Source organism: Triturus cristatus, chromosome 11, assembly GCF_964204655.1.
Source record: "Triturus cristatus chromosome 11, aTriCri1.1, whole genome shotgun sequence".
In the NCBI taxonomy this organism is placed as follows: domain Eukaryota; kingdom Metazoa; phylum Chordata; class Amphibia; order Caudata; family Salamandridae; genus Triturus; species Triturus cristatus.
Genome location: NC_140594.1, coordinates 281,420,206 through 281,564,384, shown reverse-complemented (window position 1 = coordinate 281,564,384; position 144,179 = coordinate 281,420,206). Strand labels below are relative to the sequence as shown.

The following is a 144,179-nucleotide window of genomic DNA, read 5'->3' as shown; positions in this document are numbered from 1 at the left end:
AAGTCTCTATGTATTTATGAGGAACCTTTTTTATTTCGGGGGCTGTGGGGGTGGGTAGGGGCTAAATTATCAAACCACCATGCGCATACCTTTATGGGTCACTTCTGATTGAAATATCTTGGTTACGGATAAACTGGTAATATTGTCGAGATAACTGGGCTCTTTTTTATGTAGCGAATTACAGATAACCCCATTTCCACGTTATATGTAATAGATAACTGGACAGCACTCGAGGGGAGGAGCAGGGCAGACGGGGAGATTTTGTTGTTGCAGTTTTTTATAGCGCTAAATCGACCCGAAGCTATCAGAGCGCTTTACTTGAACACCAGTTACATGAGAGGAACACATTAATTCTTAAGGCAGGGGGAGATTTGCCCAAAACTTTCAGGGCGAATGTATTAATGTGCCGGGACATGCAGGGGGACGGGAAGGGCTTCTCTACGTGTTAATGAGTGGAATGGCTTTTTAATCCCGTTCAATTTGTATACAACGGATTTAAAACAGTAGAAAGTGTCAAATGTAAGTATTCTTCAAACAATTCATAAAATGGAAATAGGTAATTTCTCAGAAGTGTCTAACAGCTGTAGTAACTCGTAACACAGGAAAGAGTGCATTACTGGACAGTACTCGAGGGGGGGGAGCATCCGAGCAGGCCAGACGGGGAGATTTTGTTGTTGCAGTTTTTTATAGCGCTAAATCGACCCGAAGCTATCAGAGCGCTTTACTTGAACACCAGTTACATGACAGAGGATTGAGGAACACATTAATTATTAAGGCAGGGGGAGATTTGCCCAAAACTTACAGGGCGTTTGAGCCCCCTGTCAGACTGGAACCTCGTCCCGAACTTCAAGGTCGGCCGCTCTAGCCGTTAAACCACATCCTCTCCCCTCTTGGAGACGGTGATGTGGCCCAGTAAAAATCATTTAATTTGTACAATGAAGGAGCGCTGTTTGAGCAAGGGATGGTAATGAGGCCTATGATAAAAAGTTTCATTTATTTAAAATAAAGACTTAGAAAAGCCTGCATTTTATATTGATTTGAAAGGCGCGTGCCGTCCCAGCGGCACCAGAAGCAGAATCCTGTGAATGGAACGTGGTATACAAGGCTGGTAACCAGGCAACCCCAGCATTGCACTCATGAGCACCAGAGGGAGAGGTCACGTAGACAGCATTAAAGAATACAGGTGGGACGGGGAATATTTTATCATAGCAAGCACAGGCCTCCAGTGTCCATGAAGGATTGGGGTTCAAGCAGACATGCCAACTCTCCCGATTCAGGCGGGAGACTACCGATTTCAAGGCTAGTCTCCCGCCTCCCGATTCCTGCAAGCAAAAACCCGATTCCTCGGGGGTTTCAGCTGACAGGGCTTGGTATTGTGTAACGTGCTAATTCCTCCAGCAATAGTCAGTGGCGATGCAGGGGCTCCAGAAGGGGTGAAAAACCAACAAAGCCCAATTAACAGGCGAATTAACGGGGTGGGGGGGCGGCTGCGTGTGTGTGTGTGTGCGCCCTGGAAGCTATTTCAGCCCGGGCTGCCACACAGGGGAGGGGGGGCGGGGGTGGTGTATGCACTGCCAGCAACCTGGCAGGCCAGTGCACAACACTTGCATCACCCTCTCTCTGCCTGCCATTGCGCTCCATGCTTCTGAAAGGTAAGAAAAAAACGTGAATTTGCGTTTCAAATTTCTGATCCTGCAGCAGCACACCTCCAAAGCACATACATGACATAATGTTGCCGCAGGCATGACTGCATTGTGGTTCGCGTTGCAGTGTTTGATGGAATTGAAGCTGACATCCACGGGATCAATATGGCGTCCACTGAGATGCAAAGCAGTTGTCAAGAGGACGAGAGCGGGCTGTATCTCTGCTCTAAGTGCCTGCAGGTGTCAGGGAAGTTGAACCGTCTCCATTTGGAAGAGGTGTGAATTGAAATGCAGCATATAGATAAATCATTAGTTGGAGAGGTTAGTTGTGCTAAGTGTCTGGTAGAAGGGAGGTGAATATGGGGCCGAGAAGGGAAGGTGGACTTTGAAATGGATTAAAAAAGGCCTGCACAAACGCCTTTATAAAAGTCTTCATTTGATTTTCACCCTAAATGATAGCCTATTTTTCTCATTCCCATGTTACAGAAAGTCCCATTTGAGTCATTAGGGGCCACATGCATCAAACTTAGTATGCCCCGTATAGAGACTGCGGCTTTTAGAAAGTGTCCAACAATTCGAGGACAAATTCATAGAGCAGGAGATGAAGAGCGCAAGCACGACTTTTACACGGCACAAAGTGCCTTTTACCAGCTCTTTCATTAATAATTCAGGAGCCGCTCTCAAAACTTCAAACAAGCAGATCGTAGGCAGGGAAATGTCAAGGCTCATTAATTCACCACCGTGTGCTGACGTCCAAAAACATGCGGATAGCTAAATAAAAGTTTTAACTTTTGAATGTACACTGGTGAATATTTAATCTGATTCAAATGAAATCTGTGAATTTCCCAGTGCGTTGCGAGCCTGCCTTTATTGTTTTGTGAATTGTAATGGGTATTGTTAATATTAATGCTTATTGGAGCGTTATATTTTTTCCCCACAGTCTTTGTTTCATTACCCTACTGTTTCAAAAATAAATTGTTATCTTTTCATTTTCAGCACCTGACAACCTGAAACATTACCGCATTTTGGGGCAATTTTCCAGCAAACAACAAGAGGACCCCAACCTCCTTTGCTGCTCTCTCAACAAGAGGACCCCAACCTCCTTTGCTGCTCTCTCACCCGACCCCGGCTACAACCCAGCAAACACCAGTGTTAAAGGTAAGGCAACTGATGCTATATATTTTTTTACATCGTAGTTAGAGCATGTATGTCATGTGGTCACTCTCAAGGCCCTCAAGCAGTGTCTTTCAGTGCCTCCAGCAACACTATGGCACAGAGAGGCAGGAGGCAGTACGGCTCTATTTTTAGCAGTCATTTGAGATGTATTAGGATAATGCACAATATATATGTATAATGTATTTATACTGAAATTTGATATTATTGCACTGCACCTTATACGTTGTACTTTGATTATTGACAGGTTTCTTTAATATATATATATATATATATATTGGTAAGGCCAGCAACACCCGACACCCCATCATGAATACAGTACAAGAGCTGATTACAAAGTCATTCCAGTCACGGCCACTTGAACAAAAACTGAAGTTAAAAGAATTGGGACCTCATCAGCCTGAAATAAACCTACAGCAAACTACCCAGGACAGAGGAAAAATGTCAAAACGTACATTCTCAAATGCCTGGTACACAAAAGCTGATTGGCTTACAGGCTGCCCTATACGCAATTCTCTGTTCTGCTTCCCCTGCTTGCTGTTTGGCGGTGACTTTTCTTGGACACGGCAAGGAATGGTCGACCTGAAGCACATCGCTGAAAAAATAAAGAAGCATGCGCTCACAAGAAATCATCTGGAAAACCTGACAAGACTGGGAATGTTGGGGGAAGACGCACCAATTGAGCAGCAGATAAATGATGCGTATCGCAAATCCATTCAAAAACACAATGAAGCTGTGGATAAGAACAGACAAAATCTATCCAAGATCATTGATTGCATTCGTTTCTGTGGTGCTTTCGAACTGGCATTGCGAGGCCATGATGAATCGGAAACTTCCTCAAAACCTGGGATCTTCCGAGGCCTAGTGGATTTAATGTCAACCATAGACCAGGATTTGGAAAGACATTTAGCACATGCTACAGTCTTTAAGGGCACCTCTAATACAATACAAAATGAACTCCTTGACTGTATGCTCGAAATTATAAGAAGCCATATTGTGCAAGAGTTGCGAAACACAGACTTTGTGGCTATTCAGGCTGATGACACCACTGATGTGTCCACTCAAACACAGTCCGTGTTAGTGTTTCGGTACCTTGACAGTGACAGAAACATTGTGGAAAGATTTTATGGCTTCACGCATTTAAGTGACTCTAGTGCAGCAACCATCACTGAAGCAATACTGTGTCAACTGGACTTAATTTTCCCGGACCTGCCTCAAAAACAAAAGCTTATCGCACAAAGCTATGACGGTGCATCCGTAATGAGTGGGAGCCTTAGTGGAGTTCAGAAGAGAATTCGAGATGTGTACCCTAATGCTCATTTTGTGCACTGTTACGCCCACCAACTCAATCTTATTATGCAACAGGCGGTATCAAAGATCAGAGAGACACGAGTCTTCTTTCAGGATATCGGAGGCATAGCAGCATTCTTCACACGTTCCCCCAAAAGAACAGAAGCCCTTCATGAGATTGTGGACAAAAGCGTACCAAGGGGATCCTCAACTCGTTGGAACTTTCACATTCGTACAGTCAACTTAATCTTTGAACAGAGGGAGGGCCTTGAGAAATGTTTTGTCGCCATAGCATCCAGAGCAGACTTTGATCACACAAGTCAGAATGAAGCCCATGGCTTTATTAGAACACTACAAGACAAAGAGTTTCAGTTCTTACTGTTTTTATTTCATGACATAATGATTCCTGTTGATGTGTTATACGATCAGTTGCAAAGAAAAGACCTAGATACTGTCTCTGTGAAAGCCAATACATCTGCATTTGTACAACAGATTATGAAAGTGAGAGATGGGGTTGAAGATTTAGAGAGCAAACTGCCGCAGCATTCTGTTTTTGCAAACCGCAGACAAAACATCACCTCTCTGGTTCGAATTGGAAAGGAGATATGTGACATTGTAATTGTGCAGGCGAAAGAACGCTTTTCGTTCACAAAACATTTGGTGAGTGCGACTTTATTGCAAGGTAAAGAGTTTGCACAATATGATGAATCCTTCCCTGAGCGTGCTCTGAATCAGGCTGTGGAAGCGTATCCTATGCTCAAAAAAGAGCAGCTGAGAACTGAGTTAACTGTACTCTACGGAATGCCTGTGTACCGGAAGGCCACAAGCGCCTTGACTTTGCTGAGTTTAATTCATAAACTGCATATGGAAAACTCACTTACAGAGACGGTGACTTTACTAAAAATTGTGATTACGACTCCAATGACAACAGTAGAAGCTGAACGATGTTTTTCAGCCTTAAAGCGCATAAAGACATTCCTCAGGAACACCATGCTAGAGGAAAGACTAAATGCTTTGGCGATGCTATCTGTAGAGAGCAAGCTAGTCCAAAAGATACCGGACTTCAACATGAAAGTAATTGACAAGTTTGCTACACTGAAAGAGAGACGTGCGGATTTCATCTACAAAAAGTGAATGCTGCTACTTGTTTGAATACCAAAAATTCTGATTGAGGTAAGAAATGCATTGTTATCTCTGTTTTTAAAAGTTTTGTAGTGTTTGTTCTATTTGGAGACTACACAGATTTGCTCACCTTTGTTCACTGGCCGGACCTGTCTCCCGCAGGGTGAACGATTCGTTGCTTGTGTTGCCTATCAAACCTTTCCCCTTGGCAATTTGCGAAAACCTTTATACCAGTGGTTCCCAAACTGTTTACTCCTGAGGACCCCAATTGAGTCACCACTGGAAGCCGGGGACCCCCAAGCAATTTGTATGACTTAAATTTCAAACATTAAAACAGTAATTCGAAAACAATAAACACACGTGTGCACACAAAACGGATACTCGAATTACTAAGGATTTTAGTATTTTATATTGAAAGAATTTGCAAAAAACAGGAGGGTTAGCGCTGCATCTCCATGACTAACTTTTAAATGGTTGGTTTTATTTCGCAGTATGAGACTCCTGCCAGGGCCAGACTGGAAACCCAAAGCAGCCCAGGCAAATGTTTTCAGACCAGTCCCCATACAGTGCACACCTAGTGCAGTGAGTGCGCCTGACCACTACAAAGGGGGCTTTGGGAGGCTCTCCCCCCAAGACAATTTAGGAAATAATGGTGCAGTCTACAACAAATGTATCATTATATATTGAATTGTATCAGCTTTTAAAGAGTAGTAAATGATGACCTTACTATGCACCAGGATATGACAATCTTTGTTGGGGTTCTTCAATGATTCCCATATTATCCTCCTCCAACAGTGCCTCTCATCTCTCCATAGCCCCTCTGTCACATGTATTTAATTTGTTTTATAACATCTCTCATACCATTGAAGGATGTCAGAGCACCTTAAATCACACACATATAGGGGCTGATTTACAAGCCCCTTGCGCCACAGGTGCGTCACAAAAAGTGATGCACCAGTGACGCATTTTAGTGCCCCATATTTCCAAGGCAGGAAAAGCAACCCTGCGTGACTTTTACTGGTCTTGTAAATATGGCCCAATTGCACACAGCACTTTACGTGAAAGGGACGTTCCATGAGTGTTGCTGTGGGTGTTCCCACGCATAACCCATGGAACCAGACACATTTCCAGATTTACGAGGAATCGTACATCTGGAAATGTGTCTGAATGCTACGCCACCCCAGGGGAGGCGTAGGGAGGGGCAACTTGGAGAAATTTATTAATTTCTCCTCTTTCTATGCATGTTGCATTCTGCAGCACGCATAGAAACAGGATATTACCTCTGGTGATTGTTTATGTACAGGAAGGTGTCCCTTCCTGCACATAAACAATCAGTAAAACAATGACGTTTTGCAAGTTCTATGTGTGCTAATGCAGCACACTTAGAAGTTGAACAACGCCATTTCTGATTGTTTACATGCAGGAAGGGTTACTTCCTGCACATAAACAATCTCCCCACGACACAGGCATCCTTGCACCATGGTGCAAATGTGCCTGTGCAGGCGTATGGCAGCAGTTTGTGCGCCAGCACAGGGGGAAGCACAGAGATGCAACATATTGTTGTAAATATGTCGCATCCCTGTGCTTCGAAAGTGACTCAGTGCGGCGCAGCCAAATGGCTTGCGACACACACAGTCAATTTTCTTGCAAATCTGCCCCATGGAGACAATGATTCATACGTGTAAATCAGTGTATAGAAAATGTTACATAAGGCAAATGCGACTACAGGGTGTAGGATTCACATGTTATTCATACTGGTAGGCATTTTTAAAGAGTGCTTGGTCTGGAGAAGCACAAACTCAGGATTCAGAACATAACACTGGTTAGCATTGACTTTAACAATAAAAATGTATTTCCACCCAAATAAACCTTTTTAGCAGGATTAGGATAATGAAAGACTTGAAACAAACATATGTTTCTAACTTGTATCATGCAGCTTGCAAGCAGCTCTTTGATGACAGTTTATAGGTCACTGTGCTAGATTACTATTGTCACTTATGAACTGCACAGTAACAAAAGAATCTGTGACTAAAGCAGTAACCCACTAACCTAGGCACATAAAAAATGTTTTTCAAAATGCATGGTACACGTTCTTTGCAGTAGGCATATTAACCCTCTGTGCTACATTAGATAAGTCAAAGCTGCCACTTGACACAACTCTCATCTCTCTCCAGCAGGTACATTAATCACCGACGTAATCTTGACACTTTTATTGTTGCTGGAAAACTGCTGATTCTACAAGGAACTTTTTTGTGCTTTTAAAATTACTGCCTGAGGACCCCCCTGGGAATGTGACCACAGTTTGGGAAACACTGCTTTATACCATTTATATTTGGGGTACTTGCGTGGACCTATGTGAAGTGTGTGTACAAAGTTCAGCTCAACCAGAATCACGGTAACAGCGCATTGCGCTGCCTCTTTTATATTCAGTATATTGTAAGACTGTTTTTCTTCCCCCGCCTTTCCTTGTTTTGTTTCCCTGTTTTCCCCTTGCTTGCCATTCGTTACTCTAGAGTCTAATATTCAGTATGTTGTAAGACTGTTTTTCTTCCCCCGCCTTTCCTTGTTTTGTTTCCCTGTTTTCCCCTTGCGTGCCATTCGTTACTCTAGAGTCTATTCTAATAGAGTCGGAAGGCCGTAGGGGAAGACTGTGGACTTTTCTTCAAGTTCCTGACGCTCCTGCGGAACGAGCCTGGCAACCATTACACTGCTGTGCAACTTCTTCTACTCTTAGAGCTGAGATTTCCATGAGTCTTATAGTCTGAATTCAGCACCTGAGCAAAATAGGACAGAAAGTATGAAGCTCTGTGGTAATACTGAATAAGCAGCTACCTATGTTATGCCATCTATTAATGTAATAACTGCACTTTCACAATTGCTGCTTTAACCTTCCTGCTTTCTCAAATTTGCTTGAAAATGCACGATTTTTCTTCTTTTTTTCCAAAATTTTCTTGGGGGGGGTAACCCCCCCAAACCCCCCTTTTGGGGTTCGGGTTCGCTCGCTGCGCTCGCTCGCTACGGTGCTGTATGCTAATTCGGTTGCGCCCCACCACTTTCAAATCTCACCCACCGCCCCTGGTTCTCAGATCCGTCGCAGGTAAGTTCCTAGGGGGGAAAGGGGAATTGGACAGAGAAGAGACTGCTCCAAGATCTGCCTGTAAACTTCTTCTTCTTACAGGTCTAACAATAGTTACATTACTGTTAGGACTTACTTTTAACAGGCCAACAGTTCTTTTCTTCTAGAATTTACTTAAATTACTTATCTTACCAGAATGCCTTGTGAGCTCGCTACACTTCTACTTCTCAATTCTATTTAGCCTGAATGAGAAGTCTTCACTCTACACTTCTTCCTTCATTTTCTGGGTGGTACTGTTCTGGTCCGTTCTTACCCCTTTACATGAGAAAGAGAACACAATAAGCATTGCATGTCTAGTTATTCAATTATGCGTGTGTGCGAGTGTTTCCTTTATTCCTGTTACGTACTGGGTAGAAGCGTGAGTGAGGAATTAACTGGGGTTCTGGTTGTGCATATGTGGGTCTGGAAACTTTCTTCTGTGGTGATGAGGAGACTGGTCGTTTCGTTGGTACAGTTGAAGAAGCTTATGAACTTCACAGTCACCCTATTTTTTTACTGGAACCTATTAGCTGCTGTAGGGGAGTTCGATAGAATTATGTTACCTTCTTCTTATTGTGAGCTATTTATGATTCTTTAAGCCCTGGTGCTTGAGGAGATTTATCATTTATTCTTACGCGTGCTACCCTAGTCTCTGTTAATAGGATGGCACTCTTCTAACTTGACACGAAGGGACTTAAGCTCCCTGGGACATGCTTAGACTTGCTCCTGAGGAAGCTCAATCGACCTTTGCTGCAACGGAGGAGTTGAAGAGTTATTCTTGGACTCTACAACCCTTCCCTCAAGAAGAAATGCCTTTGGCCTCTGTAGGGAAACGCTGCGCTTGAATTAATGCGCACGCGTATGCCCTAAACTCCGGAGTTACGAGGTTCACTTGAATGCCACGATAATTATCTTTAACAATGCGGCGCTTGAAATGATGCGCCCGCGTTGGTAGTTGTCTTCGGAATTAACGTAGTCTGGAGGGAGGTGTCACTCGTATTTTGCCGGCGCGGCGCTTGAGTGAATGCGCCCGCGTCAGTAAACACAGCGAATCACTTTTGGATTAAATGCGCATTTCCTTCAACTCTCGTTGAATTTTATTATATAATTCCTGTCACAAGTTATTCATAACAGTTGTTTTTGTGAAGAGGAAGGACTACATATAAACTCTGACTGAACTTAGCACTCGCCATGAATTTTTTTACTAAAAAGTCTTTTAATTCACCAACCTGAATCTGCAGGGGGACTTTGAGGATACCGGCGAAACTAACTCCGCAATTTCCGCAAGCTACCCTAACTGTCTCACACGACGCAGGAAATTCCGATGCTCTTCTCTCAGTTCAGTTGGTTAAGTGCACAGTAGAATGTTGGTGAACTCTTCAACAGGTGTCAGAAGCCTGAAAGACTAGACCGCTGACCTCCGGGTGCTGCAGCAGCATGGGCATGTTGGCAGCCATCTTGGAGTTCCATCTACGCCAACAACCACTCCAGCTTAGAGGATAAAAAGGCTTTTGATCATCTCGTGAAGGAGAGATAGATGCCAAAGATGCATTAACGGGAGGAAACCTCTTGTGGGTCCTGACATGCGGTCTCTAAACTGTATCATTCACTACACACCTCACTAGGTCCGGAACCTTGTAAGGCACGAACCAGGTGGGAGGTGGAGCTGGGTACACCCATTGAAGATGAACTCTTGACTTTCTGATGCTTACAGACTGAGCAAACCTCCTCCAGTAGTAGGTTCAGGGTGATACATTATAAGTTCCTACATAGACTCTACTGTACCCCAGCCCAAATGTACAGAATTGGTCTCCGAGGTGATGACCTCTGTTGGCGCTGCCGTGCGCCGGCGGCGGATTTTTTGCACCTCGCCTGGGGATGCCCGGAGCTTGCTCACTATTGGCAACAAGTATATGATGGTCTCTCGGAGATGATAGCCATCCCATTGACGCCATCCCCAACACAGGCGCTCTTGGGGTACACGAAGACCGTTCGGAGGCCCTACCGTAGATTTACTACAGCTGCCTTTCTAATTGCAAAGAGGCTGGTAGCATGCAGATGGGGGAGGGGCAGGGCCCCCAAATTCAAAGACTGGATACGAGCTATGGTATATTGTCAGGAAACGCTACTTACATACTCGGAGCTTTTGCCCACCGCCTCCAGACCAGTGGATATCTGGGATCCTCTAAAGAATTATCTGTTGTCACATCCCATATCGTAGTCTACCGTCCCTTTGGATGTTTGTTCAGGCTAAACAATACAGTTCCTGTTGGCAGCACTAGGGATATTACTCCGTGATTTGGCATCTGTCATGCCCAGGCCGGGTGGGAGTTGCTGTACTATCACACTCGTTCAAACACGCTTAGGTACTATTTGACATTCTTGCTGAGTTGCCCCCCGCTGGGGATTTCTGTGGCCGCCCGCGATTGCTGGCACATGGTCCCTACTGTTGTTATGGCCCTCCTTGGTTATTGCTAGCAAACTGCAGGATTGTGATTTTCCGCTCATCTCTCTTTCAGACATTATATGTTTATGATTGTAATGCACTGTCTACTTATTCCATGCCGAATGATGCTAATGTACCCTGTGATATCATACTATGCAGCACTTGTACATGTTGTACAGACCAAAATATATAAATAAAGTTTAAAAAAAAAACAAAAAAAAAAAACAAATGCAACATTTCACTTATGTTCTTCTCCTGGCTTATATGCTTTTAGGTGCACAAAAGGACATAGGAGGAGGTAACTATCAACATCATCCATTGTACTGCCAGACAGAAGTCCTGCTGCGGACCACATCACGTCCAACTGTGACCACAGACATCTCTGCAACTTGTGCACCTGCATCCTGTCTGACCTCTGAAGAAAATGGACCCAAAGAAAGGTATCAGGTCCTCCAGTACCAAGAAAGTTGCCGGTGAGAAGAAGGAAAAGAAAAAGCAAGAGGCACTAACCACGACTGGTGTGCCGGCAAATGCGTTTTTGGGGACCAAAAAACACACGCCTGCAGCATTGTTGTCCGGCGGGAACCAAGCTGGGAGCAGCACATCCGCACCAGCGGGCCAACCCCACCAACCTAGGCCCAAGCCCATGAGTGTCGCAGAGGTAGCCAGTCTACTAACGAGCAGCGATGTTGTAATGTCAGTATCGCAAAGTACTACACAATGCGCATGCGGCAACTCAGCAGATAAGTCTGCAGCAGCAGGCGCAGCCGCAAGAACAACAGCAGCTGGCGCAGCCGCAATAACAGCAGTAGCAGGCGCAGCCGCAAGAACCGCAGCAGCCGCAAGAACCGCAGCAGCCGCAAGAACCGCAGCAGCCGCAAGAACCGCCACAACAGCAGCCCACAATAGTTTTTGTTCCTCCTGAAGTAGGGGCATTTCAGGAAATCGAGCTTCCTGCAGACAAAGAGGGTCAAGCCACTGTTTCAGAAGATCCATTGTCTTCTAGACCCCCAGCAAGGAAAAGGAGGGTTATTCCAGATTCGTCTTCTTCGAGCCCCGCTTCTGATGATCTTGATGCCACTTGGAAACCACCAGCACAGTCTGAGAGTGATGAATGCCACAAGACAAGGCTAGTGAAAAGGAAGGTTCCAGAGCCTTAGAGTTATGGAGGTAGATGTACAAGAGGGAAATGATGATGACGATGAGCCAATCATCACGGACATCACTCCCGGCCCAAAGGATATGGAGACCAACATTATTACCCTATCCAAAATGGCTGCAAGGGATGTAGCTCAGATACCACCAACACAGGTAACACCACCACGACCTCCAGCTTCCATATTTTCATTTGCAAAGGAAAGGCAGGGACCTACATCCAGCTCAACCACCACCTCAGTAGGTAGTGGTAGAAGTCGCAGTGTAGCTGCTCAGAGTCACATTCCAAGCACACCCTCCAGTTCATCTGGTATTGAAAGTGGCACATCCAGCAGCACCCGAAAGTTCTCCTCCCCAGTTTGGGACTTCTTTTCGGTTAGCAGTAAGGAGGAGAACATTGCTATATGCTCAATTTGTCGCCATGCTGTTCGGCGGGGTAAGCTTGGTACAAACTATGGTACCGGAGGCCAAACAAGTCATCTCAAAATACACCACACTATTGTGTGGGAGGCTCACCTACTTCGCTTAGAACAAAGTAAAACTCAACCCATTGTTGTTGGGCATGAAGAATCAGGGGACGATATTATCGTGGTGGAAGGTGAACAAGAGGGAGACAATTCTAGCCCTTTCCCCAGTAGAGTAGTAGTACCGCCCACATCCTCCTCAGCAACATCTCAGTGGCACCGCAGTAAGAGTCTGAGTCAGGCTGAGACACTAAGGTGACCAAGTAGTACTGCAATGATTATGAAACAAAGTGTGTCGTTGAGCCTAACTGGGTTGAAGAAAACTGCTCCACAAAGTAAAATAATCCAGACTACCATTGACAGCATGCTTAGGTTGGAGGGGCAGTACCAACGCAACCACCCAACGGCACGGTTGTACAATGCGAAGCTGGCTAAAATGTTAGCGCTGGACCTTCTCCCTTTTTCATTTGTGGAAGGGGTGGGTTTCCTTGAATTTGTGTCAACCATCTGCCCTAAATGGAAGATTCCCAGCCGGTCCTATTTTGCAAGAGTTGCTGTTCCAGCACTACATCATGATGTGCTGGAATTGGTTGGACAAGCTTTGCAGCAGAGTGCTATTCACAATATCCACCTAACAACAGACATGTGGACCAGTTGCCAAGCCACTGATTACATGTGCATCACTGCACACTGGGTCTCATTGTGGGGGTTAGAGATCAGCTATCCGAAGGTGCTGTTGACGGAGCTGAGATTTTTAAAGCTACTTGGAAACATGCAACTGTATCCATGTTCGCCATGGAGAAATCTCTTTGCTGTCTGTAAAAGTAAGCCCGGTAACCCTGAACACAAACTGTATGTAATCCGGGTCTCTCCTTATCATCAATCATCATGCATGCCTTATTTCCTTTTTCTCCCTTAACATATTGATATGGATATGGTAGTCTACAAAGATTCTGTCGTTTGATGTTTGTCCATGCATACTGTTTTTCTTTCTGAAACCTTTCCCCAAAACCCCCTTCCCAAACATTCAACAAACCCTAACCCTCTTCCCCCCGGGCTGTGTGACTTATTGAGGTATGACTACATTAAATGTACATCAATAATTTATCACATGCTGGGGCAGATGTGGCAAAAGCAACAGTACTTCAATTTCAAGGCAGGGCGGGGATCTTCTTCTGCTTGCCCACCTGAGCAGTATATTTGTGAGGTAATTTTTTTACCAAAGGAACGGGCTAATACATCAGCATTAATTCACGGCATTGATTGGATTAATGGATTTCATTCGTTGTCATCCTCCTACACAGCACTAACAGTTACGCTTGTGTCAGTGTGCCGTAGGCCTAGTCATGTGACTCAACACAACTAGAGTTGCTGTGTACTACTAGGCTATCTCCACCACCATTATGTTTTGTTGTATTTGGGCATATTATTGTTTGGCAGTAAGTTCTGTTCTGTACTGTACTTCATTCTACTACTCCTCGAAGACTCTCTCTCAGGCTACTGACTGTCTCATTTTCTATTTTGGCAAATGCTGCTGCCAGTGTCTACTACTACCACCACCACAACCATGGCATGTTAGGAAAGAAAACCATCATCACCATGCAGCCATCGCTGTGCCTAAGTTCAACATCAAGCAAAGGTAAGAGAAGTTTGGGGGAGGCATAATTAATAATGGACATGTTTTCATTAATTCAATTTCACACCCCCATTGAGTCCAGTTGCAGAGTGCCTAGAGTAGAAGAGACTGACAGTACTAGTAGTAGGACAAGTCACTCAGTGAGGGGTGGCGCATCTATCTGTTTCTGTGTTGCAAAGTCATCCAATTATTAAAATCAAACACTGGCTGTGTGCGGCCCTGCACCAGCAAGGAAAGAGGGATACAGAGTGATGTAAAACAGTAACCCCACCCAGAAAACATTAACAACATCGTATGTAAACTTCAGTAGAAATATATTATTTAATACCCTAACAAAAATAAACTATGTAAAAAAAAATCCCACACCTGATCCACCCCTCTCCCTAACCCCAACCAATGTCCGTAAAGAAAATGTCATTGTCCAAAAGAGGAAACCCAACGCCCGGATCCCACCCACCCCAAGAATAATTAAAAAAGGGGCAATAAGAACGGGGTCTAAGTTCGGCGGGCTTTTTTCAGGAGGACACAAACTTGCTCCTCCAGGCGGGCAACACGGCGCTTCAATGCGCGGCAGTTGCATCCACAGGGGGGGGGCAGCACTGATGGAGGGGCGGCGGCCGGCGGCTGCCAGACGGTGGCGCCGTACCACTGGAGGGCGGTGACTGGGGCCCGGGGCATTGGAGGAGGCTGCAGCTGCTGCCGCCTCCTCCTCCTCCTCTTCCAGGACCACCAGCCGTCGATATTCGTTCTGTATTGCCTCCAGTTTCTGACACCGTGCCTTGGCTGCCAACTCCTTCCGGTCAGGTTTCCCCTTGGAAGGAGTAGCTATATATGAAGAAGAAAAAACAAGACTATTGTAAAATATACTCTTAGCAAAGCAGTAAGACAAATATTTCTACACATAGTGTCACGGTAGCACTAGCAAGCACATAACATTTGTGGTATGTATGTACTATCCTCCCACTTTCATGGACTTTAACATTTGTGGGAATTTCAGGCATTCAACCAATCATGCATCTGATTCCTATTAGCCACCAGTATGCATGCTGCATGCATCCCACGAATCCTTCTCTGCCAGTCATAAATCTTAAATCTCGCCCGTCCTTCTTCCTTCCACTCTTCTTTCCCTTTTCGTTCAACCCATCTATCAAGGTCATCTGATCTGACTTTTAGTCTTCTCCATAAAACTTTCACAGCTGAGTTGAAATCATCAGATAGAAGAGGCCATTGGTTACTCAACAACACTCCCGCCACTAATGCTTTTACTAATGCTAAGTAAAGGGTGTCTTTAACCGTTCACAACAACCTCTTACTTAGTAAGTCAACTGTACAGTATCATACAGTACACCCTTGCAGTGAGTGTAATGTTAATAAGTAAGGATTAGGTATCTAACTCACCACCGCCCGCCACTGCTGCTGGCTCACCCCCTGCAGCTCTTCCTGCAACTGCCGCCTACTCCTCTCCTCTGTCAGCAGCCACGTCGCCGCTGGCCCCGGCACTGGTGGTTGGTAGTGCCCTTGAAAAAACATTACGCATTTTTTAGGTGTCATTATCCACCTCTCCCTATTTTTCACTAGCAAGATTGAAAAATGAGTTAATAGTAATACATGCATATACAACATACATCACTAGTACAAATCAGGTAGTAGTAGAGTAGACACTAGTAGTTATATGGTCCCTAGAGTCATTCTAGTCTTTGCTTAGTTAGCCCGAGCCATGCTACCATTTTACCTTTGTGTCTTTTATTTTAGCACACTCGTCGTTACCTCGCAGCTTGTTGTATAAAGAGTGACGCCTTTGAGCCCACATGTGCTCATACTGCTACTGTCTAAGCGCTGCGTACAAGGTCAATCAAAACAAGCCACTTTGTTATGGAGTTCTGGTGTTATAGTCCATCTTGCTTATCCAAAATGCTACACTTTTTTCCACGACTGAGAAATGCTTGCAATATACTAACGCGCACCATTTTTCTCCTGACAGACGGAAGATTCCATTCTAAGAACCAGAGCTTTGCAGAGCTTATGATGTAACCAGTACTAGCTTCTTCTAAGGTGAGGGGTCCACATAATTCGCTCAGATCTTCATTTATAATTTTATATAAACTATATTCCTATTCTTACAACTGTTCACTTATTTATTAATCCTGATTTCGTTTTTTTTCTTCATTCTATGGACTTGTACTTGTTGTAAGTGTAACTAAGTGCAACAATGTTAATAGTTTTAATCTTATGGATTTTGCTGTTGATTATAGAACAACGTACATAGCTTCTCAGTTGCAAATAAAATAATTTTTGAACTCACATAGACTCGGTGGTATTTGGTGTGGATGGACTTACACGAGTGAGTGAGCGAAAGGAAGGGCGTGCAAACTGTGCTTGTGCATTGCTTCCACGACTGAGAGGTCAGGAGTGTTATGTTCTGGGTTGTCTACTCATTGGGTATTGGGGGGGGGGGTTCGGAGAGCTAATAGTAATAAAACACTATTATAACTAGTCGGGCAGGGGATTGTGGTGGGTTCTGTTCTGACTGAGGTGTGAGTGTGAGGAAGGTCCAACCTCCCATCACCAACATCCTATTTTCCTTGTGCAACTGCAATGTTCTGTATGTGGAAAATCCCAACAACAGTAGTAGTATGTCCTATCCTATCAAAATAGTAAAATCTGGTTGGTCATTTTGTTGGTGGGAATTGTCGAAAAACATCAAGATTAATAAAGCCTCAAACATTAAGAAGAATAGAAGGAGTACAAGAGGACAACCCAAAGGACTGGACTCATCAATGGCTAGAGCTACTGGTGAATCTGAGTTTTATTTAAAACCTTTTAAATAATGAGCGGCCAACTGGGCATGCTTAGCTACAGACAGACTAATAGTAGTAGTACATAGAGTCATAGCAGAGGCAGTTAGAGGCAAGGATAACAAGAATCTAGAAACAGATAGTCTAGATCGAAGGGTAATTGTTGGTAAAAAATAGCATTAGGAAACGGAAACAATAGTTCAGGAAGAAAAATACGGTGCAGTAAATGTTAGTGAATAAGAATTAATATTAAAAACAGGAAGACTTACTGGGGCCAGCAGCAGAGCCCTCGTTCTGGTCCTCCTGGACTGGAACTGCTCCCGCCGACTCTGCCCCCGTCTTCTTGCCCCTGGGTGCTGATCATGAAAGATATAAGAAAGGAAGTGACAAACATTGATGATTGGTGTGAAACAAATAAAATATTTTCATAAGACTGTCAAAAAAACATTTGTGTAAACAACAATTGCAATAAAATTTACCTATCTAATCTGGATGACAAGTAGTTCATCAGGATTCGCGGACCGACTAGTTATTATTTATCTACACTAAACAAGTGTTCCATTTTGATTACAGAATACTAACTAAGCCTAAGTAGTACGTACCACCTGACCGAGCCCACCTATTCCAGGCATGCCAAATGTACATTAAGTAAGCATTTCCACTTCTTTTAGTCCTCAAAAATGCATAAATGGAGGACATATGCCTGTATTTTTGCATACACAAAATTGTTGGTTCGTTGATGCAGATGTTCTGCCAGTGCTAAGCCTATTTAGCACTCACTGAAAAAACTACAAAAGGTTCTACTAAGGACTGGGGTAAGCAGTAGCAGCACTCAGCAGCACGTGACGTAATAGAGGGGGCGTTGCAGATCACTAAAAAATTACAAACTTATAATAAGTAACTAAACCTAAGTATCAATCCACCCCTATCTCTTAGTGACAGGACAAAGGAAGGACTAGAGTCACTCTAGCATTACCTAACTTAAGTTTTCTAAAATAAACTCTTACATAATCACGCAAAACGAGCGCAAACGCATAGTTGCAAATAACAAGATTAGTAGCGCAGAGCACCAGTGTCATAACAATCACAGAAGACTTTTAAACGTAAATTACCTGTCATGTATGTAAGTAGCAGCATTCTAGCTGGTCGGAAAAAAAATACATTCGCAATATATAACACAGCAGAAGAATAGACACAAAGTAGTAATGATTAAATAGCTACTCACCAAGACCCGGGACCTCCACTCCTAGCAGGTCCAGCAGGTCCTGCTCCCGGTCCAGGATATCGGACCACCAGTGCGTCAGCTGGTTCTGGCTGCGCCGGACACCCGAGCAGCGAAACACTGCCCGGCGCACCTTCCCCCACTGCTGCCGACGCTCCCGAAGCCCGTACCCGGACCCAGGCCTGCCGCCTACTGCCAGAGTTAAGGGGAGGTGGCGCTGCATAAAAAAACCCAGTGCAGCCAACTCCACCTCCCCAAATAAGGCCCGTGCCTGCACCCCTTGTGGGCACCACCTTCTGCAAGGAAGACGGTCGCGGCTCAGGCTGCGGTGCCCCCTGTAGCCCTTTCCCATGGTTCTGGGGTAGGCGGGGGCGGAAAAGAAAAGGTAAAAATTAAAAAAGTAAGTAAAAGAAATTAAAAAAGCAGGTAATAGAAAAAGAGTGAAAAAGTAGTTAAAAAACACAAAAAAAGTAGACAAAAACAAAAAATAGAGAGTCAGGAAAATAGAGAGAGAGATAATAAATAAAAAAGATCAAAAAAAAGTTTCCAGAAGCAAAGGATTGAAAAGATATAGGGAGGATTGAAAAGCAGGCCCCAGAACCATAGCATAGAGTGAAAAACAAGATGGCCGTGCCCATTTCGACCGCATGGGCAAGTTCGCGAGATATTTTCCCCCCGAGAACGCAAAAAGCATCGCGAACACGCAATACGCGTTCCCGAACAGGAAATACCTAACGCGAACAAGCGCGAGCATGCATTGCGTGACCTGGAACAGGAAATGGCATCGCGAGCGGACGGGACAAGTGAAAACAAGATGGCTGCGCCCATTAGCGACCGCATGGGCAAGTTGGCGACACATTTCCAACGCGATCACGCAAAAAACATCGCGAACGGGCGGGACAAAAACTTCTGCGTCTTCGCGATATTTCCACGCGTTCGCAATAATTTTTTGCGTTTTTGCGAAGATTTGCGTAATGTGATTACGCAATTTCCGCCCACCCTTAGCCAATAGCCAAGCAGTTATAAATTCACCATGCACACTCCTTGCAGTACTCTAATCATCCAGTCATACCCATGTACTCATGCAATGACCCAGGCACTAACCATCGACTGCTACAATGACCTGTGCACTACCCATGCAGTCCTCTAACCACCTAGACACTACTCATGCACTCCTCCAATTACCCAGCTATTATCCATGAGCTCATTCAATTACGTTGCCACTACCCAAACATTCATAAAACAATTATGCACTAGACTTGCATTTCTCCAATCACCCACACAGTATCCATACTCTGATGCAATCCCTCAGGTATTTTTTCCTTTTTTTAACCAGTAGATGTGGTTCCGTAAGAACCGTTTTTTTTGGTTTTTTTGGAACAATTTCATTTTTTTTACATTTTTTACTTTTTTGCCGTGTTTTTCATTTTTAAAAGAACAGACAAAAATGAAGATCAACAAACGATATCTCTAACAAAAACAAAAGCACATTATACTTTTTTTTGCATTTATGTGCTTTTAGAGCAGCAGTAATGACATCCAGACATTGCTCACCAATGCAAAGTTTGCTGTCACACTTTGTGCAACTGATTGCAGCGTTTAAAAATTCGGGCAGAATGTGGGGCCTTAGAGCAGGTGCAGGTTGCTGAGCTGAAGTGGAAGGAGCATTAGGGTCTTGTTCTGCAGCAGCATTCAATTCTCTCCTCCTCTCCTTTCTTGCTATGTGAACTGGGTGCAGTCTCCAGATGTTTTTTCATGCTGCTGGTACCGCATGAATATTTCTTCTCTGACCCTCGAGACAGTACTCTCTGGCAAATTGTGCAAGTGACTTTTCGGGCGTTAACTTTCTTCTCGGCCTCTCGAACAGAGAAAAAGGCCCAGACGATACTCTCTTTCCTCTTTCTGCTGCGCTCCACAATCTCTTCTTCCTTCTCAATGGGCAAAGGATCAACAGGAACAAGGCTGAAAGCCATTCTTGTTAAAAACAAATAAAGAAACATACACAAAATGTATAAAAGCAATGAGAAGCAGCAAACAGGTCTTCTCTTAACCCCTTCGGTGCCACGCCCTTTCCCCCTCCTGTGCCGGGCGTTTCCCACGCGGGTGGGTATCATGACGAGATAGTCTCGTCATGGGCACAGCGCGACCGTGCTCCATGACGAGACTATCTCGTCATGGGCACAGAAGAGGTTAATGAAAGTTAAATAGTAAGGGGAATATCAGAAGGATGGATCCTCCCTCTTCCAGAATGAAAATGATTTAAACCAATCAGTTTCTTTTTTTCTCTGCTGACATGAAGTCGCTAGGGTGCACGCACCAGTCATGCACCCATCGCGCAACCGTAAAATATTATATACATGATTATACACTATAAATAAACATTTCTATAAGTATATTAGCAAAACTGTTTACTCTCATATCATATTCTAACTTTCAATAGTAATTTTTTTAAGTTTGAAACTACGCAACCCCGGAAATACATTCGGGGAGGGGTCGCGCTCGCTAAGTGCATTCGTCGCGCTGATGGCAAATTTCGTATTGTTCAGAGTATACTGAAATAATTAGTTTATAAATACTTTTGTAAATAATATTAGACAAACACTTAAAGCAAAACTTTTATTGATAATTAATTTAAAGATATTTCATACTTTCCAAATTACGCCGAAGTCACGACCCCCGTGCAACTTCTAACGTGGGCGCTACCAGGATGCGCGCAGCCATCATGTAGGGTGCGCATCTTCTGTACAATAATTTTTTTTTAAAAGGAAGAATGAATATAGTTTTCCTAACTATAAATTATTCTCAACTTTTGTTTAATAAATATTTACATATATATATATATATATATATATATATATATATATATATATATATATATATATATATATATATATATATATATATATATATATATATATATATATATATATATATATATATATATATATATATATATATATATATGTAGCTCCTGCTTGTCCCAAACTTGCAAGATGCACTCGAGCTCGATCACGGGCCTCAAGCTGCAGCCCTGTTCAGTAGTAGAAACGCTGGCTTGCTGACTCCTTTCACAGCCGCTACACCCCTGCATGACGTGTTTCGAATTTCTTCATCAGAGGCTGGTGGTGAGAGGAAAATGACGCACAGTCCGGGGCTGACAGCTTCTGAAATACACGATCGCGCGCCCCCATTGGGCTGCTCTGAATGAGCCTGCGCGTTGCTTTCTGGAGGCTGTAGTCATGGAGGGATGTAGATATCCCCTTGTACTGTGTGCATAAATATACTGCTGGTAATTTAAAAGCCCACCGATGGGCTTCAGCGAGCAAGCGTTTCTTAATATCAGCGGTCGTGCTCCACTCTCCTGGCCCCCATTTTCGCGGGTGGTGCACCTCGGCGGCCAGGGCGCCGCCTGAATATGTAGCTCCTGCTTGTCCCAAACTTGCGAGATGCACTCGAGCTCGATCACGGGCCTCAAGCTGCAGCCCTGTTCAGTAGTAGAAACGCTGGCTTGCTGACTCCTTTCACAGCCGCTACACACCTGCCTGACGCGTTTCGAATTTATTCATCAGAGGCTGGTGGTGAGAGGAAAATGACGCACAGTCCGGTGCTGACAGCTTCTGAAATACACGATCGCGCGCCCCCATTGGGCTGCTCTGAATGAGCCTGCGCGTTGCTTTCTGGAGGCTGTAGTCATGGAGGGATGTAGATATCCCCTTGTACTGTGTGCATAAATATACTGCTGGTAATTTAAAAGCCCACCGATGGTCTTCAGCGAGCAAGCGTATCAGCGGTCGTGCTCCACTCTCGTGGCCCCCATTTTCGCGGCCCATCCAGAGCGTGCATCTATGCAATTAGGGGGGTGGTGCCCTAAGCGCTTTTTCCAAACTGCCAAAGCCTCTGAAGAGAAGTGGGGACACTTCGAAACGCGTCAGGCATCCAGGGCAGTTTTGAACAGTGAAAGGAATTGTTGTGTTGGAGGCGTGCTTACCTATCAAGGCTCCTCGTGTGCAGCTGATGCCCGAGTGCTCCTTGTACGTTTGGGTACTTTGAGCTTTGATATTTACGCGGTGACCCTGCCGCGGGAGGAGCACCACCCTGAGAGAACCGGGGGCCATGCGGTACTTAATTATGGGCCGATATCGTGGGGCAGCAGCGTATGGATCTTGCACGAATCACGCACAGCGAGGCCCATCTGTGGGCTTGAAAGGTTGCCAGCTGAACATTTGCGCAACGTGAGGCACTACAAATCCCACAAGCCCATCCAGGGCGTGCATCTATGCAATTAAGGGGGTGGTGCCCTAAGTGCTTTTTCCAAACTGCCAAAGCCTCTGAAGAGAAGTGGGGACACTTCGAAACGCGTCAGGCATCCAGGGCAGTTTTGAACAGTGAAAGGAATTGTTGTGTTGGAGGCGTGCTTACCTATCAAGGCTCCTCGTGTGCAGCTGAGGCCCGAGTGCTCCTTGTACGTTTGGGTACTTTGAGCTTTGATATTTACGCTGTGACCCTGCCGCGGGAGGAGCACCACCCTGAGAGAACCGGGGGGCATGCGGTCCTTAATTATGGGCTGATATCGTGGGGCAGCAGCGTATGGATCTTGCACGAATCACGCACAGCAAGGCCCATCTGTGGGCTCGAAAGGTTGCCAGCTGAACATTTGCGCAACGTGAGGCACTACAAATCCCACAAGCCCATCCAGGGCGTGCATCCATGCAATTAAGGGGGTGGTGCCCTAAGCGCTTTTTCCAAACTGCCAAAGCCTCTGAAGAGAAGTGGGGACACTTCGAAACGCGTCAGGCATCCAGGGCAGTTTTGAACAGTGAAAGGAATTGTTGTGTTGGAGGCATGCTTACCTATCAAGGCTCCTCGTGTGCAGCGGAGGCCCGAGTGCTTCTTGTACGTTTGGGTACTTTGAGCTTTGATATTTACGCGGTGACCCTGCCACGGGAGGAGCACCACCCTGAGAGAACCGGGGGGCATGCGGTCCTTAATTATGGGCCGATATCGTGGGGCAGCAGCGTATGGATCTTGCACGAATCACGCACAGCGAGGCCCATCTGTGGGCTTGAAAGGTTGCCAGCTGAACATTTGCGCAACGTGAGGCACTACAAATCCCACAAGCCCATCCAGGGCGTGCATCTATGCAATTAAGGGGGTGGTGCCCTAAGCGCTTTTTCCAAACTGCCAAAGCCTCTGAAGAGAAGTGGGGACACTTCGAAACGCGTCAGGCATCCAGGGCAGTTTTGAACAGTGAAAGGAATTGTTGTGTTGGAGGCGTGCTTACCTATCAAGGCTCCTCGTGTGCAGCTGAGGCCCGAGTGCTCCTTGTACGTTTGGGTACTTTGAGCTTTGATATATATATATATGTAGTCAATTTAAAAAAACATAGGATTGAGGTTCATTATACTTAGAAATTCTCATTTTAAAAACCTTCGAAATTCACAGAAAACACCATAAGTTTCAGGGACGTTATAGTTAGAAATTAGCATTTAATAAACCTTTGAAATTCACTGAAAAAAAACACAGGTTTCAGGGACGTTATAGTTAGAAATTAGCATCTAAAAAACCTTAGAAATTCACTGAAAAAAACATAGATTTCAGGGACGTTATAGTTAGTTTTACATTTCACTCGTACAAAACCAGAGAAATCTGGCCGTTATAGTTAGTAGAGCTAACTGTAACTCGTGCCACCGCAATGCACTGCTGATGACATCACATATTATATCACTCATGACATGGTCAGTGACATCAATGATGACATCCCTGATGACATCTCAAACGGCATCACTGATGACATCACTGATGACATCATCCATGTGATAATCTGATGCATCTCCTCACACCCTAATATAACCTTTGATACGCCCACTCTAAAATACAGGCTACCATTTTCAAAACCATAGACACACCAATACCAGTTACTACATACGCACTCACTGATTCTTAGGTCTACATACGCATCCACTCATACAGTAACTCATACATGTAGTCACTCATCAATACAGCACTATTATAAGCACTCATATACCTATACATACACTCACACCACCACTCGTCCAAAGACTTACTCACACACCTACTCAGTCATGCAAAGAATCAATCACATCCATTTACCCACCTATACAGTTATACACAGACCCCATCACTTATTTTTACAAATACTAACACATACTTACTCTCTTATACAATCACTGATACAAGCACACACTCATCCATACAGCCACTCTCACAATCACTCATTCTCACGTAAAGTAATTTATACACTCCAACACTCACATATACTGCCTTTCACATATGTAGTTACTCACACATATACCACTGAAACATCCATTCACTCACCAACACACCCACACACACACTCACCCACACAGCCCTTAACAGATACACTCTTGAACCCATGCACCCAGTGAATCACCCACTCACACATCTATGCACAGAGTCACCCACCCCATACCCACTCACACAGACACTCAAGCACCCATACAGATACTCAGACAAGCAATCAATAAACCATATAGCCAGTCATGTAGCTACTCACCAACCCATGCAGTTGCACCAACTGACAGACTAATACAGACATTTACACATTTTACTCACTAACCTATACATTCAGTAAGATACGCTTAATCAGTCACTTATACAGTCAGTCACGCACCTACTAAATCATCCATCCAGACACTTATACACCCACTCATTCTTCAATACACCTTGGCATATATATATATATATATATATATATATATATATATCTATATATATCTATATATATATATATATATATATATATATATATATATATATATATATATATATATATATATATAAACCATATTTAAACTTTACAGAAACACACATTCACTGGATGATGTCATCAGTGATGTCATCAGTGATGTAATTTGAGATGTCATCAGTGATGTCATAAGTGATGTCACTGACCATGTCATGAGTGATGTAATATGTGACATCATCAGCAGTGCATTGCAGGGGCGAGTTATAATTAGCTCTACTAACTATAACGGCCGAATTTCTGTGGTTTTGTGTGAAATGTCCAACTAACTATAACGTCCCTGAAACCTGTGTTTTTTCAGTGAATATATATATGTATATATAGATATATATAGATATATATAGACATGTATATATAGTTAGGCTCACATTTAACTTGTACAAAACCACAGAAATTCAGCAGTTATAGTTACCTGAGCTAACTAAAACTTACGCCTCCGCAATGCACTGCTTATTATATCACATGGTCAGTGACATCATAAATGACATCATTCAGTGAGTATAAGTATTTTCTAAGAGTTTATGAGTGGTAAACATATATTATAAGCTGCTACAAAAGTTTAATTAGTTTACTAGGGAGCATATTCTCAAGGAGCTAACGCTGAGTTATCGGCACTTTAGCGCAGCCAAAGTCATGATCAAATTACCGCCCCATTTACAAGCTGGTGCAAACAGATAATACCACCAGTTTTCCGGCGATAGCCTCCTCAAAAAACATCGCCATGGATGAGCCTGACCACTATTGCTAATGAGATGCAGAGTAGGCGTTCCCGAGCAAGAAGCCGCGACAACACAACTCCGCAACATTCACAATGACCAGCCTGATCTGCGATAAGAACACAAAACAGGTGATAAGGTGTGTTAGCAGCAGGAAACTAACACCTGCTCTGACCTGGTGCAAAGTCGGGCGACAACTGGCAGCAGCCAAGGGAGCACAGCCCAGAGCCAAACATGAAGAACAAAAGATGCCCCCCAGCAACTGAATATGAAGCCCGGAGCACCAAGAGGGCAACAACACACACCACCACTCCCCGGACCCCACCACCCCCCTTCCGACAAAGAGAATGCACATCAACTCCATGAAACCATGACCCAAACAAATTGCCTGAAGTCGCACAACCACAACACCTAACATACAGGTGTGGCCACAAAAATTGAAGCACACATCCACATCTTATAACCCCAAAAAACCATCTATTACAGATCACACGAAAAAAAACAATCATGAAGAGACACGGCAGGTCTTCTACGGGAATTCCGTAAGTCACAGCCTGCAAGACAGAAAAACAGATAAGAAGGTGTGAAATGCGCCCATCAAAGGACAGAGAGGGAGAGCGACAGAGAGCGAGAGGCAGGGAGAGAGAAAGAGAGAGGGAGAGAGGGAGAGAGACAGAGAGAGGGAGAGGGGAGAGAGAGAGGGGAGAGAGGAAGAGAGAAAGAGAGAGGGAGAGAGGGAGAGAGAAAGAGAGAGGCAGAGAGAGAGGGATAGAGAAAGAGAGAAGGAGGGAGGGAGAGTGTGGACACTGCGGACCCAGGCAACACTGCTCACCAGCAGCCACTGGTGTGTCTCCAACCACATGCCGGTACACACTGCAGTCCCCCAGGTCACTCATCTGAAACAATTGGCAGAGACATGAATGGCAGAGTCCATACAGGAGCACATGCCATCATTGCATGCCTGCCCCTGTGCACACAGGCTGATGCACCCCAGCCCCTCCTGCCGCCCAGTGGAGACCGCCCGCCCCTGCGCGACCAGGCCGGTGTGTATCCAAGAGGGCCTCCTACCACATGCCAGGGGAGCTCCAAGCCTGGGGCCTGCGACCATGGCAACCACCACATCATACAGCCACGCACCGCGGGCCACCAGGTCACCCACCTGATTCTGGGTCTTGATTTTGCAATGGCAGAGAACACATCAGTGCACGGGGCATCATCGCAAGCTGCACATCCGCTCAGCCCAATAGTTGCCACTAACTCTGTGAACTGCGAGGCGACGCCACGTGGGGGGAGTCCCACACTGCCCGCTGGCTCAGGCCTACACTGCGGTCCAGCAGGGCTCACACCAATGCCACCATTCCAGACCGCCCGGACGGTGCATCATCGCAGGCTGCCCACCCGCTCAGCACTGAAGGTGCCCCTATCTCAGTGCACCGAAAGACACCGTCCTGTGGCGGTGTGCCTGTGCCTGCTGCAGTGCATCCGGTGCCACCAAGTCTGTGCACCACTAGCCATGGTCCCTTTATGATTGAGTCCCGTGGTGTGGACGCCATCATGTCACCACCAGCACTGGGCAATGTGACATGGCAGGGCCCTAGGCCTCATGCATAATGGATACCCGCACGGAGACACCCATTTGGAGAGTGGAAATGGCGTCCAGCACGTGTGCTAGGCCCTTTTTATTGACAGGGTCACATGTCCTGTGACGCCGGTGCCGAATTGGTGTGATGTGGGTGTGAACCATCCATGAGGGAGTGGCTGTGGCATGCAGACAATTAGACCTGTGAGCAGCAGATCCCTACAGGGAAGACCTGGGACATGTAGCATTGTCGTCGTCCCCCTGTGAGCGGAGTGGGCTGGCCTGGCGTATGACAGTCCAGCGTAACAGTGTGAACAATGACCCCGGGGCTGTGGGCCTGCTTCTGTTCTGGCTTGGACAAGGAAGTAATAAATGTATGTTTCCCCGTACTGGTGTCAGTGCCACCCAGCACGCAATCGCAATGTTTCACCCTGTGACCCAAGTCCCGCAACATAGGCAAAATGGACGTAAGGTGAAATCATTGAACTTACATGCATCCATACCTCCACACTTGCAAGATCATAGACATGACACTCTGTTGTGTAAATGAATATTTAATGCACATTCAATGGAGTGTTGTAGCTGGAGCAGTATAGGGCCATGCAAACCCACCTTGCAGCGCTTGGCCCTGGAGGGCCAGCCAGAGTCCTTCAGGGTATGACATGTACATAAGCAGTGGAGGAGTTCAGTCTGCAGTCTAATATCTGTATCATTGGTGACAAAACAGAATATGGAAGTCCATGTCGAGGTCCAAGGGGAGTGTCGCAGAGTGCATCGGGGGACAGTGGAATGGGATGATGCTGAGGGCAGAACTACGCAGAAACAGCCCATATGGCGGTCATGGATGCTACCGCTTCCTTCTGACCACGGGGGCAGATTCATCCGCATCTTCGTCCTCAGCTGTTGCATGTGCCTGACAAGTGGGTGGTGGTCTTTTGTCTCCAGCATTGTGTGGCAGTGACACCACAGGGGCTGGAGGTGGAATGTCCGCCGCACTGTGTGGCACTGACACATCGGGGCCGGAGATGTGGATGGAGTGGTATCAGCAGCGTGCATCAGCTCCAGGCCTTGTGGCAGCAATGCCATGAGGATGGCCTTTATGGTACTGAGGGACCCAGCTAACTCTCGCTGGTGTGCAGCCGTGTCAGTCGCTGTTTCCGCACGCTTACGCTCCCTGTTCTCCATGAGCCTCAGCATGAGTCCCAACTCCCGGGCGAGCTCGCTGGAGCCACTATGACTGGCCAGTCGGTCTTGCCTCTGAGTCAGGACCTTGGTGATGTCAGCCATGGTTCATTGGAGAGCATAAATTGGACTGTCGGTGTCCGTTAGGGACTGTGAGTGGTCCCTGACGGGACTTAGACACCCACGTATGGCATCTAGTTTGGCTGCCATGCAGTCAAACCCCACCTGCACCTGTTCGGCCAGCTTCTCCTGGCACCCCAACACATGGAGTTGGAAGGCCATGTGTTCGTCGTGGGGCTGCCTGCTGTGTGTACTGTGCAGGGGTGGGTTCTCCTCGTAGCAGCTGGGCTGCCCTGCTCCTGGAAGTGGGCTGCAGAGGCTGTCCATGAGCTGTTGGAGGGCATCGGAGTTGAAGGTCTGGTTGTCCTCTTCATCATCAGAGAAGAGAGGTTGGGACTGCTCTGCAGGAGGAGTTGAATTTCCCTCTGCAATGTGAAGGGGAGATGCAGTTTAACATTGTGTTCACATGTATGTTGGCGCATTGTACATGTTTACATGCAGACTGAAATACAGTGTACATTGTTACTGTTTGTGGGGAGCTGCCTATGTGATGTGGGACAGTGGACATTTCGACAACTTCACGGATGTGTGTTTGTACTTGTACATTGTCAACTCATATTTCCCTGCAATGCCATATGCGATTGGCCAGTTACGGCACACAAGCAGGACCAGTTGTGTCCTCTGTTCTGTTGTGGATGTGTTGCGGTTTGTACCACATCGTTGTCAATATTGATGTGCTCTGCATGAGATTGTGTGCCGATTTTTGGGGGAGTCGCCCCTGCAGCTCTGATTTGGCTGCCCCGATCCCTTACATGCAGTGTGCCGTTGACTTCTGTGCTTCTACAGTGCTGGGATGTTGCATTCTTGGCTGCATTGGTATCTTGGTGGGAGTTTGGGGTCTTGGGGCATGGTTTGTCTGAAGATGTGCTAAGCTTACTTGTGCATGTGTGCCATTGTGGCCATCTCCCCCTGTACCCCCAGTCCCTGGTTGTTACTCACCCTGTTGCTGTTGTGTCCGGTCCTGTTGAGCAGTGTCCGGGCCCCCAACTCCTGCCACCGTCTCCCCACTGATAACTGTGGACACCATTTCCTCCATCTCGTCCAGCTCCTCCTGTGGCGCTGGACTGCCACCTCCAGTCTGCATTGCTGCTTTCTGGTTGTTTGCGAGCTTCTGCTTGGTTTTGCGCTTGACATCATTCCAGCACCTCTTGACCTCGTCCAGTGTCCTCTTCAGCACTCCGACTGCATTCACCTTGTCCACGATGGTCTGCCATATTCCATTTTTAGTTGCCAGTGACACAGTGGAGGTCACGAACAGTAGTTGATGGTGTTCTATCAATTCCGTTATCAGCATCCTTTTTTTCTGCGGACTGAACCTGTTCTTCCTACTCTTCTTCTCCTTGCCCTTCCCAGGCCCCGAAGTTTCAGGCTGGTCCTCCGGGGTGCTTGTGGGGTTCTGGTTGTCCTCTGCACTTGCTCCGGCTGACTACATTGTGCTTCGCTGTTGTTTGGCTTTTGTATGTGTTTTTTTTCACCTTTTGTAGTGCATTTTCCCGAATGTCACGTGGAGATTAAAGGCCTGTGTCACTGAATCTTGTATTGCGATTGGCCTCATCTCAACTTTTTTTGCATTGGTGTTTCACATTTTTTCGGCGTCACGTTGATTTTAACGCGTTAATTTGACGCGCTATCGTGGGCCTATTGCATGGTTCCACAGGCTTGGGAATCCCACGTTGACATGGTGTTATTTTCCCATGATGGACTGCGATGTGAAGAGTTCTGTTAAGCTACTTTTGCGGTAGTTTTCACACATTCTTGAGAATATCCCCCTAGGTGTGCTACTAATGAACGATACAACTTCTAACATATAATATGTGAGTGGCTGTGTGTATCCATATGTGAGTGGGTGTCTGAGTGGCTATACAGGGGTGTGAGTGGGTGTGTGAGTGGCTGTATGGGTGTATAAGTAGCTGTGTGAGTAGCTGTGTGGGTAAGTAAGTTCATGTGTCAGTGGCTGTGGCTATATGGGTGAGTGAGTGGCTATGTAAGTGGCTGAATGGGTGGGTGTGTGAGTGACTGTATGGGTGAGTGAGTGGGTGTCTGATTGGTTGTGTGAGTGATTGGGTGTGTATGTGTGCTGTATGGGAGAGTGAGTGGTTGTTTGAGTGGGAGTTTGGTTAAGTGAGTTGGTGTGTGAGTGGCTGTATTGGAGAGTATGTGTCTGTGTGAATGGCTGTATGGGTGAGTGAGCAGATGTGTGAGTACCTGTATGGATGTGTTAATGGGTATGTAAGTGGTTCTGTGAGTGAGTGTGAGATTGGTTGCATAGGTGAGTGAGTGGCTGTGTTGAGAGGTTATATGGGTGAGTGAGTAGGTATATGAGAGGCTGTATAAGTGAATACGTGGGTATGCAGTAGCTGGATGGGTGAGTGACTGGCTAAGTGAGTGGCTGTATGGGTGAGTGAGTATGTATTGAGTGGCTCTATGGATGAGTGAGTGGTTGTATGAGGACTTACATAGGTATGTGAATGGACTTGTGAGTGGTTGTGTTGGTGAGTGGGTATATGAGAGGTTGTATGGGGTTGTGAGTAGGTATGTGAGAGGTTCTGTAGATTATGTCATCAGTGATGTAATTAGAGATGTCATCAGTGATGTCATCCGTGATGTCACTGAGCGTGACGAGTGATGTAATATGTGAGGTCATAAGCAGTGCATTGTGGGGGTGTAAGTTATAGTTAGGTCAGATAACTATAACTGCTGAATTTCTATGGTTTTGTATGAGTGAAATGTGAGTCTAACTATAACGTACCTGTAACTTTTGGTTTTTTCTGTGAATTTCTAAGGTTTTTTGAACATTTTCTTTCCTAGCTATAATGTCCCCGTAAACCTTTGCTTTCTTTAAGTAAATTTTTAAGGTTTTTTTTGTATTTTATTTCCTAACTGTAACTGCTAACCTTTGAAAGTGAGTGTGTGTGTGATTGAGTGTCTCAGTAGGTCTGTGAGTGTGTGTGAGAATGTCTTAGAGTGTCTGAGTGGGTGTGTGAGTCTCAGAGTGGGTCTGTGAGTGGGTACATGAGTGGGTGTATAAGTGCCTGTGTGGGTCTGTGAGTGCTTGTGTGGGTGTATGGGTGCCGATGTGGGTCTGTGAGTGGTTGCGTGAGTGCCTGTGTTGGTCTGTGAATGGGACTGTGAGTAGAACTATGGGTCTATGAATGGGCGTGTGAGTGGCTGTGTGGATCTATGATTGGGTGTGTGAGTGCCTGTATGAGGGTGTGTGAGTAGTATCATGGATATTGGGCATTACTTAAGGCATTTAAAAGGGAGAACCATTGACTCTGCTCTCAGCAGCAGATGACAAGAAAGAACCCCCTGTCACTGTCACTAAATGAGATACTGCAATTGAAAAAGGCAAGGATGCAAACACCTCCATCACGGATTACAGAAAACCTTTCACGGTGGAAATGCAGAGAAAACACACTTGGTTTGCCTTGGCCATGCACACAAAGTTAGGATGATTAGGACTTTACAGAAGTCGAGCTTCAACTAAGGCACCTGCTTTGTTTATATCTGTAAATGCTTCCCATTTATGTTTCATTTTAATGGAATGAACATCATGCAGAATCAATTCTGCCTGCATATTTATCCAAAAAGAGCGCACCGTTTTGTGCAATACCTCTACCCATGTAGAGTACTTTCTACTGGCTAATAAGTAAATCCTACCTGGCTGGGTAAATCTATAGTGTATCTCCTACACTAAAGCTACGGAAAGGACGCCGAGGAAATGTGTTCAGTGACCTCGTGTGTCTTAACTTTGCCAATGTGATTGTTCCCCGAGCATTTTCACCAGATAACTTTTTTAAGTGGAACTGCAGAGACAACACACTTGGATGATTTGTACTTTGCAAAAGTGGACATGCGATCATATTCTTAGGCATGAGGAACGTGTCTCCAAAATCAGCAGGAAACGGGCTGGTGAGGCATTTTAGTAAGCTGTCAATCATCCTGGGATAAGGGCGGGGAGATGCTCCATACCACTAATGTATATAGGGTGGGGCCAAACAGGCGGGGCTTCTAAGCAATTTACAAACTTCCAGTTTTTAAAAGTTTAGAACACAATCTGGTCTCAGCAGCAGATGACAAGAAAGAACCCCCTTTGCTGGAGGGTTTCCGCATGGCTCCCTTTTCTGGGCCGATTCTGACCCCTGGGACCACATCCTATTTTAAAAATGCATTTGTCCCCCAAGGAGTTGGTGGTCCCCGGGCCTGAATGGCAGACGCGATGATGAAGCATGACACCTAGCTGGCTGGGTGTGTGAGGGTCTTTTTCCGAAAAGGAGAAATTTCTCCTGACTTCTTACTCCATTTGGAGCACGTGATCTTATCCAACAACCTGCGTTGAATATTAGGAACTGCATACCAGTATTGTTTAGATTTCAATTAAAGTAATACCTGAATTCTTCTGTAGATGTGTCTAGATACAATGTTGTGAGTCTTCCTAGCCTTTGTAAAACAGCATTAATTGTCACTAAATAATAAATAAGAATATGTTAAGAAAACAGTGATTCAGAAATAATAATGTGTTAAAATGATATCACAAATCTTCCTAACTCCTTGAAGCTGAACATTCGCTTCACAATATTGTACTACTCAACACAAACTGGCTGTGAAAGTTACTCCAAATAAAAAGTTCACAATCTTTGATTTTCACTGTCTATTGTCACTAGGAAATACGGTAATCCTAACCGTAATGTCTTAGAACTTGATTCCTTTCAAATTCTAGAATAATGTTCGGAGCAAGACTCGTTATTCTCAAAGTCTGAGGACATGCGCGTTTTGCACAAAAACAAATGTTAATTAGACTCACTGAGGCTTTTGGTTGCTTTTAAATACTTTTGTTGAATTTTTCACTGTCCGTTTTTTAGGTCTCGCCTGAGACAGCACTTTAGCGCTGCTCTCACGAGAGCTTTTGTAAATGGGGGATCTGGAAGTGCAAACGAGTGCTTTCAGGCCTCCAAATACAGTGCATGTGCGCCGGGCGCGTGCACCATTTGTCAGCCTGCACACCATTTGCTTTCACTTTCGCGGCCGCTTTGATGTGTTTGATCGCAATCCCGATCACTTTCCCTTTCGCGGCCGACGGCCGCTTGTTTGCAATATTATCTCAGCTGGAACAATGTACTACGGGCAGCAACTTATCTCGTCTTTTCAAGTCTGGGAGCAGTAGCGGAAATGTCAGCCTCAACCCCGCCCCCCCTCTTCCTTTCCCACATCTCACAAAGATGAGACCTCCTTCCTTCTCCCCCCGTCCCCCGCCCTGCTTCCTATCAGCTCGGCGGCCTCCTACCGATTACGCTCCTTGTCAGAAGTGATGCTGGAGATGGCCCCCGCCTGATAACATTGTATGCCAGATGGCGGTGTTTGCTCTGCACACAGTCATTGCCTCCCGATTATGCGGAATCGCGCCCGGGACGGCTGCAGCTCCCCGAGACAGACGTGACCCACGGGTGACATGCTGGCCTGCTCCCAGCCTCAGTGGTGTTCCCAGGGGCATAAAACAGACGGGAATGGACCCTACAGCTTCTGGCCAGGTTGTTGAAGAACCAGTTTGGATGGGGCGGGGCCTTACACTACACGACATTCCACGGTGCCTCTACAGGGCATGACTCCTCCAGTCCGGTGCGAGGAATGCAGCAGGAGCCGGTTCTGGCTTTGGGGAGGGGGCGGGGCCCAGCTCTTCTTCACAGGAGGAAGTGTGAGTGGGGTAAACAGACACCAGGAAGGCAGACAAACCGAAAGCATTTCACCTTTCGCATCCTGCGTGCCTCATCCAAGCCCTGGAGGCAGCTTCATTCATGTCCTCTTGGTGACATGAATGATGTGCTGCCTTCTATTGCGCTGGGGTTTTTATAAAGTGTGTGTCCTGTACGGTGTAAGGCCTAAGGTAGGTCACCCCACCCAGGGGTTTCAGTATGCAGCACCGATGGGGAGGCTGAACCCAGCCAGCCTCCTCGGCCAGTACTAGGAATGGCTGTGAAGAGATGTTCTTCACGTGTCTGCTGTCTGCGCGCCGCCCCTCCCATCTCCATCATCAATTCCTGTCTGCATCCATCTAGGGCTGTCGATACACACGTCTTCAAGGTATGTGAAATGTGTCCGGAATATGCTCACACGCATCCCTAGCACTTCTGTTTCCTAAACACTTTCCAGGGGGGCTGAAGAACTCCGATGACCGGCTTGGAGGGGCGCGCCTGGAACTACTTAGGGCAGAGGCCAGACCTGACACAGGGTGCCAGTCACATCCAACAGTCCGAACACGCCTCCCTCAGAAGAAGTTTATCAGGCTTGCAGCAACCACAGCAGCCCATGGGGCACACATTTCACACGCTTAAACACACATATCGATATTTTAATATGTTAATAATCACGAGCACTAGGCTTGTGAAATTCCACCAGATTACCCCGTCCATCAAAGCCAATTATATCATATGCGAATACGAGGAATGCCTGAGTTCTGAAGACATTCCAGGTGCTGCTCAGGGGTGGCGCACTCTGCTATATCTGGGCAGAGCTAGCAGAAAGATACTAGAAAGACGAGTGGGGCATGCCGGGCAAACGGACATAGTGAAGATCTGCGTGGTACACAGCTGCAAGGCCGGGTACACACTTTTGAGTTAGAGGGTGTTCGAATGGCAGAGCCTGACCCACACAGACCGTGGTGGTAGATGGCAGAGCCTGGCACACAATATAGAGTTGAATCCACCCAACTCAGTCACAGACCTTTACGCACAAACGCGCCGTGGCATTTGGCTGTCCGCTGCTGCCAGGCGAATTTATAGAGTAGATTATATGTCTGGGTGGTCGGACTGGGACAGAAAACAGTTCTGGGCACCAAAATGAACAAGCATTGCAATGCAATAGGTCTTGCATTTACGCGACTTTAAGCTATTGGCATTGTAAATGACAATGCCTTTTATTTATGTTTTTAAAACCAAAACATTAATAAAAGGCATTGTCATTTACAATTCCAATATCTCAAACTCTCGTAAATGCGAGACCTATTGCATTGTAAATGCTTGTTACAGATGCTGCTGTAGCTGTCTGGAAGCCGCAGGAAGGAGAAACTCAACTGGAGACTGCAATCGAGCCAGAGGAGCCAGGAGGTTCTCGAGGAGGACTCCGGAGAGGAGGGAAGCCGGTCTGGAGACAGGAGCTGGAGCCAGGTAAATGTTGGGAACTGAGTGTGGATAAGAGCAGTTTAAATACCCTCTCATTCACATTTACAGAGTATTTGCATACACGCGTCTGCTGCCTGACATTTAACACGTGTGAGCAGTTTATAAATATTCATGATTTACGAGTCTTCCTGGAGTCCAATGCAATGCGTGTAAATACACATTGTCTAGCACATTTTTGGCAGTTGATGTGTCAGAGTTTCTTGTTCAATGTGAGTTTTGTCTTTCAGTTACATTTATAACATCACCATGGGTATAAGCTCCACAGACCCTGCCTTTGCATGCATATCCTATATGTGGGTATTTGCAGTCAGCATCTGTAACAGCAATTGTTTGTGAGAAACTTACTGAGCTTCAGTCTTACCGTGTGGAGCCCCTGAGTGTTAATGTTGTTTTTTATATATGTCTTCCACATTCATCCTGGGTGAAGTTTTCTGAATGCTGAATTGCCTCATGAGTGCCTGTTCTTTCCGAGTCTTAGCCATCTTGTTCCTTCGTACAGGCTTACCCTTTGTATCCATCTTCTCCTCTGACTTCCTGTATGATCCTGGGCAGCGCTGTACTCTTTCTGCGTACTTTTACTACCCATTTCCCAGTCCTTGCCAAAGTCCCTGACTGTGTCCCAGACAGACCCGGACAGTCCCAGACAGAATGACCAACCCACATTTCCAGCGTCACTTGTGAGGTTTCTTTGTGTTCAGTTAGCTATCATTTTTCTGTTACATTTGTGTGAAAATATTAAAGGTGTGTCATAATGAGAGGTTTAAGAAAAAAACATCACCAGTGCATCATTTAACTTTGTGCGAGCAGTTCTCTAGTGCCCAACAATGAATGGCATTTAATGTCTACTTCACAATTTGAGAATGTTCACCCTAGTCCTGAAACTACGAATCCTCTTATGAGAAATGGACATTTACATTCTGAATATTTTACTCATTGGCTCTCAAACACCTCTTTGCCCGATCCTGACTTAATCTTCTGTTCTGATCCAGATTCAATGTCTGTGTCAGCATTGCAAAAGGAGAATGATACCATACTCAGTTTGCTGAACAAGAATTCTGATTCTTGCATGTCTGCTGTAAGTGTTTGTAAAATACAATGTTCAACCACACAACCAAAGAAAAAGCAGATGCATTTCATAACCTGTTTTTCATTCAGATAATTTTACCCAGTCTTGTAGTCCAGTAAAGATCACAGCCCCGGAAACTAGAGAGACCTTGTTAAATACTACTTTCAAAGTAAACTGTGATCAGTTTGTCAAAAGAGAGAAGATCTATTAAAACACAGGCAGCTAGTAGCAAGTTTGAACAAAATCCAAGGTTTAGTTCTGCTGCTTGTTGTGAAGTTTCAAAGTCTACCGCTGTCCTTGTAGAAAAAGATCTACAATCTTCACAGGATATATTTGAATCAAAGATTTTAGAATTAAAACAAGAAAAAACATTTTTTCAGACCCTTTTGAAAAATTATAACCCAGAGTTCAAGTGGGAATCTAAAACCCTGGTACAAGACTACTTTTCAGCTTCTATGTTAGCCTCCTTAGAAATGGAGAATTAAACCTTCCTCACTATTTTGCGGTCCCCTCAGAGCTGGTCCAGTAATTGTGTAAATAATACTATGGCTGATCACTCAGACTCCACTCAGAATAGCCATAGTACCATGTCTCAAAGTGCAGTTAAGAAAACTATTTGTTTGAATTCTGAATTTTCTTACTCCTCTGTTTTGTCTTTTAGTGCTAAATTACATCTTGGTGCTACATCTGAGATGTGTCCCTCCAGTTTTGAGGAACCCCAAATTCCAGGCAAGATGTAAAACATCTCTTTACTTTCTTTTCCTAATAGTGAGGTCAGTTCTATCTTAGAGATAACCCATAGACAGGCTATTGACATACAGACAAAACCCGAACCATTGACCCACATATTCCCTGATGTGACAATGTCCTGTGACTCAGACCATGCTCTTGATTTAACTGCTGTAAATGAAGTCATCCTCCTTGCTGAGAAGAAACAGAATCCTGACCCCTTCATTGCTATTTTGCCTTCAAGCGCACCACATATTGAAAAGTCAGGAAATTATAGTATTGTGTGCTCTGATGCACGTGTACCACCTTCTAATGCAGAAGAAAATAAAAACAAATCCCAAAGACCAAGTGATCTCTTACCTGTTTCCTCTGACTAAGACATGTGAACTGCCAAATGATAAAGGGAGTCTGGTCATCAGTGTTAGAGGCACTCCCCTGTACTCCAGATTGTCTCACCTTGATGACGACAATGTCCCCAGTCCCTCTAGAAACTGGCAGCGCGACAGGCAAGAGTAATAACTTTACCGTCACTCTGAAAGTCTCCGGAGGGGAAGGGGTTGGGATGACAAGAGAAACAAAAGAATACAAAGAGTCCAGAGGTCTTCATTTTTAGCAGGGACTCGACAGGACTAGTTGGGTACTAGATATTGGAAATTGGTATGTCTCAAAGGATTCTGGGAATTCTGGAACCTTCCACAATACTCCTAATATCAGAATACAGAAAACAATTATCTTATCGTGCACCTACCAATGGCATTAATCCTGACAATAATTCTCCATAGAGTATTACCTAATCACTTCTTAGGTTGCATACAGAATTACAGAATGGCATACAATCTAGATGTCTGGTGAGCAATCTAGAATAAACAATATATTTGTTAATACTCTGTTGCTAGATCTGAACAATCATTGATTTTTCTTGTAAATGAGTGAAATTAAAGTAAAACCTGAATTTGTAGATGTGTCTAGATACAATGTTGTGAGTCTTCCTAGCCTTTGTAAAACAGCATTAATTTTCACTAAATAATAAATAAGAATGTGTTAAGAAAACAGTGATTCAGCAATAATAATGTATTAAAATGATATTACAAATCTTCCTAACTCCTAGAAGCTGAACATTCGCTTCACGATATTGTAATACTCGACACAAACTGGCTGTGAAAATTACTCCAAATGAAAAGTTCACAATCTTTGATTTTCATTGTCTATTGGTACTAGCAAATAAGGTAATCCTAACCGTAATGTCTTAGAACTTGATTCCTTTCAAACTCTAGAATAATGTTCGGAGCAAGACTCGTTATTCTCAAAGTCTGAGGACATGCGCGTTTTGCACAAAAACAAATGTTAATTAGACTCACTGAGGCTTTTGGTAGCTTTTAAATACTTTTGATGACTTTTTCACTGTCCGTCTTTTACAGATGCTGCTGTAGCTGTCTGGAAGCCGCAGGAAGGAGAAACCAACTGGAGACCGCAATCAATCCAGAGGAGCCAGGAGGTTCTCGAGGAGGACTCCGGAGAGGAGGAAAGCCGGTCTGGAGACAGGAGCTGGAGCCAGGTAAGTGTTGGGGAACGAGGCCAAGCAACGAGTGTGGATGAGAGCGGTTTAAATACCCTCTCATTCACATTTACAGAGTATTTGCATACACGCGTCTGCTGCCTGACATTTAACACATGTGAGCAGTTTATATATATTCATGATTCACGAGTCTTCCTGGAGTCCAATGCAATGCGTGTAAACTCTTTTGCAAATTCATGAGGCACATGTCTTTTCACGAGTTCGTGACTCTTTCAATATTTGAATACACGTTGTCTAGCACATTTTTGGCAGTTGATGTGTCAGAATTTCTTTAACACTGCTTGTCATTCACTTCTTTAAACCATAATGATTTTGCTGCCTATATTCACAATAGTGACTGGATACATGATGCCAGAGATACAGTTAAACATGATGGTGAGACATGTACATGGTTTACATTATATTCTGTCTGCGCTACTTTAACATGGGACTTGCGGCGCGAGGCGGGCATGGGAGATCATACTCACAACAGTACACCTCCCGCAAAGGCCGTCCTACAAGATGTGGTTTCTCAGGGTGTAAAGCATGAAACCGTCTCACCAATCGAGCAGCGTGTACATTGGAAGTTGGTTCCCATGATTGCTCTGAAGCATCACAACCCTTCCTATCAAGAAGATGATACAATTTTCCTTGAATTCTTTTGGAGTCAAGGATGCGCCAAATCTAATATTTAGGGTGATTATTAACTATAAATGGAGGAGGGGGAGCATCTTTCTGAGTCAAGGGATGATATTGTTTCACTAGAGACACATGAATGGTGGGATGTATTGTGAGTTCATCAGGTAATTGTAACTGTACGGAGACTGGATTGAGAATTTTTGTTACTGGAAATGGGCCAATAAATCTGGGATGTAATTTTCTAGGTCCTTTTAACTAGATGTTTCTTGTAGATAACCAGACTAGATTTCCTACTTTATACACAGATTTTGGAGACCTATGCTTATCTGCTTGTATTTTGGCCTGCGTTTTATGCTTAGCAAGGCTTAACTTAGCTGTTTCCTGCATAGTTTGTAGCTGACAGAGGCGCTCGGTAACTGATGGTAAGGATGTCGCAGGAGATAAAGGCAAGGTAGGGAGGGAACATGGATGATGACCAGTTAGAAAGTAGAATGGTGAGCACCCTAGTGCAGAGTGTATACTATTATTGTAAGCGAATTCGGCCAAAGGGAGAGCTTCTTCCCAACTTGAAGTCAAAGTAGAAGTCAAACAATGTAAACTTTGTTCTAAGTATTGATTTACTTTCTCAATCTGTCCATCAGTTTGAAGATGGAAAGTGGAGCTTTAAGCTACATCAATACCTAATTGGGCACATAAGGTTTTCCAAATTTTTAATTAAACTGAGGGTCACCATCAGAAATTATTTTGCTGGGTAGACCATGTAATTTAACCACATGATTCAACAAAATGTTGCTAAATTGTACAGCAATGGCCAGTTTTAGAAGAGGAATAAAATGACTCATTTTGGACAGTAAATCCACGACTACAAGAATGGTTGTGCAATTGTTAGCTTTGGGAAATTCATTGATAAAATCTACACTAATAGTGTGCCAGGGTGTGGGAGAGATTGGCAAAGGATGTAATAAACCAGCTGGTGCTATATGTTGGGTGTTATTACGTGCACAAGTTGGGCACGATTTAACAAATTCCCGAACATAATCTTGCATGTTTTCCCACCAGAAATTTCTTGCACATAAGTCTGCCATTTTATGTGTACCTGGATGGCCTGCTAATCCAGAATCATGGTGCCAAGCTATGATTTGGTGTATTAATTCTTTTTGTGGAACAAATAACTTGTTATTATGGAATAAATAATCATGTTTGCGAGAGTTATTAATGTTTTGTAACAATGCCTGCATGTCAATGGCTTGGGATGCAGTTTTAATATCCTGGAAGAAAAAGTCAACTTGAGTTACTGCGATTATCTTGCTTTCAGGTGTAATACTAGGTGAAGTTGTTGAGCTTTCTTTAGTGTCTTTTCATCAGTTCTAAATAGAGTATCAGATAGCAATTGTATTTTTTACCAGGACGGTATGTTATTATGAAATCAAATTCGCAAAAAAATAATAGCCACCTCACCTGCCTGGGAGTTAGGGCCTTCACAGAGGTAAAAAACTGAAGATTTTTATGATCGCAGGCCAGGTCGCTCCCCCTCTGTCGCACAGCTCCTCCTGCTGCGCCAGGGCTCCCGCTGCTGCTCCGTGGCGCTGTGAGGCGCGGGTTTGATCCCACAGTGCCTGACTGCCACCCACCTTTCTGCTGCTCCTTGCTGCCCAGTGTTTGCCCCGTTTTGCATAACTTACTGTTTGGTTTTGTATAATTAACTGTTTTGTGCCTTTTGTGCCCTGTTTTCTTCTCTTTTTTCCCTTTGCCTTTTTCCCCCTTCTCCCGCTTCCTCTCTCCCCCTCCCCCTTTTTCACTTGTGTAACCCCTGCCCGTTTCCCGCCGCTGCTCCCCGGTGGCCCTGCCCCCCTTGTCGTCCATTCGCCACCCCGCTCCCGCCTCCCGGCTGCTCCTCCCTCCCCGCCTTATCATGGAGGCCGCTGCGCGGCCACGCCGCTGGCATGCCGGAGGCGTGCCAGAGGCAAGCCCGTCTGTGCCCGTCCGCGCCTGGACCGCGCCCAGTGCCAGAACCCCTGGACCCCGCAAACACCACGACGCCAAACTCAGGTACCACACCAGCACTCCCCACGCACTCAACACCGGACAAGACCACACCTGCATTCAGGCCACCCCAAAATGCACCCAGGGACCCTTCTCCTGCCACAACTGCAGATTCACCTGCGACAAAACCGCTGAACCACCGAAGACTGAACTCAATCACCTCCGCTGCATACTCCTGAACACCCGCTCCGCATGCAAACACGCCGTAGAACTTGATTCCTCTCAAATTCTAGAATAATGTTCAGAGCAAGACTTGTTATTCTCAAAGTCTGAGGACATGCGCGCTTTGCACAAAAATAAATGTTAATTAGACTCACCGAGGCTTTTGGGTGCTTTTAAATACCTTTGTTGACTTTTTCACTGTCCGTCTTTTACAGATGCTGCGGTAGCTGTCTGGAAGCCGCAGGAAGGAGAAACTCGACTGGAGACAGCAATCGAGCCCGAGGAGCTAGGAGATTCTCGAGGAAGAGTCCGGAGAAGAGGGAAGCCTGTGCGGAGACAGGAGCTGGAGCCAGGTAAGTGTTGGGGAACAAGGCCAAGCAACGAGTGTGGATGAGAGCGGTTTAAATACCTTCTCATTCACATTTACAGAGTATTTGCATACACGCGTTTGCTGCCTGACAGTTAATGCTTATACATATTCATGATTTACGAGTCTTCCTGGAGTCCAATGCAACACATGTAAACTCTTTTGCATATTCATGAGGCACATGTCTTTTCACGAGTTCGTGACTCCTTCAATATTTGAATACACATTGTCTAGCACATTTTTGGCAGTTGGTGTGTCAGAATATCTTTAACATTGCTTGTCAATCACTTTTTTAAACCATAATGATTTTGCTGCCTATATTCACAATAGTAACTGGATACTTGATGCCAGAAATACAGTTAAACATGATGGTGAGACATGAACATGGTTTACATTATATTGTGTCTGCGCTACTTTAACATGGGACATGCTGCGCAAGGCGGTCATGGGAGAGCATACTCACAACAATCAGAGACTCTAAGATAAGCAGTACTCTTATCCATCCCAAAGAAAGCGCTTCAGTGTGTTTTAATGAGCAAAGGAACTGTGAAGATTTCACTAGTGACAACAGGGAATCTACTGTCCAAGTGCTATCGCCATTCCAAGAATTTAAAGTCTGTCATCCTTGTGCCTCTCCTCCATCAGCAGGCCTGCTGTGAGTCTCCAGAGTCCTCAGCTTGCCTGCTGCTTGCTCAGTCTTCAGAGCTTCAGCCTGCAGTCTGCCTGCCATCTGAGCTCGAACCTGCAGCCTGCGTGCCATCTGAGCCCGAGCCTGCAGCCTGCCTACCATCTGAGCCCAATCCTGCAGCCTTCCTGCCATCTGAGCCCGAGCCTGCAGCCTTCCTGCCATCTGAGTGCGAGCCTGAAGCCTGCCTTCCATTAGTACCGGAGCCGCCTAACTGCCTGCATTCAGAGCCCAAGCCCTCAGCTCACCTGCCTAGTAAGTCAGAGTCACCAACCTGTCTGATTTCAGAGCCATAACCTCCAGCCTGTCTGCCTTCAGAACCAGAGCTTCCATCCTGTCTGTCTTCAGAACCAGAGCTTCCAGGCTGCCTGCCTTCAGAACCAGAGCTTCCAGGCTGCCTGCCTTCAGAACCAGAGCTTCCTTGCCCCCTGCCCTCAGCACCAGAGCTTCCAGGCCCCCTGCCTTCTGGCCTTGAGCCTCTATCTTGCCTACTTTTTGACCCTGTGCTTCCAGTTTGCCAGCCTTTAGAGGTCTCAGTATGTGTACAATCAGAGACTAAATCTCCAGCATCAGAGACAAAACTCTCAACATGTAAGCCTCAAGGGCTTGGGTCTCTTGCATACCTGCTTCCAAAGTCGCCTGCATGTGAGTCTTCTGTATGTTTTCCTCCAGGGCCAGAACTACAGGTCTGCTTCCTGTCACCTTCTGTGGCTTCAGCCAGTTTGCCTTTGACCTCTGTGCCTCCTGCCAATCCGTTATCTGCTTTTGACCCTACAGTCAATCTTCCTTTGTTGTCAGAGTGCTACTCTAGCCTGCCACCATAGGGACTTCAAACACCTTTAATTCAGGCTTCTAAGCCCCTGTTACTGGATCTGGACTCTTCAGATCTGCATTCTATTCTGCCCCCTGCATCAGAGTGCTTCCCTCCTCAAAGTTCTGCTTTGGATGCTGCTGTTAATTTTCAGCCTATTGTCCTATTGATGACAGTTTTCCTGCAGGCCTCTGGTATCTTGCACTACATCTCTGATGGAAATTAACTTACTTCTTAGAAGCAAAGGCTTTGAATCCAGTTCCAGATTCCGGGAGACGGTCCTTGGAGGGGGTGTACTGTCACGACTTGCTTCCTGCGTTCTCGTGTCCACCACCAGGGGGCTGAACTGTGGGACTCTCCAGTGTTCTAATAAGCTTCCAGACCCTCCCCATCATGTAGATTCTGATTTCCAGCCATTTAGACACTATTTGGGAATTGTAATCCATTCCCAATCCATGCCGGGTTTTGTGGAAGCCATCCTGATCATGCCTGAAACGCCATTACTTAGAATTCCCTGCTCACTGCTTCATCTCCACCCCTGCAGGCCAAGGATGGGTGGAGGAATTCAGCTCACTTGTGGCTGGCTGCTACTAGCCTGCTCACACCTGAGGCGTATGATTACTGTGAGCTCTTTTAAGCCCCAGCTTCCTTCAGACCAGTGTTGATCATTGTAGCTGTATTCCTGTGAGACCGATCCTTATTTCCTGAGCTGTTTGATGTTCCTTAATTCCTGAGCTAAAGCTATTCCTTGTGCTTAAATTATCACTGCCTGCAGTCCTACCTTGTTTCCTGAGCTATAGTTATTCCTTGTTCCTGAACTGCAGCAGTTTCCCTTGTTCCTGAACGAGCACTGCCTGCAGTGCTACCTTGGCTTTTGAGCTTTTGCTAAATTCTTGTCTTGCTCCAGCACAGCCTTCAGCGCTACTTTGTTTTCTTGACTACTAATCCAGCACTATTCTAGTATACCCTTGTAGCCTCCCCTTCTGTATATCCGTTTCCAGTCCCAGCCTTTCTTCCAATTTCCTTGGTTCCAGTTCCTAATTTGCTGTCTTTCTATTCTGCTGTCTTGCTTCTGTTACCTTGTATGTTTGTTACCTGCTTTCTGCCAAGTGTGCCCTGTGATTTCCTTCCTTTCCTGCTAAGTACTCCTCCTTGCTAGCTCCTTGTCTATTGTGGTTGTGTTTAGTTCTACCTCCTTGCTGTTATTGCCTTGCGTGTTCCTGTTTGATCGTCAGGATCCGTAGGCTCAGCTGACTACCTAGGTGGTGTTTCTTGTTCACTGTGAGCATTGTCTTTCAGTTACATTTATAACATCACCATAGGTATAAGCTCCACAGACCCTGCCCTTGCATGCATATCCTATATGTGGGTATTTGCAGTCATTATCTGTAACAGCAATTGTGGGTGAGAAACGTACTGAGCTTCAGTCTTACAGTGTGAAGCTCCTGAGTGCTTTACCCCACACTCCCCTTTACTGTTAATGTATGTCTTGCAAATTCATCCGGGTGTAGTTTTTCTGAATGCTAACTCGCCTCATGAGTGCCTGTCCTTTCTGAGTCTTAGCCATCTTGTTTCTTCATGCAGATTTACCCTTTGGATCCATTTTCTCCTCTGACTTCCTGTATGATCCTGGGCAGTGCTGTACTCCTCTTTCTTTGTAGTTTTACTACCCATTTCCCAGTCCTTGCCCAAGTCCCTGACTGTGTCCCAGACAGTCCCGAACAGTCCCTGACACTTGGAGCACTGCTGGTGGTGTGATGAGGTCCCCTTGTGTCCTGAGGACCACAGGACTGAAGTGGACTTCGTCCCCTGAGCAGCAGTGTGCCAGGTGGCGCGTTTGCAGAGTGGTGCAAAAAGGGGGCATGGCCTCAGACCACTCTTAGCAATCCAGCTGTGTGGGGCTTACTGGAGGTAAAAGGAGGGCTAGTTGGCCCCCAGGGACCCTCAGGAGGTAAGGGGACTTCACCCCCAACCAAGAGTGCACCAGGAGGCGCGTTTGCAGAGTGGTGGACAAAGGGTGTGTGGCCTGTGTCCACCGCTCAGCAACCCCACTGTGTGGGGCTTACTGGAAGTAACAGGTAGGCTAGTTGGCCTGTAAGGACCCCCAGCAGCGAAGTGGACTTTAATCCCCATGCAAGAGCGTGCCAGGGTGCATGTTTGCAGAGTGGTGGGGAAAGGAGGCGTGGCCTGCTATGAGAACTTAGCAATGCTGCTGAGTCAGACTTACTGGAGGTAATAGGAGGAATAGTTGGCCCCAAAGGTCCTTGGGGGCCAACTACCTCTCCTGTTATCTCCACTAAGTCCCACTCAGTGGGATTATTAAGAGGTCTTCGGAGACTATGTGCCCACTTTTTCCACCACTCAGCAAACGCACCTTCTGGAACAGTACTTGTTGGGGGATAAAGTCCACTTTACTCCTGAGGGACTTTGGGGGCTATGAAGCCCTCCTGGTACCTCCTGTAAGTCCTGCGAGTAGAATTCCTGAGCGCTGGTTGGAGGCCCAGCCCCCTTTCTCCACCATTCTGCAAACATGACTAATAGTAAAAGAAGCATTTGTAATGTAACAGGTCCCACATTTTCAAGAGTTAGAGCTATTGCCGTTGTAAATCTAAAAGTTTTTTTACTAATATTTTTTGTAGTGAGTCGATGCACTTTGCATGTAGTGGAATTATGTGGTATGTTGTGAAGTGATATCATGTTGGTAGAAAGTATGTGGTATTTAGTGTATAGGAATTATGTAAAGTATGATTACGTGTTATGGAGAGTAATTATGTGGTATGGTAGTCTGTGTTGTGGAATGGTAACCTCAGGTTTAGTCTTCCTCGTTTCGATAGAAGCTAAATTATGAACTCAAGGAGACAAAAAAAAGAAGGAATCACTGAGGAGCACTTCTGGACCTAGTCAGACTGTTCGGCTGCACCGACTTTCATACAATTATACATTTTCTGCATTAGCCACATAATCCATCATCTGCTGCCTAATCTGAAGATTTGAGCAAAGAAAGCCTTGTTTCTAGCTCAAACGGCTAAAGCATTACCAAAAATGCAGCGTGGGGTTGATAGAGATCAGGGTGCATATAATATCCCTACTTCCACAGATAGAGTAATCTCACAGTTACACGCACATACACTCTTCATACACTAGGGCCCATTTCACTAACATACACTCAAATACTCTATCAGCAATAACCTGTGGAAAGAAAAACTCCTAGACACCCTGCATCTATATCGGGGTCGATAAGATCTGGTTATTGAGACTGCCCTTAAACATAATCTAAACAATCTATACAATAATAATCAAAATAGGATACTCAATAATTGACAAGAAATAAGAACCAACACCATATTCAAAATTATATTGCTTTATCTAAAATTAGTCAAAGAAAATCAATCAGAATAAATCATTTTTCTCATAGTTACCTATTCTAGCTAAATGTCAGAACGGGTCAGGACAAGTCTCTCGGCAAAGTTTCTCAAGACGAAGTCCTCTCAGCAACGATTCTCACCAACGCAGATTCGGAACGCGGCAAAAGGCAAATGGCAAGTGGCAAAGCCCTCTCTAGGCTAACAATTCTTATAGCAAGTTGAACAAAGAAAAATATAATTTGTAATAACTTCTTCCGTCAAACCTCTGAGCAAAGCGAGAAGGAAAGGATGTAGCATCGCTACATTTAAAAATCTCCGCTCAGGAAAAATCACAAAATAAACATAACGGAACAGGAACCAAAAAATACATTTGTATCGTGTAACTCCACGTCTCCTCGGCAATTAGATCATAGTTCAGAGTCTTTCTTTAAAGCTCCTTTGTTTTCCCAAAGCTGCCAAGGACGCTTCATTTCACTTGGAGATCGCCCAAAACTGCTGCTGTCCTCACGGAAATTTTCAATCAAGCAAGGCAAGGACTGTGGTCAGCTGACTTCAAGACCATATTCAGCAAGGCTCTCTCTCGTCACGAATTCTACTCGAGGCCAGGCCTTTCGTATCGGCCATCTTTATTTAGGCCACAATAGGCCACAATAGACCATCTTAATTAAAAGAGACAAAAACAACGTTACCACAGCATAGTGATTGAACAATGTTGACCCCACTAATACCCTTATGTGTATGCAATTATCTAGCTCTTGCAACATAGAAAAGCATTAATTCGAAAAGCATTTCGTGCTTTTAAAAATAAACAGCACTTAGCAACGTTTATTTAATAAAACATGCACATTGTCAATAGCAACACATAAGCGTCCCTCGTGTCGGTTTTTCTCTTGTTAATACATACATGTTGATTAATAAAAAAAAAAACATTTACACAAAACAAATAATTAATGATTAAAAATTAGTAATTTTATTTTTACCACGTTTAGACAACTGAAGCTTCAAAACCCGATGAATTTTCAACAGAAAACTCTGCTCCAGCAGGGTAAGGCCCTTTGCAAACCTAGAATGGTCAACTATTACTACTTATTGCTAAAGGTGGGTGTTAAATTGGTACTAATGGTATGCAAACAACTCTTGCTTCTTTCTGCGCCTCTCTTGCCACTTTCTGCATTTCTATTGCTTCTTTCTGCAACTTTCTTTTTTCTGTATTTCTTTTGCCTCTTTCTGCTCATCTCTTGCCTCTTTCTGCACATCTGTTGCCTCTTTCTGCACCTCTCTTGCTTCTTCCTGTACCCCTCTTGCCTCTTTCTGCACCCCTGTTCCCTCTTTCTGCAGCTCTCCTGACTGTTTCTGTACCTCTCTTGCCTCTTTCTACACATCTCTTGCCTCTTTCTGCACCTCTGTTGTTTCTTTCTGCACTTCACTTGCCTCTTTCTGCACCCTCTTGTCTCTTTATGCACCTCTGTTGCTTCTTTCTGCACGTCTCTTGCTTCTTTCTGCACCTCTCTTGCTCCTTTCTGCACCCCTCTTGCCTCTTTCTGCAACCCTCTTCCCTCTTTCTGCACATCTCTTGCCTCTGTCTGCACACCTGTTCCCTCTTTCTGCACCCCTTTTGCCTGTTTATGCAACTCTCTTGTCTCTTTCTGTAGTTCTCGTGCCTCCTTCTGCACCTCTCTTGCCTCATTCTGCAACTCTCTTGCCTCTTTCTGCAGTTCTCTTGCCTCCTTCTGCACCTCTCTTGCCTCTTTTAATACTTCTGTTGCCTGTTTCTGCACCTCTCTTGACTCGTTCTGTACCTCTCTCACCTCTTTCTGTACCTCACTTGCTTCTTTCTGTGCCCCTTTTGCCTGTTTCTGCACCCTGCTTCCCTCTTTGTGCAACTCTCTTGCCTCTTTCTAAACCTCTCTTCCCTCTTTCTGCACCACTCTTGCCTCTTTCTGTACCTCTGTTGCTTCCTTCTGCGCCTCTCTTGTCTCATTCTGCACCCTTCGTGCCTCTTCCAGCCCCTCTGTTGCTTCTTCCTGCAGTTTTCTTCCTTCTTTATGCATCAATCCTGCCTCTTTCTTTACCCCTCTTGCCTCTTTGTTTACCTTCCTAACCCTTTCTGTATCCCTCTTGCCTCTTTCTGCACCACTCTTGCCTCCTTCTGTACCTCTGTTGTTTCTTACTGCACTTATCTTGCTTCTTACTGCACCTCTCTTGCAACTTTCTGCACCCCTCTTGCCTCTTTCTGCACCCATTTTGCCTCCTTCTGCACCTCTGTTGGTTCTTTCTGCACTGCTCTTGCTTCTTTCAGCACCTCTTTTGCCTGTTTCTGTAACTCTCTTGCCTCTTTCTGCACTTCTCCTGCCTCCTTCTGCACCTCTGTTGCTTCTTTTTTTGCACTTTTCCTCTTTCTGTACCCCTCTTGCCTCTTTCTGCACCTCTGTTGCTCCTTTCTGCACTTCTCTTGCTTCTTTCTGCATCCCTCTTGCCTCTTTCTGCACCTCTGTTGCTTCTTTCTACACCTCTCTTGCTTCTTTCTGCACCCCTCATGCCTTTTCCTGCACCCTTCTTCCCTTTTCCTGCACGTCTCTTTGTTCTTTCTGCACTGCTCTTGCCTCTTTCTTCACCCCTCTTGCCTCTTTCTGCACCTCTTTTGCTTCTTTCTGCACTTCTCTTGCCTCTTTCTGCACCCCTTTTGCCTCTTTCTGCACCCCTTTTGCCTCCTTCTGCACCTCTGTTGGTTCTTTCTGTACTGCTCTTGCTTCTTTCAGCACCTCTTTTGCCTGTTTCTGTAAATCTCTTGCCTCTTTCTGCACTTCTCCTGCCTCCTTCTGCACCTCTGTTGCTTCTTTTTTGCACGTTTCCTCTTTTTGCACCCCTCTTGCCTCTTTCTGCACCTCTGTTGCTCCTCTCTGCACTTCTCTTGCTTCTTTCTGCACCTCTCATGCCTTTTCCTGCACCCTTCTTCCCTTTTCCTGCACGTCTCTTGGTTCTTCCTGCTCTGATCTTGCCTCTTTCTTCACCCCCTCTTGCCTCTTTCTGTACCACTTTTGCTTCTTTCTGTACTTCTCTTGCCTCTTTCTGCACCCCTCTTGCCTCTTTCTGCACAGCTGTTGGTCTTTCTGCACTGCTCTTGCTTCTTTCTGCACCTCTGTTGTTTCTTTCTGCATTTCTCTTGCTTCTTTCTACACCTCTCTTGCCTCTTCATGCACTCCTCTAACCTCTTGTTTCTGCTATTCCTTTGCCTCTTTCTGTACCCCTCTTGCCTCCTTCTGCACCTCTGTTGTTTCTTACTTCACTGCTTTTGCTTCTGTCTGCACCTCTCCTGCCTCTGTCGGTAACCCTCTTCTCTCTTTCTGCTCCCCTCTTCCCTCCTTCTGCACCTCTGTTACTTCTTTATGTACTTCTCCTGCTTCATTCTGCACCTCTCTTGCCTCTTTCTGCACTTCTCTTGCCTCTTTCTGCACACAGAGGGCTACTTTTAAAGTGACCTCAGGCTCAGCAGTGCACACATGCAAGTGCAGAAAATGGCTGCTGGCCTCTAAACTGTCATGCCCTATTTTATGCTAGAGACGTAGAGGTAGTTTTAATCCACCTGCCCTATTATGTACTAGGGCCTTACAGGGGAGGTCATGCCAATCACAGGGGTACCCCAACCCATAGTGTAGCCTAGTGTATGTAGGTGTTTTCACTGTATTCTAAGTGTCTTTCAGCATAGCACTGGCTTCGAGCCTGGTTAGGCAGAGGCCAGGGTCAGTCAGAGTCAGTTACTACCAGTACAAGTCAGCAAAAAGTTGGGGGGTGCCCAGGGCACAGGATAACTTTGCAACAAGGCCTCTTTCTGCACCTCTGTTGGTTCTTTCTGCATATATCTTGCTTCTTTCTGCGCCCTTCTTACTCTTTCTGGACTTCTGTTGCCTCTTTCTGTATTTCTCTTGCTTCGTTCTGCGCCTTTCTTCCTCTTTCTGCACATGGCCTACCTCTATAGGCATAGTTAGAAATTAGCATTTAAAAAACCTTAGAAATTCACTGAAAAAAACATAGGTTTCAGGGACGGTATAGTTAGAAATTAGCATTTAAAAAACCTTTGAAATTCACTGAAAAAAACATAGGTTTTAGAGATGTTATAGTTAGATATTAGCCTTTTAAAAACCTTAGAAACTCACTGAAAAAACCATAGGTTTCATGGACGTTTTAGTTGGTTAGACATTTCACTCATACAAAACCAGAGAAATTTGGCCTTTATAGCTGGTTGAGCTAACTATACCTTGTGCCACCAAAATACATTGCTGATGATGTCACATTTTACATCACTCATTACATGGTCAGTGACATCACTGATGACATCACTATTGACATCTCAAATGACATCACTGATGACATCACTGATGACATCATTCATGTGATCATCTGATGCACCTCCTCACACCCTAATATAACCTTTGATACACCCACTCTAAAATACAGAATGCCATTCTTGAAACCATAGACACACCAATACCAGTTAGTACTTCGCTACCGGTAGCTCGCGTAACCACCATGAGTAGCTCGCACCTTGCATCTAAATTTTGCAGCCTATTATTGTCCTTTATTATTATTAGTCCTTTTTTCACAGCTGTTGCCTGCCCTCACCAAACCCAACTGCTCAGATTGGCCTAACTGTTCTTAGCTGGGGCGGGGCAGGCCAAAGATGATGACGCGGTTCCTGAACTCAGCCTCCACGCCACCTGCCTTTCACTGCCTGGCACCGCGCTCTTGATCCTGCAGGACGTGTGCCAGAGCGAAGCGGCGGGTGAGCCTGAGCAGAGCAGCAGGTGGGCCAGAGTGGAGCAGCAGGTCCTTGGAAAGCCTGCTAGCATGCAGGTGTTGCAAGCAGTATTGAACTGCTACAAACCCACGCCACCCGATTATTTTCTACCTGGCACATTATATTCGAGCAGCAGATCTATCAGTAAGCACTGGCCTGGCCAGTAAACCTCTTTCTGCTCTGTTTACCCAACGGTCTGTGTTATTTTAAATATCATTGAGAGTTTATTTTATTCCTTGTTTATGTTATGTGGAATGTACAGTTGGTTACCTTCAAGATTTTTAAGGTACTTCTGAAAAGGTTTTTGAAATGTGAATTCTTCAGATATTCGGAGGTGGAATGAAATTTAACAGTGGATGCAAACTTGCAGTATCTTACTAAACTAGAAATATGCTATTACCAAAGGAAAATTGTTTTTCCATAAAAACCTTTGTGTTGAAAAAGTTTGAGTGTTCTGTAGTAAAAGAAAGGTCATTAAGTGGCAGAAGATTTTTTTTTATCCCTGTTAAGGTGTGGTAGCTAAGATTCAAAACGGAGTGAGTATTCAAAGATTTAGGGTTCAATGTTACCACTGGTTATAGTACTATTGCTCCCGGCAACAAATAACTCACAAGCTTTGGATTTCTTCCCTCTCCCCGCCCATGACGCTTGGCCTTTTCGTAAGTTCATAAGAGGTGCTAGCTGCGCTAGCAATATACTGCTTTATAGTGCCTGGGTCATCGTTTCTTGACAGTGCTACTTTTAAGCAGTTCCTCACCCTTTTGCACACGGGACACTACTGTGACATACCCTTGCTTGTCTTCACCAATTTTAGGATCGTAGGTGCATCTGGGCCATTGCTGCCCATTTATTTGAGTGGGAATGTGGCCACACAGTCCATTTGTGGTTCTAGGTCTGATTGTAGGAGACACAGGCTCAGACTACCTGGTATTTTAATTTTACAAAACACACCCAAAAGTACTGGCATCAACCTTCGGATTACCTATAATGAAGTTAGGCTTCATGCTTTATTATAAATTGGTTTAAGCCTTCTGTACTGTAAATGTGCTGCAGCCGCTGGTATGCCACGGGCACTTGATGACAGGGTCTTTTTTATAGCAAAGTCTCAGCCCGCCGTGTCCCATCTGCTCCCGAACTATGAATGCTAAATGTATTATGCTAACTACATTTCGGCTGGTTTATGAGTAGGGCTCCCGGTTTTATGGTATTTATTTTTTTAACATTTCCGTCTGTATTTGTCCATATTTATTTTTTGGTCATTTGTTCTGTATTTATCCATATTTATTTTGTCGCGAGCAAAAAAAAGACGCTGTAGCTAGTATTTATTCACATTTAAAAAGGCAATGCATGCTTGGTTGTTATAGGTTTAGATAGATTTATGCAGGTGGGTAACTGCTTTTAACAAAAAGGTCATTTTGTTACTTGTTGTTAATAAATTGCAAACCTTCTAATATAAGACAGTGAGCTAGGAATGGCCTTGTAAGCCTCGCTGTCTTATGTAACACATCCTATGCATTGATTTACACCCCCTCCTCCCTCCCCTCCCTCCCCATCGTGTTTGTCAGTCTGGGCTGAGACAGTTTCCCTGGCACACGCACAGCAGCACCTGAGTACTTCACAGGTCTTTAAAAGACTATTTACTTGCTCAGGAGGCTTTGTTGTTACTTCACCCCTTAGAGCTCCTGCATCTTCACTCTGCCGATTCGATTGCTGGAAGAATTAGCCCCCCCCCCCCACGAAATTTCACTCTAGTTGCGCCTCTGTTTCAGTGTCACTGAAGGATATGTTGGTCTGAGACCCCCATAGAGAAACTGGAGCGAGAGAAGGCGACACTGCAGAATAAAACTGAATTAGAGAAACACTTGTTAACAAACAGAGATCGGTGGAGCACTACATATCGAACAAAGGAAGGAGGAACTCGAGTAAAACAGACATTAGTTAAACGGTGCACACCACACTTGGTGTGCCACACTAACTTGTGACCCAGAGAGCTGATAATCTTTTCTATCGCAATAGCAAATAATATTATTAAATCAGGCTGTAACAAGTAAAAAAAAAGAGTACTGAAAATGATTTTCCAGACATTACACCGTTTGAAAACATTTTATTCTGTTGAAACCGTTTTACTGTTTACATACATGTACGTTTAAAGTAGCTCTCCTGTGCTAACGAAGTTCTTTTTGTCATTCGTGCTGAACTAATAATTCAGGTCTCCAATAGTTCTAAAACTCGAGGATAACAGAACATGAGTATTGTGTTGTCATATTTTTGCAGGTAGCAAACTAACAGGCGTGTTGCTGAGAATCACTTCTCCCTATTTTACTCCTATGTGCACTTGCGATAGCCGTATCCTACACCAAGCCCTTCTTACTGAAAGATGAAACTTAGTAGGTAATCTTCCCTGCCCCTTTCATCCTTTATCTCCTGGGGCCATGTAATCAACGGACCGAAAGCGCAACAGGTGCCCCATTTTTAGCACTTCAAGGTAACTCTGTGTGGCCTCCTCTATAAGTTATAGAGGAGGCCACACAGAGTGCATCCCGCCACCTCTGCTCCAAGCCAGGATACTTAAACAAAAGGAAACCTAATGGCCCCTTAACATTGACCTTTGTTTTGACTCGGCTGAAATCCGATAAGCCCTCTCCCCACCTGCGCTCGGACAGACTGGTCTTCTCCTCGAAGACTACAACAAAGTTAAAGGTATTTATTGGCATTTTTCCGTTTTTACATATAAATGCAGACAAAGGAAAAATATTTTTCCGTCTGTATTTATATGTAAAAATCAGTTTAAACGGAAAATCGGGAGCCTTGTTTATGAGTGAAAGAGGCCCAAAGGATGCCTTTAATTTACCAACATTGCCTGACAGTTTGGAAACATCCAAAATGATGACTAACAGACAAAATCGAAAATGTATTTTTTCCCACTTTCCAGCTCTGGGTTGTACATCAGCAGAAGAAGGGTGTTGCCAAGTTTAAGTTTCCTTTACCGAAGGCACAACATAAAGAAAACTCTCCCCGTCTGCACTCCTAATAAGAATGTAAATTATTTCACTCTTCAGAGCAGCTTTGAATTTCTGATCCAGTTTTAACTCTTTCTTACCCTCTTTGGAGAAGTCATTGACAGCATATGCACACTCGTCCAAATTACAAATGTGTTTAATATTCAGGGATAGTTATGTGTGTTTTCAATATATGCACAGCAGTAGATCACTAACATTATTGCAAATAATCTCTGTGTCAACATCCCATTTCTAATATGTGATGTCCTTTTTCGATCTATTCAAAGAAACATTTTTATTGATTTTGCATGAAATATAACACAACATTTCTATGCAAATACTCTGTAATAGACTCACACATCAGCCACATTCAAAATACATTTAAGGAAAATAGTATTTAAATCAATAAGTTTCAAAATGATTAAAGATCATCCGGGCAAGGCTCTCTGCAGAACAGAGCTGGTTCTATAGGGGTGCCTGAATGGGTGGGGCTCTGGGCCAGAGCCCACTTTGCCCATTCCTAATACATCTCTGTTCCCAGTGCATGTGGCAATTAACACCAACACTACAGCAGTTTCTTTGGGTAGCAGAGTTCCGGATCATGGACAAATCTGGAGTATTCTAGTGAAGTTAAATCATCAGTTTGGAGGTTGAGTTTGCCTGCCTCTTGGAAACAGAGCTCATCTGTTAAGAGTGCTTCAGCACCAAAATAACACTGAAAATAGCAAGGTTTACTTTTCATTCAATAAAAGCAGTTAAAAAACAACAGGTGTTTCACATACTTACAAGAGTTGTTTTACAGATGCATTGTGAGCCTCTGCCCTGCCTAGCTGCATTGGCAAGGCCGATCATACTTGCACATTAACTGCTTTTAAAAAAAAAAAAATGTGTGAAACTCTGCCTGATTAATGATTACATTTAATCATTGATAATAAAGCAGTGTTTCAGAGTCTTTTCTACTCCAAATAAATAGCATCTATCTCAAAAGTTATGCTGTTTACAAAGGAAGCTATGGGAGGGTACCCACCTGCCTAAACTGAATAGCCACATGAACTGGAAACCTTCCAATTGGCCCTGGGCCAAAAGCATCTGTGAGTGTTGAAATTATTTTTTCACAAACTCAGTTAAGCTTCCACTTGATTGGGCCATGGATTATGTTGAAAAATATGTATTCTACATAAAGATAAATCCATTTTCAACCTCACAAGGAAAACATAGTTAATAAAACCCTTAATGAATCAAACTAGTTAAAAATGATTTAAACATGAACCAGGATGGGACATTTTAAAACTGTAATAAAAAAAAGAGTATATGGTGAAGCGTAAAACTAGTGACTGCACATTGAAGCTAGACTTCAATAATGCACATTTAGTAAGGAATATATGTTGAGGTTTAACTTTTGCAGTGTGTGAACAATTTAGTCATAAAAGCAGGTCATAGGCTTGGATCCTACAGTATTTCATTACACTTTCCAGGAATGCTTCTAAGTAAGATAAGCTTTTGCTTCAGGTAGCTGGTAGCACAACCTGCAGCGGTCTGTAGCTTCAGAAGAGGGAGTGCGGCCCCATTTGTTCAAATCACAGTATGGGCTCTGAAGTAATTAGGCTTAAAGTCAATGAAACTGGGTGTGGGAGGGTCTCTCAAAAAATTGCGCGAGTTGCCTAACCTTCAGTAGCTTAGAAGTAGCTCTCACTACATGAAAGGTTGGAGACCCGTGGTCTATTTCATCCAGAGTTTCTCATTCTTGATATCTATTATAAGTTGACACATTATATAGCTGGTTGGTAGGTGGTGGAGAGGCTGATTATAGGCAGTCATTGCTGTGGGTTGGTAAAATAGCCTGGTGGGAGTCAATGAAACTGGGGTCTCTCGAAAAATTGTATGAGTTGCCTAACCTTTAGTAGCTCACGACCATTTTCACTGCTCAGAAGTAGCTCTCACTACACGAAAGGTTAGAGACCCCTGACTGAGTTAGTACATACCCACTCACTTATTCCTAGATCTACACATATACCTACTCACTCACCCATACAGTCACTCATACATGCAGTCACTCATCAATACAGCCACTATCATATGCAGCCATACACCCATACAGACACTCACACACTGCCACTCACCCATAGAGCTACTCACACACCTAATCAGACATGCAAAGAATCAATTACACTCCCATTTACCTCACCTATACAGTTATACGCACACCACCTCACTTATTGATACAGATACTAACACATACTTACTCTCTTATACAATCACTGACACAAGCACACACTCATACATACAGCCACTCTCACAATCACTCACTCTCACATATAGTTAGTTATATACTCCAACACTCACATATACTGCCTTTCACATATGTAGTTACTCACACATAAACCACTGAGACATCCATTCACTCACCAACACAGCCATACGCACACACACTCACCTATACAGCCCCTCGTGGACGCACTCATGAACTCATACACCCACTAAATCCCCCAGTCACATGTCTATGCAGGGAGTTACAGCCCCCCACACAGACACTCAAGCATCCATACAAGTACTCAGACAACCAAGCAATAAGCCATATAGACACTCATGTAGCTAGTAACCAACCCATGTAGCCACTTAAACACCAACTGACAGACTGATACAGACATTCACACAGATTAGTCATTCACCCATGCATTCACTAAGACACCTTTAATCACTCACTCATACAGTCAGACACACACCCACACAATCATCCATACAGACACTCATACACCCACTTATTCTTTGAATACACCTTGGCTATATATAGATAACATTCTTAAACTTTTCAGAAATACTCAATCACTGGATGATGTCATCAGTGATGTCATTTGAGATGTCAGCAGTGATGTCACTGACCATGTCATGAGTGATGTAATATGTGACGTCATCAGCAGTGCAGTTCTAGTTAGCTCAACTAACTATAACGGCCGAATTTCTCTGGTTTTGTACGTATGACTGAAATGTCCAACCAACTATAACGTCCCTGAAACCTGTGTTTTTTTCAGTGAATTTCTATGTTTTTTTTAAATGCTAATTGCTAACTATAACATCCCTGAAACCTATGATTTTTTCAGTAAAAAAAGGCCTGGTCTGCCTCTGACAAAGCTGTCTCCACCTCCTGCCAGTATGCTGCACCAAGGAGGACAGAACTGGTTCTGGCTGGGCACAGTCACTCTCTGCCTGAGAGGACAAAGGATTTTGGGCTATAAAAAGTGGGGTCCAACCCCCTAAACTTTAGAACTCACTGGAATCAAGGAACCTGCCAAGAAGAAGAGCTGGAAGAGCTGCAAGGAGGAGTACTGCCCCTTTGCTGTGTTGTTGTTTTGTTAGGTTGGCCTGCAGTTGCTGCTTCTGCCCTGGGCAGTGAAAGGACTGGACTGAACTTTCTTTACTTGTGCTGAGCATCTCCAAGGGCCTGAAATCGAGCTGGCCTCCTGTTCTGAAGTCTCAGGGACTGCAAAGACTTCACCAACCTCTGGGTACCGCTTCTGGAACCGCTGTTTCAGTTGCCACAGAGAAGGGAACTGCAACCAACTCGGTCACCGACTCCGTCGCTGGCTCTGTGTCCTGACGGCACCGCAGACCACCGCCTGCATCTCGCACCGCAACCCTGGTCTCACCAACGACAACTACCAACGCTGGCACCACCGAGCCGCTGCTTGCACTGTGACCTGGGGGCACCGCAGTCCGCACCGCCTTGCTTCACTTCGCCATCCTGGTCTCACCGACACTGTCGCTGCTGCTGACTCGACACCCGTGACTGCATCGTGGTAGGGGGCACCACTCGTAAAGTTTCACGACGCACTGCCTCGTACCACACAGCCTTTTGGGCTGACCAACGCCAGCTCCCGCAAACTGGCTCTGTCGCCTGCACTGCATCCTGCCAGCACCGTATCGAGCACCGTCTCACCCTGCACCGTAAGCCTTAATCTCACCGACGCCGTCTGGATGATCATCACTGAGCCGCTGCCTGCTTCGCATCAAGTGGTCAACTCCCTCTGCATCGCCTCCATTTTGCGAAGGTTGCCACGACCGGCTCGCACCTCCATGCAAGCCGCAACAAGAATGGTACTTTTACCGAGTCTATTCATGCTTTTGCTGGCCCGTATCGACTCAGTTGGCTGGAACTGTTAGACAATGTTGTTTTTAGTATCGCGGTAACCCCGGACGGAGCTACCGACTCGTACGAACTGTGTTTTTGAGGTATTTCTGCAGTTTAGGAGACATCTTGCAAAGTATCTATTTTTCAAGTACTGTATTGTGGATTCTTTATCGTTTTTGGTCTTGTTTTGAGTATATAAAAATATTATATATTTTTCTAAACTGGTGTGGTGTCCTTTTGTAGTGCTTTTACTAAGTTACTGTTGGTTATGTGCAAATGCTTTACACACTGCCTCTAAGATAAGCTTGACTGCTTGTGCCAAGCTACCAAGGGGGTGAGTAGGGCATATTTTAGGAGTGGAACTCCCTTATCCTTACTACAAGGAAGGGTCCCTACTTGGACAAAGGTGCAAACCCTTGCCATCTAGAGACCCCCATTTCTAACAGTTTCCAACAGGGCAAACATTCTACATAAAACATTAAGCATTGTAAGTAGCCTTGAGGTATTAGACAGAATCGTCTTACCATGACAATTTCTACATAACATAGAAGACTGTGTGCACTAGGTACTAACATATGTACATGTGCTTGTTTTGCTTCAGAAGATGAGTTATTTGTAAAGTTTACACCACAGTATGAAGGCAGCAGGTAGTATGATATTGACCACCTTCAGACCTTGGTTATTTTGAGTGAATAGTTGCCCTCAGGACAAGTTTTGAATGGAGTGTACACAGTTCTCAGTAAATACTTTTTAATAGTCTGTGGTGTATTTCTCATGAGAGTTGCCCAGTCTGCAAGCAGTGTGATACAGAGTAAACTCTCTGCATAGAGTAAACAGTGTTAATAGTACCCATGTTTCTACTCATATCCACATCATTTCTCAAGGTAGGTTCAGTGAATGTCAGGGGTTTGATACCGGTAAAGCATGTCCGTAGTAGGGCATTAGTTATGTAAAAGGGCTTGAATAACTAGAGGAACCTGGTTTTCCCTGCACACCTTTATACATATTGAACAATGTGTGCAGCACAGGTTACTCTTTTATCTGCGTTTCATAGTCAGCATGAACTCGGCTACCCATGAAGTATATGGTATAGGGTTTATGTTGCACATAACACAAGCTTGCTTCACCTATGGCTGTTGTATGTATAATAGCAGTAATGATGCTTCATATTATTCTAAGCTATGTTGTACTTACTTTCATAGCTCTAATGCCATACTCATTTATAAAGCAATGTGTACGATGTCATGAGTGATATCATCAGAGATGTTATTTTTAGATGTCATCAGGGATGTCATAAATGATGTCTTAGAACATGTTATGAGTGACGTAATATGTGAGGTCATTAGCAGTGCACGGCAGGGGTGCAAGCTACAGTTAGTTCTGCTAACTATCATTTGTGAATTTCTGTGTTTTTTTAGTTCAACACGTTAATGTTGTTACTGACATATTCACCAAGCTATAACGTTACTTTAAGCTTTGTTTTTTTTAGTAAATAGTTATGGGTTACTTTTTAAACAAAAACAGATCTAATTATCACGCCTACCTATAACATTACTTTAACCTTTGTTTTTTTCAGGAAATTTCTAGTTTAAAAAAAATGTAAAGTAATATTTTATCACCACTAGTAAAGCCAACCCTCGAGCATGTACTCGAGCATATAGCATTTACCGCGGACAACACATTTGGTAAAGTGAAGAAGCCAGGAGCAGAAGTCAGCCAGTAGCTCGAACCATTGGAAGGGTATATTAACACACACAAATCTAAACTTTATTAAAGCTTTGATGCAATCCCCAAGGATACACAGCACTTGGTGACATCTCAGAGAGGTTTTGAGAGGAACAGCAGCCCTGACCATTGGAAACAGCTTCACCTGCTGCAGAAAGAGTTGTAAAGGCTGAACAAGGATGGGTGGGAGATGAAACAGGGATGGCAGGGTGAGGGTGGAGAAGAAACTGACAAGGGGTGGGGGTGGAAAGAAGCAACAAGGCTGTGGGGGAGGTGGCAGGGAAAAAAGAAACAAGGATGAGGATATGGCAGATGGCATGAAAACAGAAGCACTCCTATGGAGTGATTGAACACAAAACAAAAAAATAGCTTCAATAACAGGAGGAGTGAAAGGACACAATTACTTGGTCCATGCTCCAGGGGAGGGCCAGACACAAGAAGAGGACATGAGGTATGCATGTCTTGATAAACGGGGATTAAAGAAATGAGAGCAACGCTCAAGCAAACCAATGGTAAGCTATGGGCGGGCTGTATGCCTCCTATGTAGAAGCAAAATGTCTTGAAGAGACAGAGCATGTGCTATCTAGTCGAGATCTAAAAATAAAAGTAGTACTCAAGCACAGCGTGATCAGCGGAATGACAGCAATGAAGCTGAAATAATCAGTACTTGGTCCATGCACATACTGGCCAATTAGAAGGCAGTAAATAAAAGTGCCAATTAAGCCAATGAATGCTAAGCAATGGGCAGGCTGCATGCCTGTTGTAATTTACAATATTTCTTGTACGGGCAAAAGCCACACATTGTGAATTCACACAGTTTAGAACTGTGGAAAGAAATTGTATTACCACAATGAACCCTAGCAGTGAACCACATGCAGAACTGAGACTGATACAGTAATACTGCAGGAGGTATACACCACGCCCTGCAGTATTTTCCAAGTGTGGTATTACCACACAGATTTGCAGGGAAAATATAATGAGGCCTAAAAATGACTAATTGAGGCACCCAAATAACAACAAAACACATGTTTTCAAGTCATTTATTGAATTCTTGCAAAATCTAAATCGTGCAATAAAGAACAAATAGGAGTTTTTGCTTTTGGATGACTATCATATCCTCTAAGCATGGATGGTGGACCAGGCACTTGGCCAGAGTTGATTCTTTTGCACTCTACATTATTAGATGTACATACCATAAAATCTTACTGCAAAACAATAATTATAATATTTAGAATAAATAGAGGGGAAAAGCAAGGCAAGACACATTCGCTTAAACAGCTTTGACTCTACACAAGAACTTAATCCTAATAGTGATCCTCACCCTTATAGTTAATTTTACCATACACATTAAAAAAAATCATATGCCTTTTAAAACCTAGCAAAATATAGCTTAATTTGTATTTTGTTCAATATTGCAACCTCAAAATTATATTTGTTATGGCCACTTTCTGTATTACACATATTTTATAGAGGTTTTCTTTAAAGAATATGACCCATAACTACATAATCCCAGTCTCACCAGTGATCAATTTGAGTCAAGTAAGGATGATATAATACTATGAGTGGGGATGATGTAATAAGTGGGGACGGTATAATGCTATCAGTGGGGATTATATAATGAGTGGGGATTATATAATGAGTGGGGATGATACAATGGTATGAGGGTGGATGATACAATGAGGGGGGATGATATAATGCTAAGAGTGGGAATGATAAAATGAGTGGGGATGATATAATGAGTGAGGGTCATATAATGCTAGTTGTAGTTAACACTTTTTCCGACAGACATACTGACCACTGACATTAAACGGCTGTGCTTGCCAAGTGGCACAAGAGAATCCATCCTCCTTAAGTCAAAGTGTGAGTCTTTCATTTTCGAAGGTGGGGAGAAAAAATACATAATTGTAGATAGAGAGAGGTTACCAGGTTCACCAGCTGTGCCTTATCCCCTTCCCACTCTGAGTCCCACTGACTAATTTAGCTCTAGCTTTTCACAGTTGTTCATCCTTACTGCGTAACATAGGCCCTAGTAGTAATAAAAAAAACGGATGCAAAATAACATTTGTGTGTGTTTTTGCACTGCCTGCGATCACAAACTAGGCATAAATTGTACTTGCCCTGGTTCGTCCTGGTTTTGGCTAGCCAAAAGCTGGTCTTAAAAAGCAAGTGTAAAAGTATGAAAATATTGAATTAACATATAAATAATGAGGAATAACTTTGGTGCAGCAAAGGTCCCATGGGCACGAATTGAAGCAAAGAAAATGGATTCCTCTGCCCTCTTGTTAGGTATTAAAAGATAGCCATAACTGAGGCAAAGGAGGCCACTTAGACTCCTGGCCCAGTGCTTCTGCACTAATGATAACTAAGTCCTATTAAATAGCATTTATGCGCCTTGTTACACATTGTTTACCCTGTGAATAAATAGGCTGCAAACACACAGCAGATATCTGGTCTCTGGGTGGTTTTGTGCCCATTTGTGCACCAGAATCTAAATGAGTCTATTAGCATCTGTCCGAAGCTTTAAATTATGCTGGCTCTCGTATGTGCGAACCCAGCTCATTAAATACATACATACATTCTGTAAATAAATACATACATATATTTATGGAATTGTATAAATATACTCTAGCAGTACACACGCACACACATCTGTATATATATATATATATATATATATATATATATATATATATATATATATATATATATATATATATATATATATATATATATATATATATATATATTATTCCAGTTTTTAAAGCAGCCGGCATTGAGTTGGCTGTCGCCCCCCACTGGAAAAAGGCCACTTTCCAGCATAGCTCTCTAAAGCACCATTGGGATGCTGACCCCTCTAAGCCAAGGCCCCTCATGAGTGCATCATGGAGAGAACAGTAACTTCTAGATGCCAGAAGTCATCTTCTGCCAAACCTGTAAGCAGGGGGATCCACTGCAAGGACAGGCAGTATCTGACCATGCTCCCTAGAGGGGAACTCTTTGTAATAAACACTTGCTTTATCCACATTTTCCAAACACAAGAAAACATACGCCTGTGTTCAGTATCCTAGTACCGTTGAAGGTCACCATGGAATGTCTTGGATATTTTTTATCAAATCAGGGTTCTAGAAGAGTCAAATTGAGGTGATGAATGCATGCAAGTGGACACCAGTTATTAAACTCCTGCTTGAGATAAGCATCAGTGAACACAGACTGAATTTAGATCAAGGAGTGACATTTCAGGTTAGGTCAGAGACCTTTGACTATGGCAATTTTCCTGGGAGATACAGAGGATCAAGTTAAGCACTCAGTGATGGCCTCTATCTAGAACTGACAGGTTCAACCTCAAGTTGGCTGACGCGGCTCTTCTGAGGCTGAGAAAACAAGCATAATTCTGCTCAGTAATGTTAATACCTGCCACAGTGCTGCAATATGGGATAGTCTACGTAGAAATATTATTATTGACATCTCAAAGTCCTTAGCTATTACGTCAACACAATTACTTTCACTTGAGTATTAAATATCTTCATGCGATGCCTGGGGATTTTCACCTGCAGATTTTTCTTCGAGGACAACCTCAAATTTAGTTGCAGACATTTTCCTAGACTGAAGTCATTTGATTTCTTACTGCATAGGGTAATGGAATTACACTTTGAGTATGTCTGTTGTATCCTCAGAGGAACCACTCTATAGTCTTCCCTTTTTCTATAGTTTGATGACTTTAAAAGGCCTCAGGGGGCTACCAGTCCATTGGTTGATGATGGTCACATAGTAAACCTCCTCATTGATGCCCAGTTGGAGTCAAACGGGGAATATAGAATACCATTTTAGCACAAAGTTGGTGGCCAATGTGGCCACTTTGGGTTTGCAGCATCTATCCGATACACGTAAATTGATAGTTATCTTGACATACAGTGCAATCTATGAATTCTGGGCTGGTGTCCCCTGCTCCACCTAATGAACCAGGACTCTCTCATAACTAGAGGAATAGACGGCTGGTTATCCAATTGAGAACATGAAGAAATCAGGACTTAGTAGACCCATCAGAGGTACTCCACACTCTAAACGAGTTTGAGAATAACCCAAGTCCCACAAGCTACTTATGCAGCTGGACCTTGGAGGTTCTCGCATGGATGATGATTGGTGTGTGGAGTAAGCAGTCCAAACATTCACAGTCCACCTATCCTATCTATGCCGCCAGCAGCCTCAGTGGATTAATTTTGTCAGCCCTGTGGACACCTCATGGATGAACTTCACATATGTTTTCAGAACTCTGCAGCCCTGGATCTTCTGTTCAAAGATTTCATACGGGGTCGGCATATCGGGGGGGCTGAAAGAAGATGGCACTTCCTTCAGGATGTATAGGACGCTGTAAATATTGGACCATAGCCCTCCTGTACTGTGCTCAACAGAGGTCAGAGAATGAATCAAAGAACTGTTTGGATTCAGAGCTTTCTGCTGCCCTATGATGCAGGTGATGGCCTTGTCCATTATCTCCAAAGTCGAATAAATCAATTGGAGCATATTTGTCTCTGGCAGACTAGATATATCCTCCCGAGTGAACCACTCTGCTAATGCATCACAGAGTTTCAGATTCCTCGTCAGCCCTTGTTCAGACACCTAAAAGTAGGAAAAAGGAATAGAAGATTAATAAAATCAGACAAAGGAAACAACTGTGTTGAGATTTTTTTGCATGAGGTTTGAAGGGAAGAGTATAGTAATACAGTGACATTATAGCACAGCAGATAGTGTGTCAGAATATTGATAACAATAACAAAAAAATCATATTACCAAATATCTGAGACAGAATATCAACTGCTAAAATATAATTAATGTAAGTTTATCTAGGTATGAATAACTGCCAGCTACGGGTTTGTCATTGATAATGAAACTTAACGCACCAAAATTACTATGTCCCAGTAATTAAAAGGCATTTTTCCCTGGCTACATTTCAGTAGGGGTGCTGCGTAAGACTCCGAACTCCCACTTGCGCCATGTGCGATAACACGAGTTACCGCACATTTTGAAATTCACCTAGCCACTTGGAATATTTTCTGCAAAATAAAGTTTTCAGTCCCTCTTGCCATCGTGGATGGGGATATTGTTTTGAATTTATTTTTACACATTGGGGCATATTATCAAGAGCCTATCACCACTTTAGAGGTACTTTTTTGACGCTAAAGCGGCGATAATTTTATCTCACAATTAGCAAGCTGCAGCAAACGAGCCTTAGCGTGAGTTTTTGGACGATAGCGGCCCGTTTTTTTTATCTCAAAGCATGTTGGCGATATTTATCGGTAATTACATGCAAAGTAGGCGTTCCCGTGCAAAAGGCACGCAAACACCACTACTCCATATTATCAAGGGGCTCCTTGAAATTCTGAAGAGCCTAAAAACAGTAGTTAGAGCCAGTTACTTAAGAGCAGAAAATAGCAGGTCTTAAAAATGGTGATAAAACTTGGGCCCATATCGCTGCAGGTTTTGGCGCTGGCAAGCGCTGCAAGCAATGTTGCAGCGCTGCCCTACGACAAAACTACAGTGCAGGAATGCGCACAGTCAATAAGATAGTTCTCATACCTGTGCCCCAGTCATGAAAAGTGTTGCTGCGCTGCAACAAGACAGCGTTGCAACACTTCACACTATGCCCTTCTTGCGACAGCATGGATGCGCTCTAATCACTGGACAGCGCTCCATGAAGCAAGTAATGACAGATACGTCAGGAATCCTGACGTATCTGCTGGCGCTAACCCTGGGCGTAGTTTGCGAAGTAGCGCTACGCGTAGCTACGCAAAGTGCACTTCGCACTACGCGAGCTACGCATAGCACTTCGCGAACTGCGTAGTACCCTGTTCGCGCTGTGCAAGATTCCGTTTTCAATGATTGCACAGTGCAGACAAGCATCCGGCACTGTGCAATCATTGAAAACGGCATCTTGCACAGTGCGAGCTGTAATTTTATGCTGCTTGAGTAGATTTTTACTCAAGCAGCAGCGTTCTCCACGCGGACTGGTAGTTTCTCATCGCGAGCGGTCGCGAGCATACGCGACCACTCGCAATGAGAAACCTGACCTCCCCGCATTGAGAATCTCGCCGGGAGATTTATTTTCCACGCTTGCAATCAGCAACTTGATGTTGCTGATCGCGAACAAGGAAAAAGTCTCACCGGGATGTCATTTTGCTTGCTCGCAGTCGCCAACTTCACGTTGAGGACCGCGAGCAAGCAAAAACTTACCGTGGCACTACGCTTCGCGTGTTTGCACTGTGCTACGTGCAATTCGCATAGTGCAAAGTAGCGTAAACTACGTGAGCGTAGCATAGTGCTTTGCCCAGGGTTACGTTAAAGTCAAGCATTGCTGCAGTCGTGTCACAACCATGACGCAACTCCAGCAATGCATGGGGCCAGCCTATCCCTGTGGCACTGCCTCACCCTCACGCCTGCCATTAGGCAGGCGGAAGGTACTGACGCAGTGCTGTTCTGGAGGGGTTCCCTAATGTCGGCGCTGTTGGAGATACATCGGTGGTGGTTGTGCGCTGCGGTGTCATCGTTTGGAAGCATTGGTGGAGTGTTGGTGCAGAGGGAGTTGACGAGATGGTCGCTGGCCTTGATCCAGCTTCGAGGGGGTGCAATGATGGCAGTGGCGTCCGATGGGCAAGGTGAAGACGTGATGTTACCAATGATGGTCGGTCCAGGAGAGTCCGGTGTTGTGGCTGTAGTTGAAGTACCCGCTTGCGGAGGTGACGTGTTCGACCGTGTGTCCTGCTACGTGGCCTGTTGAGGTGACTTGCTGCTTGAGTCTGATGTCGGTGACCCTCCCCAGGAGGGGGTGGTGCTCTGGTCACTGGGGTTGTCCAGGTGGAACTTGAGTACACCGAGTCGGATGTCGTTGGTGGATGGGAGACCCTGGGGTGCAATGAGGTCTACAATGGCATTGGAGAATGAGGGGCCATGGCCCGGGGGGCCTGCACATGAGGGTGCCACAGAGTATGTTCTTGGGCTTGGTCGGGATTAAGGGTGGGCGTAGTACTCTGCTCCGCTCCACCCACGGTGCCTGCTTCGTGGGGTACGAAGTAGGCATAGCAGGCAGCGCTACACACATGCCACGGCGGAGCAGAGTTGCCCGCCACCCGCATCCCGCCCGCCCTCATTTTAAAATAAATTAAAGTATTTAAAAGTAAGAAAATATCTTACCTGAAGTGTGGCATCCCGGGGCTCCCAGTTCCTTCTTCAGCTGCAACTTCTTCTTCACAAATGCGCATGCACGGACGCCCGCACATGCGCATTTCTCGCGAGTGTGCGTAGATTTGGGCACACTACGCGATGCTCCACGTAATCCCCACTACGCCACCTACGCCCACGGTCAGTCAGGATCTGGGAGTTGACGTGGTCCATGGTCACCCTTGGCACATTAGAGTGCATTGTCAGTTGGAGTGTGCCTCTGTAGGTGACGGCAATGCCTCCTCCTTGACGGTCGGGGTGCTCTTTGGTCTACTGCAGCCGTCAGTGATGGTGAAGGCAATGTCCGGCATGGAGCAGAGGTTGGTCCTGGCAGGCGAGGTGGCGTTCAGGGTTGATGGCGAGGAGGGTGCTGGCGTTGTAGCGGTTGAGTGTCCAAGAGGAATGCTCCTTGGTGCTGAGCGCGGTCCAGGGGCAGACGGACGCAAGCGGCGTAGCCAATGGGTTGCCTTTGGCACGGGAGATGACCATTAAAACGCAGCCAGTACATCGTTAACATCACAACTCCGACAACGCGGGTGCCTTAACATCGCATTTGATCATAACGCATTGTGAGGTCAGTAAAGGGGTAAATTAATGTTTCTCATGTGTGTATGGGTTTTGGGATAAATTTTGAAAATGTATATTTTTTTGGTGGTACAATATGAAAAATTGGGTGTTTTTTGGGGTAAAATATGAAAAATGTGGTGAATTTTGAGGTAAAATATGAAAAATGGGGAGTTTTTCTGGGGTACAATATGAAAAATTAGGTGTTTTTTGGGGTAAAATGTGGAAGAATTGGTGTTTTTTGGGGTAAAATATGAAAAACGGGGTGAATTTTGGGATGAAATATGAAAAATGGGGTGAATTTAGGGCTAAAAATTGAAAAATGGTGTGTGCTTTTGTCTCAAATGTGATTTTTGTGTGTGTTTTGGTGACTCAAAAAAGGAATTCCATGGCTCACGGTTGGGATTGTGGTGCAAAGGTCAGTTCTGGGTTGCACTCACTGAAGTGGGAACAGTGATCTTTATGTATCCTCTATGCAACACCCACTCTACTGTTGCAGTGTGCCTAGTATCAGTATGCATTGGAATGGAATGCAAGTTGACGGCATGCGTTGCAATAACGTTGCCTGTGGCACACAAGTGGTACTCCCGCTGTGCATGGTCGCACAGAGGCCAACATCGAGAAGTGTGGGGGGCTGGACAGCTGTGAGGTAAGAAATGCCGGAAATAACACTGGGTGGTTGCGTGGACGCGGAGATGTGTGTGTGAGCGTGTGTTGTTATAAATTTATTGAGAGAAGTCTCACCTCGAAGCTGTGTCCCGTGTCTTTGAAGCTCCTGCTCTCCTGGGTCTGCGTCCTGGAAAATGAAGTAGGCAGCCAGGTTCCCTCCCCTGAGCCAATCACAACTCTGCGATGCAGCGGTGGGATTGGTAATCGGCAATGGGACTCGTCATGCAGCCAGGGGCCGGAGGGGTGGCCATATTCTCCATGCAGGCTGTAATGCAGCCTGCATTGCGAACAGGGTAGTGCGCATGACTGCTTTGGGTGGCCTGAGTGGGCCGACCAAACAGTCATTGCGCACCTGAGTGGGCATGCCAATCCGCCCATGCCCTGCTCTGTGTTTGGAGCAGACCTACCCACCCTCCCACCACCTGAGGTTACACAGCATAATTACATCAGTTTAGTTATCCCTTGTTTTTAACTTTTGATGGTTTCTTTCTGGCTTCTCGGAGCCCGAACTTCCTGCTTCCCGCCGCTGCTGCCCCTGTGGCCCTGCACCCCTGTCCTAACCCATTGCCGCCTCCCAGTTGATCGTTCCTCCCCCCTCCCCTACTAAATGGCAGATGCTGTGCGGTTGCTCAGCGGACATGCGCCGCTGGCGTGCAGAAGGCACGCCTAAGCCAAGCCCATCTGCGCCCGTGACCTGACCGCAACCAGCACCAGGAACCCTGGATCTTGGGCCCCCCACTGCTACAGCACAGCCACCCTCCACACACTCAACCCCGGAAAAGTCAGAGACAGCCACCAGGCCTCACCAAACACAACCCATGGCCAGTTCTCCTGCCTCCACTGCTGCCAGACCTTAACCACCACCTCAGACTCCAACACAGACGATGCCAGCACCGGCGACACTCTAAGATGCATCCTCCTAAACGTGCACTCCGTGTACAAACACGCCATGGACATCTGTAACCTACTCAATTCTCTCTCGCCCAACAATGACTTCTTCACAGAGACCTGGACCAATGCCTCCTCCGCCCCCGACAACACAACACCGCCATCCCAGACGATTACAAGATCCAGAGGAAGGACCGCCCCAAACACCCGGGAGGGGGCCTCACCATCGCCTCTACACTTCCAGCAAAACCTTCCCCTCTGCCGAACACCTGCACTTCCAGCACCAGCCCAGCCACAACTCCACACTCTGAGGAACCCTCGTCTACAGACCCCCCGGCCCCCGGACACCCTTCGCCACCACCATCACCAACTCCATCGCACCACATGCCATCGCCTCAATGAACAACATACTCATTGGAGACCTTAACAACCCCAGCGACCCCAGCTCCACCATCCTTCATGACAACCTCGCCAACATCGGACTGAAACAACTCGTCACCACACAGACCCACAGAGCAGGAAACACCCTCAACCCCATCTTTGTGGCAGGAAACAGCGTTCACTTCAGCCACACAATGCAAACGCCATGGACCGACCTCCACTGCGTACACTTCGCCGTTGACAAACACAAGGCACCCAAACCAGCCCCACGCACACTTGGGCAGAACTGGAGCAAGGTAACCGACGAGCAACTCAACTCCACCCTTACCCAAGACAACCACACCTGGGCACCAGACACCAATGTCCACAGCCATAGAATTCCACACTTGGATCTCCAACTGCGCATACAAGCTCACCCCACTACGCAACCCTGACAAACAGCACCCCAGGAAAGCCACCTGGTTCACCACCGATCTCCAAGAAGCAAGACGCACCTGCAGACGCCTGGAGAAGAACTGGAGAAACACCAAGACACCCAAAATCTACAGCACCTACAAGGACACCATGATGGACTTCCACAACCAAATCAGGGCCACCAAGAGGGGCTTCATCCACAACAAACTCCTCGAAAACTCCGCCAACTCCAAGCAACTCTTGAGTGTCATTCATGAATTCAACAACCCACGCAACAAAGCCACAGACAGCCCGTCCCAAGACCACTGCGATAAGCGTGGAACCTACTTCCTCCTCTAGATCAAAATACTCTATGACAACTTTGCAGGACATCCAGCAGCTGCCACAGCCCACCCACCACCCCCCAGACACACCAGCCACACCAGCTAGCCCACTATGACCATCTCCACCTGGACTCTGGTCACAGCCGAAGACACCGCCTCGACCATTGAAAGGCATCCACTCAGGGACCCCCACCGACCCCTGCCCTCCTGACATCTACCACAGAGCCACATCAGCCATTGCACACGAACTACAGCGCACCATCAACATCACCTTCAAAACAGGCACCTACCCAGAGGACTGGAAGCGTGAAGAAGTCAGGCCTCTGCTCGAAAAGCCCACAGCTGACCCCACCGACCTCAAGAACAACCGGCCCATCTCGCTCCTCCCTTTTGCAGCCAAAGTTGCAGAGTAAACAGTCAACGGAGAACTGACACGATTCATTGAAGACAACGCCATCCTTGACATGTCCCAATCCGGATTGCAAAGCAACCACCTGGACCAAGGCCACTCCGTAGCCCTCATCCTACTCAATCTGTCAGCGGCCTTCAACACCGTCTCCCAACACACACTAGTCACCAGACTACATGACGCCGCAATACAAGGAACAGCCCTAGACTGGATCCGATCATTCCTCACCGGAAGAAGCCAACGGATCAGACTGCCACCCTTCCTCTCCGATCCCACGTAAATCACCAGCCGAGTCCCACAGGGGTCATCTCTGAGCCCGACCTCTTCAACACCTACATGTCCCCGTCGCCGCCATCGTCCGACAACATGGCCTCAACATCGTATCCTACGCTGACGACACCCAGCTCAACCTCTCCCTCACCAAAGACCCCACCACCACCAGACTCAACTTCCAGAAAGGAATGCACGACATTGCAGTCTGGATGACCAACAGCTGCCTGAAGTTCAATGCTGAGAAGACAGAAGTCCTCGTCCTTGGAACCACCCCTTCAGCATGGGACAACACCTGGTGTGCGCTGCCCTTGGATGCCCACCTACCCCCTCAGACCATGCCAAAAACTCTTGCATCGTACTCAACTCATCCCTCACCATGAACTGACAGGCCTACGCCATCACCTCCAGCTGCTTCAACACCCTCTGCATCCTCCGCAAGACCTTCAAATGGATTCCCCCAGAGTCAAGGAAGACAGTCACCCATGTACTCATCACCAGCAGACTGGACTATGGAAACGCATTCTACGCCGGCATTTACAAGTCCCTACTCCGCAAACTCCAGACATTACAGAACAGCGCCACCAGACTTGTCCTCGGCATCCCCCGGCACAAACACATCAGCCAACATCTAGGTAGACTCCACTGGCTCCCCGTGGAGAAAAGAGTCACCATCAAAATCCTTACTCACGCCTACAAATGCCTACACAACAATGGACCCAAATACCTCAATGACAGAATCAACATCCACGTCCCCAAAAGAAACATCTGATCTTCCAAACTTGCACTGGCCGAAACCAAGCGAATCCACAGAGCCAGAGCAGGCGGAAGATCCTTCTCCCACATTGCATCCAAGACCTGGAATGAGCTACCAGCAGACATCAGACGTGCCCACTTCTTGAACACCTTCAGGAAGTCCCTCAGGAACTGGCTCTTCGGCTAACAGATCTGCGCCCCCCCACCCCCCCTCAGTGCCTTGAGATCCTCAGGGGTGAGGAGCGCGCTTACAATTCCCCTGATCGATTGATTGAGTTATCATCATGTGATAATTATTCCTCTTCTGCACTGCTTGAGGTGGTGGGGCAACGCTCTTCCACCATAGCGGTAGACCTGCCACTGGGGGGTGCATCATCTACGTGTGATAGGCATGAGAGACTCACCCCCCCCGGCCCTCCTGCACTATGCGTCGCACCTTCTCTTTACCTGGACATTGACACTGTGGCACAATCCACTGCACTCTCTCAAAATCTGGGACTCAGCCAGCAGGAGCCTCAGCCAGGTGTGATTTCACTGGGCTGGATACAGTAGTCACCGCCAAGTCCCCTGGTGGACCGCCCGATGCAGTTGATGCAGCAGGGCTCCCTTAGGCATGAAGTTATAGCGCTCAGACCACACAAGTTCAGCGTAGCACAGGGGCCTCACCCTTCACAGCGTACGGCCAGGCCAACATCATCCGGCCTGTGATGCAGGGAGACGGCACACATGTCGGTAATCCCCTCCGTGCACCCGGGTGTAGTGGTGGATTGTAGTCTGCGATGCGGACCTCACTACGTTGGTGCGCAGGAGCACCTCTAAAATTGACTGCTCCAAGGCGTGCAAGGCGGACTTTTCACACAGGTCAGCAACCTGTCCCCATGCGACCTGCCAGACTTGACCACCAGGTACGGGTGATCGATGCACACCAATGTCTCCCGCCACAGCTCATCGACTCCACAGCTACTTAACATTCCACTCCAGGCCACAGATGCAGATCCAGCATGGTATCCAGGCTCCAGACGTAGGTCTAGCGAGTATTCCAGGCTCCAGACGCAGGTCCAGCGAGGCATCCAGGCTCTCATCCTGGTCAACCGGGAGGTTGGGTGGCTTGAAGGGGTTGTTGTTGTGTGCTGCACTTGGCCCTGGCTGCTCAAATCTGCATTTAAACTTTTTTTTGTACATCTTTTCTATGTAAGGTGGACTGATGGGCTATTTTTTCTAAGTCCACACTTGCTGCTTAGCGTGCTTTTTTTTTTATTGCTAATGCCATATCGCTGGATTCCGCCTGCTATCGCCGGTTTTCCTATCGCCATCACACTGAAGTTAGCGGCAGTTTGGGCTGCTGATCCCTGAAGCTATCGCCTGTTAGCGCCGCGTTGGTAATACGTCACTAACATGGCAATAACTTACAGGGATCAACGGCCATAAAACAAAATGTCGCTAACTTGCGTTAGCGATAAATATCGCCACGCCTTGATAATATCCCCCTTTGTCTTCAGCCTTGTTCAGCTATTATGTCACGGAATATTATGTCACAGAACTCCTTGGTGCCTTTCTTCATGTTTAAATTGTATGGCTGGTAGTATTTTAGTATTTTTTCCAAATATCATGACTAATGTCTTATGAGGCATAAACCTGTAATACTGAGTGAAATATGCAGGAAGTGCCTGCTGTTGAACCAGAAAAATCTATGAAACCTGGGAATAGGTCTACATTTAAGGCTATGTCAAAAATCTACTCAGATTACTTCAAATGTATTTAAAACCAATGACGTTTTGACCAATTCATTTCTTAATTGCTTTCAAATTTTCCCTATATGTCAAATTTTTCTGGAGAGTGGACGGCTCAATCAGGTCCATCTTGGGAGGGTACTTGATTGCTTGCTTGCTTCACTCAGTGCAATTGCACCCATGTATTTATGTCATACCTGTTTAAATACATACCAGTCGCAGCTGATGACTCTGTGGTGTTGCGCATTAGCATGACACAATAGAAGGCTATAGGATAACTCTACACTATTCAACTGTCATGCCTTAGGGAGATATATGTAAAGCTGCATGTGTGCACCAGCCAAGTTAGGTCATTTGTGTTTCTAACAGCAAAGTCCAAATAAGGTTGTAAGGAGCATTGGCAAAGTTCCAAAGAACCCAAATTCAACTTTAGAGACCAATATTCTACACCGAGGCAGGGCCTGGCACAGTGAATTCCTGCGTGAATGCATTACATAAACTATCCTTCCAGCATACATGAATATCCCAAGCATGTTGGGCAGATCCGTGACTTTAGGGAGCAACTATTTTGATGCAAACCCTTTTTTCTATAAGAATGGGGCCCCTAGGGATTTGCCTTGCACTCTTCGGGCAACAAAAGCGACACCATTCTCAGCAAATAACGGACATGGGTGTAAAGGGCACTTCGTGTACGCTATGCTATCTTTTGGAAGCTGGCTTGTTCTAGTGAGCTCATCGGCCCACTAGCCCCCTTTTATGCCACTGGATGAATTATCATTTGGCAAACGATTCAACGAGTTTGAGTCTGTCATGACTTGTTCACTCACAAGCTGGATTCTTACCCACATTCGTAGAGACCACTGAATTTGAAATGGGGTTGTGTTTTCTGCCCAAAACAACATTCCACACAAAAACACCATCTCCTTGACCCGACGATGTAATCCTAGTTAGTAGTGTCAGCAGAAAGTCCAAGGACTGAAAAAGCATATAAATTACCCTAACCCAACTGAGCAGGCTTGATGAAGTGCTCTGCCGAGCACTGTGAGGAAAGGTAAAGCAAAGTGAGAGAATTTAACTTTCATCTGTCTCCCTACACGTAATCTAATTTGGGGCATATTATCAACGAATTATCGCCGTGTTGGAGATCGCTAGTTATCGCCTAAATACCTATCGCCATCGCAAAGAAGTTAGCGGGAGTTTTCTACACCGTTCCCTGACACTATCGCCTGTTACCGACTGTTGATAATACATCGATAACAAGGCGATAATTATCAGGGAAAGAAGGCAATAAAAAAATACTCCCGCTAACTGGCGCTGGCGATAGTTATAGCCAGATCTTGATAATATGCCCCGTTGTGTTTAAGTCTGTGGTCTCAAAGACATTAAAAGTGAGTTCTGCAGTGTCGCTTTTTTCTCAGCCCACAAGATCAGTTATCTCTTTGCACAAGAACCTCAGTCATTATTCCCATGTGTCAAACGATTTGTTCCATTTTTATTTAAATCAGGAAATTGGTCGACCAATTTCCTGATTTAAATAAAAATGTTTCTATGCTATGTCTGTCCTGGGTCTTGAGGCCGCCCTGGACTGTTTCATACTTGAAAATCTTTCTATGAGTAACATGGTCTGGCTAGATTGTAGGAGTAGGTAGATGTTAGTTGCCCAGGTAATTCTTACTTCTTCTACCGCTCCCGTTCTTCATGAGGCCTGTTGCCATTTCCACTGCTTCGTGTCTGAGTGAATATTTTCTCCAAGCAGGAAGTGAAAAGAAAGTCCGATCGCGGGAGTCAATGCTTTTCTAAGATAATTTGGTCACATCACTTAAGCCCATGTTTCAGAACGGAGGATTTTCAAATTGTTGCTTATGCCCCCCTTCGGTCAACCAATTGGCTCTCTAATAGTAGTTTGATCCTTTTATGTAAATTTAACTAATGTGTTTATTAACTTGTATCGTACTGTTTTAATTTTTTGTGTACTTGTATGGTTACTCACAGCCGAATAAAGATGAAATGATGAAAAGAAAGTGCAGCAGCGAGGATAGGGTTTATGTGGCTTGGCACACACTAGGGCTATCCGCTTATAGTGCTTGAGCATGTTTCTTAGCACTGTTCCAAAAGAAAAGGGAAATCTTATCCGTATAAAGGCGAGGGTATGGGCGCAAAAGATTCAAATGTACTGCATTGAGTAACTTTAGTTGAGGAGATACTGAAGACAAAATGTGTCCTGATTGAGAGCAGCTGCTCAAGAAGAGTAGGCTCCAGTCTAAGGCAGACAGTAGAGGCGGCAAGAACTGATAGCATCTAACATGTGACACAGAACACACGGTGTGCTGGTGTGCTGGTTCTGACATTGCAAAGGTTGACAACAGGCTCTCAATTGCTTCTACAGGTTTCCAAAGAGAGACCAGACAGTACCTTCACTGTGAAGCGAGTGCACTGAAAAGAGAGCAAGAGCGAGAGATAAAAGCCGGGACTGACCTGTTCCAAATATGTATATGGTCACCGAGATGACACAGTGAAGCCGTACAAAGACACCAGGTACTTACAAAGAGATCGAAGAGCCGCTTGATCTCCTTCTCCATTAAATCTGCCTTGGCTTTGCTCTGATTCAAGATGTCCCGTTTGTTTCTCTGCTATGAATTAAAATTACAGAATACACAATTTTATTACAGAATTACACTATATGTCTGTATGTATATATATATATATATGACACAACAATCAATGTGAAAAACAGTTTTGCATGGTCAATAACTTCACCTTCCATGACCAATTTGCACCAAAGTTTGGAAAATCACTTTTAAAACCTTAATTCTACAAAATGAGGTAACTATAACTCGTGCCATAAGGTAACTATAACTCGTGCCCCCACCATGCACAGTTTTCACATCAATAATGTTTTTGCAAATGTTGCAATGATATTATCAATGATGTCATAGAAGATTTCATGAATGATATAATATGTGGGGTAATTAGCAATGCATGGCGAGGGCACGAGTTACAGTTACCTTATGGCACGAGTTACAGTTAGATTTATCTGAAGAAACTATAACTGCTGAATTTCTATGGTTTTGTGTCGATAAAATGTGAACATAACTATAACGTCCCTCTAACTTTTGTTTCTTTCTGTGAATTTCTAAGTTTTTAAACATTCTTTCTCCTAACAATAACATTAGTGAATGTTTATCCTTTTTTAACGTAAAATAATATTTAATTAACATGCATTAATCCGACTGCCGATTTTGGCACCAGGGCCTGGCCTGGCCAGTAAATGGTGGGTGCCCTGGCCCCACACAGGGCACCCAGTTTCTTTTTGTTGGGGTCATCGGGGGATCCTCAATGCCCCTGCAGTCCTGTCGGCTCCCCACCTTCAGTGGGAACCGGCATTGCTCCCGCACAAAGGGACCGGCAAAAAATGCTGCTCCCTGAATGCAGGACCAATTCTTTCATCTGTTTCCCTGCCCGCAAACAGATGAAAAGTCCGCTCCCTGTGGGCAGGAGCATTTTTTCTTCTCCCACCCGGAGGGAGCGGACTTAATGTTTGCTCTCACTTGGCAGGAGCTTTACATTGCTCCTGCCAAGCAAAAGCAAACACAGTTTTTGAAACCGCTATGTCCCGGGTGTGGGCATCTCGGTACATAGCAGGAGTCCGGGTCTGGGGCATGGCGACCCAGGGAATTTAATGGCTCCGGCAGGGGGTCTACACGACTGCCCTCTCTTTGCATTGAACTGCTGAGCCCTGGGTGATTGGCCTCCTCCCCGTTGTGCATATCGGCTGAGCCCTGGGGGAGGAGGTTCTCAGGGCTGAAATTGGCCTGGCAGGGGGGGGCCAACGTTTATGTTTTAAAAATTGCTGGAAGATTAATCAAGCATCGATAAAGTTATTGGCAAAACAAAAAATGCCCTTCCTATGGAAACTTGGTCCTAACTATAACTACCTACTGGCGACTGCAAGTAAGTAATATATATATATATATATATATATATATATATATACATATACATTATCTACTGGCGGTCGCCAGTAGATAGTTATAGTTAGGACCGTGTTTCCATAGGAAATCTGAAAATTCTATTTTGAATAACTTTGGCGCCGGTTGACGAATCCTTGCGAAATTTTCAAAACTAATGGGGCGCTCCGTTCAGCTCCTACCCTGAAAGTCTCGGGGTGATTCGTCAAGCGGGGGCCGAGAAATAAGGGGGGTCCCAAAACGTGTTTTCCCCATGCATTTTCCCATAGGACCTTTAGTCGAAGGTACAGCCCGAACGGCTGAACAGAATTACTTGAAATTTGGCAGAGAGGTAGTCCTCAGGTCAGGGAAGTGCCTTTTGCATATATGGAGTCAATCTGTTCAGTAGTTCCTGAGGAAATTGCAGTTAAAGCACATAAATATCTATAGCCGCGCACCGTCCGTGCACCGTGCGCGCACGGTGCGCGCACCCTAACGTGCGCGAGCGTAATTCTGATTGGTGGTTACATGGCAGTCAACGTTCGAATCGGTCGAAATCAGGAATTGTCGGCCGCCATTTTGTTTGTTGTGGGTGCGAGAGTGAAAAAGAGAGGTGGCGAACGTGAAAAGGGGGCAGGGTAGAGAGTTCCTGACCCCCTAGCCTTTGTCAGGGGGTCCGTAAAGGACCCAGAAGGGTGAAAAAACATTTTTTTTTTTTTTTTTTTAAATCGCGGGGTGCGCGCACCGTGCGTGTACGGTGATAAACCATAAAAAATTTAAAAAAAAATTTAAAAAAATTAGCATTTAAAAAACCGTACAAATTCACTTAAAAACCCATAGGTTTCACACACGTTATAGTTAGGAATTAGCATTTAAAAAACCTTGCAAATTCACTTAAAAAACCATAGGTTTCACACATGTTATAGTTAGGTGGACATTTCACTCGTAAAAAACCAATGAAATTCCACCGTTATAGTTAGTTCAGATAACTATAACTCGCGCGACCGCCACTCTATCACAAGGATGATGTCATCAGTGATGTCATGAGTGACGCCACTGACCATGTCATGAGTGATGAAATATGTGACGTCATGAGCACTGGATTGCGGGCGCGCGAGTTATAGTTATCTGAACTAACTATAAAGGTGGAATTTCATTGGTTTTTTACGAGTGAAATGTCCACCTAACTATAACATGTGTGAAACCTATGGTTTTTTAAGTGAATATATATATAAAAATATATATATGTATATATATATATATATATATATATATCTACATATATAATTCTACTAAAATTAAAAGGTCTTGGATGACAAGAGACTGAAAAAGGATCGTAAACCCCACTGCCCTGTCCACACCAAGACTAGGGCAGGCAATTTGAGTTTGAATACACACCCACGTAGCCACAGGTCTTGGGTTTAATACAATAATAATCTTCCTCAACAACCAAAAAAGATTATATGGGCCTCTAACCCTCTGTACCGACAGGCAATAGTGGTTCTTATCACTTCCATTCCCGACCTTGCCTCAGTGAGGTATTTAATTTTCACTTCATCGAAGTGCTATTTGACCGTCCTAGCCTCCCCAAAGAGCTCTTTGGGTTTTTATGTGCCGATGTTTCTTTCTTTCTCAGTGGAAGGGGGTTAATTTCCTCTTACCATGCTTCTGTCTTGTTCAAGGGTGGGGGAGTTAACTTCTCCTACCACCATGCCCAAAGGGAGAATGATCTTTAGTGCATCGTTTGCCACTGTCTTTGCCAAGGACGGGGAGATTTAGCCTCCCCCCGCATTGCCCAAGGGCTATGGAATAATGATAGGCAGAGCTAAAGCCCCAATACCCTGTTGGTCTTTGTAACTGGCAATCAGGGTAGAGGGTTGGTTTGCTGTCTCAAGCCTCCATCACCCTTAAGAGAAAGAAGAGGATGGAGATCCGGCACAGCTGACAGCTGCCCCAGTCCCATGTTCACATCTGGAAATAGACTACCTTGGCAGCTGTCTCGATCTTCCTTAACCTCATTTTGTTGGGATGAGGAGCGAGACAGCCGACATCTGCCCATGTCCCATGTTCACAGTTGCCAACATGTCACCAGGATGCCATCAGCTGCCCTTGGTCTCTATGACTCTGATCTTTTTGAGGATGAAGGATGGCCGAGACTATGGATATCTACCTCAGTGCCGGGTTTGCAATTGTAACCACAGCACTGGGGACACTGCTTTTTAGGCCATAAATACCCTCAACTGCTACAAGGCTGGGTTTATTGGGGCGGAAGGGGGAGGAGTGCACTGAAAGGACTTTTGTGTAAGTTTAAACTTGCTGTTGTAACTTTACTACTTTTTGGTATTCACAAACTGCAAGCGTAATTTTACTCTAGTAATTTTACAATTGTGCTGCAGTAACTTTACAGTAGTAAAGTAACTACAGCAAAAGTAAACTTAAACAGAAGTGTAAAGCTTATCTTTGTCAATCAGGTGCACAGGGCCTGATTCACAAACGTAAACTTACATTTTGTGGTACGTCTACTACTGTTTTGGTATTCCCAAACTATGAGTGTAATTTTCCTACAAGTAAAATTACTAGTACTAAAATTACACTTGTAGTTAGTTTCAGATAACCAAAACATTAGTGTAAGTTTACCTTTGTTAATCATGCCCAGAGCACAGAAACTTCAAACTTACTGTATTGCCCTCTTTGGTTTTCTCCTTTTTAATCTCTCTCTCATTCCGAGGCTGACACACAGTAAGAGGAATGAACAGACAAAGCTAGTACTTACATCCGCTTTGAAGAGCTGCTTGAACTCCGACTCCATGTGTTCTGTCTTCCTGATCACACTGTTTTTTTTTAACTGCTGTTTGCGCCCCTGTCATGAATTATAAGTACAGTATCACTCTGATTGTATACAACACACAATACCTATTACATGGATGTAAATGCAATTAAAGCAGCCCATATGCTGACTACGAAGGTTACAGGAGCAAAGGAGTATTTGTTTGGCCTGCGACGGAAATCCGTGGGAGTAATCACACCCTAATAGGGCCTATCGACCGCCAGCTACTGTTACCCGATAGCTCTCTGTAGCAGACGGACTACAGAGTCAAGGGTTTTCAAGGGAAGTGCCAGGTGAGGCAACACTGTTGGAAATTTGGTGGATGCTCATGGATACATGATGCAGGGGAAACCCCTAGTGTGGGATGGTGGAAACTGCCAATTTATGGGAGAACTCTTACTCCTATAGACTGTAAGTTATGCCTCATTGCTTGCATACATTCCAGAACAGCAACTCTCCCAATGGCAGCGACACATGAATAGATAGTGTCTAGAACAGGACACCTAAATAACTCCCAATAGATTTAGCCAGAACCTAGTTATGGGGTGCCCAATAATTAAGTGGAGGGTATCAGGGCTGAATTTAACGATTCTTGCTAGTATCTCACTCCAGTAATCTTACTCAGATGTTTCCAAGCACGGAATCTTAGAAAATATGCAGGTCTCAGAATTAACAGGTCCAATCTTGCATGTGGTTCCTTGAATCAGGGTCATTTACCTTTCACATTTTCCACCTTCAGGCAGTGCTGTCAGCCCACAAAGAAACATGCACCATGATTACATATCCTCCCAAGCCCATTGCTATGCCTTTTGCCTTATAACCCAGTAACAGTAATAAGATAATTCAACCCATTGAACGCATTAAACCCAAATGCTTCCTTGGATCACCATTATTATTTAGGCTGTTTATTAAATATGTAGTCACATTTGCACCAATAATAAGAACTAATGAATTCCTCTTTCTCCAACAGATCCATTCCTGCCACACATAAGCAGCAAAGGACTGCTGAAAAAGAACACTATGAATGAAAGTTACCCAGCCAAATAATTGTGCAAAAAATATCCCTATTAAAAATGTCCCTCTTGTTGCTTAAATGTTTTAAAATCTGAAGTATCCACCCCCAAACTAACCAAACATATAGGGTCCTATTCACAAACTGCAATTTGTAGTACTTTAGTAGTACTACATTAGGATACTAAAGTACTACAAGATGCTATTTACAAACCTTCTAGTGTAAATTTCTCTTCACCTCCACCTCCCCTATAATTACTATGGAGAGGGCCTCATACATGTAAGTTTAATACTTAGTAGTAAATGTAAGTTTAATACTTAGGGGGTCATTACGATGTCGGACAAAATCATTTCCGCTCAACACCGCATCGGTCATGAGACCGACCGACACCTGGTTGGCTGTCCCGACTGCCCAATTAGGATGCGACCGAACACTGTTCAGTCGCATTCCTATTTTTTACTATGGGAGTATGCATTCTGTTCGTAAACCGGTCATAATGCATGCTCCCATAGTTAAATGGGAGGTGCGATTCATCCCTGCACCCCGTGGCAGGCACCTCAAGGCAGGGATTGTGCCCTCTCGGCCTCCAACCGGAGGCCATGCACCCAATGGGTCCCTGCTGGGAGACCCCAAAGATGCTTTCTGACATGGTTTCCATGTCATACAGAGCGGCATGGAAACCATGTCGGAAACCATCATAGTAATCTCAAGGGTGGAAGGACCTGCTCTTGAGATTACTTGCAGCATTCCGACTGGTGGACGGGCTCTCCGAGCTCATCGGAAGCCAGCCGGCATGACCAGTTGGATTCCTTTCCAACCGCCTCCTTCAAAATGAGGCGGTCGGAAAGGAATCCGACTGGCCCATTACGATGCGGCTCGGAAGCCTCTGACAGTTGATCAGAGCCTTCCGAGCCACATCATAATCGGCCCCTTAGTAGTAAATGTGGGAGGGACCAAGGGGGAAGGCTGGTAAAAGCGGCATACTTACTACTAAATTTGAACGGGTTTAGGGAGGAGTAGGTGGGGTTTACACCTACCCACAAAAGAGTAAGCCAATTGCTATTAACTTTAATTTGAATTAAATCTATAATTATTTTTCTGAAGTTTGCATTAAAAATATATTCCCACCTAAAATAAAAAAATATGCATTATTAATTTCTAAAAGTGATATATATAATTTAATTAAATGTAATTGTATTATATTTTAATAAACGATAATTCTACATTAATTTATAAATTCGAAAAAGGTTGTTAAAATACTTTATAATAATGTGATCTCCTATGTGTATTCAGTTATTCACATTGTAACAATGTTTGGAATGTAATGTTTTTCTATTGTATATGCGTTGATGTATGAGGTTTACCATTCTATATATGTGCGCCTAGAAGCTAGATCCTGTTTTGACAACACTGGAATTTTGAGAGTTCCATTGAAGACAAATGGAATGGTGGATGGCCAATGATGACACAATATTTCTTGTTTAACATCCTAATGCATGTCATCTGTTTCTCCCTTTTCAGTTGCGATTTGCGAGTTGCCTCAGTTGGTGGAATGTTCTAATAGTTTTGTCCACATTCTGCCTCAGGCTATAACAGTTGTTAAATCACCTCTCACCCATTATAGCCTCAGTACATGCAGTGTCATAACAAGGATGCCATTGGCCTTACCGAAACCAAGTAAAATGGGCCCCTCTAGAGCCTTGGTAGGCTTGTAACACACAACTATAAATATGATACTGTCAGCCCCTTGCACCAGAGTGCCCTGGTGAAAGTGCACCCATCCAACTATAGAGAGCAGCATAAGTGCTGCAGAGGAAGAAAAGCATAACTTCTAAAAAAGGTATACACTAGTAACAAGAAGAGACAGTACATTTTGACTCATTCCAAATAAATACATGCTCAGTTATCTCATTGGTGTGCACACTTATAAATCTACAAAGTCCCAGCCAGCGAGCAGAAGTACAGTAAATATGCAAGTCATTATTTTAATATTATATCACACACAGTATAAATGGGCTGCTACATAAAGCTTCAGGTTTTTTTTGATTAAACAAATGCTTTCAAACTGTATATTGCAATCAGACAGTCCCTATTCTAGTGTAAAACTATTTTGAGTCAGTTTCTATTAGAAAGGCAAACACCATAACACAGCAGGTAAAGGTCTTACAGTACATCTGAAAAAGAATAACTGTCATCATGAAGCCTTGAATGACTCCATCAATTTAAGCCACATGCTGGCTCCCATGCAGCCTTTACATCTGTGGATTATTCGTACCAAGAGAAATAGCTTTACTGAGGTTGTGGAGAACAGAATAAACACCTTTTTTTATGGCTGGTGCTTTCCCACTACCGATCCTAAAGCGAATATTTATTTAAAGGTAAATTCAGTGGCGTAGCAAGGTCAGGTGGTACCCAGTGCAGAAAATTTCTTGTCACCCTCGGCTTGACAAAATGGCAAACATATGTGTTTAAAACACATATTTTTGCCATTTTGTCACCCCTCTCAGTGATGACACCAGGGGCGCCCGCTCCCGCCGCACCCCCTTTCGTACGCCACTGAATTTAAAATAGATTAGTGCACAGTAAAAGCAACTTGGCTGAGGTTTATTACAAGGAGTACCGGGTTAAGACACCCCGGTCAGTGAGAGGCAGGGGCTAGGAACGAGCTCTCAGTAGCGAGCTGCGGCGCTGAGTTAGCAAAGACTGTAGAGAGGGGGGAGGCCCCAAGACAGCCCAAGGGCAGAGGAGACCTGGATTGGAGAGGACAGCAGCTATTACACTGCACTGACCAGTCTCAAAGAAACACCAACTACTCCCCATTTTCGTCCCCATTGTACTATGTAGAGTTAAAGTGGTGCGCATAATGCTCTAAACAGATACAAAGGTGCTTCAGAAGCGCAACCAGTGTATTCTGTTCAGAGCATGCAGCACGTGACCTAGCTTCGCCGAGCCATGAGTTGAGACTCTGTGATGTCCAAAGGCTGAAACGCCTCCATTTCCCAACTCGTCCCCCTGTGACGACTTGGGAAAGGGAGGGGTGGTGAGAGTCAGCTTGGAATTGAGAGTCATCATGGTAAACAGGGCTGATACAGTATACGCGCGGGGCTGCTGTCAAAATATGACGCAGCATCACGTCATTACTGGGCGGCACCCAGGAACCCCGGGCTAGCACCTTGTCAGCCCATAGGCTGACGAAAATTCACACCCATAACTGGCACATGCGCACTAGCATATGTGCCCGGCAAAGAACCTGCTGACCACCTAACATCCGTTTCGAGGAGTGTCACTCTAGGCACGCAAAGGCAATTTGGATGGTAATTGCTCTTTAGGTCTCGCCTGACCCAGCGCATGCGCTGGTCTGGCGAGACATTTTGTGAAGGCTCCAAAAAGTGCTACCATGGCCAGCCTAGAGCTACAGTGCATGTGCGCGGGCGCGCGCGCCACGTTTGATCGCGATTACTTTCACTTTCACGGCCGCTTTGATGTTCTCCGTGAGCCAATGCTTCAATAGATTGCAGCAGTTAAAACAAGCATTGGCATAGCCAATAGTTCTCGCTTTTGAGACCTTATAAGTATTTAGTTATGCAACTGTTGCATGGCTAAACACTTATAAGGTCCCAAAGGCGAGACCTATTGGCTATGCCAATGCTTGTTGCAATTGCCATCCATTGGACTTGTAAAGCCCATGGGGTGCAGCCCCTTCGCCCATCATCAGGAACTGCAAATGCATTTGAGGTGTGCAGATCAGTGTGCCGGTGGTGATGTAGGGTGCTCCATATAAAGGAGCTGCTCTCCACCTAAATTAAGGAACTGCACAGGTTTGTGAATAGCATTCTGCAGTACTTGAGTAGAACTATTGTAGCATTACTAAACATACTGAAAAGTGAATAGGCTCATTGTTTCTGGATGCATTTATGTGATTTTGTAATGTTTGTTAGATTTTAATATCATAACATCAGTACTTTATTGCACAAATCAAAAGTACTGATAATGAATGTCCTATACTTTACAGACTCAGACAACAAGTTAATAATTCTGAGGCTGGCAATACTGCCTTCCTGCGACTGACCCATCTACAGGAGGGAGTGCAGTGAGCAATAAGAAAGAACAACTACCATCACAAAGCATTATCTGGTCTCTCGTTCACCGACAGCTGCTGCGGTCCACCTTCCAAGACATCTGCGCATATGAACCTTATTAATTTATTCACATTAAAGACAATGTTTCTGTGACATTCATGGCATGGCCAGAGTTTGCAGAATTGGCACTACTGCTGACAGTTTGAACACACTCCAGTGGCCTTTGCTACCCTGCTCTGCTCCTTCCCGTGCTGTCTGCCTCTCCACGAGCTCTCGGCTGCTCTTACAGACTGAATCCAGCCCTCTCTCAGAGCCAGATTGTCAACATTGGTGGGCTTGACACAGACAGGGCACCGAGCGGAATTACAAATCAAAAAAGCTGAGTAATAGCTGCGCGCCCCCTGCGCCTGTTGCTTGGGCCTGTAATGTGGGGAAAGCATCTAACAGTTATGACCCCCCTCTGCAGTGGGCAATAATGTTATATTATAGCGCTAATAGGTACATGATTAAACAATGAAAGGAAAGGGGAAGGTGTGGAGCATGCATCAAAGCCTCGGGCTGCAATGTCCAATAATCATAATAAATGAAATTAGGACCCATAGTGTCCATGTGGACACATCACTGTGTTGACCCCTCTCTAAAGAGGGTGCCCTGCACACTGTCCCATACCCATCCACAACCCGTGTCACAGGTCATATTAACGGGCTAATAAATGGAAGATGGCCACACGTGCTCTCACTCTAGTTTACTACACCTAACCTAGTGCCTGTGTCTTTCCCCAGCCCAGCAAGGGTCTAGAGCAATGGAGGCTGTTTTCTGTTCGCAGCTAAGCTTAGTGAAAAGGCCATGAGGGGAATGATCTAAGTATACAAACAAATGGGATGGGTCTCTGTAGATACACAGATATAACTAGTTTACAAATGGCAGAGAATATTTTCATATGACGATTATTGCCTACTTCGCAGAAATTTGTCATTGAACTGGGGACTACCTATATAGGAGATCTAATTAAATTAAGGCCACTTCTTTTAAGAATATCAATTTGAATGAAGCTCGTGGTGAGTTTCACAAGTAAATGATTCCGATTACATAGCTTTGGATAGTGTATTAAAGATTCCTTGGTCATCATACATTAACAGGGTCTGCTCCTGGTTGGAAGTTCCTGAATTATTTAGCAAATATGATTTCATAAATACCACAACTAAGTTTTAATAAAAGATTTGTTTTCTAACTTTTGTGAGAATATGAGAATGACAAGAGAATGCAGTAAACCTACGGTGAGATCACATGCTATTGTTTCAACCCTGGGGATTATGAAACCCTATCGTTCTTTTGTAATCAATTCAGAACATTGTTTTTCTCTCACATGCTTTGGATTGAATATCACACATTTTTTAGGGGTGTGGAGCCTGGCTTCAGGAACTCCTGTGTTACCCATGTGATAAGAAGTCATCTCAGAGCACAATGCACTTTTTGCTTTTTTGTAAATTTTTTATGTACTGTAGCACATTGTATTTACTGCCTAAATTGCCTGCATCTAATATAAAACATTTCAGACCTGCGTTTTTTTTTTATTTAACAGCTTTTATCTCCTACAACTCCTTTGGCTGTAATTCATTTTGTCCAATCCGCTCTTAGAATAAGGACATTTTTAAAGATGGTTGATTAATAGATCCGTGTGTAGATATTGTTTTGAGGATTTAGTATAAAGTTTTACATGTGCTTATAATTAATTATGTTTTCAACATTGTTTGTATATTATGAGATTGTGAATTATATGGATTTTTATGTCTTATTTATGCAAAATAAAAAGAAATTGATGCTGATTAAAATAATGACTGATTCCCTTTTAAGATCATAGATCTCTAAGGCGACTTGCAATATCCTTAGAAAGTTATTCAGTGGATACATTATTCCCTATGATTTGATTTGATTTGATGTATGATTTCTACTGCGCCCGAATCACCCCCATTGGGGTATCTCAGCGCTGTGACTGCTAGTGGCCAACCAAAGGAGAGTTAGAACAGTGTCGTTTTCAGCAGTTTTCTGAAAGTCAGGAAGTTGGGGCATTGACCCAACTGGGGGGGGGGGAGCTGATTCCAATACCGCGGGCGAGGTGGGAGAATGCTTTACTGCCCATGTGGGCTAGTTTGAAGCGTGGGACATGGAGGAATCCTTGGTTACTTGATCGCAAGGTTCTGGGTGGCATATATCTGACCAGTTTTTTGGTCAGGTAGCTGGATCCCATGTTGTTCAGGGATTTGTGATATGTTTACACCATCGCAATTCCTACTAACTGCTTACATCCTCAGTGTGTTGCTCTTTCATATGAAAGAGATAGGATGTTTGCAGACATGGAAACTAAAAACAGAATAGTATTCTGTAGTAAGCGAGTAGTACCATTGTAGTGCTACTAAATGTACTGCAAAGTAAATAGGCCCCATTGTTTCTGGACTGCAAAATTAAACATACTAAAAAAGTAGACAGATATTTATTGCAAAAAGATATTAAAATCACTTTCATACAAGTCAGATTTTTTTAAAGTTATACCTTAGAAAGTGTACAAACTTTCAGGGATATGCTATTATTTGCCATAAAGATCTCCTTTCTACGGGTCTCTGTTCATCTAGAAAAAGTAATCAGAAGAAGGAAAAGCTTGGTTTCATTTTCATTGTTTAATCTGCCGCTTTAATTATGCTCCCTGGCCTGCTTTTCCCTTTGGTTACTGGTTCTAACAGCAGATATTATGATGTCAGAACTCAAATGTAATCATTTATTACAGTTGAGCAGCTATGTCACGTCATTATTACAGGAGACCAGAGATGGTAAAATAAGGAAATGAGAGATGTGCTTTTATGTATGGATTTCAGGCTCGCATGTTTTACAGAGACATATACATGGGTTTAATACTTATATAGAATTTGACGACCTCCATGATTTCTGGGGTCATTAACTCTGTCTTCTCTTTATTCTGGTTTATGTGCTTCCTTCTACCCCATCATAGCACAGGCTAGAAGTAGAGGGCACTAGAACTGTATCCAACAAGGGAAACATAACGAACACTGGCAGAGAAAATAGATATGACCATAGTAAGCTTGTGCCATGGTTATTATGTACTTTTTAAAATGGTCAAATGCCACTAAAATAGAAAGAAGACAGAAGGAAACATGAAACAGCCTATGCGGCTATATGTTTGCAATACAAAGTTTAAGTAGAAAAAAATAACCACTGCATATATTTTGATAAAATAATACAGGTTCATCCTAGCAGGTAGATGTACTTAGAACAGGTATATAAATCAATATTACTTTATTTCGATTTAAATTTATAAATCATAAAAAGCATACAATAAAAGACAATCAATAAGATACAATTCTTTAAAAGTTATTAAAACGGGAGAAGTAAAAAAGAAAAAAAAGAAAAAATCTTTCCAGAATAAAAAGGAGTGCTTTAGAATAATCGAGCATTCAGTGAACATAGCTAAAAAAAAGTTTAAAATTTACACAATTATATCATTAGATAAAATCAATGATTCTTTAATCTAAAGTCTTTCGATGGTAAACAATAGACTTCAAGAAGCTGGCTACTGTAAATGTCAGTAAATCTCCTTCCAACATCTGCAGGAACAGAAATGCTGGGCGACATTGCCTGAGCCCTAGACTCCTCAAAATAGGAACAAGTAATTTTTTCCTGCTTTCAGCAAAGAATTTACAGAAAAGAATAGTATGCATAGTTGATTGTGCAGATATAAGGTCACAGGGGCAAACCGGTAGATTTTTTACCCAATTATTCTGAACTGGGAAGGCTATTATTCGGTGAAAAATATTCATCCTGAGTCTTACCAATAAATAGCGTTCATGATTTGTCATATTTAGGGTCAGATATGGCTGCAGGGTTGGGACCAGTTGGATCATTAGGCTATGGGTGACAGATGGTTTAGTAGCTTCACTCAATAGCCTCAACTCCTCCAGATGGGCGAGTGCTTTGGTTTTTAAAGTTTTTCTTGACACCTCACATATTGACGAGGGATTATAGAAATACTTGTCCCAGCCCAAATCATGGAGGAAAGTTGCAATGTACCTCAGCCACTTAGACCTATGAGCGTTATCCAGGTTTAAGCAGTCCGAGAGAAGTGATTGGGAGAGGGTCGCTTTATCTGAAGTCCATATTTTACGCCAAAGCAAGAGAGGCTCCACTTTTGCTAGGTCCACCAGATATACAAGTCCCAATTCTAGATGGCAAGCAAAAGTGCTCGTACTTCTCGGTACTGAGAGAAGAGACCTCAAAAAACAGTTTTCGACTTTCTGGATGATATCTAAGTTCACAAAGCCCCATAGGCCAGCCCCGTATAAGGCCACTGACAAGCATTTGGCTTTATAGATCTGGATGATTTCATTTGGGGCTCTATTGCCCAATTTCCTAATAAAGTTAAAAAGGGCTGTGACTGTTCTTAAAAAAAGTAATCTTCGAGTTTCCACTGCTGCTTTCCATGATAATTTGTTGTCTATTATTATGCCCAGGTAGGAATAAGTGTGGGTAGTAGCTATCTTTTGGTCGTTCAAATAAATACCCCTCATTTTATTAGCATTTGTACGGGAAGAGTTTGACCTCATGACAAAAGTTTTAGTTATGTTTATCCTGAGGTCAAGGCTTGCCATGAACGTGGAATATCTACTCAGATTTTTTTGTAGTTCGCAGGGAGTACGTGCCAATATAACCGAGTCATCTGCATAAAGTAATGCAGGTATTGGGCGTTTACATATCGTTGGGAGGTCCTGGGAACCCTTCAGCATTTCCTTCTCCAGTGCATTGGTATATAATGTGAAAAGAAGAGGGGCAAGGACGCATCCTTGTCTAACTCCTTTTTCTACTGGAAAAGGATCAGTCAGTTCCCCCCCCACCCCATAACGAACACGAGCAGAAGCCTTTGCATAAAGTTCTCTAACGTATGTGAGTAAGTTCAGGGGGACCCCCATGTCAGCCAATATTACCCATAATTTGGAATGGGAGACACAGTCAAACACGGCTGTCAAGTCCACGTAAACCATATATAGGTCACCCTTTTTAATGTGGACATATTTGTCGATCAAAAGAGAGAGATTAAGGGCCTGCTCGGTTGTGCCCATGCCCTGACGAAACCCATATTGTAAATCAGAGATGACCCTACCTTCGACAGCCCAATCTTGTAGTTGTTCAAGAATGACTCTCCCTGCCATCTTGCCCAAGGAGTCTAACAAGGATATTGGGCGATAGCAGGATACAGAGTCCCGATCACCCTTTTTGAAGATTGGGACTAGTATAGATTTTGACCAGGATGGTAGTAAACCCATCTTACAGGTAGCGTTCAGAACTCTGGTTAAAATAGGGGTCCACAAGGCCATTTGATCTTTAAATAGATCGATAGGGACTCCGTCTGGGCCAGGTGCTTTCCCATTTTTGCTTGCGTTCAGGGCCGAAGTGATTTGTTCCAAAGAGAAATGAAGGTCAATAGGGTAGATTAGAGATGATTCTTCTAATGTTTTAGAGTTCAGGTTGTGTGAATGCAACGCTTCAGGTAACTCTTTATCTACCGAAAAAATATTAGAAAAGTGCCGGACCCATTCCTTTTCCTCAATGGCTACATCTAGTTTAGCATGATGTGTGTTATCAAAAAAAGGAGACTTTACTATTTGCCAAAAAGCTGTCATATTTTTTTGGGAGCAAGATTCGTGTAATTGTTCCCAAAGCTGAGTTTTTAGTTCTTTTTTCCTGGTTTTTAGGGTTTGGTTATAGACTTTCCTGAGAATTACTATCTCTTGTGGGGACCTTGTTGTTTTTCTCAGTGCCGATTTTAAGTTGGAATATGCGGATGTGCAATCATGATTGAACCAGCCTTTTTGTTTATTTGAGGCGTGTGCTCTTTTTACCCACAATGCTTCATTGATTGCCACAACAATCAGTTCGAAGCTTGTAATTACCTCCGAATTGCTAGAATGTGGATTAAGACAGGTCATGATGGGTGAGTTAGCGTTTGTAATCACTTGTTTAGTCAACTCCATGGGCACTACATTTCCCCATTTGAGGGCATAACCATTTAATCTAGAAAGTGCTAGGTTATTTTGTGAAAGGATGGTTCCCATACCTCTCTTTGGCCTATGAGCCAGGGGGAGGGAAATGCTAAGGGGATAGTGGTCACTTAGCAAGACTAGGTGTCTAATAAAGGCAACGTCTTCAGTCCTCTCCGCGTTTGAAACCAAGATGTAATCTATGGTTGTTGAACAACCTCTCGCAAAAAAAGTAGGAGCCAAGGTTTGATTCTTTTTGGTCCTAGAATTTGCCTGAACCAAATCTAGATCGAATAAAATTTCGTTTAAGTAGTTGCCCAGAGTTGAGTGTTTAAAATGGGAAATGGAATTGTCAAATTCGTCCACTATGCCGCATATGTTCCCGTTTGGGGTATGATGGCATGGACCTAAGTTAAAATCCCCCCCCCAAACAATCACCGCGTCACTTGTTTTTTTTGTTATTCTAGTTTTTAAAGTAGTCCGTATCTGAGATACCACAGAGATTGTTTCGGGCTCTGGGAGGTTGTTATAAAAATTCACTATAATAAATCTGTCCCCATCATATAAGGTCAATTCAAGAATCTGGGCGTGTAAATCGAGACTCATGGGGACTATTTTCTTTATGTTTAGGAGGTTAGAGATGTAAATTGATAAACCTCCTTTCGCTCTACCTGAGGCAGAGGGTTGAGCAGAAGAGAAAAAGGTTTTATAGCCTACCATGTGTATTGGTTCAACAGTCCAGGTCTCCTGGAGTGCCAGAATGTCGAATGTAGGGGCAAAATTAATCCATATATCGTTATTAACCTTAGAACGTTGACCTGCTACGTTCCAATACAGGAACGTTATATGGGGACTTATCTCATCTCCTTGACCTGTTTTAGAAATAAAAGTATGAGAGTTTTTAGAATTATATTCTGTATTTGGAGTGGGATTAATTTTTTCCACGGATGCGTGGTTAAATGAAAAATCCGTGGATACTAAGGGAGTCTGGACGTGAGTTGAAATGGCATCCTGGGGCATAGGTATATCAGGATTAAAGATTGTATTTTCCTCCACGATACTGGGGGAAACCTTTTGTAATCTATTAGTGTTAGTGATTTCTGCCCCATGTGACTTCAGTCAGTCCACTCCTTCCAGGTCTATGAATTCAGCATATCGATTGTGGAAGGGTAAAGTGTGGTCGCCCTGATTTGGGCGAGGAGGGTGAAAACAATGGTTCTGGGATTGGTGAGGAAATCTTGAGTGATCTAATGTTTGATGAAATGAAGTGACACAAGGATTTTTCTGTAAATGAAATGATGGAATGTGCTGATTATAGTTCTCTATGAGGGGCCTATTTGAGTTTGTCCTATATTGGTAATAAGAGTTAGAATAACCTCCTAGGTCTAATAAGGAGGGCCTTGGGCAGTAATCTGGATATTGTAAGGTATGCATATCTCGATTGCTTTGTTGGTTATAGGGGGGCCTGAAATAGGGATCCTGGCGCTGGAACAAGGGGCTAGTGCACCTATCCAAGCTTTGGGTTAGATGACTTATGTTGTTTTTAACCGGAAAATGTGCTCTAGGATAGAAATAGGTCAGGTCGTGTACCTTTATTAAATTGTAATCATTGAAAGAGGAGTAAGTTAAGATATGTTTTACAGCTCTTTTGTCTCTAAAATTAATTGTTATGATGTCACCCTTGATATCTTTTCTCCTACTTCCTAGCCAAGAGAGACGCCTAACAAGAAGGATTTCCCCATTGATCTCTGGAGGTAGAGGGCATTTTTGGCCAAGCCAAAATATAACTTTATTTTTTAGTTGGGAGTGGCCTTCACTTTTCCCATCCTCTAAGGGAGGGACTCCAGTTAGGACCACTACCAGAGGAACAGCTTCCGGAGGAAGGTCAACATTACAGTGTGGTTGAATAGGTGACCTTGTCAAATCTTGATGGTCGGTATTTATTTCTGTGGGTTGCTTCAATTTTTGTGGGGATTTGAGTTTCGAAGCCACCTCCGGCTCCAAGTCTTTGAGGGGTCCATCACTACGTGTCTTTCGAGAAGGCAACGTATGCTGGATGTTTAGTTTTGGCGGGCTAATCACTCTAGTAGTTGGACCCTCTTGGTCAGTGTTGGATGTTGGCGATGGGCTCATTGAAGGGACTAATTGAGGCTTAACTATGTCCTTGGTTCCCTTTTTAATCTCCTCAAAATCTTCTTGGTTTTAATTCACAGCAAATAAAAACAAGACTGTTATTGGTGCAAAGAAAGGGTATTTTTGGCTTTGAATTACTGTAATCTGAAAACATTCAGACAGGCAGGCAGGCAGCCCTACTCTCTGCACATGCAGAGATGCAAAGCTCATGCAGTTGTGTCGTGAGTGAAAGATGAAGAGCTATGTACTTACATAGAATTTGAAGACCTCATTGGCCTCTTGATCCATGAATTCAGCTTTGTCTTTACCGTGATTTAAGATCTGCCACTTGTGCCTCTGCCAGGGGATACAGTTAGTTGTCACTAGGATGATAGACAGCATGCAAACCCTACAAAAAAGACCTGGAGAAAATATGAACAGATCAGACTCATGAACAAGAACAGATATAATTCTCACTTGAGCACGCTTTTATAGGCTGATCCATTCTGCGTACTTTCACCGCGTCGGTTCTGGAGGACCTGTGTTACTATCTTTATTACTGTTAGATTTAATTAAATGATTTGTCGAAATTCATATAATTTGACTGTGAATTTTTCAGGATAGAGAGTCTAGGCTTGTGACTTGCCCCACAGGGAACCAATGTTCGTTTTCACAAGCTCAGCACTGTTTGCTGCATGTCACAATGCATGCGCTACATTCATCAAGCTTCCTATCCTGGACTATGCACTGGCGTAAAAGACCCTGGAGTGAAAGGGCTGCATGCATTGTAAACTCGCAGAAATGGTTCTGTATCCTAGAACTGCACAGTACCTTGTAGGCCTAGGTCTGAACGGAATTTTGGAGTTATAGGACAAACACTACATCTAGGGGCCATGGCCCAGGCATGAATCCTGGAATTTGAAATTCTAGACTCCCAGGATCAGCACTGACTGCTTGAGTCATAGGACTTGTACCAAACAGTGAAGCTTTCCATGGATCCACAGGGCCTTAACTCTCCTGGAGCCGCATGCACTGTTCTCCATCTAGGAGTCAAGGAGACTAGCTGTATTTTGGAGTAATTTAATCTCATTGGACCATAGGTCCTAATTACAAGTGGGCCAGATAATGGTGATCAATGCACAAACACCTGTTTGCTCATGGATCACAATTAAAGGTGGTTTGAATATTACCAAGCATTAAAGTCTGCACTCCAGTCTCCCCATTAAAATTCAGCAGATCAAACCTGCCAAAGGGACCAAGGTTATCCTGTTATGCCCCACTTTTCGGACACAACTTGTGAAAAGCGGAATTTATCGAACCCGATAAATTCCGAGCCCCGGGGTTTCGGATTTGATCAGGTGTGATAGTTACTGTATATCCCTATGTGGTACTCATAGTTAGACCCTAAAGAACATGAGGTCAGGACCGCATTGCAAGGAACTGCAAGGTATGCAGGGGTAAAATGATCTGCGCTGCATTCTAAGATCACAAGAGCTGTGCTGCATCCAGAAATCAAAGGACACAGGACACACAGTGTATTGTGGAGTTTCATGCTTTGCACAGTATTCTGGATACAATGCACCAAACTCAGATGTCACAACTGTGCTCTGTATCCTGCATCCACAGCACGTTCAATACATCTTGGAGGTACAAATAGACCAGTAGTGCATTCTGGAGCCGGAGAAGTATTCTTGTCCATCATCATGGAATACAGTGCTTGTCCTGGTGTCCTGGTGCTGAACAAAATCTATTGTACCTTGAAGCCATAACACTTACGCTATATCCTGGGGAGCATCCTGGAGTAAGTGAATGTGCACTGCATCCCGGACCCTGGTATCAAAGGCCATGCACTTTATCTTGAAGTCACAGAACCTGGACTATGTTATGGGTTCAAAGAACCTGCACTGCATTTGGAGTGCACATGACTTACACTGCGTCCTGCGACACTGACTTTCACTGCAACTGAGGCTCACGGGCCTGAACTGGACTGGCAATCTCTGCAATGTATATCTGATCAAACAGAGTGAATGTGCATTCGACTTACATGGCCAGCAATGCATTCTACAGTTAAGGGAACAACTCCACTGCATCGTGAGCCTGTAAGGCATTACTGGGCCACCTATTGTGTCTTCTGAAGTTAAAGTTTTTCTAGTTCATTCAGGAAGGTAGGAAGTCAATAACATGCACTAAATCTAAATTAGGAGAGTCACACTTTCTCCACTGCATCTTGGGATTGAGTAGACTTGTACTGCAATATGGAGTTGCAGAACCTGTACTGTACTCTTCTGCCACAAGACCAGAGCCTGTATTATGGGTCAAATGGCCTCAACTGTATCCTAGAACTACATAACTTATACTGCACCTTGGGATAAGCCAACTGGAACAACGTCATTGGTTCAGAGGCCCTGTATTGCATCATGACTTGGGTATTATTGGAAGCAAGCCAAGCAGAATGTGGCCAGGGAAGAGGTTATTCGGTGGGTGGTAGGATTAGCTAAAAACATAGATTATTATGAGATGCCCAAGGAAATGTCCTGTCCCTTTGACATCCCTTCACAGGACTAGTGAGATCTGAAGGAGGTTAAGATGTTGTATTTATCGGCTAACCAGATTGGCATGAGAGGTGTCCTAAATTTGTAATCACTGAGTGTTGGTCCTAGAATTTGCAACGATGGACACTTTAATCATAATTAGTCCTCTGGAATGGATGTATGATGCAACAATGCATGCTTTTACCATGCATGCCTTTACCACGCAATGCCTTAACCACGCATTGCCTTACCACGCAGGTCAGTCCCATGCATATGCCTTAACCTTACATGCCTTTGCAGCAAAAAGTATATATCAGGTAAGTGAAACCCTATATATATCAAGGCTCGGACGAGCTTAAATGCGTAATGGCGACGAAAGAGGAATAAAATAATCTGATAGCACGCACTTGGGTCTGTGTCCGTACTTGGATGTATCCTGTTTGCAGCAGAAAAGCAACTAATATATATATATATATATGTATATATAGATTTTGGGAGTTTAAAGAGATGTATATATATATATATATATATATATATATATATATATATATATATATATATATATATATATATATATATATATATATATATATATATATATATATATATATATCAACGAGAAAAGCACCAGACTTGGGAGGCCACGCACCTTGTTTACTACTTTATTCCTGCCAGGCAGCATTGCACATCAAATGCAGACGTACACAGTTCATTTTCAGTGAGTATTTCCTTACGCGTTTCGGGCGTCACAGCGCCCTTGTTCACAGGACTCTGGCAAATGTAGGAGGCAGAATACCGTTGCTCTAAAAACCAGTTTGTAAGTCTCGCCCACTGGGCGTGGTTGCACATTGCATTCTGGTATTTTGAGTTCGTCATATCAGGAAAGTCCTTCTATCACAACGGCTGCTCTTCCACATGCAAATAATTCAAATACCTTGGTAGGTCTTGTAGGTTCCGCAGTTGAGGCAAGGCAGTCGTAATCCCATTTTGGCAGAAACCGGCAAGGCTCCATACTGCGCTGTTAGGTAACGCGCTGGACACCGCTTTATGCGCAGGGGGGCTTCCCGCGACCCTGGGGGGCCGCAATTAACATCAACGAGAAAAGCACCAGACTTGGGAGGCCACGCACCTTGTTTACTACTTTATTCCTGCCAGGCAGCATTGCACATCAAATGCAGACGTACACAGTTCATTTTCAGTGAGTATTTCCTTACGCGTTTCGGGCGTCACAGCGCCCTTGTTCACAGGACTCTGGCAAATGTAGGAGGCAGAATACCGTTGCTCTAAAAACCAGTTTGTAAGTCTCGCCCACTGGGCGTGGTTGCACATTGCATTCTGGTATTTTGAGTTCGTCATATCAGGAAAGTCCTTCTATCACAACGGCTGCTCTTCCACATGCAAATAATTCAAATACCTTGGTAGGTCTTGTAGGTTCCGCAGTTGAGGCAAGGCAGTCGTAATCCCATTTTGGCAGAAACCGGCAAGGCTCCATACTGCGCTGTTAGGTAACGCGCTGGACACCGCTTTATGCGCAGGGGGGCTTCCCGCGACCCTGGGGGGCCGCAATTAACATCAACGAGAAAAGCACCAGACTTGGGAGGCCACGCACCTTGTTTACTACTTTATTCCTGCCAGGCAGCATTGCACATCAAATGCAGACGTACACAGTTCATTTTCAGTGAGTATTTCCTTACGCGTTTCGGGCGTCACAGCGCCCTTGTTCACAGGACTCTGGCAAATGTAGGAGGCAGAATACCGTTGCTCTAAAAACCAGTTTGTAAGTCTCGACCACTGGGCGTGGTTGCACATTGCATTCTGGTATTTTGAGTTCGTCATATCAGGAAAGTCCTTCTATCACAACGGCTGCTCTTCCACATGCAAATAATTCAAATACCTTGGTAGGTCTTGTAGGTTCCGCAGTTGAGGCAAGGCAGTCGTAATCCCATTTTGGCAGAAACCGGCAAGGCTCCATACTGCGCTGTTAGGTAACGCGCTGGACACCGCTTTATGCGCAGGGGGGCTTCCCGCGACCCTGGGGGGCCGCAATTAACATCAACGAGAAAAGCACCAGACTTGGGAGGCCACGCACCTTGTTTACTACTTTATTCCTGCCAGGCAGCATTGCACATCAAATGCAGACGTACACAGTTCATTTTCAGTGAGTATTTCCTTACGCGTTTCGGGCGTCACAGCGCCCTTGTTCACAGGACTCTGGCAAATGTAGGAGGCAGAATACCGTTGCTCTAAAAACCAGTTTGTAAGTCTCGCCCACTGGGCGTGGTTGCACATTGCATTCTGGTATTTTGAGTTCGTCATATCAGGAAAGTCCTTCTATCACAACGGCTGCTCTTCCACATGCAAATAATTCAAATACCTTGGTAGGTCTTGTAGGTTCCGCAGTTGAGGCAAGGCAGGCGTAATCCCATTTTGGCAGAAACCGGCAAGGCTCCATACTGCGCTGTTAGGTAACGCGCTGGACACCGCTTTATGCGCAGGGGGGCTTCCCGCGACCCTGGGGGGCCGCAATTAACATCAACGAGAAAAGCACCAGACTTGGGAGGCCACGCACCTTGTTTACTACTTTATTCCTGCCAGGCAGCATTGCACATCAAATGCAGACGTACACAGTTCATTTTCAGTGAGTATTTCCTTACGCGTTTCGGGCGTCACAGCGCCCTTGTTCACAGGACTCTGGCAAATGTAGGAGGCAGAATACCGTTGCTCTAAAAACCAGTTTGTAAGTCTCGCCCACTGGGCGTGGTTGCTCAGTGCATTCAGGTATTTTGAGTTCGTCATATCAGGAAAGTCCTTCTATCACAACGGCTGCTCTTCCACATGCAAATAATTCAAATACCTTGGTAGGTCTTGTAGGTTCCGCAGTTGAGGCAAGGCAGTCGTAATCCCATTTTGGCAGAAACCGGCAAGGCTCCATACTGCGCTGTTAGGTAACGCGCTGGACACCGCTTTATGCGCAGGGGGGCTTCCCGCGACCCTGGGGGGCCGCAATTAACATCAACGAGAAAAGCACCAGACTTGGGAGGCCACGCACCTTGTTTACTACTTTATTCCTGCCAGGCAGCATTGCACATCAAATGCAGACGTACACAGTTCATTTTCAGTGAGTATTTCCTTACGCGTTTCGGGCGTCACAGCGCCCTTGTTCACAGGACTCTGGCAAATGTAGGAGGCAGAATACCGTTGCTCTAAAAACCAGTTTGTAAGTCTCGCCCACTGGGCGTGGTTGCACATTGCATTCTGGTATTTTGAGTTCGTCATATCAGGAAAGTCCTTCTATCACAACGGCTGCTCTTCCACATGCAAATAATTCAAATACCTTGGTAGGTCTTGTAGGTTCCGCAGTTGAGGCAAGGCAGTCGTAATCCCATTTTGGCAGAAACCGGCAAGGCTCCATACTGCGCTGTTAGGTAACGCGCTGGACACCGCTTTATGCGCAGGGGGGCTTCCCGCGACCCTGGGGGGCCGCAATTAACATCAACGAGAAAAGCACCAGACTTGGGAGGCCACGCACCTTGTTTACTACTTTATTCCTGCCAGGCAGCATTGCACATCAAATGCAGACGTACACAGTTCATTTTCAGTGAGTATTTCCTTACGCGTTTCGGGCGTCACAGCGCCCTTGTTCACAGGACTCTGGCAAATGTAGGAGGCAGAATACCGTTGCTCTAAAAACCAGTTTGTAAGTCTCGCCCACTGGGCGTGGTTGCACATTGCATTCTGGTATTTTGAGTTCGTCATATCAGGAAAGTCCTTCTATCACAACGGCTGCTCTTCCACATGCAAATAATTCAAATACCTTGGTAGGTCTTGTAGGTTCCGCAGTTGAGGCAAGGCAGTCGTAATCCCATTTTGGCAGAAACCGGCAAGGCTCCATACTGCGCTGTTAGGTAACGCGCTGGACACCGCTTTATGCGCAGGGGGGCTTCCCGCGACCCTGGGGGGCCGCAATTAACATCAACGAGAAAAGCACCAGACTTGGGAGGCCACGCACCTTGTTTACTACTTTATTCCTGCCAGGCAGCATTGCACATCAAATGCAGACGTACACAGTTCATTTTCAGTGAGTATTTCCTTAAGCGTTTCGGGCGTCACAGCGCCCTTGTTCACAGGACTCTGGCAAATGTAGGAGGCAGAATACCGTTGCTCTAAAAACCAGTTTGTAAGTCTCGCCCACTGGGCGTGGTTGCACATTGCATTCTGGTATTTTGAGTTCGTCATATCAGGAAAGTCCTTCTATCACAACGGCTGCTCTTCCACATGCAAATAATTCAAATACCTTGGTAGGTCTTGTAGGTTCCGCAGTTGAGGCAAGGCAGTCGTAATCCCATTTTGGCAGAAACCGGCAAGGCTCCATACTGCGCTGTTAGGTAACGCGCTGGACACCGCTTTATGCGCAGGGGGGCTTCCCGCGACCCTGGGGGGGCCGCAATTAACATCAACGAGAAAAGCACCAGACTTGGGAGGCCACGCACCTTGTTTACTACTTTATTCCTGCCAGGCAGCATTGCACATCAAATGCAGACGTACACAGTTCATTTTCAGTGAGTATTTCCTTACGCGTTTCGGGCGTCACAGCGCCCTTGTTCACAGGACTCTGGCAAATGTAGGAGGCAGAATACCGTTGCTCTAAAAACCAGTTTGTAAGTCTCGCCCACTGGGCGTGGTTGCACATTGCATTCTGGTATTTTGAGTTCGTCATATCAGGAAAGTCCTTCTATCACAACGGCTGCTCTTCCACATGCAAATAATTCAAATACCTTGGTAGGTCTTGTAGGTTCCGCAGTTGAGGCAAGGCAGTCGTAATCCCATTTTGGCAGAAACCGGCAAGGCTCCATACTGCGCTGTTAGGTAACGCGCTGGACACCGCTTTATGCGCAGGGGGGCTTCCCGCGACCCTGGGGGGCCGCAATTAACATCAACGAGAAAAGCACCAGACTTGGGAGGCCACGCACCTTGTTTACTACTTTATTCCTGCCAGGCAGCATTGCACATCAAATGCAGACGTACTGCAAAAATGGGATAGAAGGACTTTCCTGATATGACGAACTCAAAATACCAGAATGCAATGTGCAACCACGCCCAGTGGGCGAGACTTACAAACTGGTTTTTAGAGCAACGGTATTCTGCCTCCTACATTTGCCAGAGTCCTGTGAACAAGGGCGCTGTGACGCCCGAAACGCGTAAGGAAATACTCACTGAAAATGAACTGTGTACGTCTGCATTTGATGTGCAATGCTGCCTGGCAGGAATAAAGTAGTAAACAAGGTGCGTGGCCTCCCAAGTCTGGTGCTTTTCTCGTTGATATATATATATATATATATATATATAACAGCACTGTCAGCACAGATCGTGTGCTGAAGAAAGAGAGCACACTGGCATATCCTTTTTGCAAAGTGCTTTTTAATCCGGACCCCTTGACCCCCCGACAGACGCGTTTCGCCTCGCGGCCTTGTAAACAAAAAAATATATATATATCAGTGCCGGTTTAAAGAAAATAAAATAATCAGCACTTAAATCTGGGTCCGTACCGTCTTTTACGCAGCGCCTGGGAAGTGGAGTACTGCGACGGATTGCTTGTGCATATATATATATATATATATATATATATATATATATATATATATATATAATCTACTGGCGGTCGCCAGTAGATAGTTATAGTTAGGATCGTGTTTCCATAGGAAATCCGCAACATTCTATTTGGAATAACTTTGGCGCCGATTGACGAATCCTCGCGAAATGTTCAAAATAGGTGGGGCGCCCCGCTCCGCTCCTTCCCTGAAAGGCTCGGGGGGATTCGTCAAGCGGAGGCTGAGAAAAAGGGGGGGTCCCAAAACGCGTTTTCCCCATGCATTTTTCCATAGGACCTTTAGTCCAAGCTACAGCCCGAACGGCTGAACAGAATTACTTGAAATTTGGCAGAGAGGTAGTCCTCAGGTCAGGGATGTGCCTTTTGCAGGTCTGGTGTAAATCTGTTCAGTATTTCCTGAGAAAATAGCATTTAAAAGCATATATATATCTATAGGCGCGCTCCGTGCGCGTACGGTAAAACTTACCGTACGCGCACGCTGCCGTGCGCGAGCGCGATTCTGATTGGTTGTTAGATCTTAGTAAACATTCGAATCAGTCGAAACCAGGAAGTGTCGGCCGCCATTTTGTCTCTCGCAGTCTGAGGGGGTGAAAAACAAAGGTGGAGAACGTGAAAAGGGGGCAGGGTGGACAGTTCCTGACCCCCTAGCCTTTGTCAGGGGGTCCTAGAAGGACCCCCAAGGGCCAAAATTTCCTTTAATTTTTTTGCGAAAAATCGCGGAGTACGCGTAGTGTGCGCGTACGGTAGAAACGGAAACATTCCGCGAACTGCGTAACGTGGCCGCGCGGTGCGCGAAGCGACCCGTGCGCCCACAGCGCGCGCACGGTGCGCGAAGTGCACCGTGCGCGTACGGTAAGCGCACGGTGAAAAACCTTTAAAAAAATACATAACTTAGCATTTAAAAAACCGTACAAATTCACTGAAAAAACTATAGGTTTCACACACGTTATAGTTAGGAATTAGCATTTAAAAAACCTTGCAAATTCACTTAAAAAACCATAGGTTTCACACATGTTATAGTTAGCTGGACATTTCACTCGTGAAAAACCATTGAAATTCCCCCGTTATAGTTAGTGCAGGCAACTATAACTCACGCGACCGCAATCCTCTGCTGATGACGTCAGATATTACATCACTGATGACATATGTGTCTATCTGAAAAAAAAATATTTGTAATATATGTATAGCTAAAAATTAATGGAAGAAGACATGAGTAAATAAGTGTCTAAATACAGTGATGTAATATCTGACGTCATCAGCAGAGGATTGCGGTCGCGTGTGTTATAGTTGCCTGCACTAACTATAACGAGGGAATTTCAATGGTTTTTCACGAGTGAAATGTCCAGCTAACTATAACATGTGTGAAACCTATGGTTTTTTAAGTGAATATATATATATATATTCCAAACAGCCATCCAACTCCAAAGAGTAATTGGCACGTACTCATGATCGGTATGAATAGGGCTAATTTATTATGTTCAGGTCTCCCACGACCCCGCAATGGCAGAGAGACGCGTTTCACCTGCGCAGCAGGCTTTATTAATCTAGTTTGGTGCCGTAAATTCAAAACTATATATACCCCTCCCCTCTAGTGCAGACACTGATAAACATCGAAAACAGACTACATGGGTTAATTCCTGGCTGGAAAAAAAAATTCCTAGCATGTTAAATAGGTAAAGTGCATAATGCAACAAGTCAAAAAATATGAAAGCAGCATAATGCAAAGCCACACTATTTCTAAATAAAAGATGTTGTCAGTGCGTTTTCAGACTGGGAAAGGGGGATATAAAAATAATAACATTCCTAAGGGAATTAATAATTAATACTAATACGGCATCAAAGCTCTTAAAAATATGCAGCCCACCCAATATATCTTCAAAATTAAACAAACTTTAAAAGACGTGCTCATTATTGCATTCATGAAAGTCGGAAACACACATATTGCCACATTATTAAAATGAACACATTTCCCTAGATAACAGAAATGGTGAATATAGCGATATACTAATATGATTACTTTTTAAATAAGCCATCTGGAACACATTAAAGAGACAAAGGTCTTGTAACAAGTTCACGGGGCTAAGCTTGCACCAACTGAGTGCACTTGCGACCTGAATGTCAGCCTCCGGACAGTCTCTACTGGCTAGTAGAACTATAAGATCCAGAAACCCCTTCGACTGATTGTCAATCAAAATCCGTACAGGAATTGTTACATCAGTTCCAAGTGTGGAAAAAAATTCATCGGTAACCTGCTTAAACCCTATAAAATTGTTTCATTGAAAGGTCGCAACCTTGATGTCTGAATGATAATGTTGACAATAGTTTTCCAAACCTCCTGTGCAAAAAGCACGCTGATGTGTTAAAGTCAAGGGCACACATGAGAGGTCGGGGAAGACCGATGAGAATAAACTTCGGTACGCCACACCAACCTCACCGCTTAGCTGTCAGCATCCACGGTGCCCAGTCACCAGAGTGCCACGGTATCTTGGGTAAGGCATTTCTTGACACAGAATACAGACATGTGAGCTGGCAGTTGGGAAAACCGCCCCGCTATAGATATATATATATACACACCTATATATTTACCTACTGGCGGTTGGTTATAGCTAGGACCATGTTTCCATAGCAAAAGTGTTTTTGACGTGCCTATATCTTTGGCCCTGTTTGATGAATCTTTACAAAATATTTCCCTAAAAGTGCCCTGATGAATCTTGTTGTACTTGGAAAGTTTGGGGGAAATACATCAAGTGGCTGCGGAGAAAGAAGGGGTCTCAACGGAGTGGGAGAAGCCAATGGAGCCACTAGGAGTAGTGATTTGTGTGGCCTGAAATGTGACTCATTTAGCTACGTGAAATGAAAGACAGTCTGCTAAGTTCATTATATCACAGTGTTTATGTGAGTAGGGAAATACAGAGTGAGTCGCTTCATGTGTGATGAAAACATGAACCTTCTGTGCTTTGCGAGGTTTTCTTCTGGAAACTAGATTTCCTGCAGTTCTACCATTTCCCCCAAAGTAAAGCCTTTAGACAAGAAACAAAGCGTTCATATTAACAGCGCATGAATCCTTGGTTCTTCAGGTCTGCCTGTCTCCACGATCTATTTCTAGGTAAAATGAATCAGTCAGACACTAACCTTTGGTCACATGCTCCACAGAACCAGACAGGTCGCCAGTGCAAACAACCCTTTAATCTGAACTCCTGGAGAGCTGCTGACACCTTCCAGTGCTCAAGAACAACACATCAACCCAGACTGAGCTACCCCCAAAAGATTGTCAATTGATAGATTAAAGATATAACCGTACCTCGAAGAGTCCAGAATCTTTTGGAGTTGCCAAACATGCTAAAAGCACAGCGGTTCCTGCGTCCTGTGAGGTTGCCACGGCTGCTCTCGCCTTTCTGACCAGAAATGAGGAACCTTGCCTTTATGCTGCACCGATGAGTCAATGCTCAACGCAGACACTAGGCCAGCCCTCCTGGAAAATTAGTATTAACCGACTGATACCAATCAAAATAGAAGTGCCGCTTTGTGGCCACACAAAAAGGAAATGACATCAGTTGGCTTATTCTTCGAACTAGTTCCTAGAGGGTTGTCTGCATGCAATAGAGGGCCGCTCGAGCAGTTCCTTCTACAGGATGGGGCAATGACCTGACACAGGGTTGGGCCATAGTGCCATGTGCGGTGACCCAACCACCTCTGACTTATCTGAACCAGTTTACAGAAGTGATGACATTACGCTGCCTTAAAATGAAACTGAAGCCGCCACATTTTCTTTAGCAGCCTGGACCCATCCAGATCTGTCCTTCTGTCTTCTTTACCCTACTGGATGGAGATGCAGGAGTGAAGTTAGTCTTTGTAGAGGATGGGATTGCTGTTCAATATTCATGTATAGAAAACAATGCACAAGTGCGTGTTGGGTGGAATATTTAAATCAGTAATCCAGATGGATTACTGAATTCGCTTGTGTAGCACTTTTCAGCATGAGCGAAGATGTATTAAATAATCTAGGGCCAGATGTGAGATGGTTTTTTCTGCTAGCAGCATTTTCTGACGCACCAAACCCTATTTGCAATTGGGTAACTTATTACCAAATCACAAATAGGGTTTGTGATTTGGTGTTAGGAAGGGGCGTGTTTAGGGTGTCACTTCCTAATACCGAATCGCAGCGGCATGTTAGAATGTTTTACAACCAAAATACGGTCGCAAAACATTTGCATTTTACCACCAACTTCAAGTTGGGTGGTAACACTTTGCAAATGGTTAGGGGTCCCCAAGGGACCCCTCCTCCTTTGTGGTTGGTAGTACAAACATTTTGCCAGAGCAAGCTACCTACTCTTAAAAAATAAAAAGACAACTTTTCATTTTTACTTTTGTAATGCAGCACATTTTCCTGTAGCAAAAATTGGTTGGATTACAAAAAAATATGTTTTTTTTATATAAAAAGCAATCACAGACATGGTGGTCTGCTGACCCCAGCAGGCCAACATCGCTGTGATTGTAGCCATTCTCAATGGGTCGCAAATTGCGACCAGCCTTATCAATATTAATGACGCAGGTCTATTTGCGACCCATCGGGAATCACAGAGAGTATCTGAGACACTGTTGTACATAGCTGTTTGCGATTTCATAATTGCAATTAGGAAATCTCAAACTGACTTTTTGGCACATCTGGCCCATGGAGCAGTAGGAAGCACGGACACAGTAAAAAATGTGTAACATTGCTTGTAATGACGCTGCACTATGCGCAGGACCACAAATCTATTCTTGTCTGTCGGAGTATTGATGAAACAAATATTGTGTGGACCGAATATCGTATCAGAAGTATCGAGGATTAAAATATCGACAAGGTAAGTGCAATGAGATAAGTATAGATTTACTATTCTACACTCAACATCTACGTAGCTTAAAGATATATATATCAACATATATGTGGTTAAGTACAGTAAATCTTTGCTACCTATGGAAACTTACCTTCACCATATTTTTGTCCTCGATATTCTTGACATTATATTTCGTCTACATGATATTTTTGATCCGATAATGTGTCCAAACACCAAATCTATATGTTAATTACTTCTAAGTATTGTGTGTTTACATTTTTCAAATTCTGTAAATAAAATATTTTAGTATAAACCAACACAGAGGTTCTCTTTTGTGGCTTAGGTTACCCACACGCAATGCATGGAAGCTACTTCTAAAAAAGTGCTCAGCCTCGCGCCGCAAGTATCTTGACCCGGGATATATTTCCTGCACCTGACAGACTGTCAGTTGTCTTGATGAACGTTGTTTGACAGCCCACTGAAGTGGGAAATAAAGACACTCCTTCACCTACTTTAATCATTGTCTGCACCACTTTCACCGTATCAAAAGTGCTGACGAGGACTTTCCCTTTAAACAACTTCTGAGAATTTATTGCCATGTGACTTACTTTTCAGCCTCATCTGCTGGACTCTATAACAACACCCACACCATGCCAGAACTCCTGTCCTGTGATCCCTCACATGACAGAGTCAGTTCTCTGCTTGTGCAACTTGTAACCTTCTTTGCCTCATCCTGCTTAAGAGGCCACGCCTTTCTTTGCCCCCAGATTTGACATCTAAGCCTGTCCCACTGCAGGCGCTGCTCTGCATTGCAGACTGTGCCATGTATCACCTTGCCCCCTGCTTTGTGATCTGGAATTGTCAATTGATGAGGTCCATTGTGTACATCCATATGGACCCACCTCCACCTTAGGTAAAACATGTTATCTCTTTATAACATGATTAATTCAACTAGTGCACTCAAAGCAGCGTTCCAATTATTATTATTTTTTTACCAAGTAGAAGTGATTTAGATAGTACACATGTTGGTACTCTGTCGGGCTGCCTCCTTTATGTGAATAGAACACAGCCTTAAATCTTCACTTGTCTCTAAGTACTCAAGCACAGCAAACACAAGGAGATGATGGCCGGAGCGCTGAAACTTTTCAGACACTCACCCCAGTCACAGATCTGAGTTGAATCCATCATCATTCTTTAGCTCACTTCGCCACCTCAGTTCAGACCCAGCCATATGCAAATCAGTCTCATGGGAACGGTCCAGCCCGAACTGCCAATCCAGGTCTTCCCTGAACCGGAAACAAGCATCCTGGGACCGGTTTCTGGGTACTCAAGCAGCACAATGAAAATTACTCTGCCTTACCTCAACAAAATGCCTGCTTTGCCTCCAGAGTATATCATTTCTGTTTTGCATCAGCCGTTTTTTATTGCTGCATGTCTCTGTGATAGCTACGCATCTGCTACTCAGGCTAAAGGTGGACCCACTCTTCATTTATTGCTTGGTCTCTGTGAGCTACAGTAAATGCGGCACTGAGTCTTCTACAGTAAATTGTCTCTGCTTCCCTATTTCTTGCCTATGTTTTCCTGTTCTACCTGTTCTTTATCCCTCCAGCATGCAGGGAAAATTAAACGCTATACTGCTGATTCTTGTCAACCATGGAGAGCCTTACAAAACATGGAAAGTATTCATGATTTAGAGTTTGGCAGTCAAAGTTAAATCAATCGGTATGGGACAGTATTTTACTTGGACCAAACCAAGGGTTCTCCCTTGGCCAAATTTAGAGTTGTGCACCAGACCTGAGGACAATATTGGAAGGTTGAGAATAGTACATCTAACCCTTCCAAAGTCCAACACTTTCCCTACTGTTGCATACGTCGGGGTAGGAATAGTAAACCTAACACCTCAAAGTTGAACACTTTCCCTACAGTTGCTTACATTAGAGTAGGAATAGTAAATCTAAACCCTCAAAGTTTAAAACTTTCCATACTGTTACTTAGGTTGAAGTGGAAACAGTAAATGTGACCCCTCCTAAGTCCAATACTTTCCTTACTGTTTTTGAGGTTGGAATGAGAGTAGTGGATTCAACCCTTTCATTGTCCCACAATTTCCCCTCTGTTGTTTATGTTGGAATAGGAATAGTAAATCTTACCATTCCAAAGTCCAACACTTTCCCTGCTGTTGGTGCGGTTGGGATGGGAGCAGGGCCGGACTGGCCGTAGCGGGCACCGGGCAATCCCCCGGTGCGCCGCACGGGTGGGGGACGGTTTTGGGCCCCTGGGGGCCGTTTTTGTTATAGGGCCGTTTTTGCAGCATAGCTGCAAAATCGTCCATGTAACAAAGTCGGCACAAAACCGGCCCTGGCAAAGAGCTCCCCTTCCCCCCGGGAGCCAGCCGAGCACTTTGCCAGGGCCGGTTGTGGTTCCCAGTACGGCCATGGATGGGAGTAGTGCATTCTACCCTCCAAGTCAAATGTTTTTCATTTTTTTATGTTGTTTAAATATATTTTTCGTCTTTCGTCTTTATTTAAATGATAGTTTAATGTAAATTATTTTTGTAGTATTTTTTAATTAGCTTTTTATGATGTTATTGTATAAATGTTTTTAAAGTTTTGATATTTGGTATGTGTCATTCTAATTATTGTTTTTAATATTTGTTATTATTTATCTTCAAATAATAATTTTAAAAATTATGTTTATTATTTTTGCAATGATTTTAGGGTATGTATTTTTATGTTTTATATTATAAGTATATATTTTTGAGTTATATATTTTAAAGGTAATATGTTGTATAATAGTTAAAATCAGATATACTTATCCATTTTTGATGATCTTGTGCTCTTCTATATTTTTCATCACTATTTTTTACTTTACATACAACATATGTAAAGTCGCTATTTGATGCAATCAATATTATTTTGGCACTAATATCTTTGTCAGTGATATTTCTTCATACAACGGAGTACATCTTGTGCAGCAAGGGTAGACTTCCTTTTTTGAGGTCTCCCATTGACACTGACAATAACCAAGACTTGTCTGATGATAACAAAGGTTTAATTGCCACAGTTAACATGTTAGGTAGCAGTATTAACAGTAGTGTTAGTCTGTTACACAAAGAGGGGTTTAGCGGCAAACAAAATGATGCTATAATAAAAACTGTCTTGTAGGCTATTGTTAGTGTGTGGTCCGATGAAAAAAGCTTAACTGGAAATGGACATACCTTCTGGAAGGTAAAGAAAGAAATGTTTGGTGAGAAAGGAGCTATACTAGGAGATACAAAATGAGTGCCCCCCTCTTCTGGTCAGCAGCAAAATCAACATTTCCCATAGAGATTGGGCACTACATTTACGAAGCCCAGATTTTGCAAAATGAAGCAGTGTAGAGAGTGCAATAACAGCAAAACAGTACAAATACAGAATTTCTGCGATGATGCATGTTGAAGTCCGTGAATTACCCTGTTCCAAGCTGATCATTTACCATTTGGGCCCCTATTATGTCCTATCATAACATTTATTCTCGAATGGGGCAGAGGACACATTTTGTAGTTGAACCAGACACCCAAGGTGTCATTGACTTTTAGACAGATTTTTTTTTCCAAGGAGTGTTTCCTATCAGAAACTGGTGTTGACAATGCCTTTCAATTCAGCTCTAATAATATGCTACTTTTCCTAAAAGAGCTTGGGATCTATTATAAAAGAACTTCATTCTATCAGACTCCCCAGTCCAAAGGTCTGGTAGAACGTGTCAATAGATGTAATGTTAATGCACCCAATGAGTGGTGACATGCAATAAATATATCATTTATTCAGATAACTTCTTTGGTCCTACCGAAACTTACCCCATTTAGCAACTGGGTATTCTCTCTTTCTCTTACCCAATGACCTGTCAGCTAACAGAGATATGCCCTATTGTATGAAAGAATGGTTAGTCAGAAAAATAGACTTTAATAAAATGCTACAAAAAGCATAAAAAATAAAGTCAACCAATCTAATGGCAGATATTAGTTCAATTTAATAAAAATCAACTTCAAAACACAAATTCAAGGCCAATCATGGAGTTAATGTGAAACACCCATGAGATGTACAGATTGAAGTTTCAGCCTACTGAAGTGGTTGAAGAGAACAGTGCTCTCAAAGTTGAAATGAAAAAGAAATTTATATAGCGCAAACAATTACCCGGAGGTGTCAAGGCGCTAGCTCGTCGAGTAACTATGCCGTAAAGCCTAGTTAGGAATTCAGAGATTAAACAGCCACTATAAGTAAGCTAAAGTTGACACTAAATGATGGAATGTTAGCAAATTTGCCAGTGATCATTTAATTGTATTGCATGATTGCTTGAAACTGAGACCTTTGCCCAAAATTTTGATACCTTGAGGCATATAAATCTGTTGTTTCCAACATGACATTTTTCGAAGGAGCATTAGAGGAAGTAAAGACCTAGCTTGGGTGAAAGATTTTGTCCAATGGCCTCTTATTTACCTCTTCCTAGCTCTGTTCATCTCTGGTTTATCTATTACCTTTATCATATGGCAATGACTGACTCTTGTTTTCCTGATTTTAAAGATTGAGAATTTCAGCGATTTAAATGTTGCACCTTTGAGGCGCGGGAAAATTTCTAGAAAGGTGCTCTCATGGATAGAATTCTCTTTTCTGTGCCATGCCTCAATGAGCCTTTTCTTTTCAGATGAGTGATGCAATTGTTCTTTTTCGCAGTATCATACTTTTTATACAAGCTACAAAGGATGAAGGACTGAGATGATATACTGTGGCATAAACCTGTGATATGCAAGAAGTACTTTCTTAAACCCACAGAACCATCTTCCAAGCTTATTGTACATAACTAAAAATCACTCATTGAATGCAGGTTTGCCACATATTGTATTTAAACACCCTTCGTCCATCAGTCCTTTAGTGTATTTGAACATCAAAACACAGACTCCATAGAATGGTGTAAAAGGTAGTAAAGAAAGGTCATAAGAACACAAAAGGATAATATGAAAATTAGAAAGAAATAGGCAAAAAAAAGAAAAGTAAAAAACAATTAAACAATTTAAAAAAATCTTAATAAAATGTAAAAATGTTGACAAATAAGGCTGATGCAACCTTCACAGTAACAGTGACGTGAAACCCCAAAAGAGATAAGCGAGCTAAAATCAAGGAAAGAATCAACAGCATCAACCCTTTATCTTCACAGTGAACCTTTGGTTCAGACGCTAGAAAATGCCTCTTATGTCCTCATTGACTATGTGGCTTACACCGAAATGACTTTAGATGAGGTTATATATGGAGAACAATCTTCAAGGATGAAGTTATTCTTTGTTCAAAATTATTTTCCCAAATATCTTTGGATGTCACCCCATCAGAATAGCACATGATTCTTTGTTTTTTGCCATTCCTGTTCATCTTTGTAGTATTTCAAGCCAACATTTTTTTTTTTTTAAATCATTTTTTTATTAAGTAAACAGGCTAACAAAATCTCATACAATGCATTACATTTATACATAATTAACCATTTCAATACATTGGTGTCCAAAGCATGTCTCAAAGCCAGCGCCACATTTAAATCACATCCCAGTTTCGTCAGGATATCACCTCTTTTACCATAGCTGCGACAGACAGTCTGTACTCGGAACTGCCTCTATGTTGAAGGTACATCTATGTCCCCTGGTTCATCCCCGGGTATGGTTCCTTCTAGGTTTCTGTACGTCGCCCAGGGGGACCATATTTTATCACATTTTTCTTGCATCCCCTGCTATCATATATCACTTTTTCCACTTGGTAGCACCAATCAAGGTCTACCTCCCATTCGGCTACAGTGGGGGATACGCAGGAACCCCATTTGTGTGCTATGTTTCGTTTGGCCACCCCGGCTGCAAGGGCAAGCCAAATTCTTGTGTGCCTAGGCCAGTCTTCCTCACTCTCAATCATCAGTAGGAGACTCTTGGCCTCCACCGGTACCTCTACTCTCATTACTCTGGACATTATTGCCGCCACTCCTTGCCAATATCGCGCGATCACTGGGCAGTCCCAAAGTATATGGAAGAATGACCCCTATGCCTGGCACCTCCTTACGCAGTACGCTGATTGTACCTTGCCCCATTTGTGCAAAAGTGTATGAGGATAGTACAAGCGATGTAGGATTCTGAGTTGTATCAGCCTAAATCTAGTCCTGATCGCTATTTCTCCTGTAACGCATCAGTCCACACTTCGTCCTCTAGAGTACCCACATCGGCCTTACACGCTGTCCGCAGGAGTATCACGGTGTCCGGCGCATTGTGAATTAGTTTTTTGTATATCGTCGAGGTCGCCTTGTCCGGTATGGGGTCTGCCAATAAGCGATACTCCAGGGGTGAATGGTCCGGGATAGCCTCTCCTTCCTTAATGTGTCGATGAAGTGCATGTGTAAGCCGCATATGGGGAAGTGCCTGGGCAGGCATAAGCCTAAATTCGGTTTGTAAATCCTCAAATAATAGTGACGCTGTACTCCATAATTTATTTTTTATTTTTTAGCAAACTGCAAAGGAATACTTGAGATATTGTTACGGTAACATTCATGTCATTGTTTTCATATAGGACACTTTAATGCATCTCAATACATTGATCAGCCACCAGGAATAGGCGCCCCTCGGATGCCCCTTGGCTGAAATCCCTGAAGGTAGAGTGTAGAGGGCAGGAACGGCTTTGGAGAACTGAGTACAATATGGGCCATAAGCTAGCCTACAATCAGGCCTTGCACATATACAAGCAGGCCATTTGGAAAGCTAAGCAGGACTACTTCTCCCGGAAGATCTCCGAGGCTGGGAATTCCTCTAAAGAACTTTTTAAAACGGTGGCCTTTCTGGCAAATCCGCAGCAGACCGACCAGTTCAGCCCAGATCAGGCCTTTTGCGACCAGCTAGCTACCTTTTTTCACACTAAGGTGACCACTATTTATTATGATTTACTAAATGCACCGGGATCCCCTACCTTGGATTCTCAGCAGGAACCGCCCATATGTAGGCTGACTACCATTGATCCCTTAACCAGCAGGGAGGTTTCGACACTGCTAGGCTCTATAAAATCTGGTGCTGCCTCCGACCCATGTCCCCCTCATATCATCCATCTGGTGGCGGACAGGATAGTGCCAAGTCTCACGATCCTAATTAATCAGGTTCTAGCAGCAGGTACCTATCCAGTCACCTGGAAGTCCGCATGTGTCAAACCCCTTCTCAAAGAGGCCTCTCTGGACCCCTCTGAACATAAAAACTATCGTCCTATTTCTGGCCTTCCTTTGATGGCTAAAGTCACTGAGAAGGCCATTAACCAAATTTTGATGGGGTATCTGGATAAGAACGACCTGCTGGACAGGTCCCAGCACGGCTTCCGGCCCAGGCACTCCACAGAATCTGCCCTTATAACGGCAGCCGAGGGGATTCGGGCAACAGTAGATGAAGGGGGGCGAGCTATTCTCGTCCTCCTGGATCTGTCTGCTGCGTTCGACACCGTGAATCATGCGGTACTGATTCAACGTCTTAGGGAGGTTGGGATTGCGGGCCAAGCCTTGGCCTTACTTTCTTCCTTTCTGGACAATAGAAGGTAATGCCTAAATTGGGCCGGGCTACAATCAACAAATTTTGCTTTGCCTTGCGGCGTCCCTCAAGGTTCGGCTCTTTCCCCGACCCTCTTTAACATTTATGTCCGACCTCTGGCTAGCTTGGTCAGGAAACATGGCTTCATGCTGGTTTCCTATGCGGACGACTCACAACTTGTGATATCCGCCGCTGAGCATCCTGATCAAATAGCGGCCAAATTCCACGCCTGTCTTCCCGATGTGATGAAGTGGATGCATTTGAGCTTCTTAAAAATCAATACCGAAAAGACAGAAGTGATGGAGTTTGGGAAAGGTCCCTAAGTCTGGAATTCCCTCTGGTGGCCACCGGCGGCTGGGCAATGTCCCTCCCCGGTCACTAAAGTGAGGAATTTGGGGGTGATCTTTGACCAAAAGCTGAACATGTCAGCTCAGGTCAACAGCCTAACGTCTTCCTGCTTCTTTCTGGTTAAAACTCTGCGGAAGATCTTTCCATACATACCTTCGGCGTTACAAAAGACGGTGATGGCCGCACTTTTCATGTCCAGACTGGACTATTGTAACGCCATGTTTCTGCGAACGATGGGACTGACAGGTTCCTACCTTACATCCCGCCTCGTGCCCTGCGGTCTGCCAATCATGGCCTTATCTGCATCTCCAGATTCAAACTAGCTAGATGGGGTGGCCGCTCCTTTGCCATTTGTGCAGCCAGACTATGGAACCAATTGCCTGTGGAGATGCGACTCCAAGCCAGCTATCCCCTCTTCAGAAAAATGCTCAAACATCGCCTTTTTCAGGTCCAACTACAATTCACGCTCCTGCGAATCACACACACCATAGCACCAAGACACCTTCTGGTATTCGAGCGCTCTATAAGCCTTTTTTATACTTATACTTATTATAAAGTATAACCCATAGCTGAAGGATTATGACATGATGTTGGCTAAGTTGGGAGCAATGTTTGAAAAGATTTACATTTCCCTGTTGGCTGTTGTAGGATTACACACTTTACATAAAGGTACATACAATAATTTTGGTGGCCTATTTTGCAAATTTACAACTGTCCTCAGTATCAATTTGATCCTATCACCCTTTACTTGATTTGGTGATTCATGTAAGCCAACAACAGAATGGATAATATTGTAAATAACATCCACAGTACAGAAAATCTTTGACACCACTCTACTGAAAACGCAAAGAATTAGTGCTGGGTCTAAATTTTGAAGAAGCTGTGCAAAGGAAGGCACAGAGAGCCCTCATCTACTTCGAAAGAGCCAGAGACAGAAAGGAAACATGTCTATTGTGGTCTAATGGGGCATTTTGTATGCAAATGTCCAAACTTGTCAGGAAACGCCATTGCTCGCTATTAGAAAGCAGACGAGGATCAGGCATAATTATGGAGACAAGGTCTGCTGCCTCTTATTCTCTTTATTTGATTCACAAACATCTGTAGCTCTTTTGACCAACATAGTCAGAGGCTTTCCAGAATGTCATGGACAATTTATTTGCCACATTGTCCTGCACGGTACTTTAAAAAATAGCAGAAAGCTGAACACATACAGCTGTAGGTGGTACTGCACTCACTTACGTAGATATAGGTGATAAAACGCAACCATTTGTCCTGGTCAGAGATTGTGGTAATTTGGAAACCACAGTGCTTGTCTGTGGATGATGGAATAATGTTCCTAGACCCCGGGATAGCGCAGCTAGTTTACCCAGAATAATCCCAATGGACCGTGAGAGAGGGAAATAATGGCTTAATAGCTTGTATGAAGTTGGTGAGCACAATCTGAGTAGATAGTTCTGAGCTATGGAAGGCTCTGTCTGGCACATGTAACCCATAGTGAACTCAGACAAAATGTACAGGGGATAGCAACAGTATTGGGGAGGTGAACAGTGGTTTCTAAACTAGGACTGGTAGTAAGTGATGTTTACAGATCACAAGTTGAAAGGATGCAGTTCTGGAGTCAAAATACACATGATCACTCATAGATGTTTAGTGGCACAATCAGCTCGAAAAAGCCGTGTTTCCCAACTCTCCTGGCGTACGGTTGAAGCACAGAGTGCATCCACAAGGACAGTGCATTGCAACACTGCTTGTGGAATTGTTATAGTCAAGATATCTGTTGAGCAGCTTAATGTTTTTGGAAAGAATAATCAGGGTCTCAAAGGTTCTCAAAGAGAGTTTGGGGCAAAAAATTGTGATTTCTCTAATTCCATGTGTTGGGCCCGAGAGAAAGTTTTCCAGCTTTTTAGATATTTAAGGTCATGCTTATAGATACTTGGTTGTGATTAGACACAAGTATGAACCAAGGCTTAGTGAGTGGCTCAGCTGCTCTTGCAGGTGTGACTAAAATACTTTGGCCCAATCTAATGTATCAGTGGCTTTTAATGTTTTGACCTACTTGGACTCCCATTGAATCTCTGCTGGATGCCTGGATTTTGGCTTAAGCGATTTCTATGATTTGAATCTCAACACAATACACAAAAACACAATACACACAAATACAGAAAAGTATACATCAATAAATACACAAATTATGAAACATTGTGTTCGAGGCATATGAGCTGCAGATTACACACTTGTGCATAGATCGCCATCTGGTGTTGGGCCCGGATGTTTGCAGTTTGTTTTTCCTCTTGGAAAGTCTTTGGAAGTCACGAGTTCGGTGACTCCTCCCTTGGATCGTATTGCGCATGGGCTTCGGCTCCATCCTCAGATTGTTTTTTTCCGCCATCGGGCTCGGATGTAATCTTCGTGCTCCGGTTCCGAACAGCTTCCAGTTCGACGATCGACGCGCAATCCTCACCCCAATTCGCGGTATTGTTTTCGATCGCGATCTCCCCACTCGACGTGCCTCTCATCGGCAAGACCTTCGGTTCCAGTCGTCGACGGCGGCCTTAGGGCCTACCCAAGCTCCAGTCCTGGCTAATGGAAAGGACTCCATTTAAAAAGTGTCCTCGATGTGGGTCGAAATTCCCCCACACATATCGCCACGAGGTGTGCAACCTCTGTCTTTCCCCTGAACACGAGGCTTGAGACTGTCCGGTGTGTAAATCCTTCCGGTCCAAGAAAACGATTCGGGACCGAAGAGCCAGAAGAACCATGGCACACTCTTCGACGGCAATCCCGGACGACATCTTCGGGGAAGGCGTCGACGCTCCAGAAGAACACCACACCGAAGAGGGACTCGTCAGCGCCTCCGAAGCCGACGATTCAGATGTGGAAGACATCACTCCGGCACAGAGGGTCGTGAGTACTACTCTACCCCCCCCCCCCCACACCCTCGCCGGCACCGAAAAAGGCTTCGGTCACGCCTTCGCCTTTGGGCCTAAGCAAGACCAAAGACACTGCTTCCCACACCGCACCTTCGGGGCCGGTAAAGAAGCCAATTAAGCCTTCAGGCGGCTCGGGCTCGAGCCAACCCACCGTCGGAGCCGATAAACACCCTTCGACACTGAAAAAGAAACCGGCCTCCATCTCGACACCGAGCCCCACACCGAAACACTCGGGTCGAGACCCAGCTCCTCGGCACCGACCCCATCCTCGGTACCGACAAAAGTCCACAAGACCACCGGCACCGACATTTCGAAGCCGAAATCCATCTCGGCGCCTACTAAACAACCGGAGCTTCCCAAGCATGGTTCAAAACAACGAACCTGCACCGACAAGCCTAAAAAATCAACGGCCCCAAAGCCTTCGGCGCCGACGGACCAACCAACCTCTCCAGAACTATTTACACCGGATCCCTTACAAAAAACATTAACTAAGGATCCCAAAACTGGACATTTAATGCTCTCTATCAAAAAGAGACAGTTAGACAAACCTGCTCCGCCTCCACCTCCAAAAAGGAAGGACTCTGCTACCTCCCCTTTCACACTACCTTCCCCACCTCCACCACCTCCTCCACCTTACCCTCCTCCACCTCCTCCACCTTCGCCACCCCCACCTCATCATTACCCCACCCCATATCCGGATGATGATGATCAAGGGGATCCATACGACGACATAGGGGATGTACCGAAAGATATACCTACAGGGGACCCCACTCCCACAGGATCCCCAGGCCCATGGGACGATTATAATATCCCTGATGTCCCTAACGTCCCACAAGACGATCTTTACCCTTCCAGACCTTCTCCACCAGAAGACTCATTGGGGTTCAATCATTTATTGCAAAGGGCGGCACACTACCACGGGGTAGATTTACATACCGACCCAGTGAAGGAGGATTTCCTCCGAGATACATTTGACACCACACATAGGACCACCTCCATATTGCCTATGCTAAAAGGTGTTATAAAACATGCGCCAGAGGTCTTTAAGGACCCAGTCAGGGCCAGGGTCATTAACCCGCGCATTGAGAAAAAATATAAAGTCGCCCCAACAGACCCCTCCTACATCAGAGGGCCAGCTCCACTAGATTCCTTGGTGGTATCCACAGCACGGAAAAGGGCCAACTCCCAGGCGTCAGGTGACGCACCACCACCTGACAAAGAGTCTAAACTCTTGGACGCATCAGGCAAGCGTACTGCATCTCAAGCGGCTAATATATGGCGTATCGCCAATACACAAGCACTACTAGCGAGGTATGACAGGACCCATTATGACGAGCTAGAAGCCATAATGCACCATCTCCTTGATAAATACAAAGCTAGGGCCAATGAGCTAATTCAGGAGGGCAAAACAATTACCAATACCTCCATACGTTGTGCCTTAGATGCAGCAGACACAGCCTCTAGGGCTATCAATACTAGTTTCCTCCTCCGTCACCATGCCTGGCTAAGGATATCAGGTTTTAAACCGGAGGTACAAGCCTCCATCCTCAACCATCCCTTTGACCAGGAACATCTGTTTGACCCCAAAGTGGATGACGCCCTAGAGAAAATGAAAAAGGACACTGACACGGCAAAATCCATGGGAGCCTTTCAATCTCACCCTCCCAGACGCTCCTTTCGCCGCTCTTCCTTTCGGAGCACATCCAGAGGCTACTCCTCAGACACCGCTTCCACTTCATACAAATCCCCTACTCAGTCCACCTTTACAAGGGGTTACCAAAGAGGCGGCTCCAGGGGTAACAATAACAAAGGCAGAGGCAAAACAAACACCGCCCGCTCTGCCACCGCGCCTCCCCAATGACTTCCCTCCGCTTCCCCCAGACCATCACACTCCGGTCGGGGGCAGACTCCAACATTTCCTTCCGGTCTGGACTACCTGGACTACCATCACCTCAGACAAATGGGTAACACAAATAATTCGGTCAGGCTACTGCCTAGAACTAACATCTACCCCCCAAACATTCCACCCAGACAACGCCCGATGTCACCAGAACATCTGCGGCTACTCAAGCAGGAGGTAATCTCCCTCCTAGACAAAGAGGCAATAGAACACGTTCCAACCAACCAACAAAATATAGGGGTCTACTCCCTGTATTTTCTTCTTTCCAAAAAGGGACGAGACTCTACGGCCCATCCTAGACCTTCGGCCCCTAAACACATACATACACTCAGACCACTTTCATATGGTGACGCTTCAGCAGGTACTTCCGCTACTTTCCCAAAACGACTTCCTCACCACTTTGGACCTAAAAGACACTTACTTCCACATTCCAGTGCACAAGGCCCACAGAAAGTACGTCAGATTTCTAGTGGACGGCCAACACTACCAATTCAAAGTGCTCCCGTTCGGAGTCACAACCGCACCACGAGTATTCACCAAGTGCCTAGCAGTGGTGGCAGCACATCTGCGAAGACAACACATTCATGTCTTCCCATACCTAGACGACTGGTTGATAAAAGCCAGTTCATACAATCAGTGTGTACAACACACAGACACCACCATCCAGCTACTTCATCAGCTGGGCTTCACGGCAAACCACGAAAAGTCCCATCTCCAACCATCCCACATAAAACAATATCTAGGTGCCACTATAGACACCTCAAAAGCGCTCGCCTACCCCAATCCTGCCAGGATTGCAAGCATTCAGGCTCTACGCGCAAAATTCATAGCACAACACTCCCTTCCAGCTCGGGTGTTCATGCAACTAATAGGGATGATGGCCTCTTGCATCTTCATAGTATCTCACGCAAGACTCCAGATGCATCCTCTCCAATAGTGCTTAGCGCACCAATGGAACCAGGCCCAGGGTCAATTAACAGATCTGGTGTTGGTAGACGGTCGTACCCATCGCTCTCTGCAGTGGTGGACCACCACTAACCTTTCCAAAGGTCGACCGTTCCTGGACCCGGTTCCACAGATAGTACTAACAACAGACGCATCGCTCTCCGGCTGGGGAGCTCATTTATTACATCTCACCATGCAAGGCAAACAGACACCTCAACAGAAGCTACTCCATATCAACCATCTGGAGTTACTAGCGATCTTCCTAGCCCTCCTTTCAGACACAAATTTTGGGCAAAGCAGTCCTAATCCGCACAGACAACATGACAGCCATGTATTATATTCAAAAACAAGGCTCCTAGACCAACATGTTCCAGGAGTACAAAACACTATAGCAGATCTACTCAGCAGACAAACACAACAACTCCACGAGTGGGAACTTCACCCGCAAGTTCTTCACCCATACTTTCAAATGTGGGGGCATCCACAGATAGTGCTCTTCGCCACCCACGAAAACAAAAAATGCCCAAGCTTTGCCGCCAGACCCACACCCATTGTCCAAAGGCAATGCGATATGGATGAACTGGTCAGGCAGATTTGCGTACGCTTTTACGCCTCTCCCACTCATTCCACTAGTAGTTCGCAAACTACAACAGCACTCCCTCATACTAATATTAGGAGCGCCAACTTGGGCCAGACAACCGTGGTACACCACACTGCTGGAACTATCGGTAGTACCGCATCAAAAATTACGCTTCTCTCCACACCTCTTAACCCAGAACCATGGAGAGATCAGACACCCGAACACAGCTCATATCAACCTTGCGATCTGGCTCCTGAAATCCTAGAATTCGGGTACCTAAATCTTCCCCCTGACTGTATGAACGTCATCAAAGAAGCTAGGCGCCCTACCACTAGAGCGTGCTACGCTGCCAAGTGGAAACCTTTTGTTATCTATTGTCATAACAACACCGTCAATCCACTAGATGTGTCCATTCAACACATCATAGGCTACTTACGCCACCTACAAAGATGCAATCTAGCCTATACGTCCATCGACTACACCTCGCAGCCATAGCAGCTTACCTACAAAACAGGCAACATCTCTCACTCTTTAGAGTACCTGCCATTAAAGCCTTCATGGAAGGCCTTAAAAGAATAATTCCCCCCAAAGTGCCACCCTCACCTGTGTGGAACCAAAATATCGTTCTCTGCAGACTAATGGGACCTCCTTTTGAATCCCTACACAAATGTGAACTTCAATTCTTAACATGGAAAACCGCTTTTCTTGTAGCCATCACTTCCCTCAGAAGGGTCAGTGAGATACAAGCATATACTATTCAAGAACCTTTTCTACAAATGCACCATAATAAGGTGGTTCTCCGTAACAACCCAAAATTCCTCCCCAAAGTCATTTCTCCTTTTCACCTAAACCAATCTGTAGAACTACCAGTATTCTACTCGCAACCACAAACTGTTGCAGAAAGAGCTCTTCACACACTAGATGTCAAACGAGCCTTACTCTACTACATCGAGAGAACACAACCTTTCCGTAAGACCAAACAACTGTTTGTCGCTTTCTCTCCACCACACAAGGGCAACCCCATCTCCAAGTCGGGGATAGCTAGGTGGATTGTCAAATGTATTCAAATTTGCTACCATAAAGCAAAACGAACGCTATCTGTTCCCCCTAAAGCCCATTCTACACGTAAAATAGGGGCTTCAATGGCTTTTCTAGGGAACATCCCATTAGATGATATCTGCAAAGCAGCTACATGGTCAACACCGCACACTTTCACCAAACACTATTGTGTAGATGTGCAAACTAAGCAACAAGCTAGTGTGGGCCAGGCTGTACTCAAAACATTATTTCAAACCACTGCAACAGATATGGGTGGTCGCCGCTAACGGTGGGTACTGCTATATAATCTATGCACAAGTGTGTAATCTGCAGCTCATATGCCTCGAACGGAATATGCTATTTACCAGTATGCATCTGTTCTTGGCATGTAGAGCTGCAGATCTACACACGCCCACCCGCCTCCCCGGCTACCTGTATCTGTTACAGCTTATCTTATTTAGATAACACACACATGGGCATCTTCACTGTTATTACTACGCTCCATCTTTCCCTGCTGGCGAAAAACAATCTGAGGATGGAGCCGAAGCCCATGCGCAATACGATCCAAGGGAGGAGTCACCGAACTCGTGACTTCCAAAGACTTTCCAAGAGGAAAAACAAACTGCAAACATCCGGGCCCAACACCAGATGGCGATCTATGCACAAGTGTGTGGATCTGCAGCTCTACATGCCAAGAACAGATGCCTACTGGTAAGTAGCATATTCCATTAAATCCACGAACGAAAAAATACACACATTTTAGATTTTAATGTTAAGAGGAAGATTAGACCTTTTCCAAATGAGGTTTTATTTCTAAAAGACAAAGCAATTTGTTAGGCTCTAAAATATCATGTTTTCCACTCCTAACACATGCTCTCTTTTTGTCAAAAAAAGTGCACAGGGTTCGGACCATAATCAGTAAGGCTAGGCCCTAATAATCAGTGAAAAACACAAATGCCAATACTGATATCTTTTCATGTAATAATTCACTCCTGAGATCACACACACATGTTTCGTGGGCAATGTAAAAAATAACTTGAAACAACAGAACCTAGGCTGTTACAATAGTATCTATCGTATAATTTTGACTGTTTTTGATTTTTGAAAAAAAATATTTATTTGTTCCTTATTTAATATTTGTATATGTGGTTGATGTCCTGCTTGTGTATTAATAAGTTTTTTCCAAATTATGTTTGTAAATTGAGTTTTGAAACGATTTGTTTGAAAGAAGTGCAGAGCAAAAGAAACAGAAAAAAGTAATAAATTGCTATTGATCATAACATGTGTGTGTGATCTCGGGAGTGAATGATTACATCAAAAGATATCCATATAGACATTTATGTTGTTTCACTCTTTTTGTCAGAGCATCCCAGCACTTCAAATGAGGCCACCAGTTATCCATACTAGATTGTGTTTGCTGCACTTACGCTGCTTCCACAAATCAGGCAAAAGAAGCTAACTTAATTTTTTAGTCTCCAATTTCAAATTCCTTCACTTTTACATTTTGAAATGTACATTTGTGCAATCTTTTTTATGTACATATACTTTATTAAGCTGCTAATATAATTTAATTTTGTAAACAATCACAGATCCCCTGAGTTGGTGTCATCAAACTAAGGGCCTCATTATAATTTTAGCGGTCCAAACCCACGTTTGCAATGTGGCTGCCGCAGGCCTGGCGGTCCGATCGCCGTTTTCCGAGTTGGGCAGTTGGACCACAATGCAACCACTGCTACTGCCAGGGATCCGCGATCCCTGGTGGTCTTGCAGTGGTCAGAGGCCCGTAATATGATGCCGGTGCTGCTGTGGCACTACCAATCATATTGCGAGTTTCCTCACCATCACAGTTTTCATGAAAGTGAGGAAACTAAGGGGGCCACCTGGTGCCACAGGGCCAGGGGATGCATGCAGGGGAACGCATGTTGTGCCCCCCTGTCCATGTAATGCAGGAACATGTTTTGGTGGTCCCAAGGCGATAACTTGCTAAGGCTCACATATGAGCCTGAGCATGGCACCGCCATGGGACCGCCAAAGCAGGACCGTCCAACCTGGATTATCTGGCAGGGGGTCTCAGGACAGGCTTGCCGGTGTAGCAGCGGGGCGCTGGTGTGGCAGCCCACAGCCACACCACCAAACTCGTAATTAGGCCCTAAGTACCAATAATATGCATAATAAGAGGTTTAGCTGTCTCTTGTCCTATTTATCAAACTTTCAGAACTCAGCAATGATTATAGAAATGTTCTTTTCTTCCATGATAACATTTATAGCATTGCTGTATTAATAAATGCTTGTTAAAACTTTCCTTGCTGTGGCTTCATGCCTTGCAACAGAGTGTTACACATTGCACTCAATTTAAGCAAAAACCTTTATGCTGAGCTGGTATGGTACAAGACAGTGTTCGATGTGACTGAATCTACAAATGTTCCTATTAGCTTAAGTACTCACTGATTACATAAACACCATCCATCCATAGATTAAATTGAGCAGATTAATACATTCCTCCCCAAATATTTCCTTTCTCCTAGAAGTAGAATACTTAGAAGATCAAATATTTAATATATTCAGTAGTAAAAACTCCATAAGAGGATGATTTACTACCCTCTGACTAGAATACCTTGCTGGACATCCCCAGCCAAAAAGGTGTCCACCCACACAGAAAATATAATTACTCAAATAAATCCAATGGCATTTCGCGTAGCCATATCAATGCCCTGTCTGTCTAAGACGACCAATAGATAGAGAAATATTTAAATGAGAACTTGGCTACGGGAGTGTTTCTGTTCTCCATCTCTCTATCACACATCCAAATGTTTTCTGCCCAGTCCTCAAAGGACATTCACTCTGCACCTGTTTTGTAATGCTGTCCTGTTGACAACATCGTCCTGCCCTTGAAATGATCAGTTAGGTTAAGCTACTATATTTCTAATGTTTATATAAAGGGGTATACATACTCATGAGGATCCAACAGTATAATAGTCTTAAACACCCACCCAAGACATTCTGACTCCTTTATCTATGACACAAAGGTTCTGGGCTCGGGCCTCTATGGTGCCGAATTCTGGGGATATTCTGACATCACTGCACTTACCAATGCAGAAAATAAGTTTCTGAGATCAGTAACACATACTCCACAAAGTACTCCTTTAAAACCTTTGTGGTTGGACCTAGGCAGGAAGGCATTAGCCAGCAGAGTAAGACTTTGTCCCTTACTCTATTGGCTCAGACTATGGTCCACCCCAAAATTAGCTGATTACGCATTGGTCCTTAGAGATGCTATTGAAGCAGATCGCTGTAAAAAGATAGGTTGCCTTCAAAAAGTCCAAAAATCCCTACTAGACATTGGTATGAAAGAGTAATGGGATGACCCTTTGAGATCTCCGTTCCCTACAGCCGCTATCCTAAACAAGCAGTATTGGCAAGCAAACTTTGCTGCTGAGGTGCGTGCAGCGGATAGTTCATTCTTGATGGGTAGGCTTGTGGAATTTAAATCTAGCTATTTTTTTAAGCCATACTGGGACGTCATATCTGTCGCCCTGAATAGGAAATTATATTCCCAATTCAGAGTGGGATCCGTGTTATCCCGGCCAATCAAATCTTTCACTAAAAAATGGAATTCTGATAGGGATGACAAATGTACTCATTGTCCACCTAGTGAGGAAACCATTTCCCATGTCTTGTTTGTCTATTCATCTTACATAAACCCCCGAAGAAACTGGATTTCACCTATATGCAGACCATTAGGGATTAGAAGCTGCAATGTAGCATTGACAGTCCTAATGACAGACTCTAGACGCCCATTTGTATGTTCTGTAGCCATGTTTCTGGGATTGATGTGGGCCATAAGATAGTGAACGAACATTAAATGCCCCTTAAAAGATTATATCAGCCCTTAAATATTTTATTATTATGTTAAATTGGAATTATTTTTTGTGCAACAATGTGTAATGTGCTGTTGCACTTTGCCTTCGGCTTTTATATTTTGTCCAGATACATTTGTTGTATCTGCCACAGAGCGTCAAGTTGCCCAATTTTTTCTTTTTAAGTATGGAAGTAAATTGGATTTTATTCTATTCTTGGTTATGTTGTGTTATAACTGTTTTTATGACATTTCTTGTCGAAGTGAAGCTAATTGAAATGAAATGACTCCTTTATGTCTATCATCCTAATGCTCTGCAGTACTTCATTCAGAATCTTATCAACTTTATTTTTCAAGATATTTTCATTCTTATGTCATTACATATTTCAGCGATAGCCTGGTCTTTTCAACATTCATGATTGAACATTAACTTTCATCCACCTTGTAGTACAGATGCGGCTCTGACTGCAATTCAGGATCAACTTCTCAAAATCAGGGAGGGGTTGCGGCTCTGGTCCTTTTGGTCCTAGACTTTCAACACTTTGTTCCATGGGATTCCCAATTACTAGATAACGCGCAGCAGGAAACTCAGGACTGCCTTGCTTCTTTCCTCGTCATCGTTGCCAAGAAGAGCTGGTATCCCCTAATTGATCGGCGGCTATACCTCTTTTCTATGGGGTTCCCCAAAGTTCCTTCTTGAGCCCTACATTATCCAATATTTATGTGGCTCTCCTGGCTGAGTTTATCAGCTCCTTTGAGCTCTCTGACATCTGCTATGCAGACTACACAGTGTGGATTTTAAGACTTGATGGGATCTCTGAGGCTGCCTATTTGAATTTGCCTTTCAGCTGCAACTCCTTTGGGTGAATAACAATTGCCTGAAGTTAAATGCAGATAAAAGATATTATTAAAGGGAGCCACTCTTCAGTCTGATCATCTGCCTAATGGCCTGAGTTTGCTGTCCATCCCTCTGCACAGTTGGGAAAAACCCGGCAGTGCTATTTGAAGATCAGCTTCCTTTTAAAGCTCAATTAGCTAAGTTGCAGCCACTTGCTGTTTTTTCTATATAAAACATTTAAGGAAGGCTTGCTCTGTAGCACTGCCATTTTTAATTTAATTCAATCACTGATATGTGCTAGCTTAGATTATGCTAATGCCCTATATTTAGGCCTGGAAGCTGCTATGACTTAACCTCTTCAGCAGGTGCAGAATGCAGGTGAAAGTCTCTGGCTTAAGCTCCCCTGCACAACCTGTGTATCAGGATATTTAAACTATCTCCATGGGCTCCCCATTCAGAAGCAGGATCTGTCCCTGAGTCTTTGTATGCTATGTTCTCACTGGTCTTTTTAAAACAAATCAGACCTCTGTACTCCATACCGAAAATTGTAAAAACACAGCGATAAACTGATAGGGCCTGATCATCCAAAGTTGCATCTCTTTGGAATTCTCTTCCTCTCAGGATTTGTCTCATCTCAAATACATGCATTTGTATGAAGCTATAAAAATGTGGCACTTTCTGCTTTCGGCTTTTCTTTGCTCACCTCTCCAGCCAGAGCAGGGACGCCGCTGGGCAGTTGTGCATTCTATAAACCCCTGCTTACACACATACATACATCACTATTATGTGACGAAGGTTCTCTAACCTGCAAAATCGCCTCTTCAATCAATTGGAAACATGCCTGTTCAACACTGAAGAATCACCTTTTAAGGTATCTGCTCAATCAGAAAGCATAGGCATAAATGCAGAGAAAGTAGAAGCTGTGATACATGTTCTCATACCTGTATCAGGCACGGATAGATGGACATTTCTTGGATGGGCACATTTTACAGACACATCATACAAGTTTTCTTGTCTATCATTACTTTGCTCAATCTTCAGTGGTTGCCATTTCCCTGGGCAACAAAATAGGAAAGCCAAGGATTTACTTCAGCCCAGATTTTGTGCCATCCAGATGTGTCCCAGCATCTCAGTGCAGAGATGAACACTTAGTGAAGCCATTTTATCTCAAGAAGACACTACCACTGAAGCATTGCTTACAGTGGCTCACTATCCTCCCACACCACGGGTACTGAGTGTAACTAAGCAATCTATCATCAATAATTCTTGGCCATTATGTGAGGCTTCTTTTCCCTGCCAATACTGCACTTCCTCTAAAAACCTACTGCTGAATGGTGACACCAACCAACTCTGTTGATTGGCTAAACCAAGCAGCTCTGTTCATGGGCTGAATGCTGTAATCCCCAAGCACATACAGCGGTAGATACAGGAATCATGATGGAGACATTGCTCACACTTGTGAATTGTTTTAGATTGTATTTAAAAATTGTAAGTTCCAGTGACTATTGCATTGGCGGCTGTGCCGATGACCTGGGTCCAAGCTTCATTTAACATACATTGAACTTTAAAAATGTGTCTGTGCTGCAACATTTAGCAATACATGGAGTTCATTATAGATCTGCATGTCAGAAAAGGGTACCGCCTTATCGGATGTTTTTGAATGAACGCCTCCTATCAAAAGGACAACATGTTTCGGCTCATGAGCCTTCATTTAACAAACCACTGCATTCTGGTTCCTGCAGTGTGTCTTGGCTCAAAAAAGCCTGTCAGACTAATATACCTGACAGGAATGCTAGTTAAAAAAAAATTCTCTCTCCGCCCCTAAAAAAGAAAGTGCATATAAACTCTGTTTTGTTTGTTTTTGACTCCTGTACAGTCGAACCCATATATAGCGTCTTCTAGTCGCTGCAAGAGTAGACCATTGCGGGCTACACATTACACCTGCGGTGGTCCTGCTGGGGATCGAGGTATTCTGAGATGAGGGTCTTCTCTTGCAGTCCGCAGGGCAATAGGACCACAAGTCCTGGGGAACTGGACGCCACCTCTGAATTGGGGGTGAAACGGAATAGAAAGGAACAGTGCAAGACTGTACGTGGCAAGGGGTACAAGGGTGGAGATTAGCTCCCCCAGGAGTGTCTCTAAGTGTGCAGGCAAAAAGGAACGATAAATATAACAAGCATTTGCAATGCAATAGGTCTCGCATTTACGCGAGTTTAAGCTATTGGTATTGTAAATGACAATGCCTTTTATTTATGTTTTAAAAACGAAAACCAAAAAAAAGGCATTGTTATGTGCAATGTCAATAGCTCAAACTCGAGTAAATGTGAGACTTTTTCGCATTGCTAATGCTGGTTATGAACAGTCATAAAGGTGACGACCCTCTTCATGTGGTCGGTACTGGAAGCTACATCTAGAGTGTGTTGTGTCTGGCTGTGGAAGCTCATCTGGAGTATGGTATCCAGTTCCTAATCCCTGACCTGCAGCAGCACTGCTACTTATTTTAGAGCCTTTATCTAGAATACTTCGCCTAGTTCTACAGGCCACCCACTGAATATTGCTTTTAGTTCTACAGGCCTAAGCTGGAGTATTGTGTTCACATCTGGTGGCCTCAACAAGAACGCAGTGCCTAGTTCTGGAGACCACCTCCATATGTATAGTTTTGCAATTCTCGCCTGGCGTATTGAGCCCAGGTCTATGGGCCATATCTGGAACGTTGTGTCTCGTTTGAGAAGCCATAAATGGAATTGTGGGTCAATTTGTGAGAGCTTACCTTTTAGAAGACACATATAGAATATTGTGTACTGTTGTGGAGGTCAGCTACAGTATAATATGGTCAGTTTTGGAAACCTAATGATCGATGCCATCTAAAAAATACTGATACTTGTGTGAGATGCTAAATTTAACCTATTGTGTGAAGATTGCCTAATGCGTAGAGTGTCCAGTTCTGGAGGCTGCATCTCAAGAGTTGTGTCCATCTGAAGATGTCACAAAGGCAGTGATGTACATTGTGTCTTTGGAAGGCAATTTTTTTACTCTGGGGAGAAATGCATTACAAAGAAAATGCGACATAAATAAATGCGTACAGCTGCCAAGGCCTTATTTTCTCTTTGAAGCCCTGTTTCTAAAGTTGCACTCTGCATGTTCCCTCTTTCTTTTCCTCTGTGCCCAATAAATAACTATCTCCACCAACTACCCACCTTCAAAACAAGCACCGATCACATTTGCAATAGGCTATTTAGCATCAAGATTCTGAAGAAGGTGAAATGTGTTGCCATTGAAATTATGCTATGTATTACTGTGACTGGACACATCTTTTTGTACAGCTAAAATACATATTTGTTTGGAGAAGTTAGAAGAAAAATGCCAAAGATGCTATAGGCATGTGTTGAAACACTGTTGGCCATTAAAGAACATGAATAAAACAAATGCTTGTTTTATAAAATGCCACAAATAAGACATCAGTGTCCGGTTTGAGTACCTTCCATACTTTCTATTCGATCGTGCCTGTTGGCACATTGGATTAGTAAATTGTTGATGCCTGCTACAATATAATTACATTAAAGATCATATTGTTAGATCGAAATAATAGATTTGTTTATTTTGGTAATGGGTTTATTATGTGATTAAAAGAAGGAGGCCTTATTTATAAGTAGGTGTTTGCATTTTCCAAAGTGCGTTGCTGGCATGTAAAACACGCTTAGTTGAAACCATTTAATTTAAATAAGGGCTGCCTTTCATCCGGCACCAAACCACATCAATAACTTGATTTTACATCAACCAAATATATTTTTATAACGTTTTAAACAAGAATCTTGAGCCACAGGCGTTCATCAATGTCACCAGACTTGCTTCTGGTGTTAATGAGAGATGATTTATTAATATGATAATGTGCACTTCCCTGAAGTAGATGAGTGCCGTGCATGTCTGAGCAATGTCTCACAGACATCAGCTAGGCCTGCAGTACTGCCCATTAGCCCGGGTACACGCAAATTGGCATCAATGATGTAGGGGTGAGAAGTGCGAGAAATACAAAGAACAGCAGGGCTCTTCCCTAACGGAAACGGGGAGAGTCCTTTAAGCACTCATCGACATTAACAGTCACCTTCATGCTACCCCGGCGATCACGGCGAGCGCAGGAATAAGGAAGCAGCAGCAAGATAAGTGGATCCAAGCACAGCAGTTGAAGTGTATCACCATCGGCAAGCTCCCTGCCCTGGGCACTTCCTCCACTTCTGAATACGGCCCCTGCTGGCAGACAGTCCGCAGGCATAAACAACAGGTAATATTAGTAGAGTTGGTGCTTCATGGACACAAAAGAAGGAGCAATCGAGGCCAAAGTAATCCGAGCTGCATGACGTAAATTACACTTATGAACATGTAGTGGCGAAAAGTAATGTTTAGCACTTAGTCGTATGATAAAGTGCCTGTACTTCTTGGGTCTCGGCTCTTCTTTACTCGGAATAAACAAGCCTTTGCAATCCGTAGTGCACCCACATGGCGATCCTCCAGCTGCTGCGGGTGGGGGTGAACGTGGATCAAGAAGCGCTCAGTGTCTGACCTGCGCATTAAGAAGGCACCGACAGCGGGAGTGCAGGGAAGAGAGCACACAGCGGGAGGGTGAAAGCATTGTGAGCGATGCGGACAGGGCTGTAAGGAAGGGCCCGGAGACTGCGGCTCGGACGCGGTGGGGGCTGCAGGCGCTCAGCGTACTCGGGTCAGCAGATGTCTGTCTGCGAGACTCACAAAACAAGAATGACAAGCAATCCGTAGTGCACCCACATGGCGATCCTCCAGCTGCTGCGGGTGGGGGTGAACGTGGATCAAGCAGCGCTCAGTGTCTGACCTGCGCATTAAGAAGGCACCGACAGCGGGAGTGCAGAGGAGAGAGCACACAGCGGGAGGGTGAAAGCATTGTGAGCGATACAGACAGGGCTGTAAGGAAGGGCCCGGGGACTGCGGCTCGGATGCGGTGGGGGCTGCAGGCGCTCAGCGCACTCGGGTCAGCAGATGTCTGTCTGCGAGACTCACAAAACAAGAATGGCAAGCGTCGGGCTGAAAACAATGTTTCTTAAATTGCCTACGCAGCGGATCGGCAAAGGAAAAAGCTACCGTGCTGCTCTGGAAACAAAGTAGCAACTTCCAGCGGGAGGCTCAGAGCGGAGAGAATGATACAATGTTGCCGATACGCCTAGGAGCAAAAAAGAAAGCTAGTGGTGAAGGAAACTGACTCACAGGCAATTCCCGGCTACGGCCGGAAAAGAATTACACGGGGAGGAGTTGTGTGTGCGCGTGCGTCATCGCGATCGCTCTGAAAGCGAAAGTGATCGCGATGACGCACACGAGTTTTCAAAGTGCTGCTGGCGGCCGGCTGCGCGCGTGCACGATCGCGTGAACGCAAGCGTTAGGCCAGCCAGCAGCACTTTGAAATTCCCACATACAAAATGTCTCTTCGAGCCAGCGCAAGCGCTGGGGCTCAGCGAGACCTAAAAACGTGCACCAAACCATCCCAGCTCCATGAGTGATATCGCTAACAGAAACCTAGGAGTTGCGAGGGCAGGACAATTCTTTGTCACAACAAAGATATAACGTGCATTCTTTTGCCACTTGAGCCTTTATTGGCGCTATTAGGAGAAGGGGGCAAGCAACATGTTCACACGCTGCACTTCATTACACATTCTGCATTTTCTTTTAGCAGCCCGAATCACAAGGGCTCGACTTTGAGGGCCGAGCCGCCATCTTTGTACGGTTAGTGGACGTAAGTGCGGAATGTATGTTAAGGAGAAGCTGTCAGCCACATTCCAGAACAGACGTAAAAGGTTTGGGCGCCCACATATGTTAAAATGAATGTGTGTGTTAACCTAGATCCCAAAGTGTAACTGTGGATACTGTGGTATTCATATCAGTCAAAAAGCACATACTCGTCCCCCAGTATATATCAATTTATTTTAATTTTCTAGACACCCTCGACCGTCCTCCTTTTCTACTAGTAATTAAGACAGCACTTCTTATGCGACGTATCAACCTGATGGAAACCTTTAAATAAAGTTTTAAAAAAGTATGAGTGGTAAAAGGCTTCTAAAAAGTTGTAACATTTTCAGCCAGATTACAGTATAGTACCCTATCAAAGGACGTGACTAAAATGTAGCTGGGTACTTAAATTATGTAGTCATATCAAATATCAAAAACGATTAAAATTATTGGAAAAAGACACCACATGTCCAGTGCACCAGAAGTCTAAATACCAATGCCAAATATTGTACATTTGTTAAAAATCTAAACCTTCTGCTGCCTTGTGGGGCTTTCCAGCCTCTGCAGCAGGCGCAGGTTCTTCTGTCTCAAGCAGGCTGTGGTAATGAGCTATATAAGAGGATCCTGAAATAGCTCCTCCCCATCCCCCACACCTCAGGGAATTCACAGCTGTGCTGATATGCTTCTGCTGTGAGTCTCCAGATGTGATCACATGCAAAAAGAGCAAAAAAGCTCCACTGCTTTCTGTCAAATCTTGCACGTTATTTAAGTGCCTGGCTTCATGTCTTTAGTAGGAGAGGGATCTTACACAAAGGAAACTCCCGGTTCTAAGGATCCCCTAGAGCAGGGCACAAGTCCTAAAAAAAAGAAGTGGGGAACTAACCTAGTGAATCAGTATGCAAGTGACATCATGGCGCGTGGCATCACGGCATGCGACATCACGGCGTGTGACATCACGGCACGTGACATCATGGCACATGACATCACGGTGCATGACATAACGCACGTGACATCGCTGCATGTGACATCACGGCTCACGACATCACAACGCGTGACATCACAGGAAGTGGCATCATAGGAAGTGACACCAGATCTTAAGCCGTCACATATATGTTTAACATGTCTATCATGTGTACATTGGGGCACATTTCGAGCATACAGGGAAACCCTCCTGATTTAGGCAGAAGATTCACACTTTTGTAAGCTACACATAAAACAATGTTGCCTTTTGTCAGCGCAATCTTCCTCTACCCATAGTGCTCTACAAGAAAAAATTGTGATATTTAAATTATTACAACGCCTCCTCAAGGGTAGTAAGCCCTATATAAATGCTATTTATTTTGTGAAAATACTGGGAAAGACCAACACTTCTGACATTCTTACAGTGCATGTATATCTCCCAAACAGAGCCTGAACAAAGTGAAAAGCTGCATCTCTTAAGTATGTGTGAAGTGCTAACAAGGTGTGAGCCTTTGTTTCCTCTCTGCTGCATTTGCTTCTAGGTGTGAGTCTCCTGACTGCTGCCAGCCAGGAGACTTGAACAACAAGCATTGGCATAGCCAATAGGTCTCGCCTTTGGGACCTTGTAAGTGTTTAGCCATGCAACAGTTGTTGTTGCACCAAAGAAATTGTGCTGCATAAATAAATACTCATAAGGTCCCAAAAGCGAGACCTATTGGCTATGCCAATACTTGTTCTTTGTAAAGAAATAGATGCTTGTTTCTATTTCTTTACTTTTGCTATAATCGCGGCACCAGCGCTTTATTTTTAACATTAAAAGCAAAGCGCCGGTGCCACGATTATACCAAAGGTAAAGCAATAGAAACAAGCATCTATTTCTTTACTTTTGCTATAATCGCGGCACCGGCGCTTTATTTTTAACATTAAAAGTAAAGCGCCGGAGCCGCGATTATACCAAATGTAAACAAATAGAACCAAGCATCTATTTCTTTACTTTTGCTATAATCGTGGCACCGGCGCTTTATTTTTAACATTAAAAGTAAAGCGCCGGAGCCGCGATTATACCAAAGGTAAAGAAATAGAAACAAGCATCTATTTCTTTACTTTTGCTATAATCGCAACGGCGCTTTATTTTTAACATTAAAAGTAAAGCGCCGGAGCGCGATTATACCAAAGGTAAAGAAATAGAAACAAGCATCTATTTCTTTACTTTTGCTATAATCGCGGCACCGGCGCTTTATTTTTAACATTAAAAGTAAAGCGCCGGTGCCGCGATTATACCAAAGGTAAAGAAATAGAAACAAGCATCTATTTCTTTACTTTTGCTATAATCGCGGCACCGGCGCTTTATTTTTAACATTAAAAGTAAAGCGCCGGAGCCGCAATTATACCAAAGGTAAAGAAATAGAAACAAGCATCTATTTCTTTACTTTCGCTATAATCGCGGCACCGGCGCTTTATTTTTAACACTAAAAGTAAAGCGCCGGTGCCCGATTATAGCAAAAGCGCCTTCATGAAGTACAGTACCGTGAGAAGAGATATGGCGGCTGCGCGCGTTCACGCGCACATGCACGCAGGCTTTAGGCCAGCGGCTGCAGCACTTTGAAAATCCCCTTACAAAAATTCGAGCAATAGCGCATGCGCTGTTCTAGGCTCGACCTAAAAAGAGGCCTGATGACCCCTCAGATTCGGCCTTTGTTACGGGCCCAGCAGGAGTCTTAACTAAGAAAGCCCCATCCCTGCCTGCGCGTTGTTGCGGATCGAAAGCAGACAACAAAGTGCAGGTGCTGCTGAATGTGTCCCGGTGTTTGCAAATTACACCGGGACGAATTCCCCTGACCTGGCAGAGGATCACTTAGCATGCAGAGAAATCCTATGAAAAGTGGTGTGGTGAATGCACTTTCAGCAAAGATGAATAAAGAGAAGGGTTTTTTCTTTGGATACAAAATCCAACAGGTCGGGTTTGTTTCTGAAAAATTAAAAGCAATGGACCTGACATGCAGTCAGTTTCTCCCTGGGAGTTGAATCTATTGTTTGTTTTCCTTGCCTCGGTTTGCCATGCCTCACATGGTGGTCCCGAACAGGAAAAATATTCATCTGGGAGACCATCCTACAGAGGGAGGTTCATCGGATGCATTAAAGGCTGTGATGGATGAGCCTTGAACTGGCTGCTGGCAGTGGTTCTACACTCAGTCGGTCAGCAGTTCCCCTACCTCTAAATGAGGCTGGTGGAGTGAGAGAATGCACCCCTCCAAACTCTAAAAGATGCCTTTGATAGTCATTATTTGGCCCCAAGATACTGGAATAAATTACCGCTGGCCTTACGAAAAATCTTCACATACAGCACCTTTAGGAAACAATTAAAAGCTTTCCTATTTAATTCTGGTCCAACTTCTAGCTCTCGGGTCAAATTTCTAGGTGAGCGCCAAGATGCCCCCGGGTGAGTCGTGCGCTATAGAAATAAACATAACATAACATAACATATTTAGAGGCTGGCGGGTGCCCCACCAGTCTGGTGGACCAGCTAAAGCCCTCACTTCAACTCTCAGTGAAGGACTAGCACCAAATTTAGAGATCCTCACTCAACAGGCACCACATGCAGTAATGGGAGCCCCAAACATATCACAGTTTAGCTAGGTAATGCGGGGTCATAATTCTATGTGTCAAAACACATCTTGAGCTCGCTCCATTCCCCCCATGAAGTCCACTGAAGTCTTATCTCAGTATATGGCAGAGTTATGACTTGCGTATTGGTAACTTAGACCACCTCCCTGTGTTTACCTCTTAATCTACACTCACACATTGATAGATTGAATCTTTAAAGTACATCCCCAGTGCTGTTTATTTTCAAGGTGAAACAGTGCTTCTGTACTGTATTTAGTCCAACAGTGGACCCAATAAGGTGAGATGCAGCCAGCAATAGTGTGGCAAATGCTTTAGCATTTTAATTACAGAAGGCAGCATCATCAAGCCAGTCCTTAGTACTATGATTGGCATACCATCCAGTATTGCAGCCATCCTCCTACCCCTTTTAAGAGTATCTGGTACAAAGCCCGCGAGAGATAACACTGTGCCATAACGTACATCATAGTTAATCATTTAAGAAATTACCATATTACCTTTGACCTGAATGGGGGCTATAACCAGGTCATGTGGGAAAAGTCTGCATCTCTAGCAGTTATGACAGTATGAGGGATTTTTTTTTTTTTAATAACACATTTTATTGGGTTTGTGCAGAAAAGCATGGCCGCACCGGCCGATAAGTACACACAGGATGAGGAAATTGATATACCCATAACCATGAACAAGAAACCTTCACAGTTGACCTCACCCACCCCCCAAACACCAATGCAAATGTCCCACAAGTTCCGTATCAATCATGTTTAGCCTTCCCCGGTTCACTCGCCCCATTCCCCCGAATTTCTGCCTCAAGTAATGAGCTCACTGTGTTAATAGATGCCAAAAACAATCCCTCTGTAATCATCCCACTTTTTCCAGATTTGGGGTGCTTCTGAGGACATCCCCTGGCCTGGTGGGTACATTATGAAAATCATATCAATCAATTGTTCTTCAGATAAGTAATTGTAAATTGGATGACTCTGAGTTGTTTAATTACCTAAACCAGGAGCTCGCTCTCAATAGTATTCCCATTATTTTTTGCGGGGATCTTAATATTCACATCGAGGCTAATTTTAGTATTAGACAAAACCCAAGCTATAAAGGTGCGAAGCCACGTTCTTTTAAAGCTCTGCGGTCTCTGGTATTAGATAATGCCTTATCTGATGCATGGCATAGTATCCACCCAGATGTCCACGGTTTTACTTTTTTTTCTGCCCCACACAGGAAATTTGTTCGTATTGATTACTTTTTCTTATCCCAGTTTTTTTTGGATAAAATTGAGCTAGAAGTTTTACCTAAACTCTTATCTGATCATAATCCTCTCTGTGTAAAGCTCAATCTCCCTCTAGTTGGACCGGGTAATAAATCTACCTGGACATTTCAGCGGAATCTACTCTTACAAAGTGACTATATTCAATTTATGACTAATGTTATTCAAGAGTTTTTTCAGATTAATAATGAATCGGCTTCAGTCCCTATAGTTTGGGACACTTTCAAATCAGTTGTACGGGGAGAGACTCTAAAATATGCTAACCTTCAATTAAGAGTTAAACGGAATAAATTTAAAAAGGATTGTGATATGGTTCTACATGCGGAGAAACCACTTGCTGAAAGTATTAAATCGCATAATGACATAGAGGAAGCCCAACTTGATTTATCGATTAAACGTAGCCTGGTTTATGCACACATAGCTGATCAAGTAGCTCTACATTATAATCAGCATCGAACGGAAAGCTATGAACTGAGTGAAAAAACCGGCAAAATCCTAGCACAAAGACTACGTCAAAGAGCCACGGCTAACGAGATTCTCAAAATTCAAGATCTCAATGTGGGGTTTAAAACCTCCAAAGAAGAAATACTTGCAGCATTCAATGAATTTTACCAACTGCTGTACCATCAACCAGACAGTGTATCTGGTCTAGATATCCAACAGTATCTTGACAAGATTAACACTTCAAATCTGTCACCAGCACAGCTGGAACACCTCAGTGCCCCAGTTACCTGGGAAGAGATCGAATTAGCCATTACCGGTCTTGCGACCGGCAAAGCTATGGGCCCCGACTCTATTCCCCTAGAATTTTATCGTGTATTTAGAGGAATGATAAGGTCAGAATTAATAAAAATCTTCAGCTCTGCCTTTGCTGGTATTCCACCTGAGTCATGGTCTCATGCTATTATTGTTATTTTTAAAAAGAAAGGCAAAAATAGTGAAGAATTAAGTTCATACCGACCTATCTCTCTGATTCCTACTGATAGCAAAATCTACTCAAAAATTCTCGCTAACAGACTCAATCCTCTGATGCCGACTCTAGTATCTATTAGACAACATGGCTTTATACTGAAAAGAGATACCACAGACCATGTTAAAAAAATAATTGCATTATTAGATTGGGCCCAGACTTCTAAATCCCCAGTGGCTGTGGCCCTGTTGGACGCAGAAAAGCGTTCGTCAGGGTCTCCTGGGAGTTTCTATGGTCTGTTCTGTTATGGATGGGCTTCCCCCTTTCTTATATTAATGCAGTTAAAGCTCTCTATATCCAACCTAAAGCTTCCATAAGAATAACCAACTCTCTTTCTAAGGGCTTCGTGATAACAAGGGGGACCAGACAAGGATGTCCGTGTTCCCCCTTGCTCTTCGCATTATACCTAGAACCATATTTACGGTGCTTATCCTCCGCGGCAGATATTATACCTGTAACTGTCAATAACAACTCGTTCAAAACTTTCGCTTATGCGGATGATGTAGCCGTAACCACCATAGACATTAGACGTGCACTACCAAAAATCATCCTGCTAGCGAAATAATTCGGCTCGTTATCTGGTTATAAATTAAATATATCTAAAACCCAATTAATCCATTCTGATTTTGGCCGTCCTAACGAATTAGTTTTTGATTCTGAAGTCCAATATTTGGGGATAACTATCTCATCTAAGGTCGAAGAGATTGTACGTTTAAATATTGAACCTATCTTGGACTCTTCTAATAAAACTTTGGAGAGATTAAATAATCTGCATTTTTCCCTGTACGGCCGAGTTAATATAATTAAAATGGTAATTTTTCCAAAGTTTTTATACTTATTTCGAACTATACCACTTTTGTTTTCGGCATATTACTTCACAAAAATTGACAGAATGATTTCCAGATTCCTATGGGGGTATCATCGCTCTCGTCGAGCGCTGAAATGGTGCTCTCTTCCCAGGTTGAAAGGGGGATGGGGAGTCCCCAACATGCGTTTGTATAATTGGCTCCTCTCTCTGAGATCCATGAGAATTCTTCTTTTTCCAGATATCGCTGTTGAAGAATCTCTTTTTCCCTCAATTTATGAATTACTGTTAGGCAAAGCTGCTCCTCAATGTTTAGTTAAAATCATTGAACCCAGCTATTATAAAAAAAACTAAATTCAAGATTATTTTAGCCTGTGCTACTATCTGGCGTCAATTTAGGAAAAAAATTCTCTGCTCGGGCGGAATTAACTTCTACTCCCCGATTTTTAATAATCCTGCTCTACCTGCAGTCTTTCATGACCAAATCTTTAAAAAAATGGTCGCTTTTAGGAATACGGATCCTGGGAGACTTATATCTAGATGCCCAATTTTCTTCATTCTCAGCCCTCCAAACTAAATATGGTCTAGCACAACATCACTTTTTTAAGTATTTGCAGATTCGGAGCTTCTTAGAATCAAGAGGACTTCTTAATCATTCATGCATGAGCTCCAATAAGATTCTAGAATCTCTGTGGAAAGCACAAAAAATAGGCCAAACCTATCAAATGACTGTTAATCAACTTGAAGGCGACTTATCTTCTGTGGAAAACATTTGGCGTAGGCGGCTAGACTTAGTAGTTATTGATATTGGCATATCAATTGAGCTATCTATTAAGATACTTTTTAATGGATCCCTCCAAAGCCAACATTATGTCTATTTTTGATCTCTATTACTCTCCTATCAAGATAGCTAAGTGGAAGGCCGGGGGTATATCTAGATGTAACCGCTGTAATGAGACGGATGCGGATTCTATCCATATGTTTTTTAAATGTGAGAAATTATTTTGCTTTATTACTACCATTGAATCGTTTCTTAATAATAATTTGGGGATTGTTGTAAAACTTTCTCCTGATTTGGTAATTTTTGGTACTCAGGCAAATCAGTCTGGGATTAGATCAACATCTGAAGAAGCTTTTTTGTTTATCTGTATGTCCGTTTTCCGCCTCTGTATTACTTCTTGTTGGATTGATAATGATCCCCCCACCTTTCATCAATGGCAATCTAAATTACTTTCTATTTACCATTTGGAACTGGCCATGTATAGGCTTAAGGGGATAAGGAAAAAAATGTTTGGATCAAAAATCTGGGATCCTGTCACAAATTGGATTTAAGAGATTTTCCTTTGTTGTGTTCTTTTTTTTTTTTTTATATTGCTCAATACATGACTGTTTTATTGAAGTGAAACAATAAATAAAATTAAATTAAAAAAAAAAATGATAAGTAATTGTAAAATCTTAATGAAAAACATTGCTACATTTTTAGCTTAATCAATTGACCTTCTGATTCAATCAGAACAAACTGGATTTATTCCAGGTTGCTGATTAACTGCAAATTCACATTGCATAATTGAGTAAATTGATTATGCAGAAAACAAATAATATTCTTCAGGCCATTGGATGACAAGACAACATTTGACCCAGTGAACTAGAAATATTAATAGAGCATTTATTTGAGGGCAAACACTTGTAGCCACCTGGGCATCCAGCTTGCCACCTGCCTGTGGCCTTCAGTTCTTGCTTGCTCCAGCCCGATCCAGTGACACTGCTTCTGCTCGGGTTTCCCCACCCATGTTTTCCCAAACTCAGGTTTTCCTGCTTACCGTTCTTCTTGCCAACAGAAGCCCTGCCCCTCCAGGACCTACTTAATCCAGGCCGCAGCACAACCGTGTGGCTGGTGCGTTGAAGGTGCACCAAAGGCAAACCCGTCTAAAACTGGACTGCGCCCAGTGCCATGACCCCTGGCCCTCCCACTCTCCCAGATACACCATCACTGAGCTCTACACCCTCAATCCTGGACACCCCAACAAACACTGTCACAGTGCCAACCCATGCTCCACGGAAGGACCTTTCACCTGTACCTACTGCCATTTTACCTGCCATAGCACACACACCAGTCCACCAACCAGCCCCACCCAGAACACACAACAAACACAACCTGAACTAAAACAACAACTTGCATACTCCCTTCTCAACACACGCTCTGTGATTTGGGACCTCATCTCAACCCTCACACCCTACATCATCTTCCTCACTGAGACCTGGCTCAACCCCACTTTCACGGGCAACATTGCCACCGCAATACCCGAAGGATACAAGATCACCCACCACATCAAAAAGCCAGGCGGAGGATGGAGGAGCCTAGCGCGCATCTAAGATGGTCGCGTGAGCACAGGGCTCCCCGGACCCTTTCTGCTCCTCGGAATATATCCTGAGATTATCCTGATTTGGTTTATGGAATCTGGGAGATGAAGACCAGCTGATCATATATCTCTTTTTAAAACTCTAATTGGACCTGGGAATCCTGAGTTGTCGTCGTCGGAACTTTTGGGACCCACCCGGCGGAGGTGGCCGGGGTGAAGGTGACCCGTGGGGCCGGGCTGCAATTGAACAACAGCGGCCTCAGCGCGGTGCCAGTTGCCGAGTCAGCGCTTTCGGTTTCGATTTTGGCCTTCAGGAGATCGGCTGGCGTGCGTGCTCAAGGTGGCGAGGCGCCTCCTGGGCCTCTGCCCGAGGCTTGCTTCCATCTGCTACTGGTGGGCCTGACGCCTCCGACCCCCACATCGGCAGTTTGTGGTCCTTTTGCTGGCGCCCGCACACCTTTTGATCGGAGGTCCCATTGAGAGACTGCGCTCGCATGGCGGGCAAAGGGGGTCCGGAGGGGCGCAAGACCAAGGCTTCTCTGCGCGGGGGAGCGGTCCAGAGCAACAACATGGACCGCTACACCCAGGGCAGGGGGCCCCCTGGCGCTACTGGCCTCTCCCCGGACGCTGCGGGGGGAGGCACGACCGTCTCTGCGGAACTTTCCCTGCAGGACATTATGGGCGCCATCGAGGGCATCAGGGAAACCATCGCGACGCAATATGAGGCCCTGGCCCGTAAGATCGACACTGTCGCAATCGATGTCACCCTGATTCGGGCCGACCTCTCCAAAACCAACGAGAAGGTCCAGGCCCTTGATACACGGACCTCCACCCTGGGTGCGGAGGTGTCGGATCTGCGGGCCGCGCTTGGGGACATTAGAGTGGTCAACGACCATATGGCCCGGCGGCTTGAGGACTTCGAGGGACGGGCCCGACGCAACAACATCCGCATCATTGGTGTACCGGAGTCCTCAGACGGCCGCCCGGTGGACCTCGTGGTCGAGGAACTTATCCTGCAACAGCTGTCCCCGGCTGGCCTAAGTAAATTCTTCGCCGTGGAGCGGGCCCATCGAGTTCCGGGCGGCCGGCCGCGGCCGGGGGCCCCCCCGAGGCCTATTGTGGCTAAACTGTTCCACTACAGGGACCGCGACGCTATTCTGCAGGCTTCACGGACCCGTGGCCCGGTCCGCTACGAGAACTCGACTATCAATTTTTATCCGGACTTCACGCAACTGGTCCAGAAACAGCGGATGGGATTCCAAGGGGTGAAGCGCCGTCTCCGCGAGCTGGGCCTGAAGTATTCGATGATCTACCCGGCGAAACTCCGAGTGGAGCATGGAGAGCGGACAGCCTTTTTTGACTCTCCTGTGGCCGCAAGTGACTGGCTGGACTCGCTGCCGGACGGGGGTGGCCGGCCCGGGCCCTCTGGGGGCACCGCAGGTGACGGGTCCCCTTAGACTGACATTTGGTCCTTGCTTTTGCGGTTTTGCACTGTACAGTTGGGTCTTACTTCTCTTGCATACTGTGTTTTACCAGGACCCGTGAGGGGCGCGGGCGGGTTCGGGTCCCTTTCCTCCTCCGGGGTCTTTTTGTAGAATGGGGTTAGGGGGGCGACAGGCACACTGCAAGTTGGGGGGGGTCATTGGCCCGCAGGGGTGCAGGGTGGGGGGAGTTGGACTTGGGGTGGGGTTGGGGGGGAAGGGGGGTTGTTTTGTTGTGTGTTTTTTGTTTACAGGGCGAGGTATTGATTTTTGCCCATATTTGGAAACCGTGCTGCGGGCTGGGGGCCTCTTGATCTATTGGAGGGGATGGGGGGAGACGGGTTGAGGCTTATGTCATGGAACGTCAATGGGTTGGGGGATCGTATTAAGCGGGGTGTTGTACTGCAATATTTGCGTCGTGTGACTCCTGATGTGGTGTTTCTCCAGGAGACGCACTTGGTCGGCAATGTCTGCCATGCGATGAACAGGGGGGGATACCGCCTCGTAGCCCATTCTGGTTTCACAACGGGCTCCAGGGGGGTGGGCATTCTCCTGCGAACCTCCCTTCCGGTGGAGATCACGAGGATAGTCTCGGATGACAGAGGGCGCTATGTGTGTTTGCTTGGGAGGTGGGAGGGGCAGCCCCTTACCCTGGTTTCAGTCTACGTCCCCCCGGGTCTCCAGAACTCCACC

The 144,179-nt window shown here is 44.5% G+C and overlaps 2 protein-coding genes across 4 annotated transcripts; one reads left to right on the top strand and one right to left on the bottom strand.

Annotated features, from left to right (window-relative positions):
- Window positions 1-36,629: 36,629 nt before the first annotated feature.
- LOC146784040 (uncharacterized) lies at window positions 36,630-89,562 on the top strand. Of its 2 annotated transcripts, XR_014970537.1 has the most exons (5): window positions 36,630-38,967; window positions 42,027-42,164; window positions 42,824-43,118; window positions 76,687-76,835; window positions 86,099-89,562. XR_014970537.1 is itself a non-coding variant. In XM_085633870.1 (4 exons), the coding sequence occupies exons 1-3, from the start codon at window positions 38,802-38,804 to the stop codon at window positions 76,806-76,808; spliced, it is 426 nt and encodes a 141-aa protein (XP_085489996.1). In that variant the 5' UTR covers window positions 37,199-38,801; the 3' UTR covers window positions 76,809-76,835; window positions 86,099-89,562. The 2 variants fall into 2 exon arrangements, 1 of the variants encoding a protein (XP_085489996.1); XM_085633870.1 differs by lacking the exon at window positions 42,824-43,118 and having other exon boundaries at window positions 37,199-38,967.
- On the bottom strand, window positions 63,442-105,930 carry OSM (oncostatin M). Of its 2 annotated transcripts, none has more exons than XM_085633868.1 (5): window positions 105,762-105,930; window positions 94,595-94,743; window positions 81,021-81,107; window positions 76,844-76,927; window positions 63,442-65,301 (listed from the first exon to the last, which is right to left on the bottom strand). In XM_085633868.1, the coding sequence occupies exons 1-5, from the start codon at window positions 105,796-105,798 to the stop codon at window positions 64,888-64,890; spliced, it is 771 nt and encodes a 256-aa protein (XP_085489994.1). In that variant the 5' UTR covers window positions 105,799-105,930; the 3' UTR covers window positions 63,442-64,887. The 2 variants fall into 2 exon arrangements, with proteins under 2 accessions (XP_085489994.1, XP_085489993.1); XM_085633867.1 differs by having other exon boundaries at window positions 76,844-76,930; window positions 105,762-105,927.
- Window positions 105,931-144,179: the final 38,249 nt, after the last annotated feature.

Excerpts from the sequence above, each read along its gene's own strand:
- OSM (XM_085633867.1), bottom strand. The coding sequence starts at position 105,798 with ATGTTTGGCAACTCCAAAAGATTCTGGACTCTTCGAG. Across the intron at positions 76,931-81,020 it reads AGCAGCTCTTCAAAGCGGAT|CAGAGAAACAAACGGGACAT; the intron begins GTAAGTACTAGC and ends TTTAATTCATAG. Across the intron at positions 65,302-76,843 it reads AGCGGCTCTTCGATCTCTTT|GTGTCTGAACAAGGGCTGAC; the intron begins GTAAGTACCTGG and ends TCCTACTTTTAG.
- LOC146784040 (XM_085633870.1), top strand. The coding sequence starts at position 38,802 with ATGACTTTTTCACTGTCCGTCTTTTACAGATGCTGCTGTAGCTGTCTG. Across the intron at positions 38,968-42,026 it reads GAGACAGGAGCTGGAGCCAG|ATGCTGCGGTAGCTGTCTGG; the intron begins GTAAGTGTTGGG and ends CGTCTTTTACAG. Across the intron at positions 42,165-76,686 it reads GAGACAGGAGCTGGAGCCAG|GTTTCCAAAGAGAGACCAGA; the intron begins GTAAGTGTTGGG and ends TTGCTTCTACAG.